Here is a 143,236-nt window from a genome sequence, read left to right on the forward strand (position 1 = left end):
GCCTTTTTCAAGGGCGTTGCGTTAAAAGACATTTGCAGAGCGGCGACCTGGTCATCCTACGACACCTTCGCCAAACATTACGCCCTTCACAGGGTATTCCAAGAGGATACCCGTCTCTCTCTCTGCAGCGGTCCTCTCGGGGACAAGCTGCACATAATCCGATTACCCACCTCCTATCTTGGGTTACTGCTGGGTAGTCACCTATTGTGGAGCACCCACGGGGACACTCGAAGAAGAAAGAGAAGTTACTCACCGTAGTAACGGTGGTTCTTCGAGATGTGTCCCCGTGGGTGCTCCACTACCCGCCCATCCTCCCCGCTTCGGATCTCTGTTAGTGTTTTGCAGGGGCACCCGAGGCGGTTGGTCGAGGAACTGGCGGGGACCGGATCGCGCACATGGCCAGGAGCGCGCAAGGGAGTGGCGCGCGCTGGCGCATGTGCGGTCCAGCAGAAACTGCTTGGAAGATCCGATCTGCGGCGCTGGGCAAGCCCATCACCTATTGTGGAGCACCCACGGGGACACTCGAAGAAGAATGTTCATTACCTTTTTAAATGGGCCCACGGAAAAAGAAAGTGAGAGTATGATGAAAGTGTCTAACACAGCTTACTAACTGATGAACCATAATACAACTATTCAATACATAGTCCTCCAAACAAGTCCCATCTCCTCTCCCCCTGCATGTGCCAGTAGAGTTCAAGTAGCTATTGAATTTCTGAGTTTTTAAATTGATTTTCTGAAGAGCATAAAATAATAATGGTGCTTTAATAGCACACTCTTCGAACATGGACATTTCCCTTTATTCACTCACCCTCCCTGCATGGTGTATGTTATCAGTGGTCAGGAATGAAACACAATTACCCTATTTCCTGTGAATGAGAGGGAGACGTTGCAGCTAGCACTCTCTCTTCAGGCCTGACCGATCATAGGCCTAACATGCCACCTTTGGCTGAACCAGAGATTTCCAAATGGCCCACCACTCTGAAAAGCTTCGCTTTATTTTGCACAGAATAAATTACCATGACCAAAATGGTGGCCTAGACATAGGCACTGCTTTCCATATGTGGGATTGACTTACCAGAACAATAGTAAAACGTCAACAGATTCCGTGGGGGGAGTGCCTGACTGCAGAGATAAGGGTGAATGGTGCAGGTCCCTGCTTAGCTGTGATTGAAACGTTTCCCCGTGACAGCAAAGGACAGGCTGTGGTAAAGGGAAAGTAGATGAAACTGTGGGAACAAACAGTGCATGCTGAGCAAGTCAGTTCAGTGCTGAGTAGCTTCTCATCAACATCTCTGCATGCTGCAGTCAAGCTCCTGGATGTGCGTAGCTGTCTTTTTCCATTTTAAAAACCGACAGCACACAGAACAGGGAACCCTGAAATGAAGGGTCAGAACCCTGAAAATGGTTTGACGAGAGATGGACATGTTATGCTTCTCTTCCTCTGCCCTCCCAGCACTGGTGTATGTTTTGACACCACCCCCCAGACAAAAGCACCATCAAAAACTTTTGATTGTAATTTCAGCTTGCCTGTCTGAACCATACAGTACAGTATCAACTAATCTGCCTATTGCTCAGCCCACTGTTGAAGAAACTTGTACTCTGGCTAATGAATGTTATACAGGAAACATCAGCAAAAGTGAACATGTATAAATTGATTCTTTTACTAAATAGATATTGCTGATCAATCATTGAGAATTGTGAATGGCCTGGTGTTTAAATTATTCTGATTTTTAAATAGCATTATTTTATAGATGCATATTTACTTTTAAAACCCCACACAATTGCATCTATTAATATATTGATGAGAAAATAAAACATTCAGGCTGGTGTAACGTACTCTGTAGCAATACTTTGGGTACTTCATAAGATCGGAACACCTTATTTGTTTAATAATAATTACTTATGAATATGCAAATATGCATCAGTGCAATACTTCACTTCTGTCACTATTAATGAGTTGCAAATTAATGTGACAACAAAAAGAAAATCTAGTTAGTGGCAGAACTGTACTTCATACCTGGTGAAAGGGAGCAGGCACTTCCCATCACTTCAATCTCAGACTGCCTGTGTGGGGAAACTTAACATCTGGACTAGTAACACAGTACATAATATACCCATCTGAGAGTTAACAGTGGTATAGCATTTCAGAAAAAGCCCTTTATAAAGCATTGTCATTCCTGTTTTACAAATGAGGGAAACTGAGGCTCTGGCACTGCTGGGAGAACAAGGAATTGTGCCTTTTAGTTAAGAATTGCAACTAAAATAAAAAATCAGAAGTAGCAAGATGTTTCTAAGGGTTCTTGGGGCTTGTCTTTGCTATGCCATGGATCGATGCTGCAGCAATCGATCCACCAGCACTCGATCTATCACACCTGCTTAGATGCGATAAATCACACTCAAGAGTGCTCTTCTGTCAACTCTGGTACTCCACCCGGAGGAGAATAACCAGAGAGCAAAGGCAAGGCAGACCTTACCACATGGAAGATGCCACAGTAAGCATGTTGACTTCAGCTGTGCTATTTGCATAGCTGAAGATGCTAAGGTTAGACAGAGCAGGGTGCTGGGGGAGGGAGAGTTTCAGTATAGACGAGGCCTAAGTGAAATCAAAGCTGAAAGGCAGTGGGTTATATACCAGTTTATGTTTGTCACTTGCAAGAATATAGAGTCTCTCCATTCCGCAGCCAAAAGTGAACCCATGCAAAGCAAACAAACGTTTGAAATACAAAACTAGCATGAAAAAAATGTGAAGATACAGACTAACATGGCTACCTGTCTAAAGCTAGCATGATTAACCTAAGAGTGAGCAATCGTACTTCCTTTTCTTCTGGTGAATCAACAATTGATGTAAAAAGACAACGCTCACACAATTTTAAAAGTAGAAACTTTATTTAAAACCACTCCATATAGTACAAGTTTAAAATAGTAATGCCTTCAAGTTTTCTATTATATACTTAAATAATCTTAGTGCATATCGAATACTACAGAATCTGTAAGGGACTGGAACTGCTGTCTATGTTTACCTTGCTCTAACTTAGTGATCAGTTCCAATTAATGCTTAGTTCACTGATCAGTTCTCAAGTACCTCTGGTACATGGCACAGAAATGACAGGGTAGTCACCTTTGTACATTTTAGAGATCAGCATGAGCAGTCAAAGCAGACTCAGGGCTGCTCTACTTTACCCTCTGTTTCCTATGGCCAGGACACCTACACTGGTAGTATAGGACTGCTTGTATAGCTGTGCTGTGGAACTACCCATTGACATCAAGTGCACTTCTTGCAGGGCCATTTTCACCACCTTTAAGTCTGAGATTTTTTTGTGTCTGTAGCTAACAGTGTTACTTTCTAAATTCTTCGAAACAGGGCTTCAGCCAGGCCTCAAAATTCTGGAATGTGCATGGATGAAAAAAATCCAAAGAAGCCAGCCAAAAAGCGCCCTCTTTTAGTGGGGAAATACCACACGTGGAAGACTCCCTAAGCAGCTGGGAAGCTAAAGATGAAATGCTCCACCCTGTTAGGAGCAGGAGGGGGCAAACGCTAGGTTTAAGCATCACAGGTCGAGCTTTGTGCAGCACTTTAAGGAACCATTTCCATTACCTAGCCTGGAGCAGGGTGTTTCTTCAGACTACACCATTCACCCCCAAGTAAACCGCTAACAAAAATAAACTGTACATTGAGAGACCTGCAAGAGCAAATTAGCCGCAGGCACAGTTCCCATCTCATTTGTGAGCAGACGAATCTGACCTGTAACTGATCGGAACTGAGGGAAACTCTCAGGGCAAAGCCAGAACCTGAGCAACTTGAATCCAAGCGGGCAAGTTCAGACTCTGAACTAGGGAGCAGACCCACTGCCTCTGAAAGATGTTTCTCTATGACAAGTGGGCCAACAAGATCACCATAGCCCATTCTGGGAGGTGTTTGGAAAGGAAGTAGTGGCTGGTCCTCCCTGCTGCATCATAAAAGAGAACAACTATTTTTTTAAATGGCATCAGAGGCCTCAGTGGTACAAGGCTACCATTGCTGTTTTTATACAGCGTATATAGGTCCCTTAGGCTGTGTCTACACAGCAGCATTATTTTGAAATAAGCTATTCTGTAAACTATCCCAGAATAGCTTATTTTGAAAAAGCACATCTACACACCTGTTATCAAAATGGCGCTGTTTCGAAACAGAGCCTCCAGACACAATAGACCCTATTTTGGATTAGAGCCCTTGGACGCACTATAGTTTATTTCAAAATAGCTCCTATTTCCTGTGTACACAGTTCTTATTCCAAAAAAAATCTATGTCAGAATAGATGCTAATCTTCATAGAATGAGGTTTACTAAATTCAAAATAAGCTGTTGGCTATTCTGAAATTATTTTGAAGTAGTGGTTGCATTGTGTAGCTATTATTCCAAAATAACTTCGCTGTGTAGACACACCCTTAGCACAGGTTTCTAACAGGATTTGAAAATGAAGTCCTGATGTGGACAAGAGGCAGGCATATACTGAGCATCGTGAAAGGACTCCATTGTCTGATGCTGAAGATTCTGACTAGACAAGTATTTATTGTGAGCACATTTCAGACCTTTCCAAAAGAGATGGTTCAGAAAAGGAAATATACTTCCATTTCCTGTTTATTCACAGACCATGAAACCCAGAGATTTTTCTCTCCTATGCTGCAGGCTCAGAGATGTTGTCTTTGCATACACCAGTGGAAGTGGTACACAACTGACACATATGCCAAAATCACCAGCCACCCAGCACACAGCTGACTGGACAAAACAGGTACAAGTAACATTTATAATACTTACGTACACACTTCACTTCAAACCTCATTCCATGGCAAGAGGAGAAGACACGTAACTAGCAATTAACAGCAAGAACTTACCACGTTCAGCTCAGACAGACAGCTGAGTGAAGCAAAATGCCCATTTCCAAAATCAAACTGCAGACTATGCACTCAAAAGAGGAGCTCTCAGATACGTACTAAGACACTAACTTCACTGCTGCCCATGAACCCATGTGGGCCACAGGAGGCAGATTTTGCCATCACACTGAGAACCAGCCACAATCCCTGCACGCCATTAGTCCTTCTTCTCCCTTGTATATTGCAGGGGTTAATCGTTCAGACACTTCTGCAGCAGTTGGGGAGAACACTCAACGACCCATTTCTGACCCCCTTTACAGTCTTAATGCATTTAGAGAAAATTTAGATACTCTAGCTGTTAACAAAATAAAAATAAAAACCCTCAGTTACCACTTGTAGATGGCACCATAGGAATCTTTGCACCATTTCCCCACATATTAATACAATGGAAGACTGTTCACAGTGCAATAGTACAATAGAGAAAACAATGAAAAAAAATCTTACTATGTTTTCAGAAATTCAGATTCTTTCATGACAGCTCTAGGAGTTCCTTTTTAGATGTCAATCCTATAGGTATTTCAGTTTGCTAACTGCATTGCTTCTAAACCTATTTAAGCACAGTATGTCAATATTGGACAGAGAACGTCCAATATATTGGGGAAAAGTGTAAGTGTTTGGTTTTCACACAGGGCATACTTTAATATTAGAGCTAGATCTGAAACAAAACTTAGTAGAATCTGTTCCTCTAACAGACCACTTTAGAACACAATCAAAGGAATCAGACAACTGTGAAAGTTTAGATCCAGATGTGGAAGTCAACCCCCACTCGAGTTTGTAAGGGTTCAAGTCTCAGGATAGTTTGTTAAGGTACTTTTTAAAAGATGCTTTTAGGACCAGGAATATGGTTCAAGGTTGCCTCTAATGTAAGAGAACACATGAAATGCCCAGTGTGCCTACATACTCATATAATTTCTTTATAGGAACATCAAGTAAGTACAACTTTAAAAATGACAAGTGGGAAAACACATTAAATGGAGTAAAATAAACTCCAGAAAGTCTAGTGTCTACTGTCTTTTAAATGCCTGACCCTGCAAGAAGGTTCATGAGATGCTTTTCTGTTGACCATGATGGTAGAAGCTAATACAGATTCCACATCATATTATATAAATTGTTTCCCAGCACCATGTCATTCCACTAAATATCAGATCCAACTTTTACAATCTTACAAGTCAATTTGTTTTACAATCATGCACAGAATTAATGGAACTCCTTTCAAAATCTTCTTCATTTTCTCAGTTTTATTTCCTTTAAGAAAATTTTTGTAAAATATAAATACAAAGGCAGGAGAATTTACTTACAAAGTTAAAACACAGATCTCAAACATAAACACACAATTCAGAAAATTTTAGTTTATGTACAGTTTCAAGCAACTTCAACATATGTTAGTTTTTCAATATTTTACAAGGTACAGAAAAAATAGTTCAAAGTCTTCTTTAAATAAAGAGCATAAAATGTTTAAACATATATAAACAATCCGGTTTGAGGTGTGAAAATTAAATTTCACAGCTTTTAAATTAGGATATAAAAGTTCATAATTAGTTGGTGTGTATGGATATGGTTTTAATTTATATTACAAAGTATTGAATTATATTCAATAATGTTTACCTGGCCAAAGCAGGTAATTCTGTAAACAAAAAAACAAAAATAATATCATGAAGTGCCTTACCAAATTCTCTCTCCCAAACAAGCCACATGACTTTGATCACATCACCTATAAAAGTATGTTCTGTGTAATCAGTGCTTTGTATGAAACAAAGTCAATGTGTGGGTGTGTTATATTTTAAATGTGTTCCAAGTAAAAACAAATGTATCTCAAAGCCTGTGTGCATTTAAAGAAATATTATATAACAATTTTGTAAAAACTGATTAAAGTTCTTAAAAAAAATGTTCCGAAGTCCATCAAACTGGAATTCAAATCTCTTATATAAAGGAAAGATACTTTAATATTTAATAGTGTCCTTTCTTTACAGAAACGATTGCATTTTTTAACACATATACATAAAGAATTAGCTTTATAGGGTACTGTACATTAAATGGCCTGGTGGTTCACCAATAGATATGAGAGAGATGATCCTCATCCGGATGCAACCACTCAAGTGAGGATCCAAGTAACGTCTGAAGTTCACTTGTAAACTCTACTAAGTCCAAGAGTTCCTTGCTGTCTGGATTAAAAGCTTCAAGGTCCTTCGCACAAGAAAACAATGGACTCAAAGACGTTTGTTTGTAAAACTCTGCCTCACTGATTGTGACAACTTCCACGCTAGGGAAGTTGCAACGGAATATGCGGGATGACATTTTCAGCTTCTTTACTATGTCCGACAGCAACAGCCAGTTTCGTGGTCTGCAGAACCAAAAAAAAAAAAGGGCTCAAATAGTTGACATGACATCATAATAATTCTGGTTATACAAGTAGAAGCTTTATATTGCATATCAAATCCTGCTCATCACACTCTTGTGATGAGTCTGGCATCAATTAGACTAGCTGTAGGATTAGAATTTGGCAATGTCCAGATGCATGCAAAAACACACACGTGCATACTAAAGTAATCCATGGCTTTTTGGGAGACAGGCTGGTTGTATGCTGTATCAAGTTAGGCCCTCGTCCTGTGAACTGAGGTACATAATTTTAAACAAATGAGTAGTATTGACCACTCCTCTGATCTCTACTCACATGTGTAAATGTTTACGCAATGAAGCCTTGCTTTTTAATTCAGCAGTCAAGAATTAGCTTACAGTTAAATAATCAGGATCTTGGGCAGATATGATGTCTAAAGAAGCAGTTCATGGATTTTTTTCAGACTGATATTAAATATTTTTCTATGCAATTTTTATTAACAGCCATTATTTAGCCACTGGGGGTAAAAAACCACCCAAGTCTTACTTGATTTATAAACTCTTCAGAGATAATAGGCTGTGGAGAAACACTTTGTAGTTATGCAACTATTGCAAACCAGGAATAGTTGTTTACTGAGCTGATTCATACTTAGGAGATAATACACAACTAAAGATGAATAATAATAATAATAATAATAATAACAACAATACACAACTAAAACAGCCCTGGTCTCTGCTCATGATTAATAACTTTCCAGTATCTGTACAGAACCAACAAGCTACAAGCTTTTTCTCCATGTGTTTGATCTAATGAATGATTCATGGGTCAAATCCAACTTTGCATAGAAGCATTACAACTGTAGCAACCCTGCCATGTTGTCACTCATGAAGTGTCTATTGTGCGATAAAGAGATGCAAATTCACATGAAAAAATTTCAAAATGATAAAATGTTAAATTACTTGATATTAATCTGCCAGAAGCAAATGTGTTATTTTGGGACCATCAAGACCCTTTTTTAGGTGGTGGGAGGACATTTGATATCTTGTGTTTAAACAGTAATTCACTGTTTTCTGGGATGTAAACCAGCTTTTCTATGCTAACAGCATTTTGTCAAGCACTTTATACTGCGGCAAACACCTTTAGCACAAGAAGAATGTTTATCCTGAAATTTCTTTACATTCCCTTATACTTTTTGGAATTCTACCCTAGAGCAGACATATCAGCTCTCTTCCCACCCATCTCACACAGTGGCACGCTGTGTATGAAAAACTGTGCAGAGATATAATGTAGAGTTTAAATTGCGTTATTCTAAAAACAGCATTCAGCCACTAACTCCTGCCACCACAAACAGATTATTATTTCACTGTTTTGGCAGTTCTTACCCCTGAGAGAGAGACACTTGGATATTGTAACATGGCAAGAGAGGAGCATCTGAAAATTCAAATTCAAAGACATCACTAAAGCCATCTTCTTCCTCATCGCTTGGGCCAGGGGGATTTGCCAGGATGTCAAATCCAGATTCATCTTTTGGATCTAGTTAAACAAAAGAGGAGGGGTCAGGAGAACCATCATTAGGAGTCTTGCTTTACCATCCTGTAATTGAAGTAAATAAAAACTAGACACTTCTTTCCTTCAAAACTTCCTCAACCATAAAACAAAAGAAATCCCCCCACATGCTAGATAAGGTTTTGAAACTCCTTCGCATACAAAAAATAAAGTATAACAATTGCTCACCACATACAGAACTGCCATAGAAATCCCAGTACAAACCAGGGTCATCAACACTTCGACCTTGCAGGTCATTTAGATACTCTACAGAGGGAAACAACAACAAAAACATACTAATCAGAATAGAAAGCTGTATGATACACTGTCTGTTTAGGTTGCCATAGTCCCACTATGTGTGCTTCACACCTCCCATCTAAAATCCATAAGGTATTATGGAGGCATACACTATGAAGAATCTGATTCTTGTGAACACGCTTTCCTCATCTTCCCCAAACTCATGTGGCTCTCTCTCACCCAATCCAAAATATCAACAAAATCCAAAACTTTTGCAGTGACAGATTTTAACCCACGGAGGCCTGAATTTTGAGCTGCATCATCTTGATTTTTTGAGAGATACAATCCTCAGTCTTGAAAAAATTCATTTTAATCCTCCACAGTTCTCAGGGACAATATATTTGGAAGTTAAGTAACACACACACAAGGAGATAGGAAAGGTTTTCACAATAAGATTTCACTACCCAAAGGCTGTATGTAATTTAAATACAGCTTTATTTATTTATTTATTTGGGGGGGTGGGGGAGGGATTTACCAGTGAAAAAAGACTGAAAATATATTAGGATTCATTTAGGACTCACTACGGTCCTAAGGCAAATACTGATTCTGCAAACAGTACCATTATACACAAGCACTGGAACTGGTCAGTTTCAAACAATAAAAGGATAGGGTATTTTTCAGTTGTGAGCCAATGAAATGACAAAAGGATCTGTAGTTGTGTTTACCTGAATATAAAAATGGAAAATGAACTTAATATTCCCCACACTCACATCTCATTACACAGTCAACTCCTTCATATCATAGCCTTTTTTAAATAATAAAATGGTGGACTGAACTTTAAAAAAGTTCAAACTAAGGGGAGGAAATAAAAAATGTTTCTAAAACTTGTAACAAAGAGATGAAAGTCTGTATCAACCTGAACAGCTGTAACTAATTATGCTTAACATACCACTATCACATTTGGCTTTTTTTTTTTTTTTTGAATTTCAGTTTCAACCAAAATTTTATGTACCAATAGAAACTACACTGATCAATGTCCAATGAGTTGGTGTCCAAGCAAAATCTGGTGGCAGAACATCCTACATCATGCCAGGAATTCCACGTGGCACATAAAGGAGACAGAATCCATATACATGCTTCTACCATTTTGTTTTCTTGGCCAGCAAAATTTAAAGTCACTTAAGTATGTTTGAGTAATTGTTGTTTACACTGAACAATAAAACTTTTGGCTGTTTAGATTATCAGAGGCAGAGGCAGGAAATGTCACATTACATTCACAATAGCAGACAGAGTATAGAGTTACTCACCTGTTAGAAATGTTTCCATCAGTTCACTGTGTGTCATTTTCACAATAGTTCTACCTGAGTATGTAGCCAGTGTTGGATCGGCGCCATAAGAAAGTAACAAGCGTACAATTTCTAAGTGATCATTTTCTACTGCATCATGGATAGGCCTAGAAAAACAATATGTTAAATAAATATATAACCCTACTTATTTATTTTTTAAAAGTATGTTAAGTTTATCCCATTAGTCCACTGAAAATAAGAATATACCCCAGATACTTCAATTTATGTGGTACACATGCACTGAATACATACACATGGTAAATTAAACAAACATGGAACTATCCAGAGATCTACCAATGACTGGCATGGTTTGCTTCTCCATCATCGTTTCATCTTTTCCCCACATTTTGTCTGTCTTTTCAGAGCAAAATCAATTGGCAACAGGCACTTTTGCTATATGCCTGTACATTGTCTAGCACGTTTCAGATGCTGTTGTAATATTACACATTTGTTCTAATGCTGCACTCCATTAGATCAGTGTATCACATTACGATACTTCATTCCAGGCAAAGCAAAATAACATTCCAAATTTCAGCAAATTTAACTTAATTAGGTGGGTTGAGGAAGACAACCAACATGTAACGAAAAGTGAAAGTTACCCAAAGTTTCTGAATTATGTACATAGTAGCCATTTGAAAAAACTTAACATGAATTAATATGGCACAATATATGTAGTTAAGTGACACTTTATATAGTCCCAGCATGATGTACAAATTTAACTTGCAGAAACATCCAAAAACAAAAACAAAAAATGCTGCAGTAAGATTAATATATAGTAATGTTGGAGTTAGTTTTACAGCAACAACATTAAGAATATGAAAAATATCCTCTGATCCAACAGATGCAGTAATTATTATGCATGAATATAATTCTGTTACCCCCTAGCACCCCCTCCCCCAACACACATTATCGTAATTAATTCCTGTCCTTAAAAGTCCTGAGTTCTGTAACTGGAGTTATTTGAAAGTCAACATCTTACACGATAGCATCTAATGAGAACCATGTACTAATACCCCAGCTTTTAGAAGGAAGTGAGTAGAGGGGGCATGTGGATCCAAAAGAGGTATTTCTATTCAGACTATAAAGCATAGTAAATTAAATTTCTCCAAAAGTTAAGGGTCCCTTTATAGACTTCCACTTTCAGACTCCCAGGAGGGAGTATTCTTTCCACAAAACATGACACAAGCTTTCAAATTCAAGTATTCCCAGACACAAATAAAGTAAGGTACCATTTACAACTAGGATTACACACAACTATTTAAAAAAATCAGAAGTTTATGGTTATTAAAAAATGTGAAAACTGGAAAATTAGCAAACATCCTTAACTCTGACCCTGCACACTTCTCACCTGTAATTGCTATAGAGATTCACCCCCATGCTGATGGCCAATAACAAAAAGTGTTGAGAGCCATCCTCAGAAGGGGGCTTAAATGGGATTCTGGTGATGCATGGGGTCTCGTTCTAGCTTTCTACACCAGGGTGAAGACCTTCCTGAATTAAAATCAGTCATCTTATGGTGCAGTTTCTAAGTAACTTCAGGAGGGGACGTTAGTATATCATAATGGTATAACATGAGAAGATCTGGCAAAGAACAGCACAGTGGTGTCTTCCAGCACCTGCATAGTTTTGTCTGTTGGATGAGGCTACTGGACTGTTCATCTTCAAGTGTAATTATCAAAACAGTCTGAGTTTTTTATTCATTTCTATGTTATATGGGTTCTTATACTGCCTTCATTATCATAGCATCCAAGTACCTTCCAGAACCCTATGACACAATGTGACTAACCTGGCACGTGTGATTCATCCCTGGTCTCATTCCCCAGACAGACAAGTGTGTTAGTGTAGTATCTTGTTTTTATTAATTTTACACAGTGCTGGTTGCTTACTTTAGGCAAGCAAGTTGAAGGTGTGCATCTTGCAGGTGAAATGGAAGCAGGTGAGGTCTGAGGTGGTTCTTGGCTGCCCTGGAAGCTTACCCCTCAGTTTTTGACAGGCCACTGAGAAAACAGATCTATATAAATGAATTTACCCTTTCAATGGACAGCTAGATTCTTCCAAAAGAATGGAATTGTGTGCTCTGGCAATGGTTTTCAAACTTGCGTATTGGGGACCCCTTTCAGACAGCAAATATCTGAGTATGCCCCCCCACCTCATAAATTAAAAGACTTTTTAATATATTTAAAGCCATTATAAATGTTGGAGGTAAGGCAGGCCTTGGGGCGGAAGATGACTTCCCATGACGCACTATGTAGTCAACTTATGATCCCCTGAGGGGTCCCTACTCCCAGTTTGAGAACCCCTACTTTAAGAGATCTTTTAGATATCCTGACCCTAAACCAATGAGTGACGTGCAAATAAGGATGAAGACCATTAAGCTGACATGGTATCCTGCCTCATTTCAAAGAATTTTAAAGCCACGAGAGCCCACTGTGATCATCTACTTTTATCTCCTGCATTACACAGGCCAGAGAACATCACCCAGCAATTTCTGTTTCAAACCAGTAATGTAGTATGCAAAAAACTAGCCTGATGTGCTTGCGGTGGTGCAGGCCACTGAGGAGGTGCATCGTGACTTTATGATGCTGTTATGGAGGAGAAGAAATTTTGGAGTTTATTGCTTCTACGCATCTCTGTCACAAACAGAATTGTCTACAATAAAGCCACAATTTATCTATGCCAGAGACAGAACTTCCTCAAGGGCTGGTCCCAGAACGTGGCGTGAACTCCCCCAGAAAACAAGGATCACCACAAATCCCATCAACTTTCCCCATCCAAGCACAAGGTGCATTTCACTGACCTTCCCCTCTCAACACATATCAACCTGCATTACAAAGAGACAGACAACTAAATATAACACCCTACCAAAACAAGACACTACTACACATGCTTTTCCAACTGGGGAGGATGAGAGTACATGTGACAGATATATAGCCAAATGGCTTAAGGAAGAGGCGAGCAAAGTTGGGCCTATGAAATTTCACTGGGATGGGGGCACAGCACAATTGACTGCTGGTCTCAGGCTCATCCAGCTCATTAAAAATGTTGAACTACGTTACCATTTTATGTATGTGTATTCACATTTATATGCCGATTGATAAAGTTTGTACATATATATACTTATTGTCATACACATGCTGAAAGGGTTTGCTTTTGTTTTCTGTCGTATGCACATAACCAAAATTTCACTAAGTTTGTATTACCTTAGACTGGTTGCAGGGAAAGGGGCTGCTAATTGCAGGGATGAAAAGTGGGACCCAACATAAAAAGTTTGCTCATCCCTGATTTAATACACTAGTAGAAGGCTTTCTGATACTATAGTGGTGAGCACAATATAAGAATCTATGTCATGGTCTCCCAAACTGGGGGGGGGGAATGAAGAAATTCCAGGGTGGGCATGAGGCAACCCAGTCCCTCCATCATTCCCCCCACCTGAAGAAAGTTCCAGCCTTTGTTTCTGGCGCTCAGCCCCTGCCATTTTACGTGGGTGACCCGGTGCAGCCGATATAAAAAAGCAGGCAGCTGGCAAAGACCCACGTGGAGCTGGCTGCCTTCTGCAAATGAGAGTGAGTGTGGGGTGGGGGGTGGGGGAGAGGAGGAGGAGGAGGATGGGGTTAGATGGAGTCTGGGGGGTGCCAGGCTTTGTGGGAGGATAAGGGAGGGGTTCTGGCAGGTAGCTCGCAGGACATGCGGGGCTCAGGCAGCCAGTCAGCACCATGAGGCTTGGGTGGCTCAGGCTGGTGGGCAGATGGCTGGCCCTGGCAGCGTGGGGCTTGGGCGGGCAGCTGGCCTGTGGCTGGAGTAGGCAGCTGGCCCCAGTGGCTGGCAGGCAGATGGACCTCTGGCCCCAACAGCTGGCCGGTGAGTAGGTGGCTGGCCCCAGAGGCATGGGGCTCAGGCAGGTGGCTCTGGCAGTGCAGGTCTCAGGCAGGCGGGTGCCTGACGCAGGCAGCTCTGGAGGCTGGCACAGGGCTCAGGCAGCTGGCCAGCTGGGCTGCACCAGGCAACCACAAGGGGCCAAGAAAAATTATTTGTGCTTATTTTTAATTTTCAGTAACATTTTTATATCAAGCTTTTGTGTATATTTCAAATTACAAATTGAATTTTTTGTTAAAGGGGATTGGATGATGGTAAAGAAGAAGTGCTGGGGGGCATGATGGTTTCTCAAAAATCAAAAGGAGGGCGTGATGCCAAAAAGTGTGGGAACCACTTATCTACGTAGAGAAAAAGAGAAGACTGAGTCACTGACCTACATGAGATTAATGAGCTGTATTGATAACTGCCACTCCTCCTATGATCTCTGTTAAACATGTGCACACAGACTGGTACCTGATGTGGGGTAAAGTAGATATTTGATGGCTAGAGTGGGTGAACACTGATAGCAGGTCACAGTTAGGCCGTCTGCATGCATCCAGTACAAGTTTTCTATTTGTATAAAGTTAGTTAAAATTACTGAAGCCCTAGACTTTCAGTTCTTTGTCTTTTACCAACTACTGAAGTGATATTTATCTACTATCTCAACTATGTTTTAAAGCAGTAGCGTCTATGAGGTGTTCCTCCAGCCCTGTCTGCACCAGGAACATTATCCAAAAGTTGAGTTAGTGTTATCAAATCAAGGCAGTGGCCCTGATGGGACCGAGGAAGGGTAAGAAATATCAGATCTGCTGTCCTCTTCTATGGGAGTGTGCCACCCCCCTGCTCCACGGTGACAAGTGCCAGACAGGGAGCCGTGTTAGTCTGTATCTTCGAGAACAACAAGAAGTCCTGTGGCACCTGATAGACTAAAATATCTGTTAGTCTATAAGGTGCCCCAGGATTTCTTGTCCTGCTCCATGGGTCACCCAGAGAGCAAAGAGGCCTAGCTTAGCAGGCCTGAGCAAGCAGGAGAGAGATCAGGACGCCTGCCGAAGCTGCCCTTGCTCAGAGGCGTGGCTGAGCCCACTAGAGATGTGCCTCGAGGGCCAGCCCTACTCCTGTATCTCTGCCTCAGCCACAGGCCCATGATAACTGCCGCTTGCTGCACAGAGCAGCCATCAAATTTAGCACAGCAGTGCCCCCATCTGCCTTCGGAGCCCAACCCTAGGCCCCAGCAAGTGACTTGCAGGAGCTGTTTCCCCTACTTTCATGCTGCAGGAAGCCTGCACAGGAAGCAGCTGCTCTTACAGGCCTCAGAGAGCCTGTCTTTTTTGCACACATACACAGCCCCCACCAATGGTAAGCAGAACTGTTTGAGTTTCCTGACCCCGCCCCACTGCCATGGAGAAGCTCCTCTTTTTTTGTCTCCCTCGGGAGCGGTCTGTAGTGGGGTGCCAGAGTACGGGAGGAGGGACGGCTGCTGCTTAAAAAAATAAAGTAGCAGAAGTGACAAGTTAAGGTGGCTTGAGAAACAAATGGGAGATAAAAGTTAAAGGCTACGGGGGTGGGGAGGGGGAGATGGCAGGGTTTGGGAAGGGAGGAAATGAGAAAAGGAAAGAGAACAACAGACAAAAAGAGATCCTGAAACAGGGTAGAATAAAGGAGAATTAAAAAGAGGAATGAAGAGAGAATAAAACAGACAGACCTAGCACTGCATGTACAGGGTTAGAAAATGAAGCCCCTACCAAAACGGTGTATGGACGCAAGCAGATAATTAATACTTATACCAATGATGGGGAGATATAGGGAGACTTCCTGTTTCTAATAGAATTTATCACCCTCACTGAAAGCAGCTAATGTAGTTCTCCCAGGTATGAGACAACTTTTATCTCTGGTCGATAAAGATACCCCAGCTTGCATGAAATGATATGTTATTTTCAAAACTGTTCCTTAGAATCCCACATGCAGCTTTTTGACTCTCACCCCTCAAAATATTCATTGTATGGGAATTTCAAAAGGAATGTCGCCTACCTGTACATATGGCTACAATTAAATGGTACAACCCATATGAAAACAAGCCCTTACAAAGACAGGATGCCCTTCTACATAAAGTGGAGCGGGGGCTGCCAACGTAGGCATCCTACCATGTATTAACTATTCTCATTATTGAATCAGAGAAATTTGCAAGCAGTGGTTTATAATTCCATCACAGGTACAGGCCATACACGAGCCACTCAAGGTTTCACTCTGTCTTTATGACATCATCAGAACTCCCTTGTTGCAATGATAGCCCTGTAATTTAGTTATTTGTTATTTTATTAGGCCCTGTAGTGTCTCTGCGACAGATTTTTATTTAAAACTACATACCTTTAGAGACATGAGGCTGCCCTACAAAGCCTATGAGATACAACCCACTAGGAGGGTTTCTATTCCAGTTCATCTGAGAAAGTGGGTTTTATCCACAAAAGCTCATGACCTAATAAATTTGTTAGTCTCTAATGTGCTACAGGACTGCTTTTTACTCCAGTTGTTGTGCCTCTAATAAAATCAGCTACTAAAGGAGATCATCTTGTCATGAAGTGCCAGCCAAAATCATAGGATGACACCTGTTTTGCCATGGTCCTGTTAGGAAGAGGACTAACAGAGAACTAACCGCAGAATCTGTGAGGAGAGCGCGAGAGCCCACAAGCATGCGCCCAGTAACAGAAATGTAGAGGTGTAACGTACATCTGACTTCAGCATTCCCAGCCTAAATCTTTACATTTAAAGCAGCCTGTATCTCAACTGCAGAATGCTGGCATCATGAAAAATGGAAAAGTGCACAGTGGTTGTTACAAATAAAAAGGAAGAGATAAGACCCAACATACCAATAGTGGTACTTGCAGATATCAGATGTCTGTCTCAAACCACTTGTAGAGCAAATACATTTCTATCTGGTAAAGAAAATGTTTAACAGAACCCCTTATGCACAGCCTATTATTTAACAGAAATACAGCTAAGACCGTCTTGAAGACATAAAGATCTCACACTTTCCTACTATCATCTTTGATTAGCCAATAATTTAGCAACAAAACACACATGTATTTTCAAAGGCTGACACACTTCAGCAACAACTAAATAGTCTAGTGAACGTTCACGTTGCACTGGATTTCTACAACTGCATTTAAACACCCAAGATGCCTGTATGCAACACAAGCTAGATTCTACCACCTTGGTTCACACTGAATGATACCGCTTGTGAATTAAACTATCATTGATTTAAATTAGCACTCAGTGGCACTAGGACTTGTAGATGACCTATGCTCCACTTACAGTATAAGGCTTTAAGTCAAGTCAGGGACTAGGAATATTATGATTGTGCCCTACTCGTGACACCAAAATGCAGTTGCAACATCTAGTTTCTTCTCTTACCCAGATTTATATTTAGTGCAGCAGAACTTCATAGGGCTTGACCTCTTCAGGCAAAAAAGATCAGAAAAAAACAAGAACACTCGAGTGCTACTCTAGAAACTTTCTTCCACGTATATACTTTGCCTTATTTTCTCTCTAAAAAATGCCTGAGACAAGAAGAGACTATTCAGTGACTTATTAAATTTAACCTGCTTTTACAATACACATCGCTAGTACACGAGCACTGAACATGAGTGAAACTGTGTGCATAGAAACTGTCCACAGAAGATTTTACAATGATTTCATAAAACTCTCAGGTTTCATGATGCTGCAAAGACAATGTCGCATAGTTCAGATTCCAGCAATAATCTCAGCTGTCACGCCTTTCGGTTGGCTCTGCCAATGAAAGGTAAGCAATAACTAATCCAGATCCTACATCTTCATCACGTGGGATCAGTCTGGAAGCCGAGACAGACAAAGCAGAGGAACAAGTGCACACAAATGTGTGTCACTGTGGATAGGCCTTTAAGCAGAGGTGAGGAATCCCTGGCCCGGATACAGACCACAGCTTCTCTGGATCTGGAGCCAGAGGACTGGGGCTCTCCGGGCGGGAAGCAACTCCCGGCTCCGCTGCTGTTCTCACGGCTAAGGGAAGAGAGGAGCAGCAGCAGCAGCAGCAGCCTAAGCAGCCTGCCACAAGGCTTCCTACAGCAGCTCTGACTGGCTGTAATTCCAGCCAATCAGAGCAGCGGAGGGTGGTACCTGGGAGCAGGGGGTGGGGGCCACAGAGCCATGTGCATCCTGGGGTGCTGCAAAGGAACATGCACCCTCATTGCCCAGACCCTGCACCCCCAACAGCTCCTATGTCCCACTTCCACCCTGTTCTGCCCCTCCCTCCCTGACCTTGCACCCCAACCTCTCCACCACCTCCCACCCAGACCCCACACTCCTCACCCCCACCCTAGTTTTGCTCCTTCCCTTCCAGACTCCTTCCCCCACACCCTCCTGCCCCCTTCCTGTCATCTAGACCCACATCCCCCACTGCTCCTGCACCTCCTCCCACCCAGACCCCCAGCACTCTCCTATACCTCCCTCCAGCCCAGATCCTCCACCCACAGACTGCTCCTGCACCCGACTCCAGCCCAGATCACTCTCCCACCCAGACTCCCCATCCCCAATTCCCAACTTGCTCCTGCACACTCCCTCCTGCCCATAGCCCCGGCCGCCATACAAAAACCAAAACAAACAAAAACACCCCACTTCTGTAGCCCCTGACTGATTTGTCTACAGGTCAGTGGTCCAGACCCAAAAAGGTGCCCACCCTGCCATAAAGAATTCACTTCAACAACATGATGCAACTCTGAGAATCACTGGTTAGCAACATCAGAGGGCAAGGATTCATATTTTGGTCAGTTAAAAAAAAATAAGACAAATCCATTTTTTATATTTGGCTACTGTTCCTGATTTGATATGGGAATAACATCCTCAGCTCTTCTGCTGCTGAGTAACACAAAGTGACTGAGACCCCACTCCACCTTTTTCTTCCCCATATACAAGCTTAACACAAACACAGTTAAGGCTCCAAGGGAGAATTAGTATTTGTCTTATGACTATCACTGTCTTATACTCAGATACAAGTTTGGCTATACACTCCAAAAAGGAGGGAGATGATCCTCCCCAAGAAATCCTTCATAGAAGCTTGTGCTCAGTATCCTTCTGAATTCTAAAACAATCTAGGCAGATCTGATTGGAATACGCTGGGCCTCTTTAGAAGCTTTTGAAGGCACAAAGGGAACCACAAGATGATTTCTAAGGGCAACACGTATGAGTGAGCTTGTAAACCGAAAAGATGATAAATTGTATTTTAAAAGATACACTTTTTAAAAAACATATCAAAGAGATATGACTAGCTCCTGAGTTTATATGTACTAGTATTTCTTCCCTGGCATAACTGAGATAATCCCCACTTTTGAATCTAAATTTACACCTACTATCAACTGTTTGGAAACTTAAAGTCATATTTCTATATCAATTATTCTGGCATGTGAGCCATTTAGGATTCTTTTTTATGGCAACCCTTACTTATGCGTGACTGATTTAGAGAGTCTCAGTGATACCAGAAAACAGTTTGGTGGAGGGTTTTTGTTTGGATAAGATCTCCCCCTTTGTATTTTTAAGAAGTGGGTGATGGGAAAGGAATGTTTACTGTTCAGCTCTATATCCAATGTTTCTCAAAAAAACTTTCTTTCCAAACTGATGGGCTGCTAATGATGGACCATTATTGACTTCTAATGGACCATCTCTAGCTGGATTCTTTGAGCTTTGTTGTTCTGAATCCTCCTTCCAACTATTTCAAGTTGATATGCAAAGACATTAAAAACAAAAGAGATGGACTCAGTTATGCTAATTTTATGTCCTGAGTTATATAGGATCTGGTAAACATTCACGCTACCTGAGGGAACTCCATGCCCCCTAGATTTTTAAAAGGAGAAGATAATAAAATAATCTGACCTCAAGAAATCATGGTCTTTAACATATTTAGAAAAAACTATCACCAGATCAGCTCCTCTGAGAAACAGAAGATGAAGCATTTAAGATGAAATTAGATAAAGAACTTTCTTAGCACAAAGAGACAAACGCTCAAAGCTTGAGAAATCATGCATGGTAACTTCCTCACCCCCTCAGAAAGAGGCTCGACATCTACTCAAAACAGGAACTAAATGCATATGCGGATTCTGAGGAAGGCAAAATATGGCAGCAGAGGAACCACCAACTCAAACACACCAAACAGACCAGCTGAGTCTTGTTTGCTAAATTAAAAGGAATTATAGAAAATTAAAAATAAATCATATTTGAGATCAACAAAGAGAGATACAGCTAATACAATAGAACAGGGGTGGGGAACCTATGGGCCATGGTCTGGATCCAGCCCAAAAGGCTCACGGCTCCCCAACTTCAAGCGGTTCAAGCCAACGTTGGCACTCCAGCAATGGCAGATCGCTACAGCTGGAATGCCAGCACTGGCTCATGCTGCTGCTCAGGGTGGGAAGGAAGTTTTGAGACGCCCCCAAGCCTCCTGGGCCCAATCAGTGCAAGGTGTGGGCTAAATTCAGCCCACTGGCTTTGCCTGGCAGGGGAGAGAGGAAGCATTGCCACATGCTGCAGGGAAGCAGTCCCTGCAGGCACCATTCCTGTCCCTCCTCTTGACTGGGAACTACCCAATGGGAGCAGCTTGGGGCGGTGACCGCAAGAAGCGGTTCTCTCCAGCACGCAGCACCACCTATGACCCCCCACCTGCCCTCCCTGGTAGGCGTCCAAGCCCCAGCCCAATCCTCTACCCCCTTCATACCCAGACCCGCCCCCCCACCGCAATCCTGCATCCTACTTCCTGCCCAGGCCCTGCAGTCCCTTCCCGCACACCAAACACTTACTTTTCAGCCCTGCCCCAGAGCAGATGGCCTCACAAACTCTACTAGCCTGTGCCTCCAGAAGAGTTTAGTTCATTCCTGGAGGTAAGCCCTCAGCCTTGGAACATCCCTTTCTGCCCCTATGGGGCTAGAGCTTGAGGGGAGTAAGATGAGTGTCACCTCCTCCCCCCATTCCCAGTTGGGAGCCTTATATGGGAGGAGCTGTTTTTTTTCCTCCTCAGTTGGGGGTCAAGTCAGTGAGGGTTTGGGATTTTTTTTTTTGGCTTCTCACTTGTGTGTGGCCCTCAGTGGAGTTTTCTGTGGGTCACCACCCCTGCAAAAGAGCCTCTCAAACAGTATTCTGCTAGGCACAAATTCTAGCGGAGTTAAAAAAAATAAACCAAACAAAAAAATTTTTCTAGATGACCTAGAACATATAAGGAGTCTAATAGCCTTCAGTTATTGTTTGCCCTAACTGTTCAATAAGAAACTTCATAACCCTCCAAAAATGCATGTAAAGCATTTCCTAGAAAAATACCAATATATCAAATGCTATTAAAATTCGTATGTGAAACAGTTAATCAAACACAAGCTACAATACAAAAAAATGCCTCCCACAGTGAAAAATAAAGGAACATGAGAATGAAAATTCAGTTATATCAGTTTTGGATGCAGAAAAAAAACGTGAATTGGCAGTTAGAGGCTAGATGTACTAAAAAAAGCCCGGCATGACTGTTCAGGGGAATTCTAAATTTCCGTGTGTATGAACTTGCAAGATCAAAGAGTGAGAAATCTGGAAAGGACACCAACTCTTCAAAAAATTAATTTTCTTTAATCATTCTTTCTAAACAGCTAATACCACGTAGGTGACACTTCTCCCACCAGATGTTACTTCACTAATGCACCACAAATCACTATTTTACTTTAGTAACTAAAGCATTGCTAACCTGGTTCCATCCTGAGCGCTGCAGTTAACATCAGCCCCATACTCTAGGAGATGTCGCACAATGCTCAGCCAGCCTCTGGCGCAGGCCTCATGGAGGGCACAATAACCTGCATTGTCACGATGATTTACATCACAGACCTTGTTTTCCAAACAATACAAAACCACTTCCTGGAAATAAAGAAGGGGAGGGGGAACAGATAAGTCACATTATTTGTTGCTGTGGAGATGTGCATACCTTTAACATGTTAGCTAGCGTTCTCTCTTTGAATGGGCTAGCTCAGGTTGGAAAGAAAAGTGTGTATGCAGGGAGGCTGGGGAAATCACGTGGCTCTCATCCCCATAAAAATATCATTTTGAAAGTCAAAGACAGCTATTTTTTCCCATAAGCAAGGCAGTACAGTATTGCGCAGCAGTAAGATCTCTACGCACACCAGTGGGATTTTCTGCATTAACTAAAGGTAGAAAACAGAAAGGATGTACACATTTCACAGTAAATTGTGGTCTCTGTTTCCTCACACTTTGCTTGATGTAAACTGTTAGGTTATTAATCTTACCCCTGTATATGAAAACATCACTACAAAAATGTTCCAAGCACAGCAGTAATGCATTCAGTGTTAGCCTGATAAAGAAAGTTTTTTAAAGACATGAAGGACAATGGTTTCCATTAGAAAACTAATCAAAAGAAAATCCTAGCCCCAGTGAAGTCAATGGAGCCAGAATTTCACCCACAGTGATATTCTTCATTCAGAACTATAGCCAGATGCTCGTTTCCAATAAATAACCTATCACTGTGGGAAGCCATGTGAATTTAACACAATTCATCTTGCAGTCAAATGTACCATGGTTGAAGGCCTAGGCCACCCTCAGCTCTATGCTCCCATGCAACCTTGAAACAATGACTGCTCCATCACTCAACCAAAAATTTGGGATTGGTGCAAGTTTTATTTATTTACGTGAGAGGCACAAACAAATGATGCAATACATAAGTAGCTCATGTGCCCTAAGATTAGCTGCAATCCATTAATTCTGCATTCTCTACCTTTAAAGGGTAAGCAGCGAATTATCTGCATGTTTATTTGCAAGCAATGTGGTTTGTTTCCTTTTGCAAAGCAGAAAGGATAACATGCTGGGTGTGATGCATATATTCTTTCAGTTTCAAAATCTACCGGAAAGCCAACAATAATCTGTGCTCTTGGTATACCTGACCTGAGAATTCGTATCTAGGATACAGCATGAAGCTGTTCTTTTAGCAGGCCCTCACTAACCACACTAAAGTGGATAGCAGCAAGCTAATGAGCTGTCTACCCCTGCCAAGGAAAGAAACCTAGTCACATGACATTGGGATCAAGTACATCAGCCACTTACTGCTGGTGCACAGATCAATTTACCTCGATCCCAGCAGTCTGGTGTCTCACCAATCAAAAGCTTTATTGTTCCCATTAATAATCCTAAAGACCAAAATCGAAGGACTCTGGTCTTTGCCTGAACTCCTGCTCCCATGTCTGCCTGAAAAGGGGCTGTATAACTGGGGAACCTGAATTTGCTTTAAACATAACAAATGCTGACTGAGAAATTTCAGATTAAAGGACTTTTATTTCGGTATAAATTTGTCTGTGCATATGCAGAGACATATTTTAAAGAACATCATAAAAGGGATTGGTAAATGCTACAACAAACCATTTTCTTTTATAGTGATTGTTCACGGTGACAGTAAAAGATTTAATGATGTTGGTTTCAAACACAACATTGCTCAACTGTACATGGTTAAACAAAATAGGCCAACTTATGCCCTCAGATGTTCATGTATTTATTTGAAAGTGGAGTGCAAGGCGCGTCTCTTTAAAAGATGGGCAGTGTGTAGCCCCCTTATTGGACCAAGTATGAAGGCCTTATTGGTTGCTGACTTTTAGCTCATTGTAATGGCTATAATTTTGAACTTTAGTTTAAAAATGCAGTTACCTTTAAAACAATTTAAAGCCTCCAAATTTAGTTACGCATTTTTGTAAAAAGGAAAGAGGTTTTCTAGGACAGAATAGTTACTGAATCAAAGGCTAATTTTGTTGGATAAGTCCATATTGAGAGGCAACAAGAAGGTTATTCGCCACAAACTGCAAGCATCACTGCTGAATGCACGAATATGTGGCAGCACAAAACATTTTGAATTCATAAGTGTCTCTCTATTTAATGTTAGACAAAGGTTTTGAAGCTTGTATGGTCAATTTAGATATATTCAGTTGATCCATTTAAAGCAGTGATCTGAATATCACATGCTTAGTAAATCCAAAGAACCAGCTAGCTTGCCACCAGCAAAAGCTAAATCATAGTTGTTTTTACTGCCTGCAGTTTCTTTAGCTAAATAGTAATGAGTAATGTTAAACAAAACATCACACATTTAAAAAAAAGTTAGGTTTTAATTCCATCCTGAACTTCACAGTATAAGATGCCTGCAACTTATCTTCCCCTCCCCCGATCTTAATGGGAATCTCTCCCTTTCAACATCTAAGTGCGAGTCAGATCTGTGCACCTTGCTCTCCCATCCTGAACCCACAGCCGGCTAGCTACATGGATTAACCTCCAACCATCCAGGGGTTTTCCCAGAGGAATAAGATAATACACCCAAAATCAGTATTATTGTGCTATGCTACTCTGCACCGCAGAAGTAACCTTTCTGTGACCTTAAAGGGGAAGCCCAGGGGAAGTGGCCCGTGCAGCTCCAATACAGCCTTGTTGAAACGGAAGAGTAGCATGGGTCTGGGAGGTTGCACAAGGCTCTGGGAATATGGCCGCACAGCGCATCATGGGGATCCAGGGACTTCACAGACTAAACATCCTGCATAATCCATTAACAAGGCAAACTCTATCTCCTCCACTGGCAGACTGAGGAGAGCCCCTGAGGGGAATTACAGTCCTTTTCTCCCAGTCTTCTCCAAAATTAATTACCCTCCCCATAACAGATACCAAGTGTCTCCCTAATGCTGCTGCCTTTCCTGGCAGGATTTAATCCGGAATTAACTAGGGGCTGGGGGGAAGCATTCTTTCATGCACAAGCACTAACTAAAATCACCGAGCGGAAGGAAAAGTAGGGTTTCAACACAAATTAAATTTATTACGTAGCCTTTTGTCATCTTTTTGGGTGTGGTTTTATGCACCCCCATAGGCCAAAAAAAATTAAAAAATAAAGTAGTATGTTTATAATTATACTGAAGTCATTTAAGTAAATATTTATTTAATGGATCCAGTACAGCATATACTTCTAATACTGACATCCTAGTTAACTAAGGGTCTAATCCAAATGGTCTTGAAATCACTGGAAGGATTCCCCATCAATGGGCTTTGGTCAGGCCCCGAAAACATACGCACCCAAGCTTTCCCCACGTTCCTTGCCTAAGTAGCCTTATTAGCTGCAACCAGGCTATACATCTGCATAGATGCAAACCAGGTTTATCACTAGATACTTTCTCCCCACCCTGAATGAATGCTTGTAAGGGTGAAACCCAGAGAGAGAATGGGTTCTCTGTTGGCCAGAGAAAAGACATAGGGGAATTTTTCTGAATTGAAGCAGTCACCTCCTTAGTCTCTCTTCTGTGCAGCCGGGGGGAAGAGAGACAGATGTTTAAGCCCAAGTAGGCTTAAGGAATTCAGTGAATACCCAGGCCACAAGGAGATCTGGTCATACAGATATGTAAGTAGAAAAGAAATGTTTAGTCAAACGCTATCAGGTTATTTTTTTATTTTGGGTTTGGTGCGGGACTTCTCAGGCTGGCTGAGGTAGCCCCTGTACACTAACTTTTAAACTGGGTACCAGGGAAGTAATTCTCGGTGCTTTAACCTACTTTTTTTAGTGGCTCTATAACACCTAGCAGCCAAGTATGCTTTATCATGTTAATCTTTTGTTTGTTAATCACTTTTTTTTTTAATAAAGGAAATTATTTGATTCTTGTGTCCTAGAAAAGAGTCTGGGTATATGCATGCCTAAGACTGAAAGGTCAGCTACCACACTGCAGCTTAATTTCTTCCCCTTTGTTTTCAAATTCTCTTCTAAGGAAGGGTGAAGAGTTTTGGGGTTAGCCCACAAGGAGACATCCCAAGTTGTGTCTTCCTGGATTTTAAAGGGGTTTTTCTCCCTTGGGTGGTGGCAGCTACCTTTCAGGGTCAGGAAATCTGTGAACATGGGAAGATTTTAAATCAGAAGCCTATAGAGGCAAGGTATTTTTAAGGTTTCTTGCGGGGCCCCACCTTCTGAACTCGGAGTTGTCAGAGTGAGGATCAGACTTGACAATCCCTGTCTTAATTTTTACGCACATTCACATACACAGAAGCAACTGCTCCAATCTAGGGTAAGTTGAGCTATCACATTCACTTTCGCTGTACTAGACAAAAAGAACAGAAAATTTTCAAGCCTGCTCAAGGAGCTAAAGTAAGGATTCATGTGAAGACAAGTAAATGGACAGCCTGAGCAAAGAGCTTGCAGAGATTCTATAGCTCCCACTGCTACTGTGCCCTATTACCGAAATAGACCCTTTTGCCGCCAAACACACCACTAGCCTTTCGTGCACGTATTTCATGCATCCGATGAAGCGGGTCTTTGCCCACGAAAGCTTATGCTCCAAAATATCTGTTAGTCTATAAGGTGCCACAAGACTTCTTGCTGTTCGCTAGCCTTTCAGAAATTCTAGGCATGTTCTGCGCACTGCCTCCCTACAACAGGGTCTGATGGCAGGATTATAAATCATCATTCAGAATGACAAGGAGTTGGAGGCGAGGGGAAACAAAAGCATATTACCTGTTAAGCTGTGTCAGATACATTGCCTCATTTAAAACAAGAAATCCTGTGGCACCTTACAGGCTAAGGGATCTGTTAGTCTATAAGGTGCCACAGGACTTCTTCTTGTTCTTGCAGATGCAGACTAACATGGCTACCCCTGATTCATTTAAAACATTACATTAGGTTTGCACCTTCTTTATTATTATTTGGATTATTATACATTGTGGTAAAAGACTTGCAACATAGGTGCAGCTGGCCTGGATCAGCTGACTTGTGCTTGCAAAGTTTGTGGAGCTATAAAATTAGACATTTGGGTTTGCGCTGGAGTTATTTACTCAAGACTTAAAGAATGCTACACGGAGCTCTTTCAGTGTGTATATATGTACGTTCTCTACCTGGTAAATAACAACTTGTATAACATCTTGAATCAAACTGCAATTCCACAGCTGTGGAACTGCAAACAGTTACACATGTACTTCTGTAGTTAACGCCAATGAGATTCGAAAACTTATGGTGTCAGACACTTTGCAACAGAACTGCTAAGCATGAGGAAAGGTCTAAGGCCAGTACCTGCCAGTGGCAGGTGAAGGGCTTTTCCATTGTTTGGGAGGGCAGGAATGGACACAGTTTCACAAAGGAAGTTTTTTCTCTCCACACGTATAATTTTCCCGTCCTGCTACTCAGCACTTTTCCAGAGAAACACAGAATTCTCCTTTCTACATCAATTTTGGTGATGAGAGGGTAGCGTCAATCACTGCCCAAAACTAACACACTCTGTCACCAAGCCTAATTCCAAGGGCCTTGTGGCTCCCCATCTTTTGAGCCCTAAAGGGAATCTTCAAGGCCAAATCACAGTGGTTTCCACACTGGACTTTTCATCATTGCTTTGCTCTCTTCTCCCTCTCTCCCTTCCTCCCTCCAGCTCAGTGAAAATTACAAAACAAAACCAGCACCCACAACGCTTTCAGGGAGTAATTGTTAATGTTGAACAAACAGTCAAATCATTTTCATTTAAAAACAACTGAACATATGTACACTTAAAATGTGACATTCACTTGAACAAGAGACTACTCAGAGTGCTCATGAACATCACACAGCAGTCCTGACACAGGGAACGCGGGTCAGAGTCTCTGCTACTGTGACAGAGCAGGGAGGGATGATTATGGAGCATTAAAAAAAACATTCAATTTCAGGTCCCATGGGAACAGAAATAATGCAAATTATAAAGATTACCACAGCAATTTCATAACTATAGCTAAAGTATGGAAACCCAGAACTAGCATGTTTGTCTAGGCCACATGAAAATCTTTCTAGACCAAATTCAGCCTCAGTTGCAACAGGGTTTTGCCTAAGGAACTACGGTCCCAAGTTAGACAAAATCTTCGTGAGCTACAGCAGCGGTGAGCAACCTGTGGCCCATGGCATGCAGCCCCTTGGGACTCTACCTGAGGCCCTCAGACCTCCTGGCTGCCCCTCCCGCCATGCACCTCTTGCACACCAGGGCCCCACAATTCCTACCCCTTCTGCTCCCTCCCAGGGGCATTTGGCTCTGCAAAATGCCTGATTTACACTTCATTCGCACTCCTCCCCCACCCCCACCCCCAGTGCCTGAACAGCTGCAAATCAGCTGTTCATGACCTTCCAGCTGTGGGAGGGAAGGGCAGGAGCAAGGACATAGCACAAATCAGGTGAATCATGTGCTTCAAAGGTGCAGGGGAGGTGTAGGAAGTACAGGGCTCTGGTGCCCCAGTGTGTGAGAGGCACACAGAGAAGGCGGACAGCCAAAAGTAAGTCTGGGTGAGGCAATGGGTAAATCCACAGTGGGCCATGGGCTGCTGCAGCTAAGGTGAAGAGGGACCACTCACATGGCCCACCAGCTATTCAACGTTGCCCATCCCTGCGCTAGAGCAAACCTTTCAAGTTGGATGGGTCTCTACCTAAACCTGACTTCCCAGCAGATAATCTTCAAACCCACAGCAGGCCTCTGTCTAACCCAAGCTCTCAAACTATCTTTTTCAAAGCCAGAGCAAGCTTTATAGTTCATTTTCTCCAAGCTAACTAATACCATCAAATCAGTAATCCTGCTCATGAGGGACCACTTTGTCGCAGCAAGTCTCTGTAGGATTGGAACCCTAAAATGACATTAAAACCTCCCCATATTTTCCTCTACCCCAATAAAAACTATGTTTGTCAGTAGTTACTGGTGCATTTGGCAACTCCTGTTTGTTTACAGTCGTACTGATGCTGAGAAGCATCAAACTCTAAAAACATTTAGAACACTGTCGGTAACATATCCAAACATGCGAACAGATACACCACGCATAACATTCAGGCTCAAATATCAAAACTAGTCCACTTTCTTTAAAAACCACCAACCAGAAACACTCCCCACCCCATCTTTTGTATTAAGGACATGTAATTTACAGAAGGAAAGCAAAATCACCGTTCATTACAGCTCTCCATACACCATATTGAACATTAACATGATTTTATACACTGTTGGACAACACAGCAGTGGAGTTTCAATCTCTTATAGAGCCTCAAATAGGAGTCCAGTTCTCAAGCTATTGCATGCCTTCCACTCCCAATGGCTGTACAAGGAGTGGAGGGTGCACAGCACCACAGGTTTAGGCCTGTGTAGTGGTCTACATCCAAGAGCGTTATCGAGTTATCCCTACTTACCACAACTCCAAACACTCAGATTAAACGACGCTTCTGGTGTGGCTGTCACCAAAAATAACTGGTGTAGAAACGTCAAGTAAAAATCTGTTTGTAGCCACCGCATCAGTGAGGCAGGATTACTTAACCCAGAACTACAGAGAAACTGTAGTCCTGTATACAAATAAGATTTAAAAAAAATAAAGTAAACAGTTCCTGCATCTCCATTTAGAGTATCTGAAGAGATTCTTACCTCGTATCCCAGACGAGCTGCCCTTTGCAGAAGAGTTTCACCGGCATTCTTATTGACAATAAGTCTTCGTGCTTCAGGCGGCATGGGACGACTTGGGGTGGTCTCCTGAGGGGTGCTTGCAATCTGCAACTGCGAGGGCTGAGAGACAGGTAATAATGAGGAAGTCTGCTGCAGGCGATCATAAAGCTTCTGCTCATGTGATTTGGCTGGTGAAGAGTCACAGTCTGAAGTAGGCTCTGGTCGCTTTCTGAATCTTCTTGTTACTGTGACCTGTCAAAACCATTATTGGATTTTTTTTCCCCCCTTTTTAACAATGCACTGATGGGAATATATTTTGTCAGTTAAGAATTACATTTCTGTTCTCATTACAAAAATTTATGGTTACAACTCCTCAGCTTTATACTCCCCAGTCTTTACGTTCAAATTAGGCCATATCTCCGATGGAGAGAACTAACTCAAATATATGTAAATAGCAAAAGGGAGGAGTTTCAATAAAATTACAGCCCACCCCTGCTAGAGAACCCTTCACAATAACAAACCTCTGGCTGTAATGAACGTGGTCCCTAAATCCCACCACGACCTCCACTGAAGCAGTGAGGTCTGACAGCATTAGCTGGAGGAGCTGTCAGCTCCCCCTGCAGCCCTGGGGCTGGAGGAGCTGTCAGCCTCCCTCACCCACAGAAGCAGGACCCTTCCACTATAACAAACCCCAAGCTCTAAGGGGCAAACAGTTTGGATCCCCACGGGTTCATTATAGTGAGGGGGCTTTGTATTTCTACGGAGCACAATAAAGCATTCACTTGAGCAGGCTAGCTTTGCTATACACTCTGTGAGATTAGAGGATGATTAAGTCTACATAAAGATACCTTATCTTCAGTGTTTTCAATATCTGTAGTGTCATCCCCCGTCAGGGATGACCTCCTCTTCCTCTCCTGTAGGGCCAAGTGTTTTGTTTTACACTGACGTTTCCCTGATGGCTTCTCACACTCAGAATATCTTTGCAGTAGGGATGAAGCTTGGAAATCCTCTTCTTCATCTGTGCATGGTACATCTATATTTCGGTTCTCTTTAATTTTCTGCTGTTTGGCAGCCAACCTTGAGGCTGGAGTACAGCTTGGCTGAATCTGTCTTTTGCTGCTCACATTGGTGGATGAAAGGCTCTTCACGGACGGAGAGACCATGAACAGAGGCAATCCTAAATGGAAGGAAAGGCATTACAGGTTGCATAGTGTGCCGAGAGAAAAACCCATTGTTAATACTTAACACTAACTCCTTCACTGTTTATGAGATTCTCCAATTATATTTTTCAAGTCATTATCATTTTACATGTTCCACATTCAAAATGTAAAAATATGTGAACTCGTACAATGCAAAGCTTAAAGTAGCAGTAACTCTCTAATAAAAGCACTACAGGAAAGTATAAACAATGAGAAGTCCCGTGGCACCTTACAGACTAACAGATATTATGCAGCATAAGCTTTCATGGGCAAAGACCCGCTTCATCAGATGCAATGTCAAAATCACATTACAACTGACGAAGTGGGTCCTGGCCCACGAAAGCTCATGCTCCAAAATATCTGTTAGTCTGTAAGGTGCCACAGGACTTCTTGTTGTTTTTATGGATACAGATTAACATGGCAACCCCTCTGATACAGGAAAATATCTTTATACTGTCGTGCCTAGGTACTGCAAAGGCCTAACAGAGCAATGATATGTAACAGATGCACTACAACATCTGGCCTCAAATCAGGGAGCCAAAAGCCTCTCAACTGTGCTGCTCCCTTGCAACTGTGTTATCTGAATGGCAATCCACTTTCTTCAGCAAGTTGCAAATAGCTTGTTTTTTCTGCCTTTTCCAAGTTTAAGTGGCAGTCAAGAGGTATGCGAGGTGGGGTGGAGGTTGGGAGGGAAAGATATTTTGTAACTACAGAACATAAAAATGACCATAATCAGTCAGATCAATGGCCCATCTAGCTCAGTATCCTGTCTTCTGACAGTGGGCAATTCCCGGTGATTCAAAGGGGAATGAGCAGACCAATTATTAAACGATCCATCTAGATCATGTACTATCTGGCAATCAGAGAGGGTCTTTCAGGGAGAGCATCCAGGGAAGACTCAAAAAGGACACTAGGCTCAAAGACAACCATGGATGGAGAAAGCAGCATGTCAGTATTTCAGTGCTTTCCAAGTAATTCTGAAACAGGATCACTGACTCTGTGACTACAAAGTAGATGAACTCCTAGTGGAGTGAGCAGCTCTATATAGTCAAGATGACTGATCAGATACCATGTAAAACTAAAAGGTGGATTAAATAAACTACCTATATGCAAAGATGTTTTGATGCTTTATACCCTTTCTACATTTCCCTGAGCATTGGGCTTCCTCCATGATTTAGAGCAACAAAAGTAAACAAAAGTAAAATTCCAAAGACCTGGAATTCCACAGACCTACACAAGGTGGTCTGGGGTTGGGTGAGAGCTAAGAACATGACAATTTTAAATGGAATTTTGAATTTATCTTCAGAACAGACATGAGACTAAACTTCTGAACCACCTCTCTTTGGGGAAAAAATAAAATAAAGGTGTCTGAAGAGCGGGAACAAACGCTTTCCATCCTGATGCCTACAAAGTAGGGAAGCTTCAGTCAGAATACATTAAACTACCTGCTGAGTGACTGGGGGAAGTGAGAGCTTATAGTTCTCCTTCCCGGATCCACAGGTTCTAAGACCAGAAGGGATTATCATGATTATCTAGTCTAACCACCTGCACAGCACTGGGCACAGAACTTCACCAAATTAATACCTAGAGCATCTCTGAGGAAAACATTAAACTTTGATTTTAAAACAGTCTGGTAAATTGTTCCAACGGTTAACTTCTCTCTTGGTTAAAAATTTGCACCTTATTTCCAATCAGAATTTGCCTAGCTTCTATTTCCAAACAGCAGATCATGTTATACCTTTCTCTGCTAGACTGAAGAGACCATTATTAAATGTTCGTTCCACGTGCAAGCACTTACACACTGCAATCAAGTCATCCCTTAGCCTACTCTTTGGCAAACTAAACAGACTGAGCCAGTCTATCACTATAAGCGCCAGTGTTTCCCAAATGGTGTTCCACAGAAACCTAGGCTTCCACAAAGTGAAAATAAGGGTTACGCAAGAAAATTCCATTAAAATAGTTAACTCCTCTGCAGCTCCCTGCTCTTCCACCACTGAAACAGTAGAAGTACATTTAATTGGTTTAATGGCCGGCAGGGCATTGGGAGGGATCTGGTCACTAAATTAACTGAATTTAGTTCCATTATTTCTGCACCAGGGCAGGGAGCTGCAGAAAGCCCCTCACGTAACCTGCTACCTGAGCAGCCACACCCCTCCGCTGAGCATGGCTCAGCTCTCCCCAGCCAGTGGAACACCTCCACACCGGCCTTCCTTCCACTGGACGCATGTGGCAGCCAAGCTTGGGCTCCCCAACCAGCGCCACGGATGGGTTAGTCCCAGGGGCTGAAGTGGGTAAATCCTGGGAATTGTGGTGGGTTTGTGGGATGGGGGGGTGGGTAAATCTTGGGGATAGGGGGATAGATTTGAGGGCTGAGGTGGGTAAAGCCTGGGAATGGAATTCCGCAAAACTCTTTTGCATTTAAAAGAGTTTCTTGGCCACATAAAAGTGGGAAACGCTGCTATAAAGGCATGCTTTCTAACCCTTCAATGGCTCTTGGCTCTTCACTGAACCCTCTCCAATACATCAACATCCTCCTTGAATTGTGGACACCAGAACTGAACACAGCATTCCAGCAGCAGCCGTATCAGTGCCAAATACAGAGGTAAACGAACTTCTCTGCTTCTACTCAAGATTCTTGTTTATACATTCCAGAACTGGGCTGGCTCTTTCGGCCATACACCACACTGGGAGCTTATGTTCAGCTGTATCCTCCATGACCCCAAAATCTTTTTTAAGCATCACTGCTTGTTTCCCAGGGTAGAGCTCCCCCCACCCCCCAAATCCTGTAAGTGTTCTTTGTTCCTAGATGACATTTATCAATATTAGAAATATGGTGCTCACTTGCATACTGTTTACCAAGTGATCCAGATGCTTCTGGAGTAAGCAACTTGTCCTCGTCATTATTTACTGCTTCCCCAATTTTTGGATCATCAGAAAACTTTATTGGCAGTGGTTTGGTATTTTCACCTGGCCCACTGATTAAAACTTTAACTAGCACAGGACCTTGAGCCAGTCCCTGAAGGTCCCCACTGGAAACAGACCAGGTGGATGACGATTCACCGTGTACAGTACATTCTGAGACCTATCAGCTAGTCAGTTTTTAATCCACGTCTGCCATGTTAGTTCTATATTGTGCGTGGGTACTTTTCTAATCCAAATGCCAGTTAGTACCAAAGCAAACACTTTAAGGAAGATTAAGTCTATTGCAGTAACATGAATACCTCTATCAGCCAAACTTATAACCTCATCAGAAAAAGATATGTTGTAACAAATCTTGTATTAGCCCTTCCATCATGTGGTCTGGGATCAATGTTAGGCTGAGAAGCCTGTAATTACTGACTCATCCAATGACTAAGGTTCCCTTGCTCCCACAGGCCTCAAACTCAGACTCTCTGAAATCCTGATGCTTTCAGAGAAAGAAATGTGGATGAAGCAAGATGGATCTAGATTAGGGAGGACACACAGCACTCAGAACAGAGACCTGCACTTCAAGACACTTAATCTAGAGCAAGGGTCTCAAACTCCTGGCCAGCTGCCCATCTGCAGCTCTAGCAGTTCCACAATCCAGCCTACACACAGCTGCTGGCGTGTGAATCCCTGAGGCATGAGGAGAGTTTACAATCTACCCCTAAATCCAAACCCTGTTATACCCCCGCCCTGCCTCTACTCCACCCTCCTCCCCAACCGCACCCTTTCCTCAAGTCTCCTCCCCTGAGAGATGCAGCCTCAGAGATTACCGAGGGATCTTGCATGGGGCAGCAGCAAGGGCCAAACCATCCCACACCTACCACAGCAGTAGAAGCTGTGGGGAAGTGGAGCTATGCAGCAGCCTCTGCTCTGCTCCGCTCCTTTGCCATCTCCCAGGCCAGCCCAGTCTTGCCACTTAACCACAGCAGTGGGGTGGGCTAGCCTGAGAGATGGCAGTGGAGCAGAGTAGGCTCCCACTGCCATGGTGAGCATAAGGGAGTCCAACCCTTGCTGCCACCCCGGCCTGCCCAGGGCCCAGCAGCCTAAGCTGAGCATGGGACACTGTCCAGCAGGGGACAGCTCTGCACACACCTTCCTTGGGCCACGGGGACATGCTGGCGTGGCACAGAGCTAGGAGTTGAAAGCCCACTTTAGTCCCACTATGCTACTGCTGGTGGGGCCAGGAGCCCCAGGGTGGGAGGCAGGGAGGAAATGCACAGAGACAAGCCCCCTCCCAGGAGCCTGCCAGAGAGGGGTGTCCACTGGCTCATTAGGAGGATTTGAGGACTTTTACTGACTGTAAGGTACACTAAGTTTGAGATTCCTGGTCTAGAGTCTTAACAAAGCCATCTAGTAGGATGTGCAGAAGCTCTTTTGGGATTTATTTTCCTTCAGTTACCCAGACAGGCTTAATTTGCACAAGACTTTCTCGATTTGAGAAAAAATTCAACCACCACTTGAGTGTAAATATGTTATAGAAGTGTGTTTAACATACAGCCCATGGGCCAGCTCTGGCCTACCTGGAGTATTTACCAGACTCTAAAAACCGAGCCCATAACCCATGTGGAATTGTCTTCTACAGCTTTCAGGAAGCCTGAAACAGTAACTGAGGTGCCAATCCTTCTTACCTAAACAGTCTCATTGTAAAGCACAATGACATCCTTCAGTGCCACCACGAATTATTTAATCACCAGGTGTTTTAGTAGGGTACAAAGGTGGGGAATAAAACTGAACAGGGATGGAGTGGAAAGATGGTGGAATCAGACATTGTTTCAGAAGGAGACAGAAGAAGAAGAATAGAGAAGACCTTCAGGGATTGACAATGAAGGAGAGAAACACAGAAAGGGAGCATGGGAAAGGAAAAGAAACAAAGGGCTGAGAACAGGTCTTCCCATTGGGTGACACTGGACATGATAATAAGGTGCCAGCCAAATAAAGTTTGGTTACTACATAAAGGTGAGCTTCTACTTTTAACTTTGCACAAGCTCCCCACTGATAATCACTAAGATCCTAAATCTGTGCATCAGCACACAAACTATTACAAGTTGTGTGGGTTACAGGGCCTTGGTCAATATGGTTCCGAGAGAGTGGCAGTGTCCACAACAGACATTCACATCAGTCTAGGAAACACAGGGCCACCAAAGGGTGATCAAATCTCCACCCTGTCTGATCTTTCTGGCTGCTGTGAATTTGAGGGGGAAAGAGTAGACAGGAATATCCTTGGAGACCCAAACAAGGGAATAACCAGATATCAACAAAGTGTTGGCACCAATGCTGGGACCAGAATTTGGCTCTCTTTTTGGTGGCCTGAGGTACAAATGGGTCTGCTTGTGGAAGAAATTACCTCTGTGCAATCTGAATGGTCACTGGTGTAGCATCCATCTTAGAAATGCTGAGCCAGGCACATTGTTGAACTTGCTGTGGATGTACGTGACTGAGGAGCAGCTGCTGATATACCAAACACAGAACCACCTTTTTGGCCTCTCTATTCTGGCTTTTGTTTTTTGTCTTGCCTGGGCAGCAGTGATAAACCACAGCGGTTCTGTGGTTACTCTTCATAGGAGTGGCTGCAATTCCCAGGGAGACTCTTAAGGCAAAGCCTATTTCATTCCTCATTGCCTGTAACTACAAGCGACTAGTGCAGAGCTGGAATTCCTGGGAAGACTACTTGCACTCAGACATGTGAGGACACACCTGCATTCCCTATCCTAAGACGCCAACACTGGTCACCAGGTAAACGAACATATCAGACACAGATCGCCCCTGAAGAGAGAATGGAGCGTACGCCGCCATTAAAGGGAACTGATGCCAGAAGGTGCTGTCTATGGACAGTCCACACCGTAAACCTGGGAGCCCCGGTGCCTTAGCAAGAGGAAAGCATAAGCTCAGGCAGCACCTGGTGCCAATCTTCTGAAAGTACTGGTCTTCTTTGGGCTAGAAGGTGCTAGAGAATTGCTTGATGTGTGCTAAAATCTGGTCCAATTCCTCCTTTGACACAACCACGAGACCCACGCTGATTTTGAGCAGGGCTCCCAAACGTATGAGTCTTGAGATTAGATAAGGGGACTCTTCTGGTCATTCTCTATAAACCTAGGATGTTCCAGAACAAATTCAGCAAGTACATATGGCAATTTGTCACTGCATATGATTGAGATTGTACACAGAGTGGCAGACCTACCTTGTTGTCTCAGTCCAACTCTCCACAATGTCATCAACATTACCAACGCCCAAAGAGAAGATGACATGCCCAAGGGCACTGCTGGAGCCTGTAATGTTTGCTTCCCAATTGCAACACATGAAAGCCATTGGTGGCAGGGATATATAAGATAAACTTGACTAAGGTCTATGAATCATGAAAAAAGTTGAGGGGCTATTGGATCAGAAAAGCTAAGGCTGACTTCCTTATGCAAGTTCTATGCATGGAGAGGTCTATCTAGGTAACGATGGGGAAGAATTTCCTATTCCTACTAAACAGAGAAAAAACAGATAAAAGAATTTACAGTTCAGTGCAGATGGAAGCAGTAGTTGCAACAAAAATTACTTGAAAGCCCTTACGCGTCTCTCGGGAATGGGTAGGCTGGGCATAATTTAAATCAGGTCTAAGGTGCTATTAAGGGCTTATTCTAGGAATAGAAAGTGTTTCGCATTGTCAATGCGTGCCTGAGCCAGGATGTCTCTGGAAATAGCAACAGAATCTAAAATCAAGCCAACATGTTAACAAGAAGAGAAAAAGATCTGGCACTGTAACAGCAGGAATTGAGAAGGAAAGCTAGTATCCACTTAACAGAATCCAGCTTTCTGACCTTCCCTTACTGAATTCTGTAAGACCTCTTCTTCTAAGAGCACAAGGAGAAAAAGATGGACAGGCTCGTCTGAACCAGTGCTGTTAACACAGTGATAGCTTGTAAAGTACCAGAAAAGAGGCTTTGAATCTGTTCAGACAGCTGATGATCTTCAGGTCCACTAAAACCCACCTTATCAATTAATACTGAGATCGTTTTCTCCCCTGCAAACAACCCTGACTGAGATGAAGGATGAACAATAGTGGCCTTTCGGACAATTTGTTAACTTTATCCAATTGGACTGGAAATCAGTTTAGAGACCTTATTTACTGGCTTCTTTTTGTTTGGGCTGAACCACCTGGCCTCATCAATTCTCAAAAGATGACGGTATGGGGAAAAATGGATCGGCTTTTCCTATGCTCTTCCTCTGTTCAGTTTGATGGGGTCCTGGCTGAGGGTTGGCTGAGTTGCAGGTTTGATACATCACCCGGGAGATAGCCAAACAAGTCTGTTACCAAACAAGCGGAGGGATCGACAACCTTGCTGGACCCATGGGAAAGGTGTGGGGGGAGGGGGGCTCTGTGCACCAAGAAGGGGCAGGGCCTCAGGCAGAAGGGATGGGACTGAGGGCAGCCAGCCCTCACAGCACTTACCAGAGCGTGCCATGGCAGCCCCCTGCTCCCTTTGTCCAGGCAGCCCTTGGAGCTGCAGCAACTTAAAAGGCCTGGGACTATGGCCACTGCTACTGTTGCAGTAGCCGCAGCAGCCAGGAGCACCAGGCCCTTTTGAATTGCACTTGCCCTCTTTACCCCCATCCCTCTACCGGCAGGCCTGCAAACAAGTCACCTGGGATAGCTGATTCAGAGGGCTCAGAGCAGGTGGGAAGCCCGTCTTCAGTCTGTGAGAACTGGGCAAATATTAGAGCCCACCTACACTTAAAAAAGTGAAGCAATACCACTGTAGCTGCATTATTGCAGCACTTTGGTGAAGGCTCTGCCTATGGCAATGGGAGGGATTCGCTCATCAGAGTAGGTAATCCACCTCCCAGGCAGTGTTCCCTCTAATTTTATTCCCACCCATGGGCAGAATAAATTTTGTTATGTGCACCAAGGCTTGTGCGAATGTGCACCACCAGTAATAACACATGCTGTCTACTGTGGGAGCTCTGCGAATCAGTTGGGCAGCACCTGAATCTCTTTTGAGCAGCCAAACAAGTGCTCACTTTACAGGGAACACTGCTCTCAAGAGACAGTGTGTAGCAATGTTAAGGATGGAATTTTCTCATAGCCCTGTCCACACTGGAGGGTTAGGCCAGTTTAACTACATCACTCAAAGGTGTGCAAATCCAGGCCTTAACTACACCTAGGGGAGTTCTCAGAAGAAACAGACTAATGGGCTTCTAAGGGGTGATAGGTCTGGAGGGGGAAGAAAAATTCAATGTTCACAGCCTTTCATCTGCGAGTCCTGGAAGACAGAAGGAGGAAGAGACTCATCCTCTCTGATAAGAGTGGAATGGAGCAAGATGGAAGAGCTATCTCAGAAGATGTAGAGGATTTGTGAGCAGAAACAGCCACATGATTTAGATTTGCAGGGCGCCAGTCAAGGACAGCACAAAGCACAGTGAGAATGTCTGAGAGCAGCTGAGATTTTAAGTTGCTTGCATTTGTGGGAACAATACGTCAGTCACTTGAAGAGGAAACTAAACACTTGAGGTCTGAGAGTTGGGATGGGGGAGAGAAGTATGGTTGCCAGGCTTCTGGTTTTCAACTGAAATGCCCAGTAGGAAAGAGACCCTGGGCAGCTCTGCTCAGCACTGCTGCCTGGGCCATTATAAGTCCAGTCAGCAAGGCAGCCTGGCTAAGGCAAGCTTCTTGCCTGCCCTGGCTCCGCACATCTCCAGAAAGCAACCAACTTGTCCCTGCAGCCCCAGATCGGGGTGGGGAACCCCCAGACTGCCGCTTGCCTGGATCTGGTCCCCCCATTGCCTGGCGGGCCAGATCCAGCAGCGCAACTTGTGCCACTGCTGCTACTGTTCCCCTGCACCCAGCTGGGTGCAGGGGAACTCCCTGGCAAGGCTTTTCTCCCCACCTCTTCCTGACACCATCTCTTGCTGCTCTGATTGGCCAGAATTCTGTCCTATCAAAGCAATGGGGGGGTGGGGGGGCAGTGCACAGGACAGGCAGGTGGCAGCGGGCAACACATGAAGTAAGTACCCTTCCCCATTGCCCAGTCAACCCCAACCCGCTCCTGTCCAAACCCCCACCCTCAGCCTGTTCCTGCACCCTTCATCCCAGGCCCCCCATGCCCCCCCTGCTCTTGAACCATCCCTCCCCAACCCCATCTCCAGCCCACTCCTGACCCTCCCACCACTGCCCCCAGCCCACTCCTGCACCCTTGCTCCCCTCCACACCCCACCCTGGCTCCTTGGCAACCCCCTGCCACACACTGAATCCTGAATACCCACACCCCCATACTTCTTCCCACATGGGACCCTCTGAAGATCTAATCCGGCCTGGGGGAAGCCCTGAATTTCAGTCTCCTCTTTTCCATCCTCCCTGCCTCTGATGTTGGTGCATGAGTGAACTGAGGGGTCTCAGTCAAGGCCACATCTGTGAGTGTTTTGTGGCTTCTCACTTTTATGTGGCCCCCCCAAGTGGTTGCTCTGTGGCCCCTGACACAAAGAAAGGTTTCCCACCTCTACCCTAGATGGAAGCTCTGTGTGCTGCCCTGCTCCACCGCTTCCCAGTGGCCAGGAGCCATGACCAAAGGGAGCTGCAAGGGCTGTGAGTGTGAGCCGCACACAGAGCACCCTGATCCCTCCACCTTGGAACTGGATATGCTCCAAGCTTCTGGGAACTGTGAGGACCCAGTGCAGGCAGAGAGTCTGCTTTATCCCTGCTGCCTGAGGTGAGCACCACCTGGCTGGAGACCACACCTCAGCCCCTCTCCCAGCCCAGAGCCTGAACTTCCATTTCTGGCCCTACCCTGGAGGCACACGCCCCACCACCAGAGCCTTCACCTCTACCCAAACCTCCATCCTAGACTTCAGCCCCCTCCACATCTCAAACCTCTGAACTCCAGCCTCACCAACCCTACTCCTCCCATCCACCTCCCCCAGCCCAGGGCAAGGGAATGAGGATGGGAGAAAGTGAGGAACAGTGCGGGGGGGGGGGGGGGGGGGGGGGGGGAGGAGAACGGAGTGAGTGAGAACGGGGCCTTAGAGCAGGGGTGTTCAGTTCTGTGCCACTACAAAGGTGGCAGAGATGCTGCTGGATGGACCCTGCTCAGCTGCTGGAGCAGTTGTGGCAGTGAGGAGGAATCACCCTCTGAGGGTGGGTCTACACTAAAAAATTCCTCAGTAACACAGCTGACGTGCTCCAGCGGAGAGCCCCTCCTGTCCGCACACTTAATCCACCTCCCCAAAAGATGGCAGGTATGTCGATGGGAAAAGCCCTCTGGTTGACACAGCGCTGTCACTACCCAGGTTAGGTCAATATAGCTGCATCACTCAGAAGTGTGGGTCTTCCATGCCCTGAGCAATACAGTTATATTGATGTAACTTTACGCCACAGATATGGTCTGAGATGGGGAGTCAGAGGAGCACGAGAGTAAAAGAAAAGCTGGCAAAATCTCTCGCAGTGAGTTGCTAAGGAAAGCGCTGTGCATGCAGATGATGGGGAGCAACAACAGGGCAGTCCACCAGGTAGGTCTGCAGAGAAAGCAGACAGGCAGACTGCACTCTGTGAAAAACAGGGGTAACCTCTTGACTGCCTCTAAGCCTTAGATAAAGCAGAAAAACAGCAGTTCTTTACCTGATGGAAAAACAGATTTCCGTGATAGACAATCACTCTCCATTCTATGCATACTGGATTTTGTTAGTTTTTAACTATACCCAAAAGGCACTAACCCATTTAGCTACACATGCAGTAAGAATTCTTACATGGACTATCAACTTGAGGGTTTTTCCCCCCTCAACAGAGCTAATCCTGAATTATAAGAATGCCAAAACATGTGCAGATACGACGCTTCAATTTTAAAGTAATTTAAAATACAAATTTAAAAACTGCTAAAAAAAACCCACACCCACACACACGCACCCATCTGACAAATTTTAGCTACAGTGATTTTTTTTTTTTTTAATAGTGGAGCTGTAAGTCCTGGTACATCTGGACTTCTATAAAAACTGCTGACAATTCCTTAACAGTGGTGGTAGCATGCATCACTACAAATGCTATGCCAGCTGATGTTTCCCTAGTAGTCTCTGCATACCTTGTTCATTGTCACTTGTTTTGAGGGACTCTTCAGACCAACTTCTATTGCTTTTGACCTCTGACCTTTTCCTGGTGTGCCTTTCTTCTGTGCAGTCTTTGACCTTTGCAGTGGCCTCTGGCTGAACAGCCTCAGCTAAATCTTTCCTGCTTTGCCGGCCCAACTTGCCGGATGGGGATCTCTCTGGTGACACCTGCTGCTCCCATAGTTCCCTAAGATGCTGCAGGTGACGCTGCTTTTTGGGATGGAGCCCTGTTAATTCAATGCACACCTTCAGGTTGGTCACCTCATTACAATTGGGCTCTTCTAAGTGGTTAGAGGAACTGTTTGTCATTTCCCTCTCAGGCCAGTCATCTAATGGAAAAATAACTAAAAATTAATCAAAAAGCCCCCTCAACTTAAAACAAAAGCTACATTTCACTTGCGGGGCATATAGTCTCAGCTTTACCACCACACTATGCATTTTAAAAGGGTCATTAAGGGTCACATGCACTAAGGTCATTCGCATAGCTACAGTGTCCAATGACTAACGCTTTACCCTTAGACACCAAAAATATTATTTTAAGGCGAAATGATAGTGCTCAGATGGGTAACTAGCAAGTTCATAAATGGAGACATTTATTCATAGGGTTACTCCTTTCATAAGGAATTCATTAAGGGAGACCAAAGCTATGGAGTTACCTTTGGAGTTTCTCCTCTTTTTTATCTTTGACACAGCTTCATCCTGCAGTTCATCCACAAAGTTCTCATTTTGGATGCCACCATTCTGTATTCCCTCGTCAGAGTGTTTACGCTTTCTATCCAGACGTGGGTATGGATGCTGACCAATATCTTCTGTGGACTGGTCCCTTATCTTTTCATATAGCGCATGTCTCTCCAGATAATATTTATCAGTTGGATGGTCTCTTTCCTCTGAGGTTTCAGGAAAATGATCTTGGTTCTTTTCAGCACTATTAAAATCACCTAAAGTAATTTTAAAAGACCAAAACCACAAAAATCTGTTGTGAAATAACTGACACTGAAGAGATAAGAAATGATAATTACAAATTGATCCTTATAAATTATGATTCCTGAATCAAACTAAAAATTATCTGAGATCTAATTTTGCTACACTCAAGTATGAAACAGTAACTTTTCCCAGCAATCAAGTTCAAAACCAAGCAAATATTCAAATTGCTTGCCTTCTATTTTTAGTCAGCATCCAGTCAGGTAGTTCACCAAACAAGTAGCCATAGAAACACCACAGTATACTTACCTTTCTTCTTAACTTAGGGTTTTTCCGTGACTTTAAAGAATCGCCTTTAGATATCAAAAGAACATACTCTTTTGAAAGAGTAACCTTAAAAAAAAAATCAGTAGTGCAAGTTTCATTTCTGCAATGGCTTTTATAAAATTCATTTCTGCTGCTCTGATACTTTAAGTCAATGCAAGACTAATCATGTCAAACTGCAGAGTCTGATCACAAGAATTCAACCCTGCTACGGCGTGTCCTTGGATGTACAAATGGGAAACAAGTGAATGCACATTCTAGCACTCTCCATTCTTTGATAGAAAAACACTTCAAGAATAGCTGAGAAATGATAAAACACTACCCAGTTTTAAGTTTTTTGCCACCCTGTCATAAGTACAGGAAGTGGAAGTAAGATCCTGCACCCCAACTCCTGGCATCCAGGTTCCAGCCCTGCTGTTAACCACACACTGGCTTTGCCAGCTCCACATCATGACACCCTGAGGGGCTCCAAAGCCTGCCAGCCCTGGAGGCCCTACTGCCATTTGGGATCTCGCTACCAGCCCTGGGCTCTGATTCTGGACTTGGCCCAAGACTCAGCTGTGGCCCCTGCATGGGGCAGCAAAGGCCCATGCTTGCTGACACTCTCAGACCGGATGCCACTGCAGGATGGCATCCAGTCAGACAATTCCGGGAGAGCTGGAAACTGTTTGAGGCGCATGAATAGGTGTAAGGGGTGGGAGGGAACCTCCCAGTCACCAAGCAGCAAGCTCCCTCCATCTCTCCCTTCTAAAAAAATCCACTAGTCGCTATTTCTATGATGCTCTTCAGCTACCATGACCATATAAACCTCTAAAACAGGGTTGTCCAACCAGTTAGGGATAAAGAGCCACGTACATATTTTTATCGATCTATATAGATATAATATATAACACGTGGCTCATTGCCCTCCCCCGGAGAGCCAAACACCTGCAGCCCCTCACTCTAACCCAACCCACCTCTCCTCTCCCAGAACCAGGCACCCCCCAGCACCACACTCTAACCCAATGCCCTTCCCCAGAGCCAGGCACCCCCGGCCCCCGTTGCCCCCTGGCTCTAACCCAATCCACCTCCCCTCCTTCAGAACCAGACACCCCCAGCTCCATGCTCTAAACCAATCCCCCGCCCATCCCCCAGAGCCAGGAACCCCCAGCCTCCCTCTTCCCTGGCTCCAACCCAATGCCCTGCCCCAGAGCCAGAAACCCACATTCCCCCGCTCAAACTCGATGCCAACGACTCGATGCACTTCTCCCACCAAGTGCTGGGGCACGTGCGCAGAGCAGCGGACAGCACTCCCAGCACATGGCTCCGAGCAGAGCCACATTTAGTTGCTGAAAGAGCCGCAGGTTGGCCACCCCTGCTTTAAAAATTTACCTGGCACTTCTTAAATAACATTAGTCGCCAAGGAGAAACACATCTCTGCTACCATGCCCCTTCAAACTCAAGAGCCCTGATTCAAGATCAGCTCAAGCACATGCTTAATTTTAAATGGGACTGAAGCACTGGAGGAGGATTCTTTGAACTGAAACTCTGTCTTGAAACAGGGACCTAAACAAACAAAACGGGAGTGTACCACTTATCATGCACTACACATACATACACCAAATTTAAATTTTTAAACACTAACATATTAAAGTTTAACGTCTGACACTCCCAGGTACCGTTTTTGGCTCTCTTTTTTCTCTCTTTACAGTCCATTTCTCCTTTCCTTCTCTCCCTTCTCCCAATATTTTACATCACTTTTGCTTCCTTTTACATTGTTCTCTTTCTCAACCCCTCTAGTTTCAATCTTTCTCCCACTTCTCCCCTCAAACTGCTCTCACATATGCACACACAGAGAAAGAGTCCACTTAGTTCCTAATCTACCCATCAATCTCTTCTCTTCAAACCACATTCACCCACTACCATCTTCCCTACCCTCACCCTGGCCCCATTTATTCCTCTGCACCCATCCCATCTACTCACTCTTACTGACCCCTTTTTACACTGGGCTTGACACGGTCTCCACAAACGCAACTGTCTGTGAACTAGACTAAGGGTATAACCACTCTCCTTTAGGCAATGTCCAAGCAAGAAGCAAAACCACTAGCAATTAACTGGAAAAGGCAGAAGGTGAATTGAGCTGGCTTGCCACCATTCCATGAGCCAATACTTCTGCCTGGAGCCTGTCTCCTGTGCTCCTGAACATAAGTGTGCCTTTACAAATACATATACATTCAGAGCCCTCAGGATTGCAAAAACAACCTTCAAAATGCAAACTAGCTATAAACTACTGCAGTCATATCTGCAGATAGAATGAAACAAAGATGTGTGGTGCACACTATTTGTTTAAATGGGTGCTGGGTCCAAGGTTTCATGCTGACATTTACTTTATCTTCATTATTTGCTGTTTTACTGCTGTTCAAAGAATGCAGAGGAACACCCTATTATGGAAATCTCGAAGTATTCTACAAGCAGCAGCATCTCATTGCACAGGAGTAGTCAACTATTTTTTGGTCTAAGTCCACATTTCTTGGTCAAGACCAGATTCCACAGACAAACAACCCAACAACAAAGATAATAAAATGAATAATTACTAACAGTAGTAAGTGAATAAAAGGACTTCAGGGTCTGTTCAGTCTGGTGATCTGGATTTAGCCCCCAGTTCATCTACCAATTACCCCATCCTAGAGTACATCTGGACTTACCAGGAGATCGATCCGGTCAGGGTCGCTCTTCCAGGGTTTGATTTCACACGCCCAGTGGGGATGCATGAAACTGAACTACTAGGGTCAACAGTCAACCCCCGTGCTCCTCATTAGCACAAGCAGTAAGGGAGGTCAATGGGGGAGTTTGTTCCCTCGACCTCTCTCAGTGAAGACAGACAGATAAGTTGATCGTAGAGATATGTCAAATTTTTGTAGCTAGAATTGGGTATCTAGGACCAACTTTCAGGTCTAGTGAAGACCTGCCCCTAGATTGTGATAAGTGAACAGAGCTTCAGAAAGTACCATGTTCCCTCTCACCGCCATCAGCTTTTACAAGTTGAAACAAAAGCTAAATTGACTCCTTGTTTGTCACTTTTACTGCTGCCCTTAGGGTTTCCTCTAAGAGCAGTGATACGTAAGCCATCTCTGGTCAGTTTTCACTGGGAAAAGTTGTAAGCAGCAGTTAAGGCACTTCAGCCCTCTGCTGATTCCAGCTAAAAACCCACAAAGTTTAATGTCCATGTAGAAAGTTACAAACACAACCAAACAAGAGGTAAAAGCCAGAGGCCCTCTTGAGCAAGCACTACATTTGTCTGGTGCAAACAAAATGTTTGTGCCCTGGTCATACATTTCTGTGTCTGTCTGATATTGTACAAACAGATTTATTAGATTGCTCACCTGTAGATTGAATACTGACAACTCTATATTAAAAATACTGGACAAGTGGGGACCCTACCTTAGTTCACTGTGCTCTTCTGTGCTAACATTACTGTCCAAAAATCAAAATATATTTGTAAATATTAGGCACCTGCACATCTGGATACTGTTGCCACATCGTTTCCTGCCTCCTGTAACATTACTGCATCATATCAGATTTGTTCTGCACAAATTTAGAAGAAGCTGGATCAGTAACACTTTAAGTATCACTTCAAAAATGCCTCTAAAATCGTAAAATCAAAGTTTGATAAAGTGATCTGCACCATTGTGTGTGTGTAGCTCCCCGAACAGATAAGGTCACAAGACATTTCCTCACATTTCCTGTAGTTACATTTTTAAGGTGCTCACCCATACCAGAAATTATATAGCATCTTTCAGACTGAAAGACACTGTTACAGAATGGTCTCCCTGTGCATGATGCAGTAGGGAACGAGAAAGTGCAGGAACATGCTGATTATCTCCTAGTGATCCTTGGAAGGACCTGCAGAAGCAGCAGCCCTAAGTGTAACCACCCAGAGACTGCAGATGGGATTTCCAGGGAAAAGCCACTGAGTACTCCTTGGTTACTAGTGAAACTAAGTGACAAAATTAATTCAACTCCCCAATTCTGTTTGGGTTTTTTTGTTTGTTTTGTTTTGTTTTTTTACAGGAGGGCCTGACCCTGAACCCCAGAATGCCCAACTATGCCTTGCAAAGGATAATGAAGTGGTGATGCTCGCTTAAGTCTCATTATTATTAGCCCATCATTCATAGTTTTTCTGGGACATTGTTTCTAGAAAAAAGAGCAAGATAACTACTACTGACAATCCACACATCTCTGGCAAGTAGCTGATGAGCGGAATGCCACTCATTCCCATCATCTCTCCGATTCTACACCAGGGGAACAGGAAACTTCATGATAGCAGCATGACATTTCTACTGCTGCCAAGCTAGCAGGCAAGTCCTTTTCTGACCCTTTAAAAGATTTAGGAACATTAGATACTCAACGTATAGAAAACCTGTGATGTTATAATCTGCTTATGGTAATGTTGCAATGAAGACAAAAAGTGAGGGAAGAGACTCTCAGGTAGAACAGTAAGTAAATTATTTTGGGGAGCATCTTGACTATAATGTATTTGCAGACTACTAAAAAATACACTTTCCCACAATTTCTCTATTAATACCTTTTAAAAATAAAGACTTATTTCTGTTCAGCGAACTTTTACAAATGCCTAAGTGAATAACAAATCCATAGACTATGCCAGAAACAAAAGGAAGTCAGGGCTGTCAGATGGCTTTATCTTCTCAGGCATGTACCCTGCATCAAAGCATTATTGCTATGAAGTCCTCGTTATATTAAATACCCATATATTTTTTGTTTTCCTCAGAAGAACTGCAATTGTGTCATCAAACACACCTCCTGTGATCTCTACTCATATTTTAGCACCAGATCTCACTCTGTCTTGAACCTGGTTTGGAAAGCCACCCTTGGCTCAAAGACCCATGACTTCCAAAATCCAGATACAATTATCAAACTGAAGTGCATCCACACTGACAGTCTCCCCCTCTTTGTGCCCACACGCAAAGTTTGATCTTCATCATGCACTCGTGTCTCCCCCATAGTGTTTAGTCTGATAAGAAAGAAAACAGCAAATGCTTTCCAAAGCAACATCACTATTCAAATAATAAGCCACCCCACAGAGACAGCAACATCAGTAAATGTTAGTTTTCATATCAGCACATCACATAAAAAGGATGATGCTAAAACAGCAAACACCGCTACAGCGGCAGGCAACACATTCTTAACATCATTTGCTAACCTCAGTCCACCAGTTATACTAACCCAATAACAAAAGGCACCTCTTACTATTGTGCATAACTTGGAACCAAAGAAAGATGACCGACTCTACATCCATTGTTTTCTACTTGAAGCAGTATACTGGGGCACTGGTCACCCCATGTGAAAAAGAGATTATTAGAAACTGTTCATTTTCTCCATCTTCCTTTTCCTGTCAGCACAAATACTATTTAACAATACACCTCCCATACAATGTGAACAGGAAACAAGCCCCTGAGTTTTTAGACTGCTGTTCTTTCTTTAAAGTTAAAGTTAAAGTAACTAGAAGCAGCTTTTCCTCCCTTTTTACAGCGACTTCTCACTGCAATCCTTTAAGTAAGGTGCCTTTTAGTCCTCATCCCAACTCTTCACTGGACACTTTATCTCAATGTGAACTAGCATTCCTCACCAAGATACAACAAGCATAGAACAATTCAGGCAAGCCACTTGTCAGGATAAAGCAAATAGCACTCTAACTATTCCATGTGGGGGGTGACAGGGGAGAGGAAGGAATCCAGTTTTATTTTCCCTTTCTGGATATCTTTTTCCTGCATATTTTCCATCTTTGCTCCCGTCCTATAAATGTAGAGACATGAGACTTTTTGCACCACGCCCTGTCATAGCAAGGTAATGCGAACGAAGCCAAAGAACAACAGAATGTTTGCTAGTTTGATCTTCTATTACTCAGCATTCACAAAAGCAAGAAACTGAACAATTACCATGCTGTGTGCTAAGCAACCTAGACACTTAGCAAAGAAGCTGCTGATCAGTTCTTAATATCTCAGTTTCAACCTCCTTGCAAATAAAGGAATACGTCTTACTCATCTTCTCACACCCCCAATTCTCCCAAATTTCTGGTCTTAAACATACTAGCTTTTGTTTCTCTCTGAAGGATTAATCGGTATCTCTCTACTGTAATTTTCAGAGCATAACTATCAGATTGTTTATCAAGACAGTCACGCTGTGTACAATTTATTTACTCTTACATACTTTTGTATGATTTTAGTACTGCTCCAAAAACTGTGGTTATTTACCACCATGCTTGAGTCACATGACCTACTCTGAAGTTAATGTATTTGCTTAAATCACTTGATCGCTGAACAATTCTATGACTCACGACACATGCATCCCATAATTTATCGTGTTTGTGCTATGGAAATGCTCCATAGAACCATTGCCACAGCAACATTTACTAGTCACCTTAGCAACAAAGCAGCTTCACTGCTGTTCTCATATTTCCCACTGAGTCCTAAACAAAATGGAAGAGTATTAAAACACTTACCGTTTATCCCTCTATTTAACCAAGTTTGAATCTTTGTACTCTTCTGCAGAAAGAGTGACTATTCCTAGCAAGCTTTTTAGAAGTCGCTGAACTGCTGAGGAAGTGTTTTAGAAGTCATTAGACAATGTTGACCAGTTTATTACTTTACCTTGGGGTTTTTGGGATGGGCACGTTTTTACCCAGGTGCCATTTCACAGAATCCCCAAGACAGGTCAGGGGAAAAAAATGGGGCTGTCAGATGGTTGTACTACTTCACCTTTTAAAAAAGGAGGAGTGGTACCAATAGTGAATATATTATTACTGCTGTCGGAGGCTACTGGCACCTGCACAGAGACCCACTGATATGACTGGGTCTCTGCAAGGTCGCAGCAGTCAAGCTGTACACCACATGTTGCCATATTGGGCTTTCATTCCTCCCCGCCCCGCTGCCCAAATGCACATTAGTCAGCTACAGGTTCACAGCAGGGTTCAAATTTAACGTTTTACCAGTGATCACTGATGAATCAATTTTGCTCATGAATTTCTCTTTAGCTTCTGGAAAATCTCCGACTGTAATATCCTATAGAATAAAATGTAGCATCTTTGCAGCCTCAAGATCTGGCATAGGAGGCAGAGCACGAGCTAGCAAAAGTTCTGAAATACAGCCATTCAAAGTTCTATTCCATTTTAAAGCTCTCCATTGAGATCAGAAATTGTTGGGGCAGGGGATAGGGAGGAAGATGGGGAAAGCAATGAAAGTATTTACATTTTCTCCAGTGATCACTGTTGAAAGTCATAGCTGGTAAATGGAGGAGAACACTAGGCAAAGATTATCACATCTTGGTCAGCTGTTTTTCTGTCAGGCTTTGTTCACGTCCCTCAAAGTCCAGCAGCGTAAGCGTGGTTTAGTGGCCCTTTTGCCAACAACATACTTCCACCCCCTACGACCAGGGTTCCCATTGTTCGCTGGGGAGTGCTTCTCAGGTAACAGGCCATTTAAACAACCCCTTGGCATGGCAAAACTTCTGTCACTGAGGGGTGGGCAGGTTTACGCATCTGTGAATGCCCAAGTTTTCTTGCATGAATGCCCCATGCTGCCACCTGAATGGGTGTAATTGTTTCTTGTAGATATATCCTTAGAGCATGGTTTCCCAAACTGTGGGGCCTGAAGAAATTCCATGTGGAGCTGGCTGCCTTCTGCAAATGAGGGCGAGTGTGGGTTGGGGAAGAGGAGGAGGATGGGGTTAGATGGGGTGCTGGGGTGCCTGGCTTTGTGGGAGGGCAGAGGAGGGGCTCAAATGGACGGCTCGCAGGGCTTGCGGGGCTCCGGCAGCCAGCCAGCTTGCGGGGCTCGTGGGGTTCAGACAGCTAGCCCTGGCAGCATGGGCCTCAGGTGGATTGGGATGGTGGGTGGACGGCTGGTCCCAGCAGAGTGAGGCTCTGGCGGCTGGTGGGTGAGCAGGTGGCTGGCCACAGCAGCTGGCGGGTGGCTCTGCCAGTTCAGGTCTCAGGCGGGCGGCTTGCGCGGGCAGCTCTGGAGGCTGACACAGAGCTCAGGCAGCTGACCAGCTGGGGCTGCACCAGGCAGCCACAAGGGGCCAAGAAAAATTATTTGTGCTTATTTTTAATGTTAAATAACATTTTTATCAAGCCTTTGTGTTTATTTCAAATTACGAATTGAATTTTTGTTAAAAGAAGGGTTGGATGATGGTAAAGAACAGGTGGGGGGGCGTGAGAGTTTCTCAAAAATCAAAAAGGGGGGGGGGGGGGGTTGTGATGCCAAAAAGTTTGGGAGCCACTGCCTGAGAGAGGCGTGTCAGGCTCCTGGCAATTCAAACTGTTCCAGAACACCAAAAACGCGATACTAGAAACACTCACAAAGTGCAAAGTTCATACCCTTGATTTAGTCAGCTACTATACCAAGAAGCAGATGAGAAAGGTCAGCAAAAAGTTTTATTGAGGCTAGGTCTGCATTATAAACATACATCAACGTAATTAACAGAGAGTGAGCCGTGCTAGTCTATATACTATCAAAACAAAAAAGCTGTCCAGTAGCACTTTAAAGACTAACAAAATAATTTATTAGGTGATGAGCTTTCGTGGGACAGACCCACTTCTTCAGAACAAGAAGAACAAGTAGTCTGAAGAAGTGGGTCTGTCCCACAAAAGCTCACCTAATAAATTATTTTATTAGTCTTTAAAGTGCTACTTGACTGCTTTTTTGTTTTGACAATATAATTAAGTCACTCAGGAGTATGAAAATAATCCACTGACCTAAATCCCCCACTATAGACAGTGCTATGTTGACATGATCAAAATAGTTATTGCCTGGGACAGAAGTGCATTAATTATTCCAGTAGTAGAAACTCTCACATGGGCATAGTAACAACCCCACTGAACCACTACAATGGCAGAGCTACACCCTCTTTCAGCATATGAGAGGTACGTCTACACTACAAGGTTACATCAACCTAAGTTACGTCAACACACAGCCACCACAGTAGTTTAATCACTTTTGCATAGTCACACTATGGTCCTTCTGTCAGCAACGCACAACCTCATGAGGAAGCTTATGCCAATTTGTCAGTGTGGGACATTGTGGGATGTCTTCTGAAAGCCAACAATAGTCAAAGTAAGTCATGCGATGTCTACGTTGACAGTGCAAAGGACCTAACAATAATCACCCTAGGTGCTACTATGCCTCCCACAGAAGTGGATTTATTAAACTGGCATAGCGGATGAGTTAGATGGGCAGGAGCAACATTTTAGCATGGATGCTTACAGAGTCAGGTCAACGCAACGCAACTTATGTCTACCTAACTCTGCAGTGTAGACTATGGCTACGGGTAGACCTGCCTTAAGAATTGACTCAGCACCTGTAAGTACAGTTGCTGCAAAACCCACTACATGCAAGACCCACTCCCTTACTAAAAGAAGGCTGCATTTTTGTAAGTATAAAGATTTAGCAGTTTTAGCAAGCCTATAAACTTCAACGTAATTGCAGGCAAGAATGTACTCAAATCAAGTCATGATACCCTCTCCGCTCCCAACAAGTCTTTATTAGCTCCAAATGCATTTCCTCCAGTGGAGTCTCACGACCCAGAACACTGCTAAGCAATGAAGGCAGGAAAACTGCAAATTGTATGGTCTAGTTTTGTTTTTTGCTGTTTTCTGCATCATCAAAAGTGTAAGTTTAAGAAATGTTCTAATAGTGAGGGGTAATCCTCAAACAAATGAGATGTGCATCTAAAAAAACCTTCTCTCTCTCCCCGTCCCTCACGCTCTGAGCTATTCACTGCTGTCTGGCTAGATCTACACTGGCAGCAGAAGATCAAACACTTAGGTTCCATCTTTCAGGGCAACGTTTCGCACACGTTCCGGGGTCAATATTGACCCCGGAACTCCTTGCGAGCCGCAAGGATTAAGGAACGTTGGTGGGAGAAGTATTCCCATTAACATTTTGCCGTGAGGACAGGGACCAACGTCGATGGCTTCAAAATCGATTTTAGGTACTCAACTGGCATACCTAAAATTGTGTAGCATCTGTTGACACTCCCAGTAAGTGTAGACATAGCCTCAATCTCATTAATCAGCTCTGGCAACAGTCTGCTCCTCCCTTCACTCTACCCCTCTGAATGTTTATGTGACCTGCTCCCCACCACCCCCAACAGTGGCATCCACGTGCCAAGCTCCAGATATCACTGCTCTTACAATGCTGACATTTCAAAATGCGTGTGGGATTTGACAGAAGGCATTACAAGTGCACAGTGCCCTCTGAAGTGCAAATAGTTCTGGTAACTGAAGAAGGTTCTAGCAGCAGCACCCAGCAAATGTCTACCGTGCTTATAATCAGGGATACCGTAGAAGAACAAGCTCTCTACTTTGCTTCTGGAAACTTACACAACACACCTTAGGTCAGTGGTGGGCACCCTTCAGCCCATGGGACATAACGTGGCCCATCAGGGTAGTATGATTGTGGGCAACGAGACATTTTCCAGACATGACTGTCCATAGTCAACTCCTCCTGCAGCTCCCATTGGCCAGGAATGGTGAACTGTGGCGACTAGGAGCTGTGAGGGGCAGTGTCTACAGATGGTCAGCAAGGTGTCTTGGGGCCCGCAAACAAATGGCCCACAACAGTCTAAGGGAACAGAAGTCTGATTCTGTAGGAGCTACCCTTGGCTGCTTACTCACGGTAGATTTTGTTACTTGCTGCAGATTAACAACGAAATCCTTGCTGTTTCTCTACCAAGTTATTTTTTGGTTCACATATTTTATTTCAGTGGAAGCAACACAGAGTAACTTGACATAAGTGAGGAACTAAGCACGTCCAGATCATCATCCTGTCCACTAAAATTATTAAACAAAGATCAGGACAATAACTCACAATTATTAAATCGCTTAGATGACATTTTCTACCAGCCTTACCCATAAGTCCCTGACTACAGACAGGCACATCAATCCAATAAATTATGTATATACTACAGAGCATCCAGTGTTCTACACACATTATTCTTGCATTGCAACTTTGAATTTTCAGCAAATAAGGAATAAAAACACTGATCAGCTCCTTAATTACTTTGTTACAAGTGGTTGCAAGGACAGTGATTTGGAGATTAATGGAACCCAGCTGATCTGCATAAATTGGAACTTATTTTTACAAGTACACACCAAAAAAGTAATATGACTTTGGAAAAATGTGCTTTGTGCTTTTTTTCAACAGAGCTCAGGGGCAATACTGCCACACATTGCCCCACACTATTGCAAAGCCTCTTTCCCTTGGCCCAAACAATAACAACTGCATCATCTAGAGGCAGTTAGTTTCACAGCAAGGTGACTGCCCTTGAGAACATCTGATGGTCTAACACATACATTCCCTGCCACAGTAATAAGTGGAGAGAATTAAATAGTTATATGGGAATTTTCAACTTCCAAGTTGCAGCTTTTATAAATAAGTAGATGCAGCAGATTATAGACTCAACTTCCCCTGCCATCCCTTCATTTTGCCTGTCCCCATATAGTGAGAAAAACCTATTTATTAGAATTTAATGGTCCCACATGTTTTTAAACAAATCTCACCAAAAGAAAGATAACACAGTCCTAATTAAAAAATGATAGTACAGTAAGGCCCTGGGATTTTAGTACAGTTTGCACTGCCCTGGCCCAGCATGGTTGGGACCTGACCAGTCCCAAGTGACAAAATTTGCCAGGCCAGGGCTTCTTCCCCACGAGGCCTGCAACCCCGTGCTGTGGCAGGAGCCTCAGGCCCCTCAGCCCCACGTTGTAGCAGGTGCTCCGGCGACAGCTCTGCCCTTGGCCCCTACCCCAGCCAGGCTGTCAGCCATGCTGCTAGTCCCCGGCCAGGCTGCCAGCCACTGACCTGGCCCCAGCCACTAGACAACCTGCTGGCCCTGCTAAGGCGGATCCAGCCCCAACCCTGGGACTCCCTGGTCCTGCTCAACCATAGATGCTGCCAGACCAGAGAGAGTACCCGATTTAAGAGTTTCATCCTGTATCAGCTGTTAAAGGACTAACAAAAACAGCAGTCACGTAACACTTCACCTAATAAATTATTTTGTTAGTCTTTGATGAGCTTTTGGGGGGCAGACCCACTTCTTCAGATCTGGAAATAGTCTGCCCCACAAAAGCCCATCACCTAATAAATAGTTTTATTAGTCTTTGAAGTGCTACATGACTGCTTTTTTGCTTTGTGAAGATGCAGACTAACACGGCTACCTCTCTGTGACTGTTACAATACTAGTTCATCTATTGCAAAACAGATTCGTGTAGGGTGATAACTACTGTGACATTAATCTACTATTTTCACAGAAGGCGTACCAACAAAAGGTGCGACTCTTCAAACATCCATTCATGTATCAAAAAAAAACATGCACAGAAAGCTGCAGAGGGCTGAACTCTATATATGAAAATGTGACTGGATGCTGCCATGTAAATTTGCATTATTTAGTGCCGTCACTATTAGTTACTCTTATTTACAATATTCCGTAGCGAATATAAAAATTCTACTAACTTCCCTGTACTACGTAGTTCTAAGACAAACTGCTACGGTACATATACACACACTTCAAAAAGCTATCTAAATGTGCTTACATCTATCACTGTCATTTTGGTCAGCAATGGCATCTTCCAGAGTGACAGACTTTGGCTTCTTTTCATTATTTCCTTTCAAGTTTTCCCAGTCTGCCTGGTTGAATCTGCAGACCTCTGAGTCTTTGGTTGCTGTGTGGCCTTCTCTCTCTTTCATCTCCAACTCTGAGAAGCGCATCATTGCACGCTAGAAAGAGAATTGATATGAAAAAAAAAAAAAAAACTCTCACAATAAAAGCTACTCCATTTACACCTTACCTTATATGAAAGTATTTCCAAAGAAAAATCTGCTCAAAACCAAGATTTGAGATATATATATATATATATAATATATAAAGTTTAAAATATCTGAGTTGTATAAAAAAATACAAAACTTCTAGTAGCTACATATAAAAATCCACACATTTCTTTCATATATAAAGATATACTGTATATAAAAAAACACATTCTGTTTTGGAGGTATAAGAAACAAAACAAAAACAAAAACAAACTGCACAATGAACAAAGACGACCATGGCCCACAAACTTCCCTTTGTGTATTTGGAAATGAAATTTAACTCAAAGGTTTATGTAAGATTCTAGTAATAAAAATTTGAAGAAGAACTGACCTCACAGTAAGCAGCAGGTAGACATAAAATACTGTCCTCTTGTAATCCTTCCATCTATGTAATTAAAATGGGCACTCAATGGATCATTTAAATAATTTCATCCATTTTTATAAGCATAAACCACTTCTTTTCTTAACAATGCATAACAATTTGGTTTAAACTCTTTTCATTAGAAGTAAAGTATCTTAAGGAAATTCCTATACAATATCTGTCATCACTCAAATTCAATACTGCTTCTATTCCTGTAATACATTCTTGGCTGGTGAAAAGGTTGCACAGAAGTTGCATAAAACCCACCAATACGTGGTAGCTACTCCTCTCCATCAGATGTCACATATGCAATACTTATCAGAACTTCTGGCTACCTTTTTGCTATCTTACAGTACAGGCCTGCTAAGAAGCTACAGCAACCACTAGCTTAACATATCATGCATTCTTCAGCTCCCCTAACTGCAGAATAGGTAATACTTAAGTTATCAGCACTTTATCAGCTCTCATTTAAAACATTTTAAACAGACTAGTGAATACATATAGCTTACTACTATTCACATAACCTGACTTCTCGGTTTTATAAACAAACAATTGTTACCATTTCTGGCAACATCTAGACGAAATAACATATTTCCCCACCTGTGCAGAATGTATCAGATTTAATACTTGGCTGTGACTTTATAAACAAAAATAGCAAAAAAAAAACCAAACAAAAAAAAAAAACGGTCTGGCAGTTAAACCTCCCAAACTCACCTGCAGCGCTCGCTGCTCTCGGCTGAGCTGACTAGAATCTGCATACAGTTCAGTTGTAACACATTTGAATCGATCACCTACATAGCCAGCAGAATTTGCAATTCGTTTTGCCAATTTGGATGGCTTGGGTTTCAAAATTTTCCCATCAGTGGATTCTAGATCATCAGTTCCATCTTTGGTATATATCTGATTAGGTTCAATATTTGCCTGTGTATTTCCCATACAAAGTTGTTTTGAACCATCTTGTACTTTGCCAAAAGACATAGTTGGACCATCACTTGCATGAGTATTCTCTAAGAAAGCAGAAGAAGGCGGAACTGGTAATCTCTCTTTATTTTGGCTTCCTGACACATCCTCTTTTCTTAAATTGAACAGTGAAGAATTCTGGGCCTGTTTAAAATTATAGGTTTCATGGAAATCATTAGTTCTTCCAAAATCGTCTCTCGTTACAATAAAATCTCTGTGCTGCAACACTTGTTCTACCTTGCGCTGTGCGGGATCGCTAGATTGATTACCGCTTTCAGTAGTAAAACCAGCTTTTACTACATTTGTTTCACTTTTCACATCTTGTTCATCTCGCAGAAGATCTGAAAAGGTATGTTTGTCGCTTTTGGACGCATTCTTACTATGACTTGAACTTTGGTGTGATTTTGTATTCTTTTCAATAGGTACTTCATAATGTGTCTTTGTACTGGTTTCCATCATCTCTGGCAATCTGTTTCTTACCGTAACAGGATCCTCATAGCGCAGTCGTTCATGTGACCTGGATCTTCTTTCTGATTTTTCATCCTTATTTATTTCCAAAGCTGAATGTTGTAGCAACATAGGATGGACCATTCCCATCCCCAGGGCATCCTGATAGGTCATAAACTCTCCTCTAGCCGTTGGCAGGGTGTACGGAATGCCAGGTTTTGGTGTCAGATGCCCAGGGAAAAGACTGCCACTTGGTAACAAAAGTGGATGAGGATACACGGGTCCTTTTCCATGTAAAGATAGCGGGCTTATAGCAATACCCTCTGGAACTGGAAATGGGAGATAACTCCTTGGATACGGTAACGGTGGAGATCGGAATGCCTCATTTGGAGGTAAAAACATGGGACTTGCCGCAAGGGCATTCTCATTTGCTTTGAAACTAGATTCTTGATTATTGGATTTAGTCACTTTACTGTTATGTTTTGCAGACGTTGCTAAAGGTTGCCCTACATGCTGTATGACAGATGCAGTACTTTCTATAACACTTCTATTTGTCTTGGTGCAATCTACATTTGCATTTGGAGCTGGAGAAGCAGATGCTGGCCGCCCTCCACTTGACACAGACCCTGAAATATTAGTGATTACTGCTTCTGTTCCACCCATCCTGGGGCAAGAAGAACTTCTCTGTTGTGGTATCACCCAGTCTAATGCTTTGTTTTTCAACTGCATATTTTTACCACAGGGATCTTCATTGGGACTTGGACCAGGAACCACCCACGATGAGGGTGCAGTGCTAATTATTTCAGGTCTGTAGATTGGACAGCCATTTCCAGAAGGAGAAATCGTTTCTTTCTGAACCTCACTTCCAGGTAAAACTAACCCACTTCCAGCTCGGCTATGGACTAGAACAGAAGGCGTCATTTTTTTAATAAGGTCTGACTTAGGTGTCTCTGCATCAGTGACTTTTGATGACAAATCCAGTGGTTTATCTATGACATCTTTGGTAGTTTGTTTCTCTGGTGGCAAAGGTGACCTGCTGTCCTTTCTGTCATGACCTGTTTTTCTTACATGCGTTGTAGCCTGCTGTGAAATTTCACTAGTGTCCTGTGTTTTAGGAACTTTTCCATTAGACAGCCGTGAAGGAGGAAGATCATTACTTACACTCACATATGGCTTTGGAAGAGGAACTGAAGCAGAAGGAGATGTTGAAATTCTGGAAAACTGTTTGTGATACTCTGAGTAAGTATCCCCAACTTGTGTGGGCAGATGAACTCTGGGAGATGGTCTTGGTGAATGAGATAACAAGACAGCAGGGTCTGTCGACAGATTACCAGCAGTTGACTTTGCAGATGGGACTCGAGGTTGTTTGCTGTTCTGAATATGTGGGTAGGTATGTGAATCAACAGGATTTCCAGGACTGACTCCCATCTTCCAAGACAGGCTTTTATCTGGACAGTGCACAAGCGGAGGAATCGCTGGAGATGCCGAAGCAGCCGAGAGCCGCATTGGTGAAGCTAAAGAAGATGGAATGTGGGGAGTAACGTAGTGAGAAGGCGGAAGGTACAAAAAACGTTCACCGTTTGTACATACAGGTGAATACGTCAGATGTTGTGGTAAACTGTATGTGGACTGCTGAGGTAGCAATGCCTTATACATGTTTAATGAATACTTATTTGGTGAGTCAAGAAAAGGATATATAGCAGGTGTTGCACCCTCCATATAAGGATTTACCCAGGGAAGCCTTAGGTAACTAGCACCATTAACATTAAGAGGACTTTGTTTGTCACTTGAAGTTCTGTCCAAGCCTAGCGTTTCCCCTGTTGGAACAGAATTTTTTTGTATTCCAGGTGGTGTTTTGTATATAGCACTGAAGCCATTTGGGGGTTTTCCAGAGACAGATCCATTTTCTATTGCTTCAGAGGAATTTGATTTGAACTGTATCTCCGGATTTCTTTCAGGTGTAAATCCAAGACCAGCTATAGAACTTGTAGCATCCCGTGCTTTCTCCGAGCCAAGTCCACATAAGCTGGAATAGACAATGCTACTGGGGACTCTAAGTCCTTCCCGCATAAGTCCAGACCTGTCCATGCTCAGAGCTGCAAGACTGTCAATGCGATGTGCTGCAGTTGCATCCACCTTTACAGAATAAGAAATGTTATTTTAACAACATGCAAACACAACATTACCCAAAAACTGTGGATACACATATTTAGTTTTGAAGAGAAACAATAATAATGCAAACACATTTTTCTTTATTAAAATATATCTAGGTTTATGGAACTGGTGAACATGATAGTTGGAAATAAATCAAATTAAGATGTTGGCCGCATCATATTTGTCTTGGAGAACGTGAATGGCAGTAAACGGGCAACATTCAGTACAAGAAGTTTTCAAAATGAATAGTGTGATGAATGTTTTGACCCTTTTACACTTGGAACTTAACTATGTTAATTCTACCTTTACATAATCATCCCCTCAAATTTCCTCTGCTCAGCAGAAACCTTTACTAAAAGATAGGTAACAGCAGTTGTATCATCCCAAAATGAAATCATTTCAGGGACAAAAGCTTCTGAAATATCCAACTGGCATCACTTTTGCCTGTCTGTCTGCAAGGGAAAATCCAAGAAATGTGGCTACTTGTGCTCCACACCCAAACTTTCCACCCCTTTTGTGTAACAGCAATAGTGCAGGAAAACAATCTAACTTGTTTGGAGAGGATCTTAATAATTATTAACAGGATTACATGGCTGGGTTGCCAGTGATAGCAAGGAGATGCATGCTATAATCCAGGAGGTGTCCCCCAGTACTTTGTCTCTATGACAAATACATCAAAGGAACAGTGGTAAATTTTTATTTCCACTTTTTAAACAGAGAGCCAAATAGCAGGTGTGCTGGTTCATTTAATGACTTCATAAACTAACCCTGCCAGAATCACAAATGTGCCACAACGCATTACTCCTAACGTCTTGCAAGTAACCATGCTGGTGGTGCACCACTCTGCATATAGAAGAATAAATAACAGAACAGAAGAAATTGTTTAAACCACGAGGCCTTCTTCACACTTCTGAAAAATTAAAAAAAAAACTTTTACACAGTTTGAAGAAGGCCTCTTTCCTAAGCAGCTTCTGTCTAACGGTAGTCCTATCCACATTTAAAATTATTACCAATCATTTAACTGAAATATCATACAGAACTGAAATTTTAAAAGTCAGAAGTTACTTCAGTCTGAAGCTATTAATCTCTTACCACGCTGTGAGTCAGGTGATTTTCTTCCCTCAATTCCAGTCTGCTTTTCGGAGCATCACCATCGTTTACTGGAATTTTCCTATTAAAAATGTAAGCTTACTATTGAAAATATTCCTTGCACATAATATTAATAAAAGACTGAAAGGTTCTATATTTCAATTTCCCTATAACAATCCCATATGAAATTGTGTCTATCCCTTACATTAACTCACAAAAGAATTTCAATATTGCCTGAGAACAGATTCAAGATTTAAAAAAAAAAAAAAAAAAAGTGTATAGTTTGCTTCAAAAGAACTTATCCAAAAGTTAATTTCTCTAAATCATCATAGTAATTATGCCATATTTAATGTACCATCTCTAAATGTTAGAGAAGAGAAAATTAAATACATGCTGGCTATGTCTGAACTGCAAACTTCTGTCGGGAAACAAGAGGTCTCTCTGCAGAAATCTGCCTCGTTGGGAGCCTTCAGCCAACATCCCATGGGATGTCATGGCAGAGGAGGTTTTCCTGACATTTGGCCCCATGTGGACAGGCCAAATGTCAGGAAAGCCTCTCGTGACAGAACTGTCAGCAGAAGACACACAAATTTCACAACACATTTGTGTATCTTTTGCCAACAATTCTCTGCCATCTACACACAGCCACTAACATTATGCAAGTGTCAGCTACTCCATACTAAAGAGGAAGCTCCACATCTGTGCCATACCACTGTTACAGCACTCTGACTTATCACAGAAAGCATTGATGTAGAATATACCTTAGAGCCACCTTTCCAATCCCATGAATAAAACAGCTAACCTGAAGCAAAAGGCAAGTTTTACCATTACCCAGAAGAGACTTTTTCAGCCATCTGACATTTAAGGAGCTAACATCAACTTAAAAATAAAATTACACTTCTGGTATTTTAAATGTTATCTATTACTGACACAAACACCACCTAATATTACGATACCTGGAAGCAATTAGGAAAAAAAATAAAACTTTTCCCCTCAGCTTGTTTCTTTTATGTTTGCATAGAGCTGTCAAAAAGTCACTGTTTTTCCTTGTTACAGATGGCAACACACCCACCCTGTGAGGCAAGCAATCAGCAGCAACGGAGCAAGTTGTTTAAAAAACATCGGAGTCCGGAGGAAGAAACTGAAAAATACTATTGGAAACACACACACACACACACACACTCTAAAGCTGGGAGGGATCACCCAAAGCTAAGTGTAGTATCAAGTACTCTGCAATTTTTTGCTTCTAAATAAACTAGATTTAAAGTTGGTGGGGTCCCTTTAATCACAGAGGCCACTTTGAAAGGACGTATTAAGAAGCATAACTAAGATTCAGTATTAGGAGAAAAAAAATGACAATGATGTGACAATAAAGAATCTAGTATCAAATAAGGCCAGTGTTTGGACTTTTAATCACTGACAAAGCCATTTGTTTTAAAGGCACTGAGAGACAAGTCACGTGGACTGGCATACCTAGCATTTAGAGTTAAAAGGATATGTATTTGGATTAATACACCCTCATAAGAATGAAATAATAAATTAAGTGTAAAAGTGCATTTAAAGACTGCTTAGGGGAGTAATCTTTTTAAAGGGCGCTACTGCTTCACTGAACTAGGTTGCCTGTTAAACAGTAAATCACTGGCTGGCGTGCTGTCATGCACATGTCTTCCCTCCCCCCAATTCTGTCCTGATCTCAATGCAAGGAGGCAGCTATCTATTCAGGCATTAGGAAAGCGAATGAACTCTGAAATCTCACATCACAGAATGTTGGCGTGGTTTAACTTGCCAGAAGCTTAAATATTTACCTGTCTTCATTAATTCCACACATGCGGACCCTTTCATTGCTCATCCAGCTGTGAACGTTGCTATACAAGGGAGTTGCAGAAAGCATGACGTCGTCTTAAAAGCGCTGCTTTTTCTTCACTGTTTTATATTCTATTAAAACAAAAGTTGAGAAGATTGGTCTTGGAGGAAGTGCAAACAGCACAGTAGAGCAGCTAGCCAGCCTCCCTCCCTCTGGGTAATTAATAATGAATGCAGGATTGGTGTGAGGAGTGAGCTGCCTACGCTAAACGCTAAGGGAGATACCGTGCAATAAAGGAGCAAATTAAGGGCATTTATAGGTCAGAGGAGATGGATCTTTTCCCTAGTGCATGGCCACAAAATTAAGAATCATTCCAGGATATCGACAATTTTTTTAAAAAAAGATCTCCAATGAATTTAATTTTAACTAAGAAACAACTGGACTGGCAAAGTCTACACCAATCCCCAAACATGCACCATGCACTTTACATACACCCAAACAAGGAAAGGCCCTGTACGCTGGAGAGCGCGTTTTAAACTGGGGAATAGAAGTGGGGATTTCCGCATTAGGAATACATGAGCAGAAAATGCATTGCAATAACAAGTGTGCACTGTCTGTGTGACATATCCTACTAATTGCGGAGAAAGCGTTCACAGTAGTCTTCACTAAAGAGGTGCCTGGGCAACAGCAGGCAAAAGGAAAACTCTTGCACTTGGGTTACAAATAGCAAGTGGGCTGCTGGGCTCCACACCCTTTGATTTGATTAAGCACCAAACCCTGACGCCTTCTTGCATTGGAGCTGCTGCGAGTGCTTTCAGTAATTCAAATGATGCCTGCTTACTCCAGGGAAAGAAATCATTAGCGGGCTCACTAGAGGAGTATTAGCAGTCCAAGAGGATAGGCGCTGTGCAGTGCAGCAGCACAGGCAGGTGAAAGGTAACCGGATTGTGGCGCCCAGGGACAGAAGGGGGGATGCCTTTTCTTCCTTTCTTCCCTTTGCAATGCCATCGCCACCCGCATTAAATTCGAGTTTGCTGCATGAGTGAAGTGTCAGGACAAGCTGCGTTTTATTAACAGGATTATCGCGGCACATGATTTATTCCAGTGCAGGATTTTAATTGCTCTTTAGAGGTTGAGTCGTTTCTTTTGACTGAGCTTCAGCCTGCATCCTGCTGTTAAATGCTGGGTTAATAAGTAGGGGGAGACTTTAATGCACAGGATATCCCTCGGCTCTTCCTCTCTTACAAAAATAGAGTCCCTCCAACGGGGGAGGCACGGTACTCTTTTTACACATGCACACAAGCCAGTAATGGATGGTTGACCAGGGGGAATTTAATCCATAACATTTCCCAAAGCGTACATGCTTCTCGAGTAAACTCATTTCCTTTGTCAGAGTCCACGATATGCAAATAACCACTTTGCTATTTAATGGGGACGAATCCCAGATTGTGTGTTTAACACAAACACTTTGCAGCCGTTCGGGGAGCTTTGGAAAATAAAACGGCAGGAAAGCCCTGAGTTCGCCAACCTTTTTTCCCTCCTCTTCTTAAGAGAAGTCTTTTGTGTAAGGCCCCACGCCTGGAACAAATGTATATTAATGAAATCCGTGTTCCCCCTCCTCCCTCCCGAATAGTTATCTTTCCATAATGAAGTCCACAAAAACTGCGATGAGGACACAAAAATCTGTACAGATGAGATAGCGCCCTATCATTCAAAAGGAGTTATTTCCCTGGAAAGGCGGTTTCTGGACAGATTTACTGGTTTCCAGATGCACGGCTCGTAATGTTTTCAATAGAGAAGCAGCAGCAGCAGCATGGAGAGAGTGATTTAGGGTTTTACAGACGGTTAGTAGCCGCCCCGTGCGCTGCCTCATCTGTAAGGAATGGACACAAAGTCCAAACAGATAGAGCTGTGTGTAAAGGGGCCCACCGCTCTCCCTTTTTTAAACTCCGGGCATGAAAGGCAGACTAATATTACTCATTAGCGGAACTGCTAATGCGCCTCGTTTCCTCGCTGGAAGTGTATCATTACCATCAGCTGCGGTGTCTGAATTAAAGCCTGTCAATCCTCTGCCATTTGCAAATAATGAAATACTCCAAATTACGCTCTGGGCTCAAAGGTTCACTCGCCGGAGCCGGCAATGCGAGAGCTCGGTAACAGGGCACCCAGCGCCAGAACTATTTAACAAAGCCCCCTACTTTTCTACCACAAGCCAAGAATCTCCCCTCCTCCCCCCTGCACGAAGTTTGCCTGAGGCCGAGGTGTCTGTGCCGGGAGGCTGCAGACGGCTGGAAAGCAGCACAGACCTGCCACTGAGCTTTTGCAAAGAAATATGTTGCAATCCCCTCTCCAAAGCAGCACTGCGGTCCCCTGAGCGAACGAAGAAACGTCTGGTCTCCCTCTCCCCCCCGCGCCACCCACCCACCCACAGTGATTCCGCGTGTGCAGCTGAGCGGCTTCTAGAGGGCGTGCAATATTAATGCCCGCTAACCGAGCTACACTGATCCCAGTTATCCTTTCGGAGCGGAGGGGGGAGGCGGTGGCTTTCCGATTGCTTTCGGGGTCGCGCTGTGCTGTGGCTACATACGTGTGTATTTATAATCGCCGCCCCGATGAACTTTTTGTGAACTGTTTAAAAGTGGAGGTCTGTTGAACAAACAGCGGCGCCACTGCCAGCCATAATTTCATTGCAATGAGCTACAGACGTTAACTCTTCCGCCTCCTCTCCCTCGGAAGACAAGGGGGCGCAAGAGGAAGGAGGCTGACCCACGGCCCGGGGGAGTGACTCCCCCCAACCTCACAAATAATACACACACACACCAGACAGACAGAACGAACCCCCTTAGCAGCAAGCAAAGCCCTGTGCAAATCCCCGTCTCGTCCACCAACCTCCGAGTATTTAATTCGAAAGGAGAAAGACGCCTCCTGCCTTCCACTTACCGCGGGTCCACCCTGCCCGCCCCCGGAGACAGGGAGAAACGATGCCCCTTTGGTATTTTCCTCCGCGGATCGCCCTGCTCTCTAGCCTGGAGCATTGGCGGCTGCGATGCAGCTCTGTGTGTGTGTGTGTGTCTGACTACAGATGGGGAAGTAAAAGACGCGTTTAAACTCCGGCCCGCCCAGCACAGATCCAGTTTCCCGAAACAACCACACCGCGACCGGCTATTTTCAAGCTGGTTTATTCAGTCCGCAGTCAGCCGCCGCGAGACCCCGCCGCCTCCGCACGCGAGGCAGCGCTGCAATTGCAGCCTAGTGCCGTGCAGCTCTCGCGGACGTACCAGCCCTGGCTGGAAAGACCGCTCCCCCTCAGGGGCAGGAATTACCAATCGCGGCTCCACCAACTCCTCGCAAACTAGGGCGGCGGCGGCGGGTGGGGTGCCCTGCAGAGTGCAGCCTGCCAGGAGAGGGCACGGCATTTCCTGCGGGGGGGGGGCTGGCTGACAGAGCCCTGGTGCTATATATAGCGCGTGATGCACGCTAGGTTCGCAGCAATGCCGGCGTGTGAAACCAGTTGCGAAAAATAAGCACTTAAAAAACCACTAACCTGGCTCCAAGCGCGCCGCGGGGCTAAACCTTTGCTCTCGTGCCCCCACCCCCCCCTTCCCTGCCCGGCGGGGTCGGTTTACAGGGCAGCCGGGGAAGGCAGCGCGGGTGCCCGGAACACCCAGTTCTCGGCGCGCTCGGCACGCAGTCGGGGCTCCGCGCTGCAGAGACAGGCACAGACACACAAGGCGCTGTGTGGGCATCTGATTAGAAACGGGAAACGTTCGGGTCTCCCTCGCAACGTCAACAGACTTTTGGCAGCCATTGACGCCAGGAGCAGCAGCAGCGAAGTTTTGTTAACTCGCTCCTGGCTTGGAAACTAAAAAAAAAACCCGATGCCGGGAGGCCGCGGAAGACGCCGCTCATTCTTGCCTCGTGAGGAAGGAGATGTGGGGGGCAGGGGAGCCAGAGCGAAGTGGTAGCCCCTTGCCTTCCCCCTGCGCCTTCCTCGGAGACACTATCGTGAGGTCGGCTTGATTAGTAACAAGTGGAAAAGGTGAAAGCCGTGTAAGGAGAGAGAGGAAGCCCGGCTCGGGCAGGCAGCCGCAGCGAGCCAGGAAGGGGAGCGAATGCAGCAGCGGCGCACGAGTTCCCTTTTGGCGCCTTTACTCTTTCCACCGCCAGCTCCTGCTGGCAGCTCGCCAGTTTCCACTGCGAAAGCCACAGACCCACCATCAGGGCGACTGCAGGCGGCTAGAAAGCTTCACGGGTTAAAGTCTACGAGTAATGGAGTAAGCAAGTGGCACCGACCGAGCAACAGCGAGTTCAACAAACAATCTAATCTGGCCTTTGGATAGGAAAATAGTGCAATACTGACCCGGGCCTGGTTGCCTCGTTAGGGTCCAAGCCACTGGCATGAGAATTTCTAGATTTGTGAAGATCCCCGAGAAGTACAAACCCATTGGGGATTCACAATAATCGACTTCGATTAAACCTCAAACTGTTCAGCCGGACTTCGATTTATAGAGCAGAAATCCTACACCATGTTCATCACCTTAAACACAGACAGCTGCTTATAGACGTATTTAGCCTCCTCCTTTCTCTTATACTTTGGACTAATGTATTTAATTACCAACACCAGTGTTAAAAATGATTTCAAAGACATCTCAGTTTAGCATGCTTAGTGTACAGCTCTGGTGGCAGTGGTCCAACAGGACATAGGGGGTGGGGGCGAAGGGGGGCTTTTTTAAAAAATACCCCTGGTATTTTTTGCACGATCTCCACAGCATCACTGATTTGACACACATTTGGCAAGCCAGGTTCGGAAGCAGCAGGCTAAGTAGCCGCCGCATGGATCTGCGGATTAGAAAAAGAAGTTTGACCTTTACCCGGGACGTGTGGCATTTCATTTAACCATAAAGCTAAGTACAATGTGCCAGCTAGGTCTCTAAACCGATTTAAAATATAATATTGAGTCATACACAAAACTAGTGCATTTCGGTTTAAGAAACATACACACGAGGATCGGGTATCTATTTTAAGAAATTAAAACAACCTCTTTCCTCTGCGTGTTGACTCCTCTTTCCTGCCGAGGCTCCCACACAGTCACGTGCAGCGAGGCTATCAGGACTTTCTACCGTGTAAACAAAACGCGGCGGAGCCATCTGAGGGCAGCCAGAGCTGCTACTCGGCATCAGCTACAGCGGTGAGAGGACAGGGTGGGGGGTGCGCCGAGAGGGACTCCACCCACAGACAAACAGACAGACAGACAGACGGACGGACGCTACAGCCGCGGGAGGGGGAAGTGGGGAGGCAGAGATGACTGTGGGCTCTGTCTGCGGCTCTCCCGCTGTCAGCGATTGGATTCGCGAAGGAGGGCAGCAAAGGGCAAGCCCCCGCCCCAGGGGCAGACATGGAGGATCAAGGGGGGAGGGTCAGGAATGATTAGACACTAGGAGGGGGCGAGAGGGTGTTTCCCCCTGGCGCGAGGAATGAAAGGCTCCTGGGGGCGGGGAACTTGGGGAAGGAAGGGAGGCACTGAGTACTTCAATCGTTCCCCATTCGCTGACAGACACTGTCTCCCCTGCCGGGCCCAGTGACGATTCCCTGCTCAGTGGGGGAGCCCTCCCGCAGGCAGCCCCTCCCCCCGCTTGCGTGCGTGATCAGGGCGCGGACGGGGTGGCAGCCAGAGGCTCTGACCGCCAGACACGCCCGGGAGGAGGCAGAGCAGCCGCGGCGCTGGGTTCACGTGGGTCTGCTCCGCTCGCTCTCCAGCGCCTGGGCTTGCCACAGAAAGTAACTCGGCGGCGGCCGCCCTGCTGCCCCCTCCTTGCCCCTAGGTCCCCGCGCTGCCAGGCGAAGCAATGCCGAGCACTCACCGCCATTTGTAAACAAAAGTTTTAAATTAATGATAAACCTGGGATCGGCGAGAGGGGGGCGGAGAGGAGGCCAACAAGGGAAAGTTAAAATGGCTGGCGATCCTTCAAATAACCCTGGCCGCCTCGCCCACGTACGTGACAAGAGTCCCAGCTTTCCCTGCCGCTACTGACCCGCTGGGGAGCCACCTAGTTCGTTGTAGGGGGGAACTCCGTGGCAAAAGGGGAGGGGAAGGGTGCGCCCGGCTCACAGAGGTCTCAGCGCCTGCAAATTTACGAGAGAGGGATCTGGAGTTTGGGGCACTTGCTGGAGCCCCCCAAAATACTGCAAGGAGGTGCGGAGAATGGAGGGGACTGTTTTTGGGTTTTTTTTCCTGCAGCAGGGCTGGCGCCCAAGGTCGGGGCGAGACAAGGAACCTGACCGCCACACACACACCCGCGGCCACCTGGTGAGAGTGTTATTAGGGTCACCGCTGAAACGTGTACTTGGCAAGCGATAAGTGGCGACACTAGTTCCATTGCGCTTCTGCGGCTCGCCCCCGCCACACCATTTCCCTTGTGTGAATGGCGGAGCTGAAGCGGAAAAGGCTTCGGCTCCACGCGGGGGAGGGGAGGGGGTTCTACAGTATAAATCGCGAAGGGCAGCTTCGCATTTCATCCTGCCACTTCTCCAGCAGCGACATTAATAACGCCCCCACCACTCCCCCGGGGAGGAGATGACTGGGGAGAGAAGCAGTGAGGCGGACATGCTTGTAGAGAAGGCAGTTCCCGCGCCATGCACCCCAGCGCCACTAGATGCAAACGCCTTTGAACAGTGGTCCTGAGCCACCTCCCTGGCCCCCTCTCCAAGCGCTAGTTTAGGCTCCCTCTGTCGCCGGCCCCCTCTTCTCCATCTCTCACTTCCTAGTCGTCCGCGCCATTTTAGAGAGAGGGTTTCCGCTGCGGCTGCCAGAGACAACAGGCAGTAGCCTAGCCTAGCCTGAGCTGCGCAGGAGGAGCAGCAGGAGAAGAGCTAGATACAGCGGGCCTGGCACAAATGTGCATTTCAGGTAATTAAGCTAACATTGCATCCGCCCACCGGAGGCTCAGGGAGAAGGGAGAGAGTACAGGGCCGGGCTCCCCCACCCCATTAACCCTTCAGAGCCCTGCGCAGGAGCTTTCCACGGTGGGTTGGTTTAGTAAGGCTATTGCTTTTAAGAGGTGGGGGGAAAACGCACACCTTTAGCCACCTTTCCCTCTCCACAGACCTCCCGGGAGGCTCACTGTGCACATTGAACACAGCTCCGTTTTCAAAGGCATTTTCCATCCCACCCTTCCCCACTTATTTTGCCGACAGGAAACTTCAGGTTGGAAAAAAAAATACCCCCACACACATTGAATAGATAAGTCCGCCTGTTTCTGTGTGAAGCGAGCGAAATGGTGCACTCATTTCCGCAGCATTATCGGGCTATAAATACCACCGTTTCGGGCCCCGCCGCCTCCCCCCCACCCCCTCAGCACCCCCCGTTAGGATGATTAATGGGCCATACGCCCTTGGTTTTCTTCTGACCGCCCTGCTCCACTGTGTTTTCTCTCGCCGGCACCGGCTCGCGCTGTGCAGGACGGTGAGGGAGCTACGGCTGCTCCCCTGCAGTATCCACAGGGGACGTTAGCAGATATTGATCACGGACGAGTTGATTTTGCATAATTGTAGCTGACAGTGCCTGTGGTTCCCTCATTTACAGAGCAACAGCTTTGAGAGGCTGATTGATTAGGAGCAGCCCCCTCCCTCCCCCGGCAGACACACAGCCCGTCACCCAGAGGAGGCAGTTTGAAGGCGATTCTCTCCGGAGCGTAAAGCAAATGGCTGGCGCGCCGACAGCGAGCCACTAAACTTGCTCTCCTGTCTAACGGTTTATCTCTAGCTTAACTAGCCTGAGCTCCTTCTGCTCCCCCAGGACTGTGTCCGTGCAAGAAGGCTGCGGGCGGGGGGGGGGGCGCGTTTAACTCAGCTGCTTTGTTTTAGGCACAAAATGAGCAGTTATACTCAGCCATCCTTTTAGGAAAAGCGCTTGGGAAGTTGGAGAAGGTTGTAAACAATTCAAGCAGGCGTAGGTTTAGCAATGCCCCAAACGAGCCACCCCTCCTCAACTGTACTGTTTACAAAGCCAATGTTCCCCTCTCCTGGCGTACACTTGCCGAATGCTACAGAAAAGCCCCGGACATTTAAGACAGCAGTTATAAACGGGGAGCTATATAAACATCGCTATAAACCGCTGGTCTATCCCCTCACATCACCTTCTCCAGCTCGTTAAAGAAAGTTACCTCACACCTCTCAGGTATGCATAAACCAGTCGTCTGACTTTATAACTATTGTTCAGCGAGCAGGCACGTACGTTTCGTCCGTGCACCCCAGAGTTACTGTAAAAGCAAAGTCAAGCTTTCTGTAGAAAGTTCGCGCTCTTCCTTTGGGTTAATATCCCACAGTTGTAGGAAGACTCGGCGGTCTCCCAGGGACTCACTAAGGACCATTGCAATCTTTGCTTTTCCATCTTAGAACTCAGCACCGAAACAAAGCTCTGAAGCAACTGTGATGCAGATGGGAGGCTATGAATTTTTGCTGCTGCTTAGAGCTTTAATTACTCGCTCTTGATCCGTGGGACTACGACACTACACCGCCAAGGTTAAAATGCCCTGAACAGCTCTGAGCAGATGTGAGCGAGTTGGCAGACGCGCAAATGAGGTCTGCCTCTAAGCACGATAACAAGTGACTAATACATTGCATATCTCTGAAAGAAAATTATTTTTCTCTCATTTGCATTAGCTTTTTTAAAAGCCAATGACAGTCCCTCCACAGAGGCAGCAGTATAATCCTGGAAATGTTGCTCCCTGACTTTAAAAGGTTTGGAAGAGGGAAGAGATTGCCAGTGTTTTGGTGATGTAGAGTTGTTTATCTTTCCACCTTTGCTTCAAGGCGAAACTAGTCCTACAGAAATGGCGTACCTCGTATAAAAGATTGATTGATAGCATTGCCGCTAAGATTGTTGAATTATTACTGGAGTGACAACACATTTTTCTTAAAGACCAAAAGTATATATGAAAAAGGGAGAGAGACTAGAAAGAGATAAGGCAGTGACCCATAAACAAAACAAAAATCTACTATGTTAAATCGTCTTCCTAAAGAGTTGGAGACAGAAGGAAAATAAAAATTACAGGTTACTTTCTGTATGACAATTCTCTGTTCTAGTTCAAACTACTTAATTTGAAAATATAGGCCAGAGTCTACAGTTCTGAATCATAAAAAGCTCCCTGACTTCTGAGGGACTTCCATGTTTTCTGTGCTGGGCTTGGGTACATAGGAACACCTTAAGAACAGACAATCAGGTAATGGCTCTCTCTGTCAGTTTAAAACGTGTCTGTATTAGGAGACGTAGCCTGACCAATTATTCTCCTTTTGCTCTTTTGGAGCTGTTTTTGGCCCATAAATTAATACTATAACAGAGAGAGGGAGGCTCCTGACACAACAGGGTGTAAGTTAATCAGAGAATGCCCACAACTGAACTCAGAATAACAACTTGGTTTTACAGCAGCACCTGCATTAAAACCAACGATTCACCATATTGTTTGGAGAACTGTTGTCCAAGTTGACATCATTTCAGGTTACCAGCTCAGTCCTAGGGAAATTCAGCTCATCACCCCAAGCGCACAATTCACTGCACCACAGGGCCTGCCGTTCTTCTCACACAAGTCAAGGGAAGCTTTGCTATTGCATTAAATAGAATCGAGTCCGATATATGCAAATTTCACCACTCCCCCTACTTCCCGGAAAGGGAGAATGGGTTAATAGCAAAATCCTTCTCCCCACTCCCGCCCCTCCCCACGTGCGCGCACACACACACAATCCCGAACTGATTTGGACGCCAGGCAGCCGCTTGTTGTCCCTGCTTTTGCCCTTGCTGACAGCGAGAGCAGAATTTGATCTTTGGGACTCCCTCTCGCTCTTAACAAAGGGAACTGAAGTAATATCTTTAGAGTTTTATTTTAGGGACACCCCACCCCCACCCCGAGAAGAGCTCTTCCCCTACAGGTGTATTACTCGGCTGCGCTAAGGGTGTCCAGCTGAAATTCAGCTCAAGTATACGCCCACAGTTTATAATGAGAGAAATCACAGCGCCCGCGAATCGCTCCATTAAAAGCGACACAAACCCCGCGCTCATTAGTTCTTAATCCGCGCGGACGCGATCTGTGCGAGCGCTCTGAAGCGCTCCCGCCGCCTGCATAGTGAGAGCTTTGTTGTAGGTGCCGAAGAGGCGCGGGCTACTCGCGCTCCGCAACAGCTGTCACATTATTTGCACTAGCTGTAAACAGCCTTCCCATTCGGCCCCCCCGCCCCGCCCCGCCTCACCGCATAGTTAAATCCAGACTAACAATCCCCAGCTCCAGATCAAACCAACAACAGCAGCATTGTGCCTGCCTGCAGGGCCGTAGCGCCAGCTCCTGCAGCTGGCTCGGGCCGGACAAGGAACCCCTCAATCCCCACTCCGGCTGTGGCGAGCGCCGCGTCTGTTTCAGGGCACTCTTCCCGGACGGGCTCTTGCTGCTGTCCCGTCCGGTGGGGTTCCGGCTCCTGATTCCCCCCACCGGACCGCGCTGCGGGCATGCGCCGCTCCAGAGATAGGCCAGGCACAGGCACGCCTGCCTGACCACGAAGTTTTATCACAACTTCGGTTGTTTCCGATTTGCGGTTAAAAGAAGCCCCCAGCCCAGCGCGGCAGGTTTGGCTTCGGCCCCTGGAGCGCGCCGTGCCATTCACTCCGGCTCGGCCACGGGAGCCTTTGGAAGCGTAAGGCCCCTTCTGCTGCAGAAATTTCTTGTCTGAATGGGTACCACTGAATAGATACCACCCCCCGTGGGGCTGCGAGGGGGCACGTTTCTGTTCAACTGTCTGTCCATAACCGTCGGCATCCGTGCAAATTGCATCCCAGCTCCTCTTTAATTACCTATAACCCTCATTTCGTGACTTAAGAGTTGTTTGTTCCCAAGTATCGCCACCACGAGGGCCCATAGTTTACATTACATTACATTACATTACCGAACCTGCATATTGAACCATTCCAGATGGCATTGCTCAGGTTAGTCTCTGCAGTCACTTTGGGGGGGGGGGGTAAGACAACCACGATTTGACTCAGTATCTTAAAATCTCATGTTTGCTTTTCCGTTGAGGCCACGTATGAAACGGGCTGCGTCTCATATGTATTTACTCCATTACTCTTGGGTTTCCTGCACCCCTCCAACAGCCTCTTGCTTTGAGCGCGGCACATACATTATCCCACGAGGGACATCCCTTGTTGTCCCTAACACTTGAACAGGAAAAGCAGTATATTTTCTCCCTCAATTTATCCTGTTAAAATAAACTGACACCTCCATTCATCCCACTCATATCTTAAGAATGTCCCTAAACCGAATCTTAAATCATGCACGTGTGGGTTCACTTCTCCTACTTAAAAAACCCCCTATTCTGATGCAAATCAGATTTTTGTGGTGAAATGCTCTGTACAACAAGCAAACAAGATGTTAGCTATAAATTGCCTGCTCTTTCCTAGATTACACTTGTGCTAGTATCTCTCCCGTTCTGCCTACATTCCCTACAGCGAAGGAGAAGGTAGAGCTTTCGCTAGAACTGACTGAAAATATATGTTCTCCATTTAATTTATTTTTGTCCAAATTAGATAGGATTAACTGGAGTGTAGATCTTTACCGGTAAGTGTATCTGCCTGAAAAGTGTTTTTTGTTTGTTTGTTTGTTTGTTTTAAATAGATGAGAGACCATGAGAACCCGCACTCAGGTGCTTTATGAGTTGATGCAAGAAATGACGATTTTTTATTTTGTTTCGTATTGAAGAGTAATTGCCTATTGGCCCAACTCAACGCAGGTAACAGTGGCTACTACTGACGTGATAGAGCACGCTGGGAAGTTCAGTGCAGACCTGGGTATTTGCAGGTTGGTGGCACCGACTATTCATTGCCTGTTCCGAGCTAAAAATCTGCTTGGCTGGTAAAACCCATAGCTAACAAAACAATGTCAGCAAAGGCTGCAACACATTCTTGTGAGAGACCAGCGATTCGTGCCTACTGAAGCTCTTTTAGCACAAAGGCTTTTAGAGGAAGAAGAGAGAGAGGGAGGGAGGGAGAGCTCTCGTGTTTCAGGGCTGCTGTCCCCTGGGAACCAAGAACCAAGTGTAGCTTCAATCAAATGCTCACTTCTCCTCCGGGAGCTCAGTAGGAAACCTGATCTCACTAGCTTATGCCTGCCTCCATGCATGTAGGCTTGCTTTTCTTTCCTACCAGCAATTTGTATAAAGGAGAGAGCCAATACAGTTTATCGAAAATGCGATCTCACGGTAAGGGGGCTACGGTTCTTCCTATAGCTAAGACAACCTTGAGAAGTCTGCTCTGGAGAGCCCTCTGTTTCTTCCCCTCCTCACTAACTTATGGGGAAGGTGGTCGTTTAAAACTTACAACTCACATATTTTCATCCCTGACTGCATCTTCTGATTTTAGCTAACAGCATACTCCAGCAACCGCTACTTTTTAATGGTCCCTTTTAACCTCGTCACATAGCAATTAAAATGTTTACCTTTAAACACAGTACAGCCCTTTTATTTCTCTTTTTTAAGGCACGTGTACTTTGGGTCATATTAGTGACAGAAAATGCTTTCGCTGAAGTCTGCCTCAAACATACCTCTGCTAACCTTCCACCCAGGCCCTGGGGCCAAGCTGTGGGAGCTCAGCCCTTGCCCGGTTCCACACCAACAGGTAGGCCTTGGACGTGCTGAAACCATATGTTGGCCACACATAAGTACCATGCAGTTCTCTGGACCAGAAAAAAAACTGAGGTAGCGAAGGGAAGAGGAGTTCCTGCAGGCTATGGTGACTTCTGTGCCTCAATCCAGGAAATGTTTTCTCCTCTGATTTTACACCCAGGCAGACTTGGAAAGTAAAAGGTATATGGAGATGTTTTGAGTACCAAACTGAAATCTTTGCGGTCAATTATGCTAATGAAGCCTCTACATAAACATGTGAAGTGTTGTGATTGACATATTTTGGGATGCATTAAAAAGATGCTGCTTCTTTAGGGGACAATTAAATTTGGCCCTAGCAATTTATAATGGCTGGGAGTGACATGTTAAAAGTAGCTCGCACAATGAGGACTAATACAGTTAGACATGGGGATGAGTGAGGTGGTAGATTCAGAATGATATTTGCATGCAAGCATACCCTTCTATTCCCAATGATTTTGGTAGGCACACTATGGTACGCAGATTATACGTGATTTTAAATAGCTGCCCTACATGTTCATTAATGTCACTCCAAAAGCATTACTGTCTGCCTCAGCAATAATATCTGCATTAAAAGGTCCCTACCTCTATGGATTTAGATTCCATAGCTCCAGTGGGTGGATTAAGGATCCAGCTTTCCAGAATTCTGAGCTATCATATAGAAGAAGTTAGGGTCACAACAGCATCAGACCTTCCAGTGAAAAAGGGTTTGTCTCTGTCCCTTCTAGTAGCATTAACAAAGTTTTCTGAGAATTCAAAGCAATATTGAGTGTCTGCCCCTCAGACGTTAATTAACTTCCCCATGTCTATGTGCTACAATATTAAAACACATACAGGCTACGTCTACACGTGCCCCAAACTTCGAAATGGCCATGCAAATGGCCATTTCGAAGTTTACTAATGAAGCGCTGACATGCATATTCAGCGCTTCATTAGCATGAGGGCGGCAGCGGCGCTTTGAAATTGACGAGCCTTGCCGCCGCGCGGCGCATCCAGACGGGGCTCATTTTCGAAAGCACGCCACCTACTTCGAAGTCCCCTTATTCCTGTGAGCTCATGGGAATAAGGGGACTTCAAAGAAGGTGGCGTCCTTTCGAAAAGGAGCCCCGTCTGGCCGCGCCGCGCGGCGGCAAGGCTCGTCAATTTCGAAGTGCCCCGGCCGCCCGCATGCTAATGAAGCGCTGAATATGCATTTCAGCGCTTCATTAGTAAACTTCGAAATGGCCATTTGCATGGCCATTTCGAAGTTTGGGGCACGTGTAGACACAGCCACAGAGTTTAGGAGCAGGTACAACTAAATATTGAACTTGATTAATTTACTTTTTCCCTCCCTTCTTTTGGGTGCACCAAAGAAATCCCCACATAGGCAGTAGATTTCTTTGGTTATTAGTTCTAACACAGAGCATGAACCTAACTGTAATTTTAATATTTTCTCATGGCTATTTATGTAAAATGTCTATAGGAGTTAGCATCTATACTGAAGAAACACTCAGTGGTTGGACTTACACAAAAATATGAAAACATTCCTAATAATTTTGAATTACTCATTTCCTCATTTGTCCCATAGTCTGAACTTTTAAAACTGAGAACAGAAGTCTATTTTGTAGTGTAAAACTACTTAAAGGCAAGGGTCACTAGGTCACACATTCCAAAGTATTTTAAATGAACACATAGGATAACAGTGTAATCTAATCTATTTTAAAGTTATAACAAAACTTCTACAAGTAACTGCTAAATTGCAGTGTTAGCATAGGCATAAAATACATTTAGAATCTCTCAAGCGCACAACAGCATATAGCTTTATTATGTTGTTTTCAGAGACATGAGTATTCTACATGTTTACTAAGCATAATTTGAGGGGAAAGTGAATTTGTGGCCTACTGGATAGAGCACTGGCCTGGGAGTCAGCAGACCTAAGCTGTAATGTTGCCTCTTCCACTAATCTCTTTTGTGATCTTGGGCAAGCCACTTGACCTCTCTTGCCTAAGTTTCCCCATCTGTAAAATAGGGATAAGCAATTGACCTTTTTCTAAAGTGCTTTGAGGTCTACTCATAAAACCATTATACAAGAGCTATGTACTATTAACAATTAGCTCGCTGATACTAAATTAAGATGATAAAACATGCCCAAAATTGTTATTGATGTGAATGCTGGTATAGAGCAGAACTCCTAGCCTACTCTGTCCTAAGGGTCACATTCAACTATACAAAGAATTCCCAGTGTAGTTGATAGATTATGTATTTTTTACTTGAATTGTCCTATCCAAATAGAACTTTATTATTTTATTATGAAACCTTGCATGAAGGAAACCAAACACAAATGCTTTAGATGGGGGTAATAAAATATAACTTTCTTAAAGTATCACTGCTTACAATGAAATAGAATTAGCACATAGAGCTTGAGTCATAATATGTATTTACAGATGCTTAGAAAGTGGAATGTAACTTTAGAGTGACCAGCAATGTAAACATCTTTCCTCTCCAAGTTTCACAGTTCTTAAACTCTACCCTACACTTTAACAGGTCTTTCAGTTTGCACCTAGACAATAAATTTAGTTTAATTTAGCTTCCGGTCTTTAATTTTAGCAGGTCTCCTCTCTGCATGCAAATCAATATGGCAATTACCATCTAAAAGCTCTCCCAGCCCCGGGTCAATGTAAATTGATCATTGTCCGCCTTCTACAAAATAACACCGGGAGTCTGTGGTGCATAATGAGATTATACTGGAAACTGTCTTTCAGATCACAAATTATATTTTATGCTGTCAGGGTCTTCTCCAAGCGGACTTCCTTGCATGCCTAATCACAGGACACCAAAATCTATTAGTGTATAAGGTAAATTTTACATGCAAAAACAGTACCCGAATAATCCCTACAACATCTTCATGTTGGTTTTCTGTTTCTGACTATGGCTACGTCTACACAGGAAGCATCTGTTGACAGAAATGACTGTCGGAAGAGATCTTCCAGCAAAATTTCTGTCAAAAGACCACGTCCACACACAAAAGCAGATTGAAAGTGTAACCTGCTCTGTAGATATCGAGTGGCCAGACTGCCCAACCGCTCTCTCAACAGAACAGCCAATGGCAAGCTCAGCGACCAGTGCTGCCTGGAGACCTGGAAGCCCTGTCTGTCACCAGAAGGAGCCATGGAGCGTCTACGTGGCTTCTTTGTTGAAAGAAAACTGTTGACTAAGGTGTTATACCTGAATGCCAAGAGGCATAACGCTAGCAGTGGACGTGCTGCATTTTACTGACAAACTGTCAACAAAGCACATGTTGCATGTAGCCATTCAGTGGACTTTTCTGACGAAAAGCCAGTTTTGCCAGAAAACCCCTCTCATGTAGACATAGCCTTATGGTAGCAATGCAAGAATCTTAACTTGTCGCACCAGTGAAAGATAGAGGCTACGTCTACAAGAGCAAGTTTTTTTTAAATGCATTTTTTCTATATTAAATCAGAAGAACGCAGCACTTTTTCCAGTGGCCCTCTTCCTCTCCCAGATGAGGAAGAGCACTTTTTCAAAAAGATTCATTTGGCAAATTTCATTTCTTTCATCTTTTGAAAAGATTCATTTGGAAAATTTCATTCATTTGAAAAAAAAAAAAAAGATTCGTTTGGAAAAAATGTGTGAAGATGCACTAAGTGTCTTTTTTCCAAAAGAGCAGTACTCATGGCGCTGGATTTTTTGACCCTGGCCTGTTCTTTCAAAACGGTTGGGGGGCTGTGTGGATGCTCTCTATTGAAAGAACAGATTAATTTTTTTCTATGCACTTTTTTGTGTGTGGGTGCACTCTTTTGGAAGAAGATTTTTCAGAAGGGATCTTCTGGAAGAACTTCTTTCAAAGGATCGCTGTAGTGTAGAGGGAGGCAGAGAGTATAGGAAAATCTTAATAGAAGACCCTTCTGCAGATTAAAGGAACTTTTCCAAGGGAAATTATTTTCTCTGAGATGGTGGTCTTCCTGATTTCTTATCCTAATTATTTGCATTAAAAATGTAGTACAGATGAGGAAGAAAGCCATGGGAAACATTCATTAACTTTTTTTCTTGAAAGATTGTTCTAGCTTCTGGCTAAAGGTTCAAGTCCTGATAATTGAACAGGTCTGAGGGAAAGGTCGATTCAGAGTAATACTCCCTATCAGCCTCTTCCATGAAAGGACGCAAGAATTAAATGTAGCCAGTGCTGTTCACTGACAAGGGAACTCCCCCATTTGCAGATGAGGCCTCCTCTTCCTCTCATTACACACATAGGCTACGGTTACACTAGAAGCATCTGTCCACAGACATTTCTGTCGGAAGAGATTGGCTGACAAAACCTCTGTCAACAGAGTGGCTTGACTCCCCTGACCCTCTCTCAACAGAGCATTGGACCGGAAGCTCAGCAAATAGGGCTGCCCAGTGAACCAGGAGCGCTGTGTATCCACAGAAGGCTCCCCCCCCCGAGTTTCCAAACAGCTTTTTTACCAACAGAATCTGTCAACAAAGGCGCTTTTCCATATCTGGGGGAGACAGCAGGTTGTCGGTGAAAGTGCCAACTTTTGTCAACATACTGTCAACAAATGCATTTTGCGTGTGGACTCTCCAACCAGTTTTGTCAACAAAACTCTCCAGTGTAGCCGTAACCATACAGCGCAAGAGCGTTTGAATGCAGCTAAAAGAGGTTAGGCTGGTTCTCTGGAAGGAATCTACTTGATCTGAAAGTGGTTAGATTACTGCAAAAGAGGAGCAACATAATATTCATCCTAGCTACCATTTGTTTTAATCATCAGTTCAAGGAGGAAGTAATAAACCCTGCTGTTCTCACTCTGTGCACTGATGTTTCAAAGCCCACACTAAAATGTGCCACAGAACTAGACGCCAAAGACAGTGTATCACATGTCATCCACGTAATGAAGTGTTGTGCACTATGCAAGTCCTATAAACAGAGGGACTGAGTAGCCTTTTGTATACATCAGCCAACATTAAAAGGCCTGTGCAAAATAGGAATTAACTCTTGTCAATTGAATTACAGTATTTTCACACCCCCACTAACTGTCCCAACCTTTAAACTGAATTAGTTTAGTTCTTTAACCACTCTATTTTTAAACTTGTAAGGTGGGGACAGGGGACAAGAGTAATTTTGACTTTCATGTATCTTTCTTAAAACTGTAATCTTAAAAAAATTAAGTCCACAAATTGAGGACCAGTGAGATTTAAACCTTGTGTGTTTTTGTAAACCCTAGGATTAAACAAAATGCTCCATGGGTGAGTCTACTTAAAACTCAAAATAGGAGGTTAGAATGGCTATGAACCTTTCTGATTTTTTCAAACCTCTTGTTTATGAAGAAAGTGAACGGTTTTGGACAGGGTCCTTAGGTGATTAGCCAAATCTCAAGGTGGTTTACAGATAAGGAGGCATCCTGGGATAAAGAAGGTGCTTCCGGCACATGGCTCCGCAGCATAGTCTGGAGCCCAGATACCAGAAATATTTCAATAGCTGGTCAAGACACTGGAGTTTGGGCCCAGAGTTCACACATTTAAGTACTTCTATTAACGTTAGAATAACCTCAAATTTCATCCGTGTGGTTTATTATAGACGTCTATGGAGAAGGTTATTTCAGTTCAGTCTCCAGATTCTTGGCTTGGTTTTCATGGCCTCTTTTGGTGGCAGGGAGGAGAGGGAAATTCTGTATGTCTATTTGGTACTCCTCTCTATTCGATATGCCACACATCTACCATTTCCGGTGTTGCTTCTGTCTCATTAGAGATGTATTTGGATGTGAAGTGTAAATAAACGCGGAGCTGCCTGCTGCCCTGGCTCTGCGCGGACTCCTCGGGAATATTTCCAATAAGACTGGAGCGCCCGGAGCCAGGGCTCAGACAAAGAGGAATGAGGATGGTCTGCGCTGCAGGCAAATCCAACACAAACCTGCTTTTATCTACGGCTCTGGAGCCTTGACTCCCTTTAATCTGCACCGCACGGACGTGCACGGCACAATCGCCTGTATGGCCCTGACAATGGGAAACCCACACGCCACTCAAAGTCACCCAAACAGGACCGGAAGCCTTATTCCCTGCTCGCCTTTTCGGGCTCTGACTCCCCCCCCGGGAAGTCCGCTGTGCTTCACAACCACCCCAGGGAGGCTTGCGTGCCTTTCTGGGCGTACGTGGGACAAACCCAGGGCCGCCCGGAGCTCTACAACAACGTCGCCTGCTTTCCTCCCCGCAGCCCAGATCGCTGGGACTCTGGCCGCGGGCGGGGGGGGTGGGGAGGCGAGAGGCGGCTGGGAGCGGCGAGGTTGTCGCGGAAACTCGCTTTCCTTTCGCTCCCCGCCCGGCGGGGTTGTGAATCTCCGCCGCGGGTTTTCCAGCGTGACCCGGGGAGGGAGGCGGTGAGCTGCGCTGGGTAAACAAACACTCGCTGGCTGGGCCCCGGCCGCGCCACACTCGGGCTGCGCGCAAGGCGGGCGGCGTGGGGGTGGGTGTGTCTGGCCCCGGGTGGGTAGGGGTAGCCGCCCGGCCCCGCACCGATCGGACACGGGGTTAACGCGCTCCTCGGAGTTTCTCAACAGAGGGAAGTTCTGGGAACCAAATAACCTGGCAGCCGCCTCGTAAACTCTTTTCCTGTTGTGGGAAACAGCTCTTAAAACGCAATTAGCTCCGGGGGTCGGACCGCGACGCGCAGCGCTGCCCCTTTCCCTCCGGCCTCGTCGCAACCGCTTATCCGGTTCTTTCCGCCGCCCACAGCCATCTCGGTTCCCCTCAGCTCGAAGGGTTAACCAGAAACGTCGCGCTGACCTTTTCCTCTCGGTCTCCCCCGCTCCCTCTTTCAGGCTCCGGTTCTTGAGCTCGCAGGGAGCCTGAACGGCTGTCTAGACCGATCTATCACAGGCGGACACACAATGCCAGGAGAAGCCCTTTCCCGGTCCCTCAGCCTCCGCCACTCACCTTATAAATGGCGAAGGAAATAAAGGAACAGTGTCCGCAGCATAATCCCTCACCGTACATCTGTAGCCTTCAAAACAGCCCACCTTCATGCCTGACAAATAGGATTGTGTCTGCTCTCCGAGCGCCTGCTACGACACACACTTTTTACATTCCACCCGCACGGCGCTTGGCTCACAGCGCGCGGCCCTTCCCCGCCCTTTGAGCGAGACCGGGTCAGCGCAGCGGTCGGAACAAGTCCCCACCCCTCGGAAGGTAAATATTTCTTAATCACGCCCTTTCACACCCCTCTCCCGTCAGCTGTCTCCAGCTCTCCCTGGGAGTGCCCTGTTGAAGAGGTACGAGGGGAGAGGTGGAGGTCCGGTCTTGCCCAAAGCTGGGGGAATAGTTAATAAGCTGTGCAACTCATGGATCCAGGCCACAGCTCCTGATTAACTTCCAGCCACCTATCTGTGAGAGCAATGCAAGGACCTGAGCTGGGGATACGCTGCAACCCAGCCAGAAAAGCACCCCGCCTCCCCTCCCCTCCCAAAGGCAGACCGGGCAATGGGCGCCCTGCCTTCTCCAAGGAACCGGCGCCTTCCACTTAAAAAGCCAAAGGAAGAATAATCCGTGGGCACCAACGCAACCGCAGCGAACCCGAGCCGAACACGCACGCACACGCGTCTGGTCTCGGGAGAGAGGCTACAGGAACGGGGGCGCGTGGCGAGGCAGAGGCAGCCAGGCACGATTCCCCGAGCGTTCCGCGGTACGGGGAGAACGCCGCTCTGCCGGCAAAGCTCAATTCAAGCCCCGGCCACAATAGATTTCGGCGGCGGTTTCCAACGCCACGGCAAGAAACACTCCAGGCTCCACTTAACCCCACCTTTGGAGGAGGTCCCCTCCGTTTTAGCTTTGTTCCCAGCTCCTACGCAGCCCTTTGCCAGTCCCCACTTCCGAGGGACAGACGGGCTCCCCATCGCCCAGAAAGTTAATAACGCCCCGAAACCACCAGACTTTGCCGCCGGATTGCAGGCGAGCCCGGCGCGGCTGATTTTTTAACACAAAACACGCAGGCAGCGCGACAGGCTCCGAGGAGCAGATGAAAGCCAGCGAGCGGACTCGCTGCAAAAGACTCGGTAGAAGAAATGACTGCAGCAACAAGCGCTGAGGCAAGCCCGTTAAACGCAGCCCCCCGCTCCGCCGGTGTTACTCCAGTTCAGTCCCGGGTGTGCGCTCCCCCCGCCCCGCCCCGCCCCCACCCCAGGCCCGACACGCGGCGCGGCGCGGAAAGAAGAAAGGAAGAGGGGGAAAAAAGAGGAAGCTGAAAGCTCCGCAAATATCGCCCGCGGCCTGGCTCCACGAACATCAAATACGCGTCTCATCTGCTGCGCAGACCAGCCTGGGAGTTGGCGAGGGCGTGCGGCGGAGAGACCTGGCTGCCCTTCCCCGAGCGGCCTTTGATAGCAACTTCCCGGCCTCGCTCTAGTTTTCCTTCCACCGACTACTAGATGTGAAACGAAGAAACTTCTGCCTCGGGCTGGGCCCCACCCCAGCAGAGATCTCCGAGCCAGGGACCACGGGGACTGGCCCCCGCCCGCGGCTTCACACAGCACAACCCCTTCGCCGCCTCCGCGCCCCGAGAAAGCCTCACGCAGCAGCCCCTTTACCCGGCGCGGTCAAAGTCCGCCCTTCACCTGGCTGTGGCACAACCCGCGTCCGACAGCCCCAGCCGCGTCCCCAGTCGTGTGCCTGGTCCCTTGGGCTTCTCCGCCAGCTGCCCCGGCGCGGAGGGGAACCTGAGCCCGCGGCCACCGACTCCGGGCCCTCCCCCACCCCCTCGCCGGGGAGCCGCGCCGCGGTCAGAGGTGGGGCTTTCACAGGGCTTTCCAGCTCGGAGGCAGCCGCGCCGGGAACCCCCCTCCTCCCCCTTCCTGCCGGGGAGCAGGCGGAGCGCGGCCGGCCGCTCCCCCTCCACGCCAGGGGACAGCTCTCCAAGCCGGCTGCCGACAAACTTCCACTCCGCGGCACCCATGCCCGCCGGGCGCGCAGCGGGAGGGCCCAGCCGCCCGCCGCGTAGCTACTGGCCCGGACACAAAGCCCGGCCCGGCAGCCCCGATCCCCGGGCAGGGCCGGGCCGCGGTACCGCCGCCTTCCCTCCCCGAGCCCAGCCAGACGCGCCAGACTCCGCGCAGTACCACTGACCTTGTGCTCCGGCCTGGCGAGCAGCAGCAGCAGCAGCAGCAGCAGCGCCGAGTGCGAGGCGGCCGGGCCGGGCCGTCCCCTCCGCTCCCCGGAAGGGAAGCCCGGGCTGGGAGGGGGCAAAAAGTTTGCTGCTCCCCTCTCGCTCTCGGTCTGTGTCCCGCTCCCCGGACCGCGGCGGCGGGGGCTGGGCAGGTGGTCGCGGCGGGGGCTGCCCGGGGCTCCGCAGCCCGCCAGGCTCACTCGGGCTGCGGGCGCAGGGCTGGCAGCGCCATGTTGCTGGCTGCTCCGGGCTGAGTCCCCTGGCGGCGCCGGCCGGCCGGCCTCCCTCCTACATGGCGCTCCCGCCGCGGGGCCGGCGTCACCCGTGGCCCGGCCGCGGCTTTGTGCGCGGGGCGGGGGATTTAATCCCCCTGCGCCGGGAAAGCCGCTCTGCCTCCCCTCGCCGCTGGGAGCCCGGCTCCGTCTGCCGCACGCTGCGCTGCGCTGCTCTCCCCTCGCAGCCCCCGGCCGCCGCCGCCACCGCCGCCTCCTGCTCCAGCCACCGCCCCCGCCCGTCCCTCCCCCGGGCGGGCGCTGCGCTCGGCTCAGGGAGCCGCCGCCAGCAGCAGCAGCAGCAATAGCAGCAGCAGCGCCGCCGCCGCCGCGCTCTGCCGGAGCGAGTTCCCCCTCCCTTCCCCCCCCCCCCCGCCCAGGCGCTTCTCGTCCCCTCAGCGGCTCGCGCCCTGCCCCCGCCCGGCCGCTCCCCGGGCCGGGCTCCCGCTTCCAGCCGCGCCGCGCCGCCCCTCCCCCACCCTCACCCTCACCTCGCTGCGGCCGTCCCGGGGAGACTCCGCGCTCGCCTGAGCCCGCGGGGGGGGGGCGGGGAGGAAAGTGCCCCCCGTGCGGTATCCAGAAGGCCGGCGCCGAGGCCGTAATTCCCGTAAAGCTCCGCGCACTCCGCTCGGCCCAGCTGTCAGCGCCGGGCAGCCGCGGGGGCCCCGACCGGAGCGCCCCGCCAGCCCAGCGCCGCCCTCCCCCCCCCCCCCGCCTCGGCCCGCTCCCGCCGCGCGCCCGGAGCAGCAGCCGCCCCCGCCCCCCCGCAGAAGCGGGCTGTATTCCCCGCTCCCCCCCGGGCCAGCCGCCCTCTGAGGCGCCGCCGCTCGCTCAGGTGCGGGGACCCCCCACGCCCAGCACCCCTTCCCCAGGTGGCGGCCGCTTTGTTCCCCTCCGCGTGCGCGCCCGCTCGCTCCCGGGGGGCCGAGGGGGGGGGCTGAGACCAGAAGCCCGCGGCTGCCCCATCCCCACCAGACGCTTCTCAGCCCCCCCTCGCCCCCAGCACAGCGCAACCCCACTTCTCCTGGGGCGCCAGTGGGAGGCTGGCTTGGGTCCCTCGCCCCCCAAAGCGTCTTACCCACCTCGCAGCCCTCGGCCGGACCGCTCCGCTCAGCCCCCTGCTCCCCTTCTCTGCTTCAAAGCATCCTTTCTCCGCGGGCTCCCTTTCTTCTCCGCCTGCTCCCAGCCTGAAACTCCTCACCACGTTCTCCGGGCGTGCGAATTGTTTGGAAATAGTGGGGCGGGGAGGTGGGGCGTGAAGCGCCCAGAGCTGCTTTCGGCATTGCCTGCTGCTGGTTGGAGCGTTCTGCCGGGGTTTGAAGCCCTTTAATCGCAGGGCTGGTGGTTATCTACGGCATCTATTTACTTTGGCAGCGCAGCTTTTGGCTCAGGCAGCTCAGCTGGTAAATTTCATGCCCGTAACGCCCGACTTGACAGATACTCGTACGTTGGGTTGATCTGCCTTAGCGGTGTAGTTACAGAGCGGTCGTGGAGGTGGTATTTCACAGGGTTAATATGGGAAATTAAGGGCAGAAGGGAGAATAAAGCACAGCCCGACCCCGAGGTAAGGGTGTTGAGGGGCAAGTTCTGCTCTCTTTACTCACACAGGCAACCTTTGGAGCCAAATACTAGTCCCAAAGAAGTGACTTGGAGTATTACCTTTGTGTGTAATGGGACCAGACTCGGGCCCTTATTACTACTGGCATCTGACCAAGCGGGTCTTTGCCCACGAAAGCTTATGCTCCAAAATATGTTACTCTATAAGGTGCCACAGGACTTCTTGTTGTTACTGCTGTTGTTACCTTTCTTTAACTCTTTCCAGAGAGAGCACAATTCACCCAGGCAATTTATTCTGATGTCTTTTCGTCTCTGCGTGGAGGATTCAGTGTCATAAAGTATTTAGCCTCCTTCTTTACATACCCTTTACAGCATCTTGACTTTGAAAAGGTGCCTATTCTATGTGGGCACAAAAGGTATTGGTTCCCAAGGCATATTTTGTTTAGGGGTAAGGTCGCTCTAAAGGTGGCAAAAACAGAAGTTCCCGAAAGAAGACTGGACTTAAACTGAACTAGTGAATCTTAATTATCAGCCCTTGTCAGATAAAACAGTGAAGAACTTGACCACAGCGTTGGTATTCTTTGAGACTTTATTTATACTATTTTAGCTTTCGGTAGGCATCTACTTTTCAAAAAATCATCCCTGTCAAAGCAGAAGTGAAATAGCAACGGTCTGAACCCGAAACTCTAGACACACAACTGAATTGCCCTTGTCTTGGCGCTTCTAAAAACAGCTGATGCAAATGGAGCTTCCCCTCCCCTTGATTTTTAAGCAGTAGGTAGGTACCTAAGCTTAAGAAAGAAGATGCAAGAGCATTTACATCTCATGTCTTCCGCTGTGATGATGTTTTTCAAACCGTGAAAAAAAAAACTATATGTATTGTATTGCGGGGTTATGCGGTTTACATCTGCAAACTTATCCCCTACATTTAAAAAATCACCGATATCGAGCAGGAGGACACCTGGCCTATTAGCTTGTAAAGCTATTTTTTTATAAAGACGTTTTAGGGCTAGACATTAAAAGTTATTAGACTGCACACACGTGAGTTACATACACACAGCTTGAGGAAAGGCCTCTGGTATTTTTGTTCCCCTGGGGAAAAACCTAATTAAATTGCTTTTTTTACTTGAAAAGTAGGACTGTAAATTCCCCTCTCCTGGTGGGTAAAGTCTGCTGTTGGATTGAGTTAATTCTCTGTAAAAAAAAAAATATTTTTCTTTCTTTACATTTCCTGATTCGCAATGCACATCAAATCTCCATATTGTATGGAACGTTATCTCGACCTTAGCTCAAAAAAGGCCGTGCCACATGCATTTCAGAACCACTCTGTTAAATTACCTTGAGAAAAGACCCATCTGATCGCTCTTTGTTTTTTAAAGTACTTTAACTTTGTTCATTGTTAGGAGGAACAGCAATAGGCTCGGTCTGCTGTCTGCTTTATTGTCTGGTTTGTTTTGTTTCCCTGCGAAGCCATTGGAGCAGCAGTTCAATCCCTGAACCAGGTTGTCTCGGTTCTTCTGAACACACGGGGCTGCATTTCCTTCAGGCCGATGAAGGCAACGCCTCGGTAAATCCGGAGCATAGTGTTGCCTGCAGACTATCAGGCCGCCTTCCCCCTCCCACAAGCCCTTCAGGGAACTGACCCGGAGGTCAGGCTGCTGTACACTGCACTCAGCGAAGGGAGCATTTCCATGAAAGCCAGCGAGAGAAAGCTCCGTACACGGACGCGGGGATCCTTGCGCGGATGTTTTTATAAAGTATGGTGAGAATGCAGTTCACAAACACAACTGTTCCAATAACATTAGGCACTTAACAACCTTGTAAAGGCAAATCCATTCTTAACGGTGGACTGGGGCTTCTAACGTGAGGCCTCAAAAAGGGGGTTATTATTTCACTCCCTGATTAATTTACCTGCCATTCCATGAATCACACTGGTACTATACCTGACTCTGAAGTCTACCTGTACCTCTACCATTCTTACTTCTAGCCTGGAAGGTTACCGGGTAAATCAAATACCACCACTCAAAGAACATTTTATAAGGAGTGTGACCTTAATCTCCATGTGCCTCAGTTCTCCATCTGCAAAATTGCAAAGACAATACTTCCCCCCCCTCTGAGGAGCATTGTGAGGATGCATTCAATAATGCATGTGCGCTGCTCAGATCCCATGATGATTAGTGCCATGAAAAAGCCTACAGAAGACATGGCTATCTTGAGCTTTGAATTGCCTGACCAGTGTATGTCTTAAATCAGACCCCTCTCCCTTGTACAGTCTGTTAAGAATGGAAGTGAACAAACCTGAATAAAAAGCAAGACAACCTCCACTAGGCCTTACGCAAGGTCTGCAGTTCTTTCAGGCCTCAGACTGGGCCAGCATATTGTTGCAAAATCCTACCAACTCCCACCTGAAATCAAAGCCATGCTGCACATTACCACTACTGTAATATGTATTTGGTAGCAGCAGGACAATTCTGTTCAGATTAGATCCATTTTTAGTTCCTTATGGCTAGCATCTGAAATTGTCCCCAAAGGGAAGTAACAAGAATAGTGCTATGCACCCTTCCCCCGCCCAATAAAACTACTGCTGTTTTTGACACTTCCTAACTACCCATCTCCACTGACAAGAAAAGATTCAGTTTTAGAATTTGGGTTTCGGATTTGGGCCTGATTACTTAGAACCTCACCGTTAAAAACCCTGAATAAGGGTGGCTATAATGGAAACATCTATGGTCTATATAGAGCAGCACCATGCAATAACTAAGTAGGAAATACATGCTTTATCAAAGTGCTGACACTCATGGAGTGTTACAGAGAGAAAGTTCAAAGCTGAGCCTGTTTTTCTGGCATTAATTTACAATATTAAGGAAACACACCCAGCAAAACAGTTAGGGATGGCATGTCAGCCATGTCTATTTCCTGGCTTTTTTCCCCCCTGTGGCACAAACCACAAAAAATAATAACAAACAACCTTCCTGAAATACTGGCTAGTCACCAGACCAGTACTTCTCCCCTCCCTACACCCTGCATTCTCTCTACTTCCACAGTTTTATGCAGTAATGTACCTGATCAGCTCCTTGAATGGCGTAACTGTATGTGCTTCCCGGACAAAGGAGACTACTGTATCCCTTCTTTAGGAAGCATGTTGAAAACCCATAAATAACATCGCCCAAACAAAACCATATACAGCCAGTGAACAGCAGCCACCTCTTAAAGTTTAAGGTCTCAGCCATTTTGTTGGCTGGCTTGGCTCAAAACACCAGAAGTAGTTGAGGAAGGCACTGATGAGCCAGGAGGAGCCTTTTTTCTGCCGGCACACCGGGGAGCAGTTCTGCTCCCCCAGACCGTGCCTGTCATTTCTGGGGTGCCGGAGAGGCAGCAGCAGCAGGCTCATCCCGAGGGGGAGGGCTCGCCTCCCAGGGCTCTGACAAGCAATCAAGCAGCGATGTTGACAGGTTCTGAAAGGACTACTGTCTGCAACCCTGTCCAGTGTTCCTAGGAGGAAGATGCAGCTGCGAAGCAGGGCCCTGCAGGAGCGGGGCTGATGGGGGCGGGGAGGAGAATCCGTCAAGGGACTAAAAACCAGAATAGGCGTTTAGATTTACAGCCCCTTGTGTGCTCTAGTTCACCACGCAGGGATCTAAATATTGGTAAACGTACACCGAGTGTACCGGCAGACACTGAAACTGCTCCGGGGAGAATGGGAGCTCTGAACAGAGCAATTCAACCTCCCGGCACTCTAATCGCTGGCTAACATTCGTGTTTAAATTAAAGCCGGGTGCCTCTCAAGTACGAGTCTGCAGCTAATTTTTGCACTTGATTTATAAACCCTCTGCCGCGGGCTTTTTACTGGAAGCACCGACAGACCCTTCAGTACATACCAGGCATCTCGGCAAGGCACAATACACAGCGCCTCGAATCTCAGCCATTAGCGGCCTGCATGTGACACAGACAAACGACCGAATATCCACCAAGCTCCAGAGTTTAAATATCATACAATGGAAGGGGGAAACGCCATTATTTTAAAGCACGGTTGTGCAGACACTGGCTCCTGTGTTAATAATTTGATACAGTCGGTGAATCACCTCCAGTTACCTTTCCTAAGCGGGGTGGGGGTGAGAAAAGCAAGGGGAGATCCCCCTGTTCCCGAGCAGCCGGTGCGATCCTGCTCCCGGGTTCACAAACAGCGCGTTTGCTCTATCGGCTGGAGAGGTGACTGTAAGTTCATACTTCAGAATTCAGCACGAAAACGACTGAACGTACTGAGGCCCCCGCAGCTAGTGGAATACACCGCTGAGTCGTCCTTGTGGGCTGACTGGTACAAAGCGGCTGGATCTGCCGTTCAGCTCAAAGCCCAGCAGCGGTGGTTTTCCGAACTGGGACGCACACGTAGGAGAGCACGGGGTGGGAGGGAGCGTACCAGGATCTCCGCGCTTGCACGGGGAACACTCCCCGCATTTTTAAATAGCCCTGTTTTCATGGAAGACACCGAGAGATTCCTCAGTCCCGCACTTAGCACTCTGCAGTGTTTTAGCAATTAAGGCGGGAGGGGGCTGGATGCAAAGATAAGCCACTTTTTTCACCCTCCAAGTGTGAAAGATAAGATAACAGTAAGCTCGGGTAAAACGTCCGCTTAGAACCGCCCCTTCCCCCCACCCCGTCCCCCAGCGATCTTCATCTGTGTCCTCCTATCTCAGAAATGTCCGTTTTGAGAGCAGCCTCAAACAGCCCAAGGAAAACGTTCTGTTAAAAAGGTCACTCCCAACCAAAGTCCCCTCCCCCGGTCACTCTAACGAAAACAAAGGAGTAGCGCAGTCAGTAAAGGGTTTCCTCTAAATGTTTCTGTTGGAAGCCCGAATTATTCGCATAATTAAATTAAACTATTAATAATTCAGATTTACTGTGCATCCAGCTCTTGTTCTCAGCCACTACACTGAAGTAACCAGCCAGGCTTCTATGTGAGTAGTTAAGGAACTTGTCTGTGTTTTACCTACCACTCCCTGTGTTGAAACTAAACAGGTAGCTGTATTTGGGAGGGTCACATAACAGTGTCAACATATGGTGATTATTAATACAAAATAAGAGCCTCGACTGACTTTTTCCAGGCCTTTTTAAGGTTAAACGGGGGAAACGCCATAGGACTTGCTGGAGATTGAACTCCGGCAGGAGTGAATTTTTTTAGAAGTATTTACAAAAGAGAGGGATTTCCTAGATTTTGCCATCTCGGGTTCCACAGTTTCCCCCCATTTTATATGCTATCGGCTTCTCATCGGAGCCAACGCAAGACAGCGTCTCCTTCCCCATCCCCCAGAGTAGGTCCACCCCCAAACGGCAGGGTCTGCAATAGAAACAGATCCAGGACCTGCAACCCCTTTCCCCAGCGGGACAGGCCCAAACACACAATTCTCCAGTGTAACTTTTGGAGATCTTCAGAACCTCCCAGCTCTGTGGACAACAGCAGGTCAGGCAGCCTCAGGACAAGCAGGCTGGAATATGTGGCCCCACTGGGAGCACAGCAACCCCCCTTCCCTCTTTCCACAGGGACGGACTCGGGCACGTTCACCCTTTGAGTCCATCCCTTGGAGCGGGCCTGAAAGCCAGGAAGACACACACCCTGCAAGTCCGGAGCAAGGCGCCTCCTCCCCCTGCCGCGCAGGAGGAGAGCAGGGCCCAGACCTGCAGACATCCTCTCGCACCGTCAGACGCCAAGGCCACACGGCCTCCTCCTGCCGTGACTCTCAGCAGCTCTCCTTCAGTCTCTCCCTCCCGCCGGGCCGCAGGGGGCAGCTCCCTAGCCCTGGCTCAGCCAGCGCAGCCCTCGGCAGTAACCCCCCACCACTCGGCTGCCCTGACAGCGCAAACACGGAAGCACACGCGGCCCGGCCGCTTGCTAGCCGGGCGCGGCAGCCGATCTCCTTGCCGAGAGAGGGGAGTTCCCCGAGGCCAGGCGCGGCCCCAGGTCTCCTCCTCCTGCCCTTCTCAGAAACCCACCGCAGTTGTTTTCTCGCAGCGAGTGGGTCAGCAGCTGATGACAAAAAACCACCTAGCTGCGCGCTCGCCCGGGGCGATTAGTCATCCCCAGAGTTCCCCTAAGTCACAGCCATTTGGCAAGCCCCGAGGCCGGCCCTCAGCAGCCTCGGCGCCTCCCTTCGCCCCAGCCACGCTCTGGGACGACTGCGACAGTGTGGGGGAGGAGGGGGCCCACAGGGCGTGGTGGGCTGGGCTCCTTCCCCGGCGTTTCTCACTCAAGCCCTTGCGAAGCGTTTTATCTCCACCCTCACATCAGCAGCTACCCAGGCTCGGCGGCTGCAGCCCACACGACTCCGCTTCCCTGCGTTTATCCTTCAATAACAGCCGATTCCTTTATTAGAAACAGGAGACTTGTCTCCTGCCCTCCCCTATCAAATCCCCACCGGCGAGGCACAGCCGACACCTCCCCCCGCCTCACACGCGGCTCCCTGCCAGGGGCAGCCCACACTCCCCCTCAACTCCCCAGCCAAGCCTCCCCCACGCCTCCCCTGCCCCAGGACAGCCCCCAGCAAATGCCCCAGCCAGGCCCCCCCCATCATCACAGCCCCTCCTCGCCAAATCAGATCCCCCACCCACATGGCCAGCCAGCCCTGCCTCCACCAAATCCCCCCGGCCCAGGGCAGCGGCTGCCCCCATCTAATCCCCCCTCCCCAGACGCTGCCCCCACGTCTTTCCCTCCCTGCCTTTCTCTCACTCAAAGTCCTTTATTAGAAATAAGGGGCTGCCCCCGCGCCTGCCACGTACCCCTCGGCAGGCGCAGGCAGCGCCCCCACACTACCCCCTCCCCGCGGCGCAGCCGCCCCAAACATTCCCCAGCAGGAGCGGCAGCCGCCCCCCATCCCCCTTCCCCGGGCGCCACCAACACCTCCCTCCCCCTTCTCTCGCGCTCTCAAATCCCCCCGCGCTCAGCGCAGCCCGCCCGCCCCCTCCTTCCCCGGCTCAGCCAACCACCCAGCAAATCCCCCTCGCTCGGCGCGCCCCCCCCCACCGCCCCGGGCAGCGGCAGGTCTGCGAGGCGGCCGCGCGCGCTCGCCTTGTGCGAGCTGCTGCTGCTGCTGCAGCCGCCGCCGCCGCCGCGCCAGGCTTCCCCGGGCCCGGCCGTGCTCCGGGCTGCAGCGAGCTCCCCGGCCCGCCTCCCGCGCCCCGGGGAAGGCTGCCCGCCAAGGCGGGGCCGGCGCGCCGGGCCCCAGCGGAGGCAGGTGACTCGGCCCCGCACAATGAGGGGTTTGAGCGCTGGAGAATAAAGCGCTGTTCAGCGGCTGGGGGCGGGAGCGCTGGCCGCGAGGATCTCCCCCCGCCCTTCCCGGGGTCGGGCCCTAGAGGCGGGGAGGTCGCAGCGCACCCCGGCCCTGCCCGGCCCCGCGGGGGAGGAGGCCGCCCAGGGCTGGCAGCAGCCGGCGCGGGGCCTCGACTCCCCTCCCCCCGCAGAGAGCGTGAAGCTGCGGGCTCACAGCGCCTGCCCCTCCTTCCCCTGCGCCCAGCTGCTTCCCCGCGATAAGGTGCGGGGCGTGAGCAGCGAGAGGAGTCGGAGGCCTTGGCTCGCCGCCCGCGCTCCGGAAGGCGGAGACCGCGCGGCCCACCCCTGGGCGCGGCGGAGCTCGGGCTCGCCCCGGCGGCCAGCTGTGCCTTACCCGGCTGGGGGCCGGCCGCGCAAAGGAGGGGGCGGGTGCCCGTGCAGCGGGGTGCCACAGGCAGAGAGGTCGGGGCCGGGCTGGCCGGGGCAGGCGCTGGTGTGCAGCGATCGCAGCCAGAGGCTGAGCGCCGGCTCACGCGAGCTGCCGGGGGCGCGAGGGGGGGCTGCGTGGGCGCGGGGCGGCTCCGCTTGGCTGCCTGCTAATCGCACGCTTCCCGCTGCTGAAAAGAAACCGAGAGAGCCCGCGGCCGAGCCGAGCCGAGCGCTGGCTGTGCCAGGAAAAGATGGCGCTGCCTCCCCGCCTCCCCCGATCGCTCGCTCGCTCTCCTCTCCCTCCCCGCCGGGCTGGCTCAGCCGGGCAGGTTTCCGAGCCCCTGGCCTGGCTGGACCCCAGCAGCCGCCCAGCCGCGCCACATTCCCCTCCCTTCCCAGCCCCGCACTGGCGGGTCCGGTTCCCCGGCCAGGTTCGCCTTTGTCTGGCGCGCTGCTCCCTGGCCGGGGGGCGGAAGGGGGGTTCCCCAGCAGCTTCCCCGCACCCCTCCGGTTTCCTTCCCCGCTCCCCACGGGTGCAGGGCAGGGAGGCGAGCCAGGGGCGGAACCTTTGGCGGGCGATCCGGCTGGGCTGGAGGCACAACGTGACCTCGGAGGGGGCCGAGGCTGCCCTGGCCTTTGCCTGTGAGCGGGCTCCACCCGCCGCCTCCATGGTCTCCGACACCTTTAAAGCCGGGGAGAGAGCTGCTGGGCGTGTGCGCGCCCGGCGGCCGCGGGCAGGAGGCGCGCTGGCGGCCTGCGAGGGCGAGAGGCAGGCGGATCTACCTGCCTGGCGTTGGCCCTGGCTCGCTGCCGTTGTCCCTGTGAAACCCCCTGTGCTGCGGGGACTGGCGGCGCGCCGGCGGCTGCTCACCAGCTGGCAGACAGGCCGGCGGACCTCACCGTGCTGCGAGAGCTCGCCCCGGGTGCGGCGCAGCCAGAGTTGCCCGAGTGCTAACTTTTTGTCTGCCGGGTCTGCAAACGAAATGCAGCCGGGCTCCCTGCTGCAGCCGCGCCTGTTCCCTTAGTTGCACGTGGCGTCGGAGCGCCGCTCGCCGGGGACACGGAAAGGCCTCAGAGCTCCGGGGCAGGCTCCTGCCAGCCCCTGCTAATCGGGCTTTCATCCCCCGGCCCTGAGTTGGGAGTGGTTGGTTTCCGAGGCGTTTTTACGGCTGATACCTGCTCTAGGGCTGCGGAGCTGGGACTTAACCGCCCGCCCCGCCCCCGCCCTTCTGGCTCTGGGCTGTGCGGGGGGCGGTCTGCTCCGCGGGGGCTTTAGGCGCCTGCAAACCTAGTTGCCCCCTGCAGGTTTGCCTTGAAGGAGGGCACGTGGTCCCTGGGTGTCAGCGGCCAAAGCAGCGCTGGGGTTTCCGGGCAAGGTTCCCCACCGCAGTGCGATCGCCCCGAAGGGGCCTGTTTCGGCCGCCTGCGGCAGGAAAGCAGAGCGGGACCGCTGGCCGCGTGAGCACAGCTAAATCCCTGCCTTGCGGTCGCTGGGGTGCGGCTCGCGCGGCATCCCCTTCGCGCCCCCTCTTCCGAGCGCGGGGGGTTGATTTAGCGTGCGTGGGCCGCCGGCAGCTTAGCCCGTCTAGCTCGGCCTGGCGGACAGGCCTTTGCGACCCTCGCCTTCAGCCCGCGCCTGCCGCACCCAGGAAGGCGGCCGCTTGCGCCTTGCGGGGACCACGCTGGCCGGCCCCAGCCGGCTGTTTTAGCCGGGCTGCAGCCGGCCGGGCGCGTTTTCCAGCCGGGCTGTGGCCCCGAGCGATAGGAGCGCGGCAGAGGCGAGCGCTATGAGCCGCACGCATCAATCATTAACTTGGGCGCCCGGGTACTTTGGCGGCATTTGCAGAGCGCGGCGCTGCCGCGGCGGCAGGGGCACGGGCGGCGTTCGGCCTACGCTCCGGCCTCCGGGCGCTCCGGGGAGGGAAGTTCCCCCCGGCTTCCAAGGGGCGGGGTGGGAAAATATCTCCCCCTCTCCCGGCCGCTGGCGCATGCACAGGCCTCGGCCCCCTGCGGCACGCTCCCCGGCCTGGCCTTTCAGCCCTTTGTCTGCGCTGGGCCCGCCGGGCACCCCCCACCAGTGCAGTTGGGCTCCTGCGACTGCGACTGCAGCGGGGCGCGCTGTGGATGCGCTTTAAGATCGCCTCGCCGGGCCCAGCCTGGGGCTCAGTCCAGCGCCCACGGGGCATTTGCTGCTCCGCGGCTCAGGAGGGTTGGCCGGACTCCCTGCAGGCAGAGCGCGGAACGTAACCCGGCCACACACGGAAAGCCTCGCCCCACCCGAGAGCCGCGGAAAGCCCCTGATTCGAGGGCTCTGCCGAGCCAGGCCCACGTGGAGACTGGCCCCCACGGCGGGGGGAGGGGGCTCGGCTGAACGCCAGTCACCCGAACGGGGGCTGCGCTGCAGCCCTCCGGGAGAAAGGGCGAGCGCATCTCGGCGGGCTCCCGCGGTACGGATCGCGGCGGAAAAAACAGACCGCGCTGGAAAGCAACCCCCCCTCCCCACTTCTTAGCACTTAGCAACCGAGGGAAGCGCTGTGCGCCCCCCCCGCAGCCCGGCTCCGCGTGATGTACTCTGTGCCTCGGAGGCGGCTCTTCCCCTGTCAGTTCAAGGGCAGGACGGAGCCGGTGCAGGCGGAGTTTCGCGGGGAGAAATTCCTCCTTTGCCAGGCTCAGCTGCACCGGCCCCCAAAGTCACCCTCCGGTGCTGTGCGCAGCTGGGCTGAGTTTCAGCGCGGCTCACGCGTGCCTTCCCAGCCGGGGCGGGGGCCTGGGGACCCGCGCTGAGGATACAGCCAGCGAACAGAAGCGGGTTCTGCTCCCGGCTGAGGGCCCAACCCTTTTATAGCCACGGCAGTTTTGCCTGTGCCGTGACAGCTCTACAAGGAGACTGGATTTCCCAAGCGAGAATAAACACTGGCATCACGTGGCCTGCCCAGTTTGTTTTTGTGTTACAAGGCTGGTCCTCACCCAGAAAAAAAAAAGCCCTACAAGTGCCTGATGACTGTCTGATACCACAGCCCCTCCCAGCTTGTGCTAAAACCCCTCTGGAGACCAGAAAGCCCTTTGCAGAGCACTAAGGGGGCAAAAGCCAAGGAATTACTTCTGGGCCTTAAAAAACAACAAGAAGTCCTGTGGCACCTTACAGACTAACAGAGAGTTTGGAGCATGAGCTTTCGTGGGCAAAGACCCCCTTGGTCAGACTTTTAGGACTTAACTCCTTATCTCATGCATGCTTGTCTTTAAAAAAAGCCTGCTCCTAACACCATGACACATGAAAATGATAGCAAATTTCATCTGAGCAAGGTGGGCGGGAGGGACCAATCATTTAGGGACTGACTGGGTCTTGTGACAAATATGTTACTTCCCCATACACTCCCTGGCTTGTCTGGGACTCGTCAGATTCCTGTATTAATTCCTGATGAATAGGGAAGAATAACAAGTCCTCATGGGGGCAGGCCTTTAGCTACCAAGAGGGCTCCTTTCCCTTACACACACTTTTCTTCTTGGGAAAGCATGCAAGGTTAAAATGTCTCTGGAACAAGTACCTAGACACAGGCCAAAACCCCACTTTCAAATAACGACTAAGAAGCTATTTATTACTGACTGTTCCTCCTTCTTTCAAGGGGTATTTTGTCATCCTCCTCACATCTGTAGCATGGCCAAATGGATTCGAAACCCCCACAGCTGGGCCACAGAGAGAGGCACATGTAAACACACCTGGTAGGAAACATGCCATTTAAACCCTTTGGAGGAAAACTTTCAAGGTAACACTTTTTTTTTTCTTTTTTTCCAACTTGACTCCTGAATGGGCAAATTTACAGGCACAATGACCCATTATTTCCTTGCTACATTTAGGGATTCTGTACAGTATCTGCTCTGAGGATAGCTTCATGAATAAGCTGAGTGCATGCTGTTCTTTTAGCTCCCCCCCCGCAAAAAAAAAAAAAGACCAGCTATGGGATGGACTGTTTGAGAGAGTCTTACAGAGGAGATTGGAGAGTGGTGTGTGACGCTCGTGTGGGAGAGTCCTGGGCTGAAGGGTTTCTCTGTGTTCATGCAAACGTGCTATTTAATCCATGTGTATAAGTCTTGGTTGTGTGACTGTGTCAGCAAAGTGGTTGGCACGGAGGTTCTGTAAGCAATGTGTTGGCTACGTGATACATGTGTTACATAGTAAGAGCACGGAGTAATCCACAAAAGTACCAAATGGATAGTGACAGCCAAGGGTGTGGGGGATGTGCTTCAGTGTGTCCTCTCAGCACCTGTAGTCTCTGCTCGCCTGGCACAAATGTGTCTTGCAGAAGGGGAGTGTAACTAGGTCTAACTCTGTGGCAGGAAGATCTGACTGGCATTTTCTTCAGCCTTCACTGGAAGCGAGGACTCAGCTGGCACCAGAGAGAGGATACATTCTGACTTCAATAGCCTGGGGAACGTTTCTAGAAAGCCGGAATGCTAGCTCTTAGGGAGGCCCTTTGATTCTAAAACCAGAGGTACTCACCTATTTCTTGCACCATTTGCTTCTGAGAGAAATGTTTGACTGGTGCCCCACAGGGCCACTCTTGGGGGGGGAGGGGAATGATGTGCCTTAATTAAACTCCAAGTGTTGGCCCTTAAACACTAGTTTATAATGTTCCTGGGCACCCCACCCCCTGCCATCAGCAGCTAATTCAAACTATGTGCATTTCACCTGGAGCTTTTTCCCTGAGCACCCTTATTGTGGTTTGGCATTCCAAGTCATTAGCAACAAATGGAGCTGGTTCTTCAAGAAGGCAATGGCCCTCAATAATCCAGCCCTCCTACATTTTCTAGGGCCCTGACCCTATTCCCTGCATACTGATTGCAGTTCTTCCTGTCAAGCCTGGACTGCTTGGGGCTTGGAACAGCTAACTAAGCTAGTCTATTTTTAATTATTTTTGTTGCATGAGGTCAAAGTTATTTTTATAGCCGCCTCTCCAGATCTCCCTCTCTGGCCTCTAAGGAGGTCTTAGACCAAGTAAGTAAACATAAGGTCTGACAAAGCGGGTCTTTGCCCACAAAAGCTTACGCTCCACAATGTGTTAGTCGAGGAGGGGCCACTGGACTTCTTGTTGTTTAAGTAAATGTAGGTCACTAGTCCCAGCTGTGAAGTCCAGTTGAAGGCCTATGTCGTCCACAGGGTCTTAAGCAGCAGGCTTGTCTTACTATTCTTCAAAATCCTGCATTTATGCAAATATTTGGGATGTTTTCCCCTTTTATCTGAACTTCCTCAAAATTATCCCTTCTCATTAAGGAGCATGAAAATGCCTCTTGGACATGTAAAATGAACTACATAGCTCTTTTCATCCTCTTTTGCTGTGCTCCTAACAGTACCCTCCCAAAGCTCTGCAATCCTAAATTCTCTGGAACTGAATGTAATAAACTCCCACCAGATTTCTCTGCCATGGTCAGGGTAAGGTCCATGCCGCAGCCACTGGGTGTTTTGTTTGGGGAAGGCTACGGGATCATGTCTATAGTCCTGACCTAGGTCATCCAATTGCTTGTAATTTTTGCTTCCTGTTTACTCCTTGGGTTCCCAAAGGGTGTGGACTCTCGCATTGTTATTCTGAGTGACAGAGACTTACAGCAGAATGTTATGACAAGTTGATCTGTGTTCTCAAATTATGTACAACTAATGAGTTTATGCCCTTGTCCAGCTAGGAATTCACATTTTCTTGTGCTGTTTTCCGTCACCGTGGACCACCCTATCTCACCCCTGTGCAATGTGTGTAAATTGATAGCCCCTTATCTACTAAGAGGAACTTGCTAGCCAGGCCCTAGAGAACAGGAAGCTAACCAGGAGTTTGGTGGTCAGTCAAATTCATTTTATCCAAAGAGGACAGTTTGCTCAGTCTGCCTGTCTGGTGAATTTGCAAGGTTTCCCTGACATCATTCCCCACTTCAGTATTTGCACATGAAACACTCATGTGTGTTTAAAACATCAAATAACAGAGCTCAGTCTCTGAGACCCTTTTAATTCCCTGTTGTGTTCCAGCAATTACCATCTCTGGATCCACTGGTGATGAGGAAGATTAACAGTACCCCCACAGAACAACAGGTATGATTTAAATTTTACAAGACCCCTGAGTGCCATAGCAGGTTTTCTTGAAAGAAGGGACTGGAAGCCCAATTGTGCTTTGAAAACTTACCTCCCTTTTGAGAAAAATATTGTGGTTCAGTAAAGACAATTGGCTGGAGGTGTTGTAATGAACCCTCATAAATGTAACATCTTAAATATTCCCAAGAAAGTCTAGGTGGCTCTCGAAACCCATTTCCCTTCTCCTGCCATCCCTTCGGGCAAGCTGTGGGGCTCCATAAGCTAAATACCAGTCCTGCTAGAGAATGGATTTCTATCTTGAACAGCGACCTGTGGAGGAAAACAAATTGCCTTCTGCCTTTTTTTTCTCCTTACTGATGTATACAGAAGGGTTGAAAGGAGATTTTATGGGGCAAAGGGGTGGCATTCAGGGGTGTTACCTGCTTATTTATTATTTTCATAACCTGTAATATAATGGCAGAGAACCAGGGAAATTATGGCATCACAAGGCAAAGCGTTGCAACTGGGAAGTAGGTTTTGTCAGACTCTTTTAAAATTCTTTGTCTGGTTTGTTAGCCATGATTTCATTCCACTGCCCAATGAGTTCTTGAAAAAAAGACTCTGTTTTAAAAAGATTCAACCACCCTGTTTACGGCTGAGAACTGAGTGTTCACAATACACATCTTGCAGGACTTTGGGAACGTCAGGGATTAACAGAGTTGAAATACCTGACTCACAGATTTTAAACCCAAGAGGACTGCTATGATCATCTAGTACAGTGGTGTCCAATAGGAACTGAAAGCTTGCCACACTTGTGGTTGTCACCCTTCTATATTTACCACAGCCCCCCTCCCCATTCTAAATAAATGCCCCCCCCCCCGAGCCAGGTTCCCCCATCTCCCTGCTCTAAATAAATGCCTTCCCACTGCCGCTGGAGCTGCAGAACCAGCTGGGGTCACCCGGGACAGGGTTGCCAGAGCAGCTGAGGCCACTGCCAGGGCTAGAGCCACCAGGGCCGGAGCCACAGCCACCAGGGCCACCAGAGCTGCTGGAGCCACTGCAGCAGCTGAAGCAGCTGATGCCACTGGGGCTGCCAGAACCACCACACACCTCTCCCTCCAGGGGTGGGGCACGTGTGCGAGCAGCTGGGTGGCACTCATATGTGGCTCTGGGAGGAGCCCCATGCGGCTCCAGAGCCGGACTCACCACACTGTGGTGTCCTGTTTGTCACGTGTGGCGCGTGGTAAACATATTGGACACCGCGGATCTAGTCTGAATTCCTGCATAACACAGGCCAGTGAATTTCATCCAGTCCTCAGGCCCATAAGTTTGGCCTGAATCTGGATTTAATTTTAAAGACTTTTAGGCACCAGAGAATCCATCATATGCGAAGGTAAATAGTTCCAGTTGTTAACTACCCTCAGTGTGACAAATGTGCCACTTATTTCTAGGGTGAATTTTTATCCTCAGCATCTAAGCAGTTTAACTGCCTTTCTCTGCTGGAAGGAAGAGCTCACTACCATCAGAAGTCTCCACCTCTAGATACTTGTTAAGCTGATTTGACATGGTCTTATGTCCTTCTCTTGGGCAAGCTAAATAGACCAAGCTTGTTTACATAACAAAAAAGCAGTTAAGTAGCACTTTAAAGACTAACAAAACAATGTATTAGATGATGAGCTTTCTCCTGGGGTAGACCCACTTCTTCAGATCTGGAAATAAATTTCTTCAATTTGTCGCCTTAAAACAGGTTTTTCAGACCCCCGAGTCAAGTTTGAACCCATACTAATGTCTCTATGTTAATTTTACCATGCAGACACCAGAACTGGACAGCATTGTAATAATGGTCTCAATGTTTCTGTTCTCAGCATTAAAAGCACCTCCACCACCTATTCGACATTCCCCTGCTTGCACACCCCAAACCAGTGTTATGTCTCTTGGCCACAATATCACACTAGGAGCTAATGTTCATTTGTTTTTCATCATGGCCTCTAAAGTCCTTCTCAGGGTCACTGCTTTGCAAAATACAGTTCCCCCATGCTGGAACTGTAATCTACATTTTCTGTCCCTTAATGTAGGACTTTGAATTTGGCTGTATTACAAATAGGTGTTCAAAGTGAATTCAGTTGGACAAATAATCCAGATCTCTGTGTAGAACAGATCTATCCTTATAATTCATCACTCCACCAATTTTAGTATCATCTGCTTGCTTTGCCAATTATTATTTTGTATCTCCTGAATATTACGAAGGTTTCACAAAAACAGAAAACAAAGACACAAAATTAGTCTTTTTTTAAATTTCTCAAATGAAAGCATTGCTCAGGCCTTCTTTTTCCCATGATAAAGAAGCAAATGAGTCCAAACGCATTTGTTTAAAACCCTTCACAGATCACCTTTCACAGTTGTTCTCTGCAATGTGGACTCCATTAAGAGCACTGACTTCATTTAGGAGTCACCTGTCTTCATGCAGGATATTGTTTTCAGCATATTGGACATCAGCTGATCCAATGAAGGTGTATTTCTTTTGTGAGGTAGGCATTCTATTATGCAGGTTAACCATGACTAACTTTCACAGTGGCTGCAGAAGTCTTACATACAGTGTGAAGTACTTCTACAAGGCTTCCAGAGTAGTGCTAACCCATGAGATCTGTTAATCTATGAAGCACAAAGAAGCCATTGCAGAACTCCTGTATTTTCTGCTTTTCCTCATCAGTAACACTCGAAGCCAGCTGTAACTCTAAATTATAAACATGAGAAAAGAGGTGATAGCTGACATTACTCAACACACCCTTGTTATGTTCATCCCTTTTATATTCCAGGTCATCTTCAGAGCTGGGGGTGACCCTGTCTAAGGGCTCAACTTGCCTGTCCACGTATGTGAGAATATCAGTCAAAGGTTTTTGGAGGGTAGATGTCTTAATTAATTGCACGGCACGGGTGCATTCCCTTCTTCCCTCTGCATTCTCAAGCTACGCCAGCAGCTTAACTCAAAGACATGTTCAGCCATCACCTCGATGGATATCAAAAGATTAGATTCACCTACATAAAACAAATTACGATTGAGCTCCAGCTGCCTCATATTATTTGTCTACCAGTATTTCTGAGCCCCTCCCCGATGTTCCTTTGTGCTAGGCACTGCACAAGCGCACAGAGGGAGATTCTCTGCCCTGCAAAGGTCTCAGCTCACCCACTTCAATAACAGAAAACAATTATATCAACATATTGCACTGACATACGCTTATCACTTACTTGGTCTGGGTCTCATAAACAAGCTTCCCCTCTGCCTGCCTCCAAATGCTGCTTCTGTGTAACATACTTCATTTGGACATGGCATTAATGTCTATATCACTTGTTCTACCACATACAGTGGAGACTGAGTTTTGTTCTAGATTCTTTCCTTAGATCTTTCAGAAAACATGCCCATTCGGAGAATGACCATGCAGTCTTGTATCATGGTCATGCCCCTTCTCGGGGAGGTGATTACAATCAATACCAATCTTACTAGTCTGGGAACTGCAATCCAGACCAGGCATTCATATATTCACAATTGACCAAAGAGGCATGTTTACCATGTGAGAGGTCATAGTAAACTGGAGAGCGGTCAGATCAGCTGATGCTGGGTGCCTGCACCACTCACATGGTCGGGTGACAAAGCTGGTTTAGCTGGCCCAGAAACCGTCCCCCTACATAACAGTGACTATGCAGAACTATCATCTCCTGTGCCACTCCTCTTCCCTGCTGCTTGTGTATCAGTGTCAATCAGATGTGGCTAAAGGAAAGCGAACATAGTTCTGATGAACCTGTATTATGCAAATCCCCAGATGCATCTTTGCCCCCCAAGAGACCTCTAAACTCTGGTGTAAAATAGAGGAGCCTCAGGCTGCTGTGGCATTGCACAGGGAAACCAACCAGTGCAAAGAAGCACCAGGAGGATCAGGGCAGTGCAACTGAGGATTTAAGATACCTTTTTGTATACATGCCTGATATATGCTCTCTGCAAATAACTGAACAGAGATCCTGGCCAGGCTTCTCTGTAAGCTGAGCACTTGGGTGGCCTCCCAAAAGAGAGGCAGGTACCACCCAGCTGATTAGCAGTGTGCCCACAGCCACCAACAGAAAGCTGCATGTGTTTCTGTTGATGGTGCACATCCATGCAGGCCTAGGTGCACAGAACAATTTATTCCACAAATGGAGGGAAAAAAGCAGAGGGAACACTGGTCATGGCCCCAATATACTGCCTGTGTAGAGGAAATTACTTTTGCAATCACACATGGTACAGCATTCAGCTCCTAACAGTAGCAGTCAATCATTCAACTGTATATTCAGATACCTTTCATTGTGAGTCACACTGGATTGGCCTTTCTACATACAGACCAAGCTTTCCTAGCTAAGAGAAAGCTTGTGTCCATCGACGTATGTGTCTAGCCTGATGGTGGCCATCCTTTCAGACAGTTTTTATTCCCACCCTCTACACGACTGTTACCCAGACCTCACAGTCAAAGTTCTTAATTTGCCCTCCCTATGGGTAGTGAACATGAAGTAGTCAGCTTTGTTCAAAAGCACCATTCGACTGTAACTCACATGGGCTCCATATTAATTTCAATGCACCAAAATGGCTTTATGTTAGGTTGTTTTTCTTAAATTTAGGGCCAGAGGGTGTCCATGGAGGTGAAAAGAAGATAGTCCATTGCTCAAAATGGTGAACCGCTCATTTCCCTGCTTCTTCCTTTCTGTTTTCACCCTGTACTGTAAGAGCTGACCACTTCAGCATGAGAAGAAAAGCTGGGCCAGCCTTGGACTAGTGGGAAGAGGTGAAGTCTGGGGGAAAGGGGAAGGAGATAAGAAGCATATTGTTCCTCGGTGTCGGATGGCTGCAGTTTCTCTCCTTGTCTAAGACTCCTGACTGGATCTGGCATTAAAATGAAGGTATTAGACCACAGTTACCTACACAGTTCTCAGGAGACTCTGCCTGGAGATTTGAAAATGCCACCAGTGCATCATGGGACAGCTATCTGAACCACCCTGTGCTGAACCATTGTAGTACAACCTGCACTGGCTTTTAATCAGTACAGCCTGAATTGGAGCAGATGGTTCTGGCATCCTGCTGCAGACATGTCTAATCTAAGTGGTTTCTGGCATGCGTATAAACCAGGTGGATATGACGAGTTTACAAGTGTGCCAAAAAAGATCACATGGTTCTCAACAAAGTAGATTTCTCTAGTGTAGTCAAGGCCTAGACTCCTGATGCAGGCTAAGGCAGTTATATTGGGCTGTTAAGGCCAGGGCAATAACTCTGAATTTTTTGTGCCTTTGAGTTTGCCACTTTCTTTCTAAGTGCTACTTCTGCATGACAACCAGAATGTTTAAAAATAAAATGAGTATTTTCTTGTACCGGTGCAAATCCAGTTATTTCCGATTAACTCCTTTAAGATATTGAATGTCCACAGCAAAATAACAGCTCTGTGGGGGAGGCCAGAACCGGGTGAGTAAACCCTACAGGTCAATTTCATCCATAACCCTTTTCATTACTCAACTGTCCAGTTACTGGCTTCTGAATGAACATTAACGTTTGGAGTGGACACGGCCAGGAACAAGAAAGACGGGCTCTGTCTCCAACCCACTTGAACAGAGCTCATGGCTAGGATAGATGCTCTGTTGCTCTTTTACTCTACCTCTAGATTCTTCAGGCACTCTTTGGTGGTGCTCATAAAGGTGTGTTCTCGCACACTAACAGGGACATGTCTGTTTCCATGTTTTGTCCCTTACAACACAATTTTAATGCCTTTTTGTGTTATGGCTCTGTCCTAAACTGATGCCTGTCTCTCTCTCTCTGTCAGCAGCAGTCACATATGATCAGAGATCAAATTTTTTTGCAATCAGTTCAGTTGCATTGCACACCTTGTCGTTGTGCTTTGGACGAAGTCAGATTCCTTTCCCATTACAGCTGCTGTATTTCTACTGCTCAGACACAAGAAACATCTATGGCACTATTGCTAACTTTGGGTACTACAAGGGCACTGGAGTCATTTGTCTCTTAGCTGGGCTGTCTGTTCTGCTCTGCTGAGGATGACCTTACTCTTGCTAAGTGTTCTTAAGCAACATCTAGAGATATAGGGCAGTTTATAGATTTTAGTCTCTCAGGTTTAGTAGCTGCACTCAGAAGGCCCTTCTGTTTGCTTGGTTGCAAGGATTTGCCCAGGACTGATGCCAGTACAACTAAATGTTAAAAGATGCCGGCTCGGACGGCACCCAGATAAACAAGGTCCGCGATACCAGTTGAGCGATGGGGGTTGGGTCGATATGTTGGCTACCAAAAGAAAATTACAGCTTACACATATGCTGCGGAGCTCGTCTACAGAAACTAAGCCACTCTGCACTGGATAGGGAAAGATGGAAGGAAATAGTGAGAGAGGCATCAGACACCAATGGGTGCTGTGCCCACGGTTATTGATGATGATGATGATGATGATGATGTCTTCCTTGCCCCCAATCTATAACTACCCTCTCTTCTTTAATGTGGTCCCTCTGTTGCATAGGCAGCCTTTTATGAAGAGGCAGGGATTTGTCCCCTTCCGAGAAAGCAGTCCTGTAGCACCTTAAAGACTAACACTTTTATTTATTAGGTAATGAGCTCTCATGTGTAAGACCCACTTCTTCAGTCTGAAGAAAACCCATGAAAGCTCATTACCTAATAAATAAGCGTGATGGTCTTTAAGGTGCTACAGGGCTGCTTGTTCTTGTGGAGCTACAGCCTAACCAGACTCCCCCTCTGAGACTATCTTCCTAGGAAGGACTGTGCAGTCCAGGAAGGAGAGCATGGTAACTCCTGGGGTGCCAGCAGGTGGAACACATCGTCCTTTCACAGCTAATGGTCACTTAGGGCTGGCACATCTGGGGAGGCTGTCAAACTTGCACAGCTCTGCCCTACAGACCCAGCCAGCATGGCACCATTTAGTGCTGTATTTATGGATTTGGCAAGCCCCTTGTCTTACCTTGCCCTGCACCAGGAGCATGGTGAAGGCCCCTCTGTTGTTTAGTAAAGCTGAGGATTTTACACAGGCTGTTCCTACCGAAGGTGAAACTGCCCAGCGACCTCGCCTGAGGTGTTGGGCTGAAATGAGAAGCAAGGAGCCTAGAACCCACAGGTCCTGCGCTTGTTTGGGGAAAAGAAGGAGGCACAGGAATAAAACTGTAAATCAACATGATAGGTGTGGGAAGGGCCATCTGGGTGCTAGACGCAAAGACCACTGGCATCTCTGTGACTTTGCCCACGTTACTACAGCTGATGTGCTTCTAGGCAGCACTCTAGCCAGCAGAATTGGGCCCCCCAATATTTCTTTCTTCCACCCACAGTTTCTTTACATCTCAGCAAGTTTCCATTGGAAAAGACCCACCCCTAGCCTGTGGCACTTTCCCACGACGATCCAATGGCCCACAGCTCCGATATTTTCCCAACCCAATCCTTAAAAACACTAGCTGGATCTACCTCAGATCTGACAGATCTCAGATGCATCTGACCAAGTGGGTCTTTGCCCATGAAAGCTTATGCTCCAAAATATCTGTTAGTCTACAAGGCGCCACATGACTTCTTGTTGTTTTAGCTGGTCAGTGATGCCCTACCGAGATAATCAATCAACAAGCTGCGAGGTCCAGTTTGTGGACATTACAGCTGCTTGCCTGAGCTGTATAGCAATAAGCAGACCCGGGAACATGCTGTTATCCTTTGATGTGTGACATTGTCTATGGGGAAAGCCCAACCACTGTCTGTCCGCAAGGAATCTTTTCAAAGGAAGAGTCTGGAATGTACTTGCTTCTTGTTTGGGCAGCAAAGAGTAGGAAATACACAGAGAGCAGCAAGCTTGGGAACCTCAAAGGTATTTGTTTTTCTCATCTTTTGGCTGTAATTTCCAGGGTTCTTTGTTTCAGGGCTGCTAAAGTCTACTTGTAGGATCAACTCTAGTTCTTTTTGTCTGTGCTCTCCGAAGAGCGCTCATGTGCTCCTTCTGTACCACGTTTCAGTAACCACCCTCAAGCCGCTCAGTTTCCTTTAGCTCACATTAATTCGCAGTGGGAGAGGGCACTCTATGAATGAACCCTCCCAGCGCTTGGCTTTTCTCAGTCGCCAGACCCACCCAAGAGGTAGAACTCACAGGTCTTTAGGGCAGAGTGACCATTCCGCCTGACCCTTATCCCCCGACTTTGTTGAGGTCAAACAGTGATTTCTACAACCGCTTGGCTGCTGGTGGGGTCTGATTCGCCTTTCACCGAGATCTCAAACAGAAGCGACCCCATTGGAATCAAGGGAGTCACTCCCGTTTACAAATAGGTGTGAACAGAATCGGGCCTTCGCTCTTGCAGAAAGCGGAACAGCCCTCTCCCGCAGTCTGGCCAGCTTCTCCACGCCCTCGGGGAGGCTTGGAGATTTGAAACAGCTGCTGGTCTGCCTTCGGCCGGCCTGCTGCAATGCGCCCATCTCCTTCTAAATCTGCTTCCTATTCCCCAAGGAAGCACACTCCTTAGGCAATGAATCTTTGGGCACTTTACTCGGCAAGGCAGGACAAACAAGCGCAAGGGGAAGCCAGTCACCTACAAGGATACCAAAGGCAAGCGGAAAGCCGCGTGTGGGAGGCCCCCGGGTGTCCACTGCTGCAGGGGGCGAACCTTGCGCATGCTGACACCCTGCCCAGACACACACCCTTTCCCCGCGTCCTTGCGGGGCCCTTGTCCTAAGGAAACTCCAAGCACAATCGGGCCGAGCCGGGCCGGACAGTGCTCCCCCCACTCCGAGCAGGCTCCATAAACGTAGAGGGCCCCAGTCTCCTGCCGCGGTTGCCCAGGCTCTGTCCCGGCGGGACTGCTGGCCCTGGAATGCGCCAGGACGCCGGCCGCGGGCTCCCCGGGAACGAGCCCTGCCCTGGCTCCGCGCGCACTTGGTTTTCCTCTCCGCCCCAGCGCAGATTGCTCCGGACGCTGCTGCGCCGCGTGGTCCCCTCCGGGGCTCGCATCCCGGGCGCGTCCTGGTGTCCAGGGAGTCCTGGGGCCAGCGACTGCCGCGCCGCTTGGCTCCTCTCCCGCCCGCACCCATCGGCGGACTTCTCCCGGGCGCAGATCCCGCGGAGACGCCTTCGTCTGAGCCCGTCTGCGGGCATGGCGGCGCGTCCCCCGTGCGCCCCAGGGGGCCCTGGGCTGGCCACCCCTGGAGGCGGAGCGGCGGCCAGCGACTGCGGGAGCCCCCCTCGGGCGAAGGCGGCAGGAGACGCGCTGGGAGGAGGGCGGGGGACTCGTGCAACCACGGTCTCCTCTCCCCTTCTTCCACTAGTCCGGGAGGGCGGAGACGCGGGCTGCCGCCGGGGGCGCGGCGCGGCGCAGACAGCCCGGCTCGCGTGGGGAACGGGGAGCGCTCCTTCCCCGGCCCCCGAGGGCAGCCCAGGGCCGGCGGGGAGCGGCGTGCGGCCAGCCTGCCCTGCTGCGGAGCGGGGGTGCTGCAGTGCCCCCGGCCAGAGCCGGGGCTGGGGCCGGACGTGAGCTAGGCCAGCGGTGGCCGAGCTCCCCTCCCCTGGCAGCCCGGCCTCCCCCGGCGCGGACGGCAAATGCTACGGGCAAGCGCCGGCCCCACTGGGGCTGCAGAGCTGACCACGGATTTCCGCTGGCAATCACACGTGCGCCGGCGAGCCCGGCCCGCAGCGGCGGCGGCAGGAGAGCGGGGCACCAACGCCCGAGCGCGCCCGGGCGGCGACCCCCAGGGGCCCGGAGGGGGAGCCCTGCTCGGCTGGAGCGTCACAAGCCGCGAGCAGCCAGGGAGCCCCTTCCAGCCCGAGGCGGGAGCCGCTCCCGCAGGTGGCCGGAGCGGGACCGAGCCGATGCCCCCCCCACAGCCAAGGCCACCCCAGCAGCCTCGGGCCGGGCTTGTTCCACACGGGGCCCAGGAGAGCTTCTCCAGCGTGTTGCTGGGGGCCCGGAGGGCCAGTCCCAGGGCGCGGCCAGCGCCCGGCGCTCCGGCCCGGGAGAGCGGAGAGCCGCGGCCGGGCTGCACACTAGCCGTCCCGGGAGGGGAAGGCTCCGGAGGGGGAAGGGCTGGGGGCCGGCCCGGCCTCCTCACGCCGCATTTCGGGGCGCCGCCCGGCCCCGGGTGCGCCGCGTTCCAGGGAGGGCAGATCGGCGGGTGGGGGGAGCGGTTCAGGGGACGCCCACGGGAGAGCGCGACACAGACCTGTGCCCGGCCGGCCGGCGGCGGAAGCGGGGCCGAGCCCTCTGCGGAGCGCCGCGCTCCCCGGCTCCGGAGCGCCAGCCCGGGCGGAGGCTCCGCTGCCCACAGGGCCGGGAGCGAGCAGCAATGGCAGCGAGCGGCCCCACTGACCGCCCGGCTGCGGAAGACGCCTCCGCTCCGCTCACACGGCTCGGCCCCCGCCCGCTGTGCCCAGGGCCCCGCCGCGGGGGCGCTGCCAGCGCTGTCTGGGGTGGGGTGGGGCGGAAAGGTGACGCTGCCACGGCCGCCCGCAGCGCTTCCCGGCCGGGGAGCTCACGTGGGGCTCCTCGGCCCTGTCTCCGGTGGCGGAGGGGGGAAGCGGGCAGGTCCCGGCCGCCGGCTGGGGGTGGGAGCGTTTCCCAATGGGAGGACACAGCTGGGGGGGAGCAGAGAGGCAGGCGCCGCGCCGCCGTGGGGCGCCTTTCCGTGGGGCTCCCCGCCGCTTACGCGGAGGGCAGGACGGGCTCTTGGCAGCCAGGCACGGGGAGGCCCCGCCGGCCTCGCTGCTGGATGAGCCACCAGGGCCCCGTGCTGTGCGGAGCGGGGAGCCCTGGTTGCAAAGCACCTTTCCCAGGCCGCCAAAGCACAGGCGATGCGTTTGCTCCTGTGACAGGACCCAGCAGGCGCAGCTAAGGCCGCGTGAGCGTTCCTGTCCCGGGGGTGGGGGTGAATCCGACTCAACGCGGTTGACACAGACTAGAAAAAGAAACGGCTGTGAAGCCCCATCCTGTGCGTTCCAGGCCAAGGGGGCCTCAGGGAGTGGGTGAGGTTATATATTGCATCGGATCCGCGTGGGTAGGGGGCAGAGACAAGCCTTGGCGCGCACAGGGGGCGGGCAGGAAATGCACCGGAGGGGTAGCCGAGCTAGTCTGTCTCTTCCAACACAACCAGAAGTCCTGGGGCACCTCACAGCCCCTTAGGAGCACAAGCTTTGGTGGGCACAGACCCGCTTGGTCAAGTGCAAGGGGTCTCAGGCATCTGCCAAGCAGGGCTGTGCCTAGGAACGCTCATGCTCCAAGGGATCTGTGAGTCTCTAAGGTGCCGCAGGACTTGGCGTTGCTTTCGGCAGGCAGTGGAAGACCGCAGCAGAGCCTCGGCTCCGAGGGCCCTGGATGAAATCCTCAACCTCTCCCCGAGGTTCTTGGCTGGGGTGGGTTTAAATCGGGCCCACCCCTTTCACACTCACGCTCATTTAACTACCCCCTCAAGCCCTGGGGTTCCCTTCGGGAGCCCAGCCTAAGGCTTTCCAAGCTCCTGCCCCTTCCCTGCTGACCTCCCCTAGCCGGGGGGCCTGCGGCTGGCGAAGGGAGCGGAGAGATAATAGGCCCCTGCGCGGGGAGCAGGGCGCTCACATGCTGCCTGTTTGACTAAAGTGACTCCTCTGCCGGCACAGACTGAGTTGGGTTTCATCTGACACGCCTGTGGCAGAGCCACCCTTCCCCGCCCGTTGGGGATCTGGGCTGGAGGGGTGGGGGAAGGGCGTGCCGGATGGGAAAGAGCCGCAAACCCAGGACTGAATCCCGGGGCGGGGGATCCGTTCCAGCGAGCAGCCGGGAGGCCTGGCTCGGCGCTTTCCCTCGCCCGCCTTCCCGGCGCACGGCGGGCCAGTGCCCCCGCGGGGGGCCTGGGCCAGGCGTTTGTTCGAGGCGCAGGGAAGACCCGGGTTTTAACCCGGGTAGATTATGCCGAGTTCGGAATTTCTCGCGTTCCGGGGCGGAGGGGGGCGGCGGCGGCGTGTGACTTTGTCCGCCCAGCCCAGGGCACAGCTGTCCTGCTGCACCCTCGGCCCCAGCCCTTCCCCCCTCGGCACACGCTGCGCCAGGCCCCCGCCCCCCGCCCCTTCTTTCCTTCCTCTCCGCCCCTCCCCGCTTTGTGCTGCCCGGCCGCTCCGCTCTGCCCGGGCCGGTGGCCGCGGAGCGGAACTGAGGAGCGCCGGGAGCTGCGCGGGAGCGCAACGCGAGTCCCTTTCACCCGGCGGCGCGCAGAGCCCGGCCCGCCAGCCAGCCCAGCGGCGGGGAAGGAGACGCTACCCGCGGGGTGAGAGACGTAGCATGGGGAGGGGAGAGTCACACAGACAACATGGAGGGGGAGCGGGGAGGCGACCAGATGGAGCAGGCGGGGGAGGGAGCGGGAAAGCGAGCGCGGGGCGGGAGCCGCGAGCCAGACAACATGGAGGGAAGGGGGACAGGAGAGCGACGGAGCAGCACGAGCCGCCGGCGAGAGCGCCGGGGTCGGGAAAGTTTGCGGAGAAGTCTGCGCGCCGCCTGCTCTCGGCGGGGTGGTGCGGACGGATTTAAAACCGGCTGGGAGGGCCTCGACCAGGCTCCCCGTTCTCTGGGAGGACTGGGCTTCTGCCCCCCCCCACGCCCCGCTGTGGCCCACACACACACAGACAGACAGACAGACACACACACACACACACACCCGCAGAACTTATCACTTCCTGGCCTGTTTCCAACTGTTGTGCCGGGACAAACGTAGCAATCAAGTGAGAGTCACCGCTCGGTGACTCGTGATTAGCTCAATGTCCTCGAACCCAGGAGCTCAAGTTTACCCCACATTTAAGAGAAATATTAGAAATCAATACACCGAAGGGGCTGCGAATGACACAGAGCGCAGCCCTCGGCAGTTGTGCGGGAGGAGCCTCTGATGCAGTAATCTGAAGAGAGTGGGTTTTTTTTTTTTTAAATAAAAAAGTCGGTCAAAACATAGGATCAGACTATATCCAACCCGAATATATTGGCCTGTCCTCACGGCGGAGCTGGAATCTGAATAACTTGGCGTAGCCTGGCACAGGAGAATGAATCAGTAAATAACTATACACCAGAACAGGAGTCAGGGGACATTAAAAATCCGGCTGCTATTCTAAATGGGAGTACGGGGATCATACGGTGTTTACATAATTTTACATGAAAATCGTGGGTAGAATTCTACGTTGGTACAGAGGGACACCAGAGGAGGAATCCAGCTTGCACAAAAGATAATCACTTCCACCTTCCGGGTAAGATCTTTCCTACCCTTTCATCCAGGATCTCATCATCTGTCATCTCACTGCTGCAACACCCTCTTCTCCGGCTCTGACAAGCTCAGTAACACCGCTTGCTCGAAGCCATTCAAAATGCTGCAGGTGACAATTTCTCTAGTTCAAACCAGGGCTGCGCTCTCTTTGCACCTCTGCAGTGTCTCCTCCTTCTCCATCCCATCAACAAGAAACGGTTTCCACTTTCAGTGCCTTCCACGGCCTGTTCTCACCTACGTATCACCCTCTCGTACCCTCTGGAGATATTCTCCCCTCCCCCGCCCCCACGATGACAGCTTTCCTCTCTCAATTGGTATATGTTCAGAGATGAATCTTGGTGCTTTCTCCCATGCTATTCTTCTTTTCGGGAGGGACCTCTGTCTAAATATCTGCTAACCTATCTCATCACCCTCTTTCAAAGCCCCCTTAAACACTGGCCAGCAAAATAGTTGACAACAGTTTTGGCTCACACTGACCAAGAATTGTCTCATGGCTTTCTAGTGCTCCTGAGTGTTTGATGCAGCTGTTGGCGCCTGTCTTCCATTTAATCTGTAATCTTTTTGCAGGCAGGGACTATCTTTTGGTTCTGTACTTGTACAGCTCCTCCAACAACGGGGTTTTGTTGGCTGACTGGTACCCCTAAGTGTTACTCCCATAACAGATGGGGGAATACTGCCATCATGGGCTTGGAAGCACACTTAATAACCCTAATCACTCCCCAAAATGCACACGTTAGTGCTGACTTGATCAGCACGTTAAAACACTAAATAAAAATATCCGAATATTGACATTTAAGGCATAACTTTAGACAAGTACCGAGGGCTGTATAGCTGCATGTGTGTGGCCCATGAGAGTTACCAAACAGGGCCCTGATCAAGCAAGTTGAATGCAAGTACACAAACATGCAGCACTTTTCATCACAAGGCGATATGCTGCTCTCAGACTATACTGTTATATATCACCAAACGCTGCCAAGGTGCAGTACCTACAGGCAATACCGGCCGACTTAGGAAATAACTTTTCAAAACCAGCAGCACAGGACGAAGGGGTTTCTTCCGCGAATCCAGTCTGGATTTCTCTGTCCTCGGCACACACGTTTCAAACGCTTCCCCTGCAACTTTGGAGGTCCTTAATCGGGAGCTCTCCCGTAGGGTACGAGAGAGCGATACCTCGGTGAGAACAGGCCATGGAAGGCACTGCAAGCGGAAACAGTTGATTGTTGACGGGATGGAGAAAGATGACACACCGCAGAGGTGCAAAGGGAGCGCAGCCCCGGTTTGAGCCAGAGCTCTGTTAGCGCAATGATTGCCACATGGCTAACGTGCGTGCCAGACCTAGGCACAGCTCGTTGCAATCTAACCCCCGTGCCTCTCATTGGTTTCCCCAGTGCAAACTCCGAGCTCTTAACCGGAGCGGGTCTAAGCTTAGGGTGCTGAATTCCCCCCCCCCCAAAAAAGCGAGACGCCGGGGTTAGCAAGCGAGTACCTCTGCACCCCGCCCCCGGGCTCCAGGCGCCACTCGCACAGCCTGGGGGGAGGCGGCTGGGGTCCCTTCTTTCCCGCTTTCACAAAGGACCGTCTCGAGGAAGTTTTAAACGCGCGCACGCCTCCGAACAAGGGGCTCCTTATTGCCCGCCAGAGACAAATGCGCGCGGCCTTTCCAGCGCTCCCATAATTAGCGCTGCCTTGGCGCTAGCAATCAGTTTCCCATTGCGCCGCGCTGCAGCGGCTCGGGCAGCGGCGACAGCGAAGTGAGAGAGCGCCGCGGAGGCGTGCCTTGGCGGCCGCGGGGCGCATGCGCACAGGCGCCGAGGCAAGAGAAGGGAATTCTGACCCGGCCGCCGTCAGCGCGCCTTGGGCTGCAGACTTTGAGGTTGGCCTGGCTCGCGCTGCACCGTCCTTTCCACCCCCGCCTTCCCCGCCCCGGCGACGTCCCCGTGCGCATCGCAGAGCTGGGAGGGACCTCGGGAGGCCACTGAGTCCAGTCCCCTGCCCTCTTGGCAGGGCCAAGGACGAAGCACGAGCACCCCTCCTCTTTTTTTTTTCCTATTTGCCCCACATCCCTAAATTGCCCCCTTAAGGGCTGGGCTCGCAACCCCGGGTTGAGCAGGTCAATGCACCAACCACTGGGCTATCCCTCCCCTCGCACGTGCGTGTCCTCCAGGAGGGAACCGCGGGTCATTTTGCGGCACCACCAGTTACTGGGGTAAGCGGGGTGGTGCAGCTATAAAAAAAACTTTTATCCTTGCAATTTGCCACCTCCCCCGCTTCCCGGGAGCCCGGCACCAGGCGGCTGAGCATCGCAGGTTCTCCCCCCCCACCCCCACTACAAAGCTATTTCTATTCAGCTGCGAGCAAGCGTTCGCATTTCTCCTAGCGGTTCGTCCTGAGCATAATGCCGGGGGGCGCCTTGGTGAGGCGAGGCCGAGCGCGGTGCTGTTGTCAGAAACGCTACCGACGCGCCTCACGTCATGTGCGCGAAACCTCCTTCCCCATTGTGCAGTAACACGGCGCCCTGCTTCTGCTCCCGCGGCGCAGCCTGGCTGGAGGGGCTTATGGCCCCGACCCGTCCGATTCCTCCCACCCATTAGCTGGTTGACTTCCCGGCCCTGCGGGGAGGGCGTGCGGGGCTGCAGCGAGGGACGGCGCGTGAGAGCGAAGCGCTGCCTGGTTCTCCCCTGGCCGGGAGTGACGCTGGGAGCGGCGAACAAGTTGCTCGTTCCGGCCGGGGGAGGGGGGCGCACGCAGGGCTCCGTGGCTGCGCTCTGGAAAATTGAACCAGCCGCCGATCCAATGAGCAGCGCCGAGCCAGACGCGCGAGAGAGGCCCCCGAGCAGAGGGGCGATGCCCCAGGGCCGGGGAGGGCGGAGTGCCCGTTCGGGGGGCTGCGGGACGCGGCCGATCGGTTACCCTCTGGGCTCCCGAGCGCCGCCAGAGCGGGCTGCAGCTGGCGAGCGCAAGGGAAGGCACCGCCGCGGAGAGGCTGCGACTGAACCGCGCGGGCTGGGAAGTCTCCCGAGGCAGCGAAGCGTACGCTGCTGGCGGGGGGGGCCGGCACAGGTGGGGGCGGGGGCGCATCAGTCACAGCTCTGCCGCCCCCCCCGCAGCCAGCCCGCTGCCCTGGAGCGCTACGAGCGGTCGGTCAGACTTCGGCCTGGCCAGAAGGCGCCCCGGGCCACGGCCTTTGCCCTGGGTGCTCTCAACCCCTGAGCCCCGGCGATCCGCGCTGCGGCCGGGCCTCTCCAGCGGGCTCTGGGAGCTCCCGCGCCGCTCCCAGGATACAGCCCCTGGGGGGGTGTTGTTCGAGGTGCTCCAGCCCTGGGGAGAGGCAGAGCCTCTGGCAGGCGCCCCGCTCCCGCTGAGCTTGGGGGGCGGCCGCTGGAAGCAGAGAAGGCAGCCCCGAGTCCCGCGCCGGCCCGGGGGCTCCGCGGGGAAGGCTGGCCAGAGAGCTCTGGGGGCGCAGGCACCGAAAGGGGGAAGAGTCCTTGAGCTCCCCGCGAAGTGACGCCCCCCGGCCCCGCGCTCCCTGCCCGCAGTCGGAGGGCAGGCTGGGGTGGGGGTGGGCAGGCGCAAATGAAGGGTGTTGCATCGCCCAGCCGCTTACCGAGCCCTGCCCCTCCCCCACGCGCCTGGTGGCGTACGGCGCGGCCATGAGCACGCAGGGGGCCAGACGCCGGGCCGGGCCACGGGCTGGCAGCGCCCACCGCGAAAGCGAACAGCTGCTCCCGCTCGGGGAAGTCAGAGGAAATCGCCATTTTTGCAAACAAACCGGGGACTTCCCTGCGAGGTCCCTCTTGTACGTGTAACGCAGACAGACCGGTCCCCGGCACCAGGGACTGAACGTGGTACCACAGGGCGAAAGCCCCGCGCTCTCCTGCATGAGCTAAAGGCCCGCTGGCTCTCAGCCAAGGCTGCAGAGCCGGGACGTCACTCACCCCAGAGGCGGTCTCAGTGCCTCTGGTACTACACGTGCAAGGGGCAGGATCCCCTCGCAGTCCTGCTAGCCACTGGAGGGGCCTGGGGTGGCCGAGCGGACACTCCCCATTAGAGGGGCTAGGGCTTAAAGCCCGGGTTATGGTGCATTTACCCCCGCCCGCCTTGCGGGAGCCACAGCAGCGCCCTGACTGGGATGACCTAGTGGGGGACTGACCCTGCTGGGAGCAGGGCTGGACTGGCTGACTCCTGAGGTCCCTTCCAGCCCTGGCACGGTGTGAGGCTGGGAAAAGCCGGGCGCACGCCACCGTTAGCTAGCAGCCAGGCCGGCTAGCCTGTCCAACGTGGCCCTGGGCGGCGGTGAAAGCGGGCTGCTGGCAGGAGCGGCGCACCGGGCTTTCGCTTTCACTCAGGATGTGTGTCGCGCACGCAGAGCCCTTTCGCAGCTCGCCCGATGTTAACTTCCTCTGAATCTCTTTCTTGCTCAGCAAACAGCCGCGAGAGACCCAGAGGAAACGCGCCGCCGCTGTGCGAAATGTGGACCATGTGTGGGAACTGTAGACTCAGAGTGTGACTGCAGGAGAGGGGGCTGGGGCGGGTGGGGGTTCAGGGGGCCCCTTCCCGGGCCCAAAGCGCAGCGCCCGGGTACTCGCGCCCGCCCGAGACTCCCCAGTGCGCGCGTGAGGTCCCGGAGCAGGAGAACCTCCCGCCCCCCGAGCTCTGGGGCCCCCGGCTCGCACAACGGCCCTGCCCGGCAGCAGCCGAACCGGCGCGCTAGGCCAGGCGAGGCGAGGCGAGTCCCTCTGGCTGCCCCGCGATCGGGAACATCGCGCACAACAATGACCGGCCCGGCCTTCCCCCCGCGCGGATTTCGCTCGGCTGCAGCAGGAAGTGCCTCCGGCCTTGAAGCCGCCTCTTGCCTCTCCTCCTCCCCCGCCCTTTCCCGAGGCGTGCGAGGAAAAGGGCTGCGGCTGGCGAAGCGGCCCCGGCCCTGCCATCGATCGGGGCGTGCACAGCTGTGAGCGCCGCGGGGGCGCCGCGCACCGGCTCTCGCAGCCTCTGGCGCGTCCCCGCCGGCCCCCTTTGTCTCTGTGTCAATGGATTTCCAGGCGCTGCCGGGCGGAGCGCAGCTGGGGAGCTCTCCGGCGAGACCTCTGCAGAGCCTCCCGCCTCTGCGCTCCCCAGCAGCGGGCGAGCCGGAGCGGCAGCAACCTGCGTGCTGCCTGGGGGCAGGAGGGAACCCGAGCCGCTCGCGGCTGGCAAGGAGCGCCCAGAGCCCGGCCCCTTTCCTTCTGCGCTGCAGGCGGCTCAATGGCTCCCGCAGCGAGGCCGGGCCCGGGCTGCTCAGGCGCCGGGAAAGGGTTAAGCCTCCCCGCCGCGGGAAGCGCTCGCACCAAGCCTTTCTGCGGAGGGAGGGCTGGGCCAGGCCCGGCCGCGCGCTATGGCTGCCGCCCCCCCCGGCTGTCGCTTGAATTACGAGCCTCCCTCGCTCCCCCGGTGGGTTCCCGAACGGCTCGCCGCGGGCCGGGCTCCGGCACTAGGGAACCGCTCTGGAGCTGCGCTCCCGCACCCCGGCTCCGGGCGCGCAGCGTGAGAAAGGCGCGGGCCCCGCCGGGGGCGAGGCCGGCTGAGTCGCGGCCAGGCTCGCGGCCCACGTGCTTTTCCTGGAGGGGAGAGGAGAGGAGAGAGGGGATCCGCCCCCCCCCCAGTCCCGGGCCCGCGTGTCGGGGCCACCGGGGGGGCCGCCCGGCCTCCCAGCGGCGCGGGCGGGAAGGTGGCGGGTGGCGGGGTGGGGGAGGGACGTGCCACCCGGCCAGACAGTGACAGATGCTCGTCCTACGCGTGCTGGCGAGGCCGCTCCAGCTGTTCCCGGCCCTGGCTGCTGGAAGGCGCTGCCGCTCGGCGCCGTCCGCCAGCAACCAGCCCAACCTGCCGGGGATGATGCGATCGACCCCCCGCCAGGCACGAGTCATCGGCGCCGCGCGGCAGCGGGACCTCGGAAGGCTCTGCCTGCCCCGGCCCCGGCGCGCTGCAGGGCCCGGCGAGCTCCCAGCCGCAGCTGCTGCCTCCCTGCCGCCGGCCCGGCCCGGCCCGGCCGCCCCTCCCCCGCTCCTCCCGGGCGAGCCTGGCTGGCGTAAAATTAATAATTAATGGAGTGAAATTGATTAAGGGGCGGGGGGAGGGAGCGGCCGCGCGGGCGGGAGAACGAGCGTTACTTTTACAGCTCCGGATCGCCTCCCCCGGGAGCCCCCGGCCCCGCCGCCCCAACGCACGGCCGCGCCGAGAGCGGCGGCGGCTGGTCCCCGGGCCGGCTGGAGTGCGTGCAAGGCCGGGTCAGCCGCGGAGCTGGCCGAGGGCGGCGCTCAGCCCCAGGGGCCGGCCCCCGGCCCGCCCCCTCCCCAGCCGCGGGGAGCCGGCTGCAGCCAGCCGAGCGGCGGGGAAGGGGCTAGGCCGGCCTGGCAGAGCGGCGCTGAGAGGGAAACCACAGCGCCGCGCACCTGGGCCGGGCTCGGGAGCCAGCCGCCGCCAGCCTCCCACGGGCTCGGCAGCCGGCGCCTCTCTCCCTTCCCCTTCCCTCCCCCAGCGCTCTCTAACCCCAGTGACCCAGATAGGCGCGGCCCCGCCCCTGCCTCCAGCGCGCACGGAGCCTCGGCCCCTGCGGCCTCCTCGCCCGGCCCCCGCTCCGCTGCGCGCGGCTCCAGCCCGGGCTGCTCGGCGCTTCTGTGTGCTCGGCCGCCGGCCGGCCCTCCGGCTGCGCATTGGGCACCGGGCACTGGGGCCCTGCCTGCGGCCGGCCAGGCTAGCGGAGGGCCCAGGTCGGTTCCGTCTGGGTGTCAGCCGCCCTGGGCTCGCCAGGGGTGTGGAGCGTTTGACACTTGTTTGTTTCATGTAATACGGCGTGCCAATAAATCCTGACTTCCCTGGCTGGCGAGAGCGCAAACCCGGGGCGAGCCGCCCGCCGCCGCCCAGATCGGTTTGATTGATGACGGGTTTATTGGAAACGTGACTGTGCCCAGACAGCTGTGTGTCGGCGGCCTCCCCGCCCTGCAAGGCCGTTCCACCCGCGCCGTGTTTGCCTTTTCCGGCGCAAGTATTTCGGGAGAACTTCAACCTTCATTTCTCTCCCGGGTCCCTCCGCTCCCGTAAGGTTGCAAGATGCTTCTCAGCTTGCTCCTGCGTCCTGCACTGCCTGCCAATTCCAGAGTGCTCCGGATAACCCTGAGACAAGCTAATTCACAGAGTGTCTGGGGCTGTTTGGATACATATTTTATGATTGAGGATAAAAGGGACCTAGATAGGTATAATGCCTCTTGCCGCCTCATGCAGCTGTAGGGGGGTGGGGAAGACAAAGCAAGCAGGTGCAGGCCTCAGCCCAGAGGGGTTGTGAAGTCATCTTTGATGATATTACAAAATATATACTGGAGAGCAGGCTGAAAATGTGTCAGAGGGGTAGGCCTGCTAGTCCCTGTCCAGGAGAACTCGGACAAGTCCTGTGGCACCTTATAGACCAACAGAGATTTTGGAGCATAAGCTTTCGTGGGCACAGGCCCACTTCCTCAGTTGCAATGTGGTGGAGATTACAGAGGCAGGTCTAATTATCTGCTAGTCTCTACGGTTCCCAGGTCTTCTCTTTGTTTTAGTCGGAAATGAAGTAGCCAGGGGGTGAAGATCTTTCACACAATAAACAGTAGGGGCAGACCTGAAGGCAGGCAATGGGGAGAAGACTCAGGCAGCCTTCTAAAGAGAAACCTGTACTCTCACCATCAGATTCCCATGGGACTGAACCCACCCGTGGAAACCGCTGTCCCCACAACCCCAGCCAGTGGCCAAACTAGCAGAAAATCCTAGCGTGTCAGTCTGTCTCCCTACTAGTCTTTATGAGAGGGGTTCACAGTGGCGGGTAAGTGCAGAGTGAAAGAATCCATTGATGTAGGGCTTGGCTGGGGGCGCGGGCGCTGGGGTTACCTGAGGAGTATAGATCTCCTCTTGTCCACACTGGCTACTGGGAAAGCAGCAGTGGCCACGCTGTTCCCTGAAGGCACTGTTTCTGGTAGGAGACCTTGCTGTTGTTGCTTCTCTTCCTGCTCTTCTATGAGTTTATTGATTCCCTGTAGCTAATAAATATTACTTCATCCCCTCTCTTTTCTCTCCTCCAGCCCATCCTTTCACCCACTCCTTAGTTAACCCCCTGCAAGCTTTGTATGTAGCCAAGAGCTGGTCTGGTGACCTTGCTCTCTCCCACAAGGCCTGATGTGGCACTAAGGTTACGGCTGGATGCACCATCAGCCCCAGGGAAAATGTTCCTAGAGGCTGGTGCCAGGACAGACCTGAGAGCGGGGACTCCTGTCTTCTGTTGCCAGATGCACCATGACTCAGAAAGCCCTGGCCATCTTTCTGAAGCTCCTACCTCACTGTATGCGTGGGTACAATTATAATAAGGCACCTCCCTCACGGGGCACCGGGAGGAGTAATTAATATTTGTTCAGTGCCTTGCAATCCTTGCAGGAGAGATGCCGCGTTATTAAAAGGGCGGAGAAAATATTGGGTTGCAGCCCGGGCAGGGCACTTCCTCTTCTTATGCGCATGTGAGGCAGTGCCCCGCCAAGGCAGGCCTGTGGCAGGCCGAGGGTGGGGAGAGGCGCCTCGGACTTAGGGCAATGGGATAAAGGCGGGGCCGGAGGTCGCAGCACCTTGGTTAGTCAGGGCCGGTATTTCCCGGGAGATGTGGCAAGCCAGGCACTGCAATCCAGCCGTCGTGGGGCCAGGGGCAAAGCAATCCGGCCACCCCACCCAGAGCCTTCTCCGGCCTGATCGGCCTCTCCTCGCAGCACATCCTGCCTGCCAGCGCTCTGATGACCTCTCTCCCACGTGCCGGCGGCGAGGTGGCTGCTGGCCGACCGCTCCCGCCCCCCAGCGGGAAGGAGAGGCGAGCGAGCAGGCGCCACGGGCCGCCCACTGGGCCGGGGCAGGGCGCCCGAGACTCTGGATCGGCTCTGGCCGAGGCAGGGCCTCCCCAGCAAATGAACGCCCCGAGCTCCCTGGAGTCACGTCCCCGGAGCCTCCTTCCGCTCGGGGCGCTGCCAAGCCCCAGCCCGGTACCTGCACAACGGGGCCCCGCAGCTGCACTGATCCCCCCTGGCCCAGCGCGCCCGCCAGCCGCGGGGAGAAGCAGCCCGCGGGCCGAGCGCTGGGTCTCCGCTGAACGCGACCTCTGACCCAGGGCACCGCCCGGGGCAGCCTTCTGCGTGGCTGTGAAACTCCAGCGGCCGGGCGGGGCCGGGGCAGCGGCTGCTTCCCGCGGGGAGTTCCCGGCCGCTGCCAGCCGCCTTCCCCTCCCCGGCGCAGCTCCGCGCGGCCCAGCACAGCGGCGTGTAACCGCGCACGACCTGCAAGGCCGGGCAACGAGCTGCGCCAGGCTGGGTGCGCGCCGCTCCGGCAGAGACGCAGGGGCCGGTCGCCGCGCACAGCGCCGCCCTGCCGGCGGAGGAGCTCCGTCTGCCGCCGCCCGGCGCTGCCTCCCCCCCGGGTCATCCCCGCTGAGCGCCCTGCCGGGGGCTGCCCGGGAGAGCGGCGGCGAGTCCGGTCCCGGCTGGCGCGTAGCAGCCGCCTCCTGCCGCGGCCGGGTGAATAGCCGCGTCCTGCCCTCCTCTCGCCCCCTCCCGACACGGATCGGCCTGTTCGCTGCTGCCCCGGCGGGCGGCCGGCCCGGGCTCTGAGTCACGGGCTCTGGCCGGCTGGGGAACACGCCAGCCGGCAGCCGGGCGAGGATCGCTTGGCGCAATGGCTCCGCTGGCCGCAGAAGGGAGGTGCTCTCGCCGCGGGCCGGGCGAGCCAGGCGCCGAGGCCAGGGCGGGAGAGCGGGCGGGCGCCTTTCGCCAGAGGACGGAGTCATTGGGGATTCGGTGGCTTTTCATCTCATTACAGGGCATTAGACGAGCCAGGCAAATATACAGCTATTAAAATTAATCGCCTTGCGCCGTCAGAGGAGCAGCCTGGAAATTATTTATAGGCCGCCTGCAACGCCGTCAGCCTCACGCCGGCTGGAGGCGCTGGGCGCGGGCGTGCAGCCGCCACCAGGCGCAGGCTGCGATAAGGGACAGCTGCCCGGAGCTGCGCTCCGGCTGCGGAGAGCGCTGGGAAAGAACCGGAGCCGAAGGACGCTCGGCAGCCCCGGGTGGGGGGGGAGGGGGGGAGGGCGACACGTCCGCTCTGTGAGCCGCAAAGGACTTAGCTGGGACTGGCCGCCAGTGCAGCCGGAGGCGTGGTGTCCAAACGCTGCAGGCCGGCAAAGGGCGGGAGCGTGGGGCCTCCGCCGGGCAGGTGGAGAGTAAACTGCAGCCGTTCTTCAGCTGGCGGCGGGGAGAGCGCCCTAAGCGAACAGGAAACCCGGGCTTTGCGCTAAGGGGGCTGAGCTATCCGCTCCAGCGGGCGTTTCCAGCAGGCTTCCCGGCAGCAGCTTGCAGGCTGAAAGCATCTATCGGAGGGGTAGCCGAGTTCGTCTGTGTCTTCAAAAACAGCAAGCAGCTGGGGCACCTTATAGCCTAACGGATATCTTGGAGCCGTAAGCTCTCCGCCTCGGGCCTGTGCCCAGCAAAGCTTACCTCCAAAATAGCTGTCAGGCGGCAAGGTGCCACAGGACTTCTTGTTGTTTTAAAAGCACCTAGCAGACAAACTCCGGCTGCCAGGGGCTGAGAGGGGTTTCCAAGCCCAGCGCAGGGAAGGTGCCGGCGGGCAGGAACTCACTTCTCTGGCCCTTGTAGGCGCTGAAGGTTTGCAGAGCTCGGCTGGGCAGTTTAACCCTCTCTGGAAGCTCTCTGAGCGCACAGCGCCGCGGCAGCTTTAGCTGCAGGGATAAAAGTTCTCCCGGGCCCTCAGATCTGGCGGTGGGAACCGACGCGCCCCAGCGGGGTCGGTAACGCGCCCCCCCTGCCGAAGCGGGGACTACGTGCCTCCGGCTGGCCCTACCCCCACCCGGCAGCGCCGGCGGCGGGGCTGTTTCGGCAACCGGGCGTGTATTTCGATTGCGACAGGGTAGACAGCTGCCCGATGTCTCAGGGCCCGGAAAGCCGGCCAGGCCGCTCCGCGGGCGGCGGGCCGCCCAGAGGGCCGCGGCTAGCTCGGCGCTGCCGGGGCACAGCAGGACGCGCACCCGGCCGGGGCGAGAAAGCCCGAGGCCGGCTGGCAGCGCCCAGGTTAAGAAGTACCCGGGGCAGCTCGCAGCCCCGCGGGTACCTGACAGCCTCCATCCCAAAGGGCCACACGCGCCAAGGGCGCCGCGCCGGAGCTCCTCCCGCGCCCGGGCACCCTCCGGGTCGCCGCCCGCTGCTTGGAAAGGAGCAGCCCGTCCTTTCCAGTGACAAGGGAACGTCTTTTAACTCTCCTCCCATCGGTTTGAACGGGGGGCCCCAGGCACAGCACCCCGGGTCTGCCCCCGCCCGGGTCCCCTCCTCGGGGTGCTGGCGCGGAAGCGAACCACTGCCTCGCACGGCCTCGCTCGCCCTCCCTTCGCCTTGCGCAGCCACCGGGCGCCTTTCAAAGGCGGCCCTTCGGCGGCGGCTGCAGCGCCCTACGCGCTGCAGTTCCCGGCTTGTTTCCACCTGCCACGCCTCCAGCCCGACCGCCGGCCCAAGCGACTGAGAGGGGCTTTCTGGGAGGCCCGGCTCGGGCTCCGGCTCCGGCTCCACCCATCTGCAAACGCTTATCCCTCCGGGAGGTCAGTGGCGTGGTCGGCGGCAGGAAAGATAACGCCCTGAACTGCGGGCCTATCTTCACACCGGGACCTGCCTCCAGCACGGCTGTGCCCCGCGCAGGATGGGACTCCGCTATTTCCCGGTGATGACAAAACCCCTGTGCACGCTGCAGCTGGCTCGCTGTTCCAAGCGCAATCAGTAAACAACCCGGGCTTCGCCAAGATGAATTTCGTGTACTAGCACCTCTGGGATCGGCATTCATTATCACTCCTGCTACAGAATTAATGGCTTTCCCTTCCTTTTCCCCAGAGCAGACAGGCCACGGATTCTGCAGGGGGTCTAACCCCCTCCGGCAGCACCCCGAGGGCGCGTGGAGCGGGCCGAGGGAAGGAGGGAGCCGGTGAGGGGGGTAGGTCTGTCCACGGACAGGCCCCCCCCCACTTTCAGGGATTTCCGGGAAGCGCAGGCCCAAAGGGAGGGAGCCACCTCTCTCCCCAGGCGAGCCTCACATCGCCCCCTTTTCCTACGCCACTTGCCAAGCGGCAGGCGAGGGGAGAGCAGAGCGCCTGTAGGCCCCCGCAGGTGGGAGGGATCCCGGGCACTTTTGCTGTGGAGCTGCAAAGGTGATGAGCGGCTGGGGAAAGATGGGAACCCCCGGGCTCCAGTACTTAAAGCGGAGGCGTATCGCTGTTCTGCCAGACCCGGAGGCGGCTGGGCGGAGATCCCGAGGCCAGCCTGCACCCTGCGGCCCTGCAGCTCCCCCGGGCGCCAGCGGCGCTGGAAAGGGCAGCAGGAGGCGGAGCCACAGGGCTAGGCACGGAGCAGACCTGCCCGGCTGCACACCGCCCCCAACGCAGGGCCATGCCCGCACAGCGCGACCCAGCCCCCGCGTGGAAAAGCCACTCTCCAGGGAGCCCTCGGGGGACACCCGCGTTCCCGGGGCCGGAGGGAGGCGGCCTGCGCGGGGCAGGGAAATCACGGAGGCGGTTGCGATAGGTGCCGGTTTGGGCCACAAGCACACGGAACCGCGGGGCTACTCCCAGGGCGCCGGTGTGCGTCGCACCCGCACCCTGTCCCGGGCGCTGCGCGGCTTCCGCAGCCCGCGCTACGACCCCCCGGGCCGGCGCTCCCCGGGCCTCCTCCCCTGCCACAGCGGGGCTGCCCGTGGCGCCCCCCCCACGCAGTGGCAAGCCTCCAAAGGTTCCACTGGCGAGCGGGGAGCAGGGCAGGTAGCGCCCCGGGGCTGAGCCCCCCCACCCGCACAGCGCTGCCGTGCCACTCCTTCCCCAGCCTCGCCATCTCCACCCGGCGGATCCTACCTCCCGCCCTCAAAGCCGAGCCGCCCTCGGAGCCGGCAGCCCTTCACCTCTGGGGTCCCCTTCGCGGGCTCTGCCTTCCGCCAGACGTGCCAACAGCGCCCGAGGCGCGGCCAGAGGCGGCAGCTGATCCCACGGATTCACTGGAGTCTGCTCAGCCCAGCCGGGAGACTGGGCTCGGTGGGTCCCCGCGGGGGTTGGGCCGAGCGACCCTCCGCCCCCATTCTTCAGACAGCCCCTCCACACCCGGCACAGTGGGGAGCCTGTGTGGGCCAGGAACAGCCCCGCAGCCCAGCCTCTACCGATCTCATAGCGCGGGAAGGGACCCTGAGAGGTCCCGGAGTCCAGGCCCCGCACTCACCGCAGGAGCGAGCACCAGCCCTGACGGGTTTTTTTCATCTATTTTCCCCAGATCCCTAAATGGCCCTGCGAGCGCTGAACTCACCACCCTGGGTTTAGCAGGCCCATGCGCTAAGCACGGCCAAGCCTGATCCGCTCCCTTCCCAGCCCGGGGAGGGTCCGGCTACTGCCTGTACGAGGGGCAGGAGCCGCCCCATGTGCTAGGCTTCCGGGCTGGGGGGGCGGCCGCGGAGCGCAGGGCTGCCTAGGTTAGAGACCTCTCCGCCACCGCCCGGCCGCTGTTAGGAGCCCGCCCGAGCTGACAGCTCTGCCTGGGCGCTGGGGCTCCTCTGCAAACGCCGTTATCTCGCCTGGCGGAATGGCCGCGCTGTTTGCCTTGAGCACAAAGGCGCTTCCCCAACCCCTCTGATCTCGGGACTCAACCTCCGACCAACGCGGCCTCTGCACCCGGCTGCGGGTCGATTTTTCTGGGGTCTAGGCCGGCCGGGACTTGCTAGTGTGTGGGTGGGGGTGGGCTCTCCTTCAAAGGAAGCCTCGCAGACGCCCAGCTCTCCCCCGGCCTTGGCCAGAAGAGCCCCTCCCGGCGGGGCGAACGGTAGGCTGGAGCGAGATCTTCTGGCGGAGTAATTATCCCCGCTCCCCTGGCTGGTGCAGCGCTGCAAGCGCCAGCGTCGGCAACACGCTGCAGACCGGAGCCAAGGCCACAAGGCAGCCCGCGGCTGCGGGCTTTCCACGCCCCCTGTCGGAAAAGAGCGTGTCGTCAGGCAGAAGGCCCTGGCCCGCGCAGGCCGGAGCTCCGGCCTGGCCGTGCGCGTCCCCGGGAGAGGGAGACACCCCCTCCCCCCGCAAGGGAGCGAGCTGGGATGCAAGTGACAAGGGAGGAGGCGGGGGCGCCGCGCGTGCTTGGCCTCGTGAGAAAAGCGGCACAATGCACCCCCCCCCCCCGCCGCCTGGCAAAGGCGTTGCTTTTCCAGCGCCCCCGGCCGGCCTCGGGGCTGCGAGCCCTGCTCCAGTCGGGAGCACAGCGCGCGGCCAGGGCCGTGCGCGACGCCCTTTGGAACCAGCTACTGCGTAAGGCCCCACTCCCCGCCAGGGGGCTATTCCCGGGGTCACGCCAGAGCGGAGGCGCGCACAGGCCCGCGGCGAGGCTTTGGGCGGAGGCGGGGATCACATGTCGAAGCCCGGCCTCCCCGGCCCCCGCGGGCAGTACCTCCCTACAACGCTCACCCCCCTAAACGGCGCGGGTGCGAGGCGAACTCCTCCGGCTCGCGCTAGACCGACGGCACTCGCGTGCTCCCCGGGCCGCAGCCGCTCGGCGCCCGGGCAAAGGCAATTCACAGCCGCTCCACGAGGGCTTCTAAACGGCCGCTTGTTGCTTTCACAAACCTCCTGGCGCCTCCGTGCTGGGGGCAGGAGGGACTTAAACTCGGCGCGCCGGTGAAAACTTTCTTTTCAACCAGAATGGCGGCAATTCACAGCCACTTGGGGGTTTATTACCGGAGGAGGCGACTGCCTGTGGTCCCGTGGGGCTCCTGCAGCCTCCCCCGCTTCCCTGGATTTAATTGTTTTTAGGAATGTAAATTGCAGCACTCATGTTCCATGCATGCCTCGGCGTTTACATGACAAAACTAGTAATCGCTCTCCAGCGGCTAGCGAAGGGACCTGGGGGCTCCCGAGAAAACCCCTTAAGCACTGCACGCTGGCCAGGCTCCGGCCGTGCCTCGCTGCATATTAAACCAGGTTGTGCCCCAGCCGAGCGCTCCCCGTTTTTCTTCTACTCGCAGCCCTATAGATGTCTCCCTTTAAAGTAACGCACTGAAGAACTATAACCCGACTTCGTGTTGGTTTCCAGAACAAACGGGAAAGTCATCGAGCCTTTTTTTTAAAAAAACAACCAAAGAGACAAGAAAAGCCGAAACTACGGACAAGGTCCTGGGCTTTCCGCACAGACGAGAAGCAAAGCACCGACGAAAGAGGAGGCGGAATTAATCCCTGCAGTACAGAGCAAATACCTGGCTCTGTGTTCTTGCATATTAATGTGCAGCTGTATTTAAGAATGCCAGCGCACAGCTGCCTGACACTTAAATAATGTCTCGTCAGAGGCTATAACCTCAGGCATGTGCAAACAAGGCGTGGACACACACACACACGCTCCCTCCCGCCCGGCCCGAGAGAGAGTCTCTGTGGCCTGACATCATAATCGCCGCTCGCTGGGGTTTTGCACTATTTACAAACACACCTTGGCTGCGCGGGTTACAGCACCATAAGCGAACCTAATACAGGGGGAGGGGAGATGGCAATAAATCCTTCAGGCTCCCGCGAGACACCCCCGCAGCCCCAGCGCGGAAGAGCAATTACCCCGGCGTGGCCTTTCTAGAAACGGGAGCGAGCACAAACACACGTGCCCCGGGGAAACAGCCCGGCGGCCCCCTATCCCTTCCGAACACAGCGCCCGCCCGCCGCGCACCCCCGAGCCCGGCCATTGCTCTCGCCCCTGACAAAGCATGTTTCCAATACTCATCGCTGATCTCCAGGCCGCCCGGTTCACGTGGAAGGCGCGGGCAAAGACCCGCGCAGGAAGGGCTGCGAACAGAGATCTTTCAGGGGCTGTCACACATCCTATTCTGATTTCACTGTCCCCAGTCTCAACGTGCCTCGCAGGCAAACGCGACACCTAAGGCGCCCGTCCTCCCGCCCCCCACCCCATCGTTGGCTGCTTCCCTAATACCCCGGCGCGTTCCCCAGCAGTACAGCTAAGCGCATTAATGCCAAGCAGTTTCGTGTATGGTACGAAGTTATCTGCTATGGGTTGCGGGGGGAAGCTGTTTGTTTCACGGCCGGGGAGCAGGCTAGGAGCTCGCACATTGGCTGCCGGCCTCCAAGCGATGAGATTTACACAGATCGCGGGGCCTGAAGAAAGTGCCTGCAAAACAAGGCCTATTGGACTCAACGCCTTTGAGAAGGATCCGTCGGTACCTCTGGAACAGCCAAGGTCCAGTCCTGCTCTGGGCTGCAGGGGAGTGCAAGCCAGGGCAGTATGGAGCACCCAGAATACACGTTTTAGTGCAAACGCAGAGCAGAGCTTTCACGCCCTCGCCCACACAAGCGATCGGGCAGCAAAAACCCAGCGCACACCGCAGGGGACCTCTGCCGGGCCGCGGCCCTGCCGGCTCCTAGCTGCAGAAAGGGAACCCGCTCGCTTTCTGCCTTGTGCTTCAGCTGCGCCCCCCACAACCCCTCCCCATTCAGAGCCGAGCGCGTCTGTGGATGCAAATGGCGTCTCGTCCCCCTCCCCCGACACCGCACAGCTCTTCTGCCAGGCGCAGCTGTGCGAGCGAGCCCGGAGGAAGGGAAAGGAAACTGCAAAAGCCGCTCCCCCAGCCCAGCCGCCTGGCACAGAGTAGGAGCCACCGACCGGAGGGTGGCCGCCCGCCCAGGCTGCTGAACTCGTACTCGGCAGACTACAAGGGACCGATCGCACGCTGCCCGCGCTGGGCTGAGCTGGGCTGGGGGGGAGGGGTGAACCCCAGGCCGGCAGCGAGGCGGCTACGTAGCAGGCCTGACGCACCACACAGCGGGACACAAAAAGGGGCTGGGAAACAAGGGGGGGGCGCTGCCGGAGCGGCTCGCCCCCCGCGGCTACCGGCAGTGTGTATTTGCAGAGTGTAATGGCAGGGGAGCCCTCGGGGCAGCGGCCGGGCTGCACACAGCAGCCATCGGCTACGAAAGCAGCTTCACCTGCTCGCCCGTCCCCTCCTGGCTGCTGGCGGCATTGCAAACCTTACCGTCTCTCCCCGCCGGAGCCTGCCGCACGGGCACTGGGCTTCGCTCCTTCCTGCCACGCAAAGGAGGAGGGGTGTGCGTGTGCTAATCTCCTGCCGCGGCCCGCCGGGTGCAGCTGTCACACACATGCCAGCCGGCCCCGCTTGTTCGTTTGATTCGGCGAAGCGCGCTGCTCCCTCCCCGCGGCCCTAGACGAAGCGCCCCGGCGCCGGGGACTCGGACGCGCGTGCGGGTGGAGTGGAGGGGGGGGGCTCGGGGGCTTTTGTCGCCCACTCCGGGTTGAAAGGCTCAGGCCCGGGGAGCATTTCCCGCTTGGCAGCGAACCGCGGCCGGAGAAGGAGTCCCCCTGCTGGGGGCGGGGCGAGAATCCGCTGCCACCCCGCGTCCCTTTCATGCGGGCGCGGCCGCGGCTGGGAGGGTCGCAGCGGCATTTCTCCCCCGCCGGCAGCTCTCCGAGGGCCGTCCAGCCCCTCCCCCCGCGGCCCCGGCTCGGCTAGGCTCTGGCAGGGCAGGGACGCGGAGCTCAGGCGCTGTGGCCGCTGCACGTGACCCGCCCCCGCCGCGGCTGCCTTGAGCCGAGCGCGCCCCCTGCAGCCGCAGCCACACGCCGCCTGGGGCCGGGCTCCGAAGGCGACGGCCGCACTGCCCCTCCCCCCGCGTCTGCCGGGGCCCAGCGCGTCGCCCTCGCCCCCGCTCTGCCCTTGGGAAGCGAGCCGGGCGCCGCTGCTCCCCGGGCAACGCTGTGCAGCTCAGCCTGCGGCGGACGCAGCGCGAGTTACGCCGCAGCGCTGGCGGCCATCAGCCGGGGGGCGGAGTGTGTGTGACTGCGCTCTCCCCCTCCCCGCAATTTCCATGCAGGGTCCCCGTTTGGCTCAAGGCCTCTCAGCTCCCCCGCTGTACACATTGGCCCAGCCCCCGGCCTCAGCTCTCACTTCCTCAAGGAGTGTCCTTGGCTGCCCACAGGGGAGAGATTTGCCAGCTGCTCCGCTCCCTGGTGCCCTGGGCCTGCTGAAGAAGAGGGTGGAGAAGGCCTCACTTTGGACTAACCACCTACCAGCTGGGCTACCCTCTTTCGCACCCACCGTGTGCTCCCCCCACCTGAAATATTTGTCCCCAAAGGACCTTTTGTCACTTTCCCTCTGAGTCACAACATCTTTTCTTGCTGTTAACAGCCTGCGTCAGCCTGGGTGCCCCTCCCGCTGTGACAGGTGGGTGGCTGGAACCTATAGCGAGACGTGAAAGTGTGTCACCTCATCCTATTGCCAACTTCAAGCCATCAAAAATCGTGGGCCAGACCCCTACAAATCACGAGGACTTTTGACAAGAAGAGAGCCTGTGTTTTTAGGTCAGTTTCTTGATTTTTGAACTTCCCCCTGCCTATTTCCAGGGAGTGCGCATGTGACAGGGTTTCTCATTCTCCCACAGATACTGGCTAAGGGGATTTTAACCACTGTTGCAGGCATTTTTAACCCAACATCTGCCCATCTCCTGCCCAGCAAATAATGCTGGTTCCTCAGTCTCCCATCATTTCCGTCCCCGCCAACACCTTCAGTTCGGTCCCTCTTGACTCACTTCAGACCCCCTTAGTTCAGTCCCTACTTAGCTCAGTCTCCCAGCCCCCATTACCTCACCCCATCATTTTCAGCACCCATAGCCCATTGACCCACAGGGCCCACAGTTCACCCTCCTGGCACTCACCACATCCACCAGAACCAACCTTCAGTGCAGCCCTCCCATCCTGTGAGCTCCTGCCTCTCATTTCAGCTCCCCAGCAGCCCCTAGACCGTGGTTCAGCCATCCCAGTTTCACCTCTGTTCCTCCTAGGGTTCTTCACTCTCTCCAGACCGGGAAGGGGATGCTGTGGGTTCTCTCTGTCACGTCTCAGGCTGACAGTGGGGAGCCCTGGCTACCAGGAGGTGACAGCGGTTCCCAAGTCAAATTAAGTCTCAGTCATGATCTGGTGCTAGTACTCTCAAAAGTCAGTTTTGTTTTTCAGTCCAGGGCTGAATTCCATTGTGAGATCACTGTGTCTCATGCTACACTCACAAGAGTTGGCAAGTCTGCTCTGCATGGGTGGACCGAGTGTGAAGCCCAGCATTTTCAACCACAAGGTCAGCAGTGTTTGGTGGTAGTGGCAGCAGGATGATGGACTGTCACTTCCAGGGGCCCAGCTGCCAAGCATTGAAAGGTCTTTTCCACAACATTGTTGTCTCTTCCGCTGTGGAGGCCCCACTCTGGAGGGGCATACCTGGGGTAGCAGCTCACAGTTTACTTTACATGGAAGCACTCACCACCATTTCTAGTTGCAGTTTGTCCCAGATTGCTGTTCAGCTAGGTGTTGACAACCCTCAATCTTCACTTAGGTCATTCACAAGTACTGTGCTGTGACCTGAGTTGTAGGGAAGGGGACAAGATGCAGGAAGGCCTGGTGCCTCTCCATCCTTACCTCCTACATTCCCAGGCACCAAAGCACAGCCAGTTGCTGGTATTACTGTGCTGATGCTTGGTGTCTCAGTTTAAAAACGCATTCCAGCATGTCCCTGGAGTATTTTGTGCAAGGGATTGGACTGCAATCTATTGAATCGGCACTAATGAGGAGAGCAAGTTTCTAGACAGTAATAAGATCAGCTCATGGGCTAATATACCAAGGAGGCCGCACTAAAAGTATTGCCCCTCCCTTGACACTGAGGGACCAAAGCAAAAAGCTCCTGCTGTTGGAGAAACATTGTGGGCTGGATGTTTCTCTCTCTTACTCACCATATGCAAGTGACAATACTTCCTCACTGCTTTTTCCAATGCTCTTTGGAAATTGACCAGCATCATGATGCCAGTCCGAGTCCCAGTGAAATCTCAGAGCAGTTCAAATGGTGAATACTTTTCAACACATCATGCAGGTTGCTGATCATCTGCTGTAAAGTGCTGAGCAGCCTCTGCTTTCATAAAGCCAGCGATGGGCTGACAGTGCACAGGACATTACGGGCATAGTCAGGGCACTGTAGGATTAAATTCTCAGGCCTTGAGCCAGAGCCCACTGAAGTCAGTGGGAAGATTCCTATAAGTTTGAATGGACTTTGTGTCAGTCCCTCAGAGAGGGTCGTTTCTAATCTCTATGGCCCAGACACACAAAAAATGTCAGCATCTAACTTCCTCTGTAGGTGCCTAAATCCAAAGTTTAGGTGCCACTGAGAGCCTAGTCCAAACCCCTTCTTGGCTGCCACCTAACCATACAGGCACCTAAACATTTACCATGAGGATCCCCCTGGCACCACATTTCTATTGCTGAGGCTACCCACAATGCCTGACCTTTCCCGGACATCCGGGTGCCCAGGATCAGCAAGAGTAGCTAGGCTAGAGGGAGTAAGTAATGCCTACTAGATCAGTCCCTATACAAAATGCACCCAGAGGAGGCATCACTACCCTCCATTATCCAACGGTTAGAGCATTCATCTACAACCTGGCAGGCCTAGCTTCAATTTTTCTCCTTGCCTAATGGGAAGAAAGACCCCTGTTCAAATCTCTCAGCTTTCAGGAGAGCGGCCTAGACACTGAGCTATCAACTGCTGTGGGCGGGGCTGAGAGGGAGAGGGGCTCCCTCCCTTCTGTTGAAACTATTCAATTTTGGCTAAATAACTAGAGAGTAATTGGAAGAGGAAGATGGAGCCCAGGTCTCCCATCTCCTAGGAGGCTGCCCTAACCACCAGGCCATAGTCACTCTCATGTCCAATGATGTCTAAGTTCCTTTGTAGATCTGGGCCTGGCTCACGAGTTCACACAGGACAAAGGTTAGTGTTACATTACCAAAACGCATCATCTTAAGTCAGTTTAAACTCAAGGCAAATATGAATGAGCTGGTGGACTTCAGCTAATTCAACGTGAATAGGTGTCTATCATAACTAACATCTTTGCGGGCAATCTTGGCAGAAAAGCTAAGTGTTTACGAAGCAGAGAGACCCTCTCAGTTAGAGTGTTACGATTTCCTGTGGTGCAAGCATCCAAACCAGACTGTCTGGTGACAAATGTTTATTTTGCTGCAAGAAAAGGATATCTGGCCAGTTTGTGTCACAAAAAGAACAGGATTAGGGAGTCTCAAAACAAGTCTCTTCTGCTGCTTATGCCCAAATCAATTCTGCTCTTAACTCTTGAATTAGTGCCACCACTTCGAGACTGCAGTGTCTCGAAGGCAGTAGCCTGCGAAAGAAAGCCAGTGCGGCAGCATCTACCCATGCTATGATTAGTCTATGAGTAGTTTCCAGCTGTTACAAATTCAGCAACAATTGTGTACTCTGAGGTTAACATTTTCAAAAGAGGCTACTGATTTTAGACACTTCTCTTTTTGGTTTTCAGTCTGAAACCCTTAAATGGTACAAGTTAAATACTCACATGCTGATGCACTCAAAGCCAGGCACTTTTGAAAAAATTATCTTACATTTATTAAATAAAAATAAGAGGAATGAAGTGGGGGACTCGGGGAATGTTTTACATTTTTTCTAAATGTTTCTGTATGTCAGATGTTTACATGCCTAAAAATAATTCCCTTTGCTACTTTTACTAGGTATGGATATTTATTGTTTAAATTCTGATTTCACTCTCTGAAGCCATCTGCTCCTCCTGCTTGATCCTGCCTGTCATAATACTGCATGTTATATCAGCAGCATTTCCTAGGCAACAGAGTGTGAGGGCATACATACAGCATTGTGATTTCATAGCAAAATGAGAAGCTAGATGAGAAGAGGAAAATACCTCTTGTGAAGCCAACATCTGCAGCAACAAACTACTAGCAAATAAACTCAGATAAGGGATTTTTAAAATAATTACTTATGTTTGTGTTATGTTTGCCACAGTCACTAACTCTACTTTTGTTATCTCTTGATATTTATTCCCACCAAAAACATTGTTAAACACCAGTTAGGGTTCTCCAAATAAACATAGCTCCAACATTACCGTAAACAGCCATGATGTTGCTAGTTTAGCCCTCCTCTAACCCTTGCAATCAACAACCATGATTTCACCTTCTCCACATTACCTCACCCACAACCCACATACCTCCTCCCTTCACCCCGCCCCCCACAGAATGGGTAACCATACAGTAACCATGTGGAGTGGTTAGAAAAGGATGTAATGGTTCAAAATGATGAACTGATGTTGTCTTAAAGTAGACAGCGTGGATGGTGTAGGTTTTTAGATGATGGTTAAAAGTGTGCTCTGCTGAAGGATTGTGAATGATGGGAACTGTGATAAATATTAATGCAAACTGAGAAGTTATTGCCTGTCACAAAACTTTGTATTGTGGATAATCTAAGCATGGTGCTCCGATGTACAGATACTCGTCATAACTTCAGAGGGGCAGCCTTGTTAGTATGTAGTTTCACAAAAAACAAGAAGTCCTATAGTGACTTGACTTAAACCCTTGTGCTCTGGGTGGAGCGTAGGTCATTTACAAGTCTCCTCCACTTCACTATCTCGGGACAAAATTTCTAGCTGACCCCAGGCGTACCCCAGTGGTTGTCCTTCAACCTTAGTAGATCTTCTCCATGTTGTCCGAGGTCTTCCTCTTTTGCGTTTTCCTTATGGGTTCCATTTGAGAGCTTGATGGACTATGCTGGATGACGGTTATCTGAGAATGTAGCCTAGCCATCCCTGCTTTCTTCTCTTGATTTGAACGGCAGGTGGTTCTTGTCCTGGTCTGTTCCAAAGTTCCTCATTTGTGACCAAGTCTTGCCATTTGATGGGAAAGATGTGCTTTGGGTACCTTAAATTAATTTTAAATTAATTTACACTTAATTCTTAATGTTTGGATGCCAGCCAAGGCGAAGGATAGACCTGGCCCTAGGCTTCTCCCACCCAGCAGGTGATGCACAGTAACCAAATTATGCCAGGCGTATCTACCTACCAGTGGAGTCTATCAACCAGCAGGCAAGGAAGTGGAAATGGAGGGAAACTTCCCGTTGGAGGCAGGGGCAGGAAAGGAACTTACTAGGGCTTCTGTAGATGGACTGGGATGCTATAGGGAAAAGAAAACGAGTAGGGGGATGGCATTCACAGGGGATACATAGGACATGGTGAATGGGCAATGCAATGAAGGGGACCCAAGGCTACACTGTAGTAAGTCCCCAGACCCAGACTATTTTGACTCAACCCATCAATACTCTGACCTGGAGGAGCCTTACCAGACCATGGGGACCATGGAAGAAGCTGACCAAGCTGAGTGAACCTAACTGGACTGGTGAAAGGCAGACAGCGTGGGATCAGATCAAACCGGTGCCCAGAGACAGTCCAACAGCTCTGTGGCACTCAACAAGACAACGCAAGGCACCTGGCTGGCTCCATTTGGAACAGAGGGCTGCCTGGTGAAAGAAGAGCAGAGGCCTGGGGTTTGGCCAGCACTGCTGTGGAGTACGTGCAGCAGGAAGCTCTTAGGAATATCTGAAAAAAGGGGCTGACATAGGTTATTCAACCTGAATGGTTTTGGGACTAAGGAAAGGGATGAGGTCGCCCTTTCTACAAGTGGGGTAGGTGGTGTAGCCCAAGGTCTTCTGTGCTTCATGAGCAGCTCTGGGAACTACAAGTTGTGGACTACAAACTGAGGCATGCTGGGAGAACTTCCTGGTTCCTTCCAGCCAGTCCCCTCTGACTGACTGAGCAGAGAGCATGTGGCATTCTGGCAGAAAGGAGGCTGCTGAACTGTAATCCAGTGCTATGTTCTTTACAGGTAGGACCAAAGGGGTTTATAGAGCCCCCTGAGAGGAGTTTAAGTGACACAGAGGGAGAACAGGAGCTTGTTTGTTTTGGGGTTTAGTTAGTGTGGGAGTTAGGGCATGTTTGTAAGGGAGGCTGTGTTGTACACTGTAAGCTCTGCTCTCTCAGCAGGGGTCTCAGCCCTAATTAAGGGAAGAGCCTGTAGGCTGCAAGCAGAATGGAGGCCGCTGAACTGTAATCCTTTCCTTGTGTTCTTTACAGGATAAAGCCTGTCCCTGGTGGTTAGTCTGAGTGGGTCTGGTCTGAGGTGCACACACACTGACACACAACGCAGGGCACACAAAGGAGCCTAAGGCCTAGTCTCCCGAAGTTGTGTAAAAAGTCCCAAGGCTTCCCCTCTCTTGAATGACCTACTGGGCTAGTGAAGAGGAGGAGCTACATTTTTTAATTTAATTCTTAGTTCATTCAAACATTAAAAATAGAATTGTTAGTCTTTAAGGTGCTACAGGACTGCTTTTCTTCTTGTGTTGTGTGTCAGTTTTTTAACATTAGCTTTAATAAAGTTTTAAAATTGTCAGTAATGCAATTTAGGTGCTGTAATTAGGAAGTATGGTGTTGCGTTCTGTCCTCTTAGCTGGTGATGTCAGGGGTGCCGGAACAATGTGTATAATGCAAGGGCTGAAAACTATTGAGCCAAACTATACAACTTACGTGCGATGGTGCCAGGGGGTAGCGGCAGCACCTGCAGTACCCCTTGTTCCAGGACCTGTGTCTCTGCTCGAAGTCAGGCCCGCTGACAAGGATGGAGCAAAGGGGGCAGTTGCGCCAGGGCGCGGGGATTCGGAAGGGCCCAGGGCTTATGGCTGCTGTTACTGTGGCAGTAGTGACAGCCAGGAGCCCTATGTTCTTTAAATCACTGCTTCAGTGCAGGGCGGCGTGCTCTGTGCAATGCTGGAGGGCTGGAAGTGGGAGGCGATCCCCAGCCCTGCCCCTTCTGCCCAAGACCCTGTCCCTTCGGGGAGCATGGAGCCACCCCTCACCCCTGACCCAGACAATTCTGTTGGCCCCTGCTCAGAGTAAAAGTTGCATGTTTTGGGTGGAGAGAAGATGCACGTGGATTGGGAATATGGGTGTGGTAATGTGATAAAGGTGAAATCATTGCTGAAGGCTGCAAGACTTGAGTGAGGACTTAAGTGACTTTCATGGTTTTTTAGTGTTTGTAGTGGTGGTAACTAATTGGTTATTAACAATTGTTTTTGTTTGGTGGGATTTATACATAAAAACATTGATAGATGATGGGGATAATTCATAAAAAAGCAGTCCTGTAGCACTTTAAAGATGAACAAAAGAATTTATTAGGTGATGAGCTTTCGTGGGACAGACCCGCTTTTTTCCAGATCTGAGGAAGTGGGTCTGGCCCACGAAAGCTCATCACCTAATAAATTATTTTGTTCGTCTTTAAAGTGCTACAGGACTGCTGGTTTGTTTTGTGAAGATACAGACTAAGAGACTAATTATCCTCTCTGTGGATAATTAATGTATTCTCATCTCTACACTTCATCCCCGAGTCCTGCTAAGACCTGGGTCTGTGTCCTGTTCCTTTTACCCCTCCTAACAGTAACAGTTTTCCCCATATCTCCATGCAACACCCCGTTTCTTCTCTCTCTTCCTCCCCAGCCCCCCATAGGCACCCTGTGTGTCCAAGCCATGATCTAGACTACACCCTCACTCCCATGTCTGCCGGCAGTGCCTGCCGTGCCCTCTAGTCCTCTTCCTTATTTAGTTTTTGAAACACTGATTTGTGTCAACATGTCTCTGTTGATACTTATACAGGTCAACAAATCATGGCCTAACTAGAATCTGGTATCCACGGAAGAGAAAAATACCTTTATGCAGGTTTAACTTTAAGAGGTAAGCAAGGGCCGATGGTGGCAAATGCTCTCAGAGGGATATGAGAGAAGCTTGGAGCTTAGGGTCATTTGATAGAGATAGGTGAGCAACGTATTTCCAAGCAGACATGTTTTAGAATGTTTCCTGTACGGAAGTTAGTAAATATCTCACACACAAAATGTAGACTGTTCTATTGCCTTGTGCAGAATGATTTTATACAATCTGGAGAAAAGATCAAAATTTTATTGAGGGATTTGAGTTCTATTTTAACTGCAAATTCTCAACGCAGCCTTAACTATGGAGTCATTATTGTTCCTCCATAATTACTAGACGGAATTAGCTCAGTTTAGCAGGTACACGCACCAATTCTTCATAATATGAGCCTTTGTCAGAAGAGGTTGCTAACAGAATTTACGATTGAAGTGGGAAGTGGTGAGCCACCGCCCACATCAAATAAAACGTTCCAGATGGAGAATATAAACTAAAATGGGATGTAGATGATGAACAATTTTAAATTTAAACTGTGTTCACAGTCCTTCTAGTGGCAGAGGCATCAAGAGCCAAATTCCACTGCCTGCTACTCTGGATTCTCAGTGTTGTGAGACCATTGACGCTAACGAGGTTACTCCATAATTACACTGGGGTGGATGAGATTGGGATTTGGCCCTGGTCTTGAGCCAGAGGCTGATTTATCAGTATAGTAAGGTAGGAACACTATCTATGCAGTTCCTAATGGGTGTGATGGATTAGGCAGTCGTCTGCACTGAAATGTTTCCTGTCTCTCGTCAGGGAGGAATTATAAATTTGCCACCATCCTTCTGTATCTTGTTCGATATGGACAGTCCCAGACAGTGAGCCATAACACAGCCGAGGACTAAGCCAAATTAATATTAACATAAACATTACACAACTAGTCAACTGTGCAACCCTTTTGCCTCCTTTTTGGCAGCCTAACGTGGGCCTAGACCTTGACCCATAAGCGATAGGTAAGAGGTCAGGCACGGCTCAGTAGTATCAAACATTTTACATGCCAGGCTCCAAATGTGCTAAGTCTCATCAGTATTCTGAAGGACTGGATTCTCCTGGAGGATTTATCATGGAGGATTGGATTCTCCTTTGTCCGAGACGCTTACAGCATGTCTATACGGGCAAGTCTTGTCCTTAAAAGCCCTTTTTGGTGACAAAACTCTGACAGCGGTCATAGCACAGTGTGACTCAAGCCATGAGAAATGATCAAGTTTCAGTGACAAAACACTTTGGCCTCCCCAAGGAACTTATTTTTTCCCCCACTTTAATTTCAGCAATCATGCAGAGTGTACCACAGGAGGCTTTCTTTTGTGGCCTTCATTGAACTCCTTGTTGTTTCCCACAATGCCCCACTAGCCACTCTGGGCAGTGCTTTGAACTCCGCTGCCTTGCTGCCAGGTAAACAGCAATCTGCCCCTCCCCCTGCAAGGCTCAGGAACTTTAAATTCCTTTTCCTGTGGCTGGCTCAGCATGGCATGTGCTCATGGGGTCTTCCTGGCTGATCGTGTCTGGCTATCACACCAAATGCTCCCCTGCTTGGACCCCACGGAGCTTTTGGATCTTGCCAGCAATGCTCCCTCTGGTTTTTTCCATCCAGGAGTAGAATATGTTTTGGTATGTGCACCAAGGCATGTGCGGATGTGCGCCAGGAGAAGGAAAACTTGCTGCCAGCTGTGGGTGCTCTGCTAATCAGCTGGGCAGCATTTGAATTGCTCCTGGGCGGCTGCCCAAGTGCGCAGCTTACAGGGAGCACTGCTTATCAGTGCGTGAGGAGAGGAGCCTGTGCATTCCCCGCTGCAAGTGAGCCGTCGGAACTGGGACACACACAGGCACATTTCTCGATTCCTATGTGAGTAACGTAGCTGAGGCTGTCACACCATAAGGCGAGGGGGCAAACCACTGTTCTGGTGCTGCATCCAAAACATGCCGTTTTTTTAAGGGCTGGATGCAGTCCTGGGGGGGGTGGCCCCACCTGCACCTGTGGGTACTTCTGAAGGCACCAACTCAGCCACAAGAGGACTCAAGCCAGAGGATGAAATTATAGGTGAAGCGATAGAGCTGGAGGAGGATGAGGGGCTTGTAGAGGCGTGAGCAGGCAGCCAGGAACGGTTTTCAAGTCCCAGGTGAACGGCAAATCCCAGCAGCTGCTTCATGGGAAGCAGGAAGCCGGAGCAGAGATGCTTCGTAAGTGGTTCGTACGTGGGGGAGTGCAGCAGTGGGGGTAGGGCACAGAAAGGTGGGAGGCGGGCAGTGTTTCTGCAGGCTGGCATAACCTTGCATAGCTGGACATTGTGTCCAAGCAGGGGGTTAATGCAGACTGAGATGTCAGTGGACTCCTGCAGAAAGCTGCTCTGGGAACTTTGCCTGAGGTATTTATTGATTTTGTCTCACAGGTTCCATGGCAGTACAGCTGCTCTCACCCCTTTTTCCCCCCTCCATGGTACAATACTCTCCAGTACCATTCTTCAGTCAGTACTGAAGGAACCAACACTGTGGCACAGTGCTGGGCTGCATAAGGATGGGGGCGACCCCCACTAACACCCAGAAGTAGAGCCTGGGTTTCTCAAGAGTGAGATATTAGCAAGAGATACCAGTCCGGGGAGAGGTGGGGCAGCATGACAATTGTTTCCGTGCAAACCTGCCGCACGAGCCAGGACCATATGTTCTTATGTCCCTGTGGACACCCTTCATTCCCGCTATGCCCTTCACCAAACTCCCTGTGTCCACAGTGCCGGCAGAAATGCGTGTCTTTCAAAGGCCAGCGGGAAAGTGGCCGCATATGTTGAAAAAGGTGGTTGTGAGTAAAACATTTCAACCCGGAGCAGGAATTTGACATTCCCTCTTTTGTTACGTTCCATGTTGCAGAGGAGACCTTGAGAACTCAAAAAACTTCTCCCGCTGACAGGCTGCATCGGCTAAGGCGGAGACTCAAGTGAAATGGAGGGAATTTGTAAGAGAGGTTCTGAACCATCCTCCAGTAGATGCAAAGAAGGGAGGAACAATGGCTGTGTGAAAACAAGATAGACAATAGGCCACTGAGGGCATGATTAAGGATATGGAGGAGCAGACAGACATGCTCAAGTGTTTAATCAAAATGTAGAGTTAGCAGAACTGGCCTCAACCTCCCTTGCAATAGATACAGAATTCTTTGTCCAGCAACTCACCCTGTACCTTCCTTTTCAGTGTCTGGGATTGCTCTCTTGTCACTGCACTCCCCACCCTATCACAAATGTGATGATGACAGCTGGACCTACACACAGTTGTGAGGCTGCACCCCAGCCAAAGCCTCCCTTACCAGCCAACTCTGACCCTCTAGGTCTGTGACTGTGACGTACAGTGACCAGCAAAGGCAAACATTTTTTAATGCTACGACGACTTTATTTTCTGTACCACAACGCACAGCAAGCACTCAGGCCCAGGCCCAGGCTGTTAAATCCCCTTTTTCCATGGGAATGCATTACTTGTGATGAGGAATGGGATGCAGCAGGGAAGCTACCCCACAAGAGAGACATTTCTGATTGTCAGAATGCTTTCCCAAAGCCTCCCTGGGGTTCATAGCAGCCCTGTGAGCTCCTCTGACGGCCTTAGTGTCTGGCTGCTCAGATGGTGCAGCCAAGCAAAGTGCCTCAGTGCTCCACCCATGAGCAAATGTTTACCCTTATTTTCACACAGGTTATGCAAACAACAGCAGGTGGCTATAGCCATGGGGATAAGATCCTCCATAAGGTCTCACCTGCCATAGAGACACCTCCATCTCCTTTCCAATCTACCATGCGACATTGGTACAGCCTGTTGCTGAACTGCTCCTTACTGCTGGCCAGGTACCCTGTGTAAAGTTTAATGAGCCAGGACTGTAAGTGGCAAGCTGGGTCTCCTAGGATCACTATGGGCATTTCCACCTCCCCCAGTGTAATCTTGTGGTCTGGAAAGAAGGGCCCCACCTGCAGCTTTCTGTACAGGCCAGTTTCCTGAAGATGAGTGTGTAATGTACCTTTCCAGGCCACCCTGCTTTTGTGTTTGTGAAATGTCCATGGTGATCCACGAGCACTTGAAGC

The 143,236-nt window shown here is 50.0% G+C and overlaps 1 protein-coding gene and 2 long non-coding RNA genes across 16 annotated transcripts; 2 read left to right on the forward strand and 1 right to left on the reverse strand.

Annotated features, from left to right (window-relative positions):
• Positions 1-6,683: 6,683 nt before the first annotated feature.
• On the reverse strand, positions 6,684-86,025 carry BCOR (BCL6 corepressor). Of its 12 annotated transcripts, none has more exons than XM_074994888.1 (15): positions 86,005-86,025; positions 62,829-62,958; positions 61,027-61,105; positions 57,088-59,916; positions 56,344-56,397; positions 55,739-55,922; positions 42,561-42,842; positions 41,880-42,233; positions 30,511-30,839; positions 29,645-29,914; positions 21,970-22,136; positions 10,335-10,480; positions 8,980-9,057; positions 8,628-8,778; positions 6,684-7,251 (listed from the first exon to the last, which is right to left on the reverse strand). In XM_074994888.1, exons 2-15 carry the CDS (start codon positions 62,912-62,914, stop codon positions 6,957-6,959), a joined length of 5,304 nt encoding a protein of 1,767 aa, XP_074850989.1. In that variant the 5' UTR covers positions 62,915-62,958; positions 86,005-86,025; the 3' UTR covers positions 6,684-6,956. The 12 variants fall into 12 exon arrangements, with proteins under 12 accessions (XP_074850989.1, XP_074850963.1, XP_074851005.1 ...); XM_074994862.1 differs by lacking the exon at positions 86,005-86,025 and adding an exon at positions 85,414-85,433; XM_074994904.1 differs by lacking the exon at positions 86,005-86,025 and adding an exon at positions 84,611-85,230 and having other exon boundaries at positions 41,880-42,131.
• Positions 67,929-76,060, forward strand: LOC142013494 (uncharacterized). 2 transcript variants are annotated; one of them, XR_012645661.1, is made up of 3 exons: positions 67,929-68,015; positions 74,482-74,664; positions 75,341-76,060. It is a non-coding gene; the product is annotated as an uncharacterized LOC142013494 (long non-coding RNA). The 2 variants fall into 2 exon arrangements; XR_012645660.1 differs by lacking the exon at positions 67,929-68,015 and adding an exon at positions 68,915-69,734.
• Positions 86,026-97,603: 11,578 nt separating the features above from the next.
• Positions 97,604-105,653, forward strand: LOC142006886 (uncharacterized). 2 transcript variants are annotated; one of them, XR_012643843.1, is made up of 5 exons: positions 97,604-97,936; positions 98,508-98,662; positions 100,183-100,245; positions 102,610-102,752; positions 104,869-105,653. It is a non-coding gene; the product is annotated as an uncharacterized LOC142006886 (long non-coding RNA). The 2 variants fall into 2 exon arrangements; XR_012643842.1 differs by lacking the exon at positions 97,604-97,936 and having other exon boundaries at positions 98,422-98,662.
• The last annotated feature ends 37,583 nt before the right edge of the window (positions 105,654-143,236 follow it).

Source organism: Carettochelys insculpta, chromosome 1 (genome assembly GCF_033958435.1).
Source record: "Carettochelys insculpta isolate YL-2023 chromosome 1, ASM3395843v1, whole genome shotgun sequence".
Lineage (NCBI taxonomy): Eukaryota > Metazoa > Chordata > Testudines > Carettochelyidae > Carettochelys > Carettochelys insculpta.

Bases quoted from the DNA above. Each gene is read 5' to 3' on its own strand.
- BCOR (XM_074994888.1), bottom strand. From the start codon at position 62,914: ATGCTTTCTGCAACTCCCTTGTATAGCAACGTTCACAGCTGGATGAGC. The intron at 61,106-62,828 runs GTAAATATTTAA...CATTTTTAATAG, and splicing joins TGTGGAATTAATGAAGACAG to GAAAATTCCAGTAAACGATG. The intron at 8,779-8,979 runs GTGAGCAATTGT...TTGTTTAACTAG, and splicing joins CTATGGCAGTTCTGTATGTG to ATCCAAAAGATGAATCTGGA.